General features: G+C 30.5%; 3 protein-coding genes across 7 annotated transcripts; 1 reads left to right on the forward strand and 2 right to left on the reverse strand.

Moving 5' to 3' along the window:
* The first annotated feature begins 417 nt into the window (after positions 1 to 417).
* LOC550956 (ATP-dependent (S)-NAD(P)H-hydrate dehydratase) lies at positions 418 to 2,836 on the forward strand. 2 transcript variants are annotated; one of them, XM_006568040.3, is made up of 2 exons: positions 418 to 541; positions 1,418 to 2,836. In XM_006568040.3, exon 2 carries the CDS (start codon positions 1,449 to 1,451, stop codon positions 2,391 to 2,393), a length of 945 nt encoding a protein of 314 aa, XP_006568103.1. In that variant the 5' UTR covers positions 418 to 541; positions 1,418 to 1,448; the 3' UTR covers positions 2,394 to 2,836. The 2 variants fall into 2 exon arrangements, with proteins under 2 accessions (XP_006568103.1, XP_006568102.1); XM_006568039.2 differs by having other exon boundaries at positions 495 to 1,189.
* A 904-nt stretch (positions 2,837 to 3,740) lies between these two features.
* Positions 3,741 to 29,015, reverse strand: LOC409715 (bumetanide-sensitive sodium-(potassium)-chloride cotransporter). 2 transcript variants are annotated; one of them, XM_003251121.4, is made up of 19 exons: positions 22,735 to 22,945; positions 16,050 to 16,185; positions 14,991 to 15,051; positions 11,977 to 12,232; positions 11,225 to 11,478; positions 10,910 to 11,024; positions 10,204 to 10,532; positions 9,627 to 9,858; positions 9,196 to 9,317; positions 8,838 to 9,037; positions 7,770 to 7,917; positions 7,371 to 7,612; positions 6,896 to 7,104; positions 6,478 to 6,589; positions 6,179 to 6,282; positions 5,582 to 5,696; positions 5,157 to 5,302; positions 4,916 to 5,027; positions 3,741 to 4,576 (listed from the first exon to the last, which is right to left on the reverse strand). In XM_003251121.4, exons 2-19 carry the CDS (start codon positions 16,148 to 16,150, stop codon positions 4,441 to 4,443), a joined length of 2,994 nt encoding a protein of 997 aa, XP_003251169.1. In that variant the 5' UTR covers positions 16,151 to 16,185; positions 22,735 to 22,945; the 3' UTR covers positions 3,741 to 4,440. The 2 variants fall into 2 exon arrangements, with proteins under 2 accessions (XP_003251169.1, XP_016771426.1); XM_016915937.2 differs by lacking the exon at positions 22,735 to 22,945 and adding an exon at positions 28,710 to 29,015 and having other exon boundaries at positions 4,441 to 4,576.
* Positions 29,016 to 45,022: 16,007 nt separating this feature from the next.
* On the reverse strand, positions 45,023 to 103,234 carry LOC409714 (serine-rich adhesin for platelets). 3 transcript variants are annotated; one of them, XM_016915879.2, is made up of 11 exons: positions 103,079 to 103,234; positions 100,246 to 100,599; positions 64,702 to 64,780; positions 56,616 to 59,508; positions 54,813 to 55,017; positions 54,249 to 54,362; positions 51,815 to 51,982; positions 50,615 to 50,857; positions 47,608 to 47,874; positions 46,660 to 46,974; positions 45,023 to 46,348 (listed from the first exon to the last, which is right to left on the reverse strand). In XM_016915879.2, exons 3-11 carry the CDS (start codon positions 64,745 to 64,747, stop codon positions 46,295 to 46,297), a joined length of 4,305 nt encoding a protein of 1,434 aa, XP_016771368.2. In that variant the 5' UTR covers positions 64,748 to 64,780; positions 100,246 to 100,599; positions 103,079 to 103,234; the 3' UTR covers positions 45,023 to 46,294. The 3 variants fall into 3 exon arrangements, with proteins under 3 accessions (XP_016771368.2, XP_006568105.2, XP_016771367.2); XM_006568042.3 differs by having other exon boundaries at positions 54,249 to 54,338; positions 102,972 to 103,233; XM_016915878.2 differs by having other exon boundaries at positions 102,972 to 103,233.
* Between the last annotated feature and the right edge of the window lie 14,269 nt (positions 103,235 to 117,503).

Consider the following 117,503-nt stretch of genomic DNA (forward strand, 5'->3'; position numbering starts at 1 on the left):
TTTAATCTTCATTTATTTTTTTTAAATACTTATAAAATATTAATATACAAATAGTTTAAATATTATAGTTTATTCATTGTTCGTGATATAATTCGATATAATTTTTTATCGATAAAAAAATATTTCTTATATTTATATTCATTCTTTTTTTGACATATATATTATGTTATCTGAATTTATTCATATTTGATTGGTAGCACGCTACCGTTGCAATTCCCCTATTATGTGCTCTATGATTGGTCAGTGTTTTTCTCTGTTGATAAAGTCGTAACGAAAGTTTTTAGAAAGAAAACTATTGCTTGAAATCTCAGGAATTTTCAGTTAACATTTTTGAGACATTATTTATATATATATATATATATATATATATTACTAATTCAGTATTATATATAATATTATATACTGCATAATATTATTTTTGCAATGTTGCATTGTCATGATGATATACACATTTTATGATGTGTATGTTCATGAAATTCTGATGTACGAGAATTGTAGGTGTAATTGTACTACTTGTTAATACGCACATTTTATATATTAGGTAATTATTTATTGAAATATCTTTAACATAGAAATATATAGTATCAGACCACGTAATATAATATAGGGTATATTAATCGATTTGTTTTAAGAAGTACATTACAAAATTATATAAATTATTTTGCAGAAAATTACTTTCTAGAAAATTTCATTTTATATTTTTGCGTTGAAATAGGTAATTAAAAATGCATTAATATTTATTAAATTATTATTACTCGATTTATTTTCTGTATTTTCGAGTTTTTATTTCTCATTAACGGATAAATATAGGAATTTTTTTTATTTAAACACTAATACTACTAAAACTACTGGCGCTGATGTGACAATCGTTTTTCAAAACTTTTAATAGTACATTTGTTTATATATTTTCGTATTATTTCACTAAAAATTTTCGTTTTTTGTTATACTATTCCTCTTCCATTTTATATAAGAATAGAAATCTAGAAAATATTTAAAAAATCTATTTATTTAATTTTTTACACATAGAAACAGAAAATATGTGTATTTTCATACATTTGATATAGGTTAGAGGTTATCTATTTTTTTATCTCATTATGTAGTCATTCTTGTTCGATTTCTTCTGAATTAATATTTAATAAACAACGGCAGTGTTGTACAAATCTTCAATTATATATTAAAAACATTACAGGTAATATTGTATTTTACTATGTGCTTGTTTCATCTTAATATTGTGCATCTTAATTTATATATTATTATTACAATAAAATATTTTGTAAAAATCAATAAAACATATCTATTATAAAAAGATATTCATTCATCAATCATCATTTTATTTGTAAAAGGAAAATAGTAATTAAGAGCAACTTTTATTATTAAGTTGGAGAATGGCTCTTGGTATTATGAATTTTGCCCGTAGGAATTCAAACAAGTTTCCATTAGTTTCCATCATGTCTACAACAGTATCAAATGATGAACGTATGTTAAAAGGAATAAGAAGAGTAATTCCAAATTTGAATAATACCAAATATAAAGGTCAAGATGGTCGAATTGGTATATTTGGTGGTAGTCTTGAATATACTGGTGCACCATATTATGCAGCAATGAGTGCACTCCGCACTGGATGTGATTTAGTACACATATTTTGCGTAAAGGATGCTAGCTTTCCTCTGAAAGCATTTAGCCCAGAACCTATTGTACATCCAGTTTTAGATCAATATGATGCGATTAAACAAATAAGACCATGGCTTGATCGTTTACATATAATTATTATTGGACCAGGTCTTGGTAGAGATGATAAAGTATTTAAAATAATTGTTGAATTAATTTCAATTTGTCGTGATATGAAAAAGCCATTGGTAATTGATGCAGATGGCTTATTTTTGATTAGCCAGAAACCTGATATAATAAAAGAATATCCAGGTGCTGTCCTTACTCCTAATGCAATGGAATTCAGTCGTCTTGTTAAAGGAGTGCTTGATAAAAATGTTCAACCTACACCAATGGTTAAAGCAAATGACGTTAAACATTTAGCTGATGCACTTGGGAAAAATGTAATAGTTTTACATAAAGGAGCAAAGGATGTAATTGCAGATGGACATAAAGGTACAGAAGCTGTATCATGTGGATTAGCTGGTTCTGGACGAAGATGTGGAGGTCAAGGAGATTTATTGTGTGGAGCATTAGCTGTATTTTGGTGGTGGGCTATTTGTGCAGGAAATAATGAAAGTGCTTTGTCCCCACCAATAGCTGCAAGTTATGCTGCAAGTAGATTAGTGAGAGAATGCAATTCATCTGCATATAAATTAAAGCAAAGGGGAATGCTAACAACTGATATATTGGAGCAAATACAACCTGTTTTTGCCAGAATTTTTGAGACTCATTTTAACAAGTGAGCTATTTAGTTAAAGTGACTATTATACATGATTTTGATGGATTTTACATAAAACACAATTATTTTTATTAAAAAATTTTGTATATAAGATTTTTTATGTATACGTTGTACAGAGCAATTAATAATAACAGATAATTATATTGATATTGATTGTAGAACATCTTCATTCAATGGGAGAAATCGAACACGAAGCATTGATTCCTGAATTATATTAGTATTATATTACTTAATTTTTTAATGCATATAGAAGTTTGATAAAAATTTGGTGAAATTTTTAAATTATTAAATTGTGAAATGATAAAATTATATTAAACCTGAAATGTTAAAATGAGAAGTTATAAATTCAGGAATTTAAAAATTACAATAAATTTATTGTAACTAATAAAATATTTTTAATGTCACTAAATGCATTACAAAATAAATAAAATATTTTATTTAAGCTTCTTATAGATTTAATTTTAATTTTCTTTTATCTTTTTTTAAAATTATCTTTATATTTACAAATGATGCAGGATTTACAATTTCAGCAGGATTTTGTCTATGAAAAGACAAAATTTCTTTCTAAGTAAATCTCTTTCTTTTTTTTACAAGATAATTACATAAGAAATCATCTCTTTACAAATTTTAAAAAATTATAAAAGATTGCAATTAAATTGATATTTATATTTGAAAAACGTAGGAATTTTTTAAATATTAAAAGTTACTTACGTAATTGTTAGTAAAATAAAATTAATTTACGATAATTTATAATTAATTCTATTTTTTAAAAAATTTTAGAAGAAATTTTATATCTAATTAAAAATTATTTTAGAATAATAAAAATAATATTTCTTATTAAAACATCAGTAATAACAATAATAATAATTAAATATTTTGCTAATTAAATATCATATCGTTTAAAATAAAAAAATACTTTTAAAAAAAGTACTATCATTTTCTTTTATTCTTAAAAGAATTTCAATAAAAATTCTTATTTTTACAGTTTAATGAAAAAATATATTATTGATAAGAAATAAGAATTTCTTGTCTTCTATTATTTAAATTTAAAACTATACATTTAGTTCCCTTAAAAAAAATTTTAATATTAAGAATATAAATATTTGATATTCATATTAAATTATTTGATTATATTAGTTGATTATAAGTTCAATGTGCGCTTAAAAAGTACATTGCATTTAATCAAAAAATGAAATTCTATTTTCTCTATTGTATTATCTTTTTTCAATAAAATATTTCAGAATATTGTATTTTATTTCAGAATATTGGCGCATATAAAAATCATTCGTTATTATCTAAATAAAACTTCTCTTTAAAGTTCAATACAATTTCATAGTGCTTGTATCGTATATTTTTTTGTTAATGTCTCCTAGAATTCTATATGAATAAGTATCAAAGTTACAGGACTAAAAAGATAAGGTAGTCCCTTGTCTTTCATATCTACGCTAAAATAATCTCGTCAGTAAGTACCACCGGGTATGATATTGATGAATACTGTATAAAAACGAAAACAGATCATAGTATCTATATAATTTTTGGCATGAATATACAGAATACTGTCTGTCCGCATCAGATGTCTTTAGTGATTGTATAGACTTCCTCGATGCTATTCAAAGTAAATAAATTCATCTTGATGCTAAAATTATATTTATTGTTTAGATCAGCGTTTCCCAATCGATATATCACGACACATCAATATATCGTGAAGATAAAAATATTATATATATATATATATATATAAAAATATTTAATATTTATTGATATATAAATAATGTTAAAAAATGTGACATAAAAAAAAATCCTTGTAAAATATAAATGTCATTAAAATATATGTCAATATTATAAATATTTTTATATTATATTTTTAAAACATTTTTCAATAAATAATAAATTACAACATTAAATGTTATTATACATTATATTATTTTAAATAGATTAAAATTTTTATCTTAACAATTAATTATGATGTATCGCAAAAATTTTACTAGTTTCGAAATGTATCGCTAATCGAAAAAGATTGGAAAACACTGGTTCAAAATAATATCGGTGAACTACGAATAAAAAGTTAACACTGAAGTATGATTTCCGCGTATCAAAAGAGTCGGTGGCATATTCTTGGTTAAAGCTTCCAACCATGCCATGTACAATGGAGCGGAAACTGCACCCTTTCTTGGCATTGGTAGTGACCTATACAATTAAAAAAAGAAATTTCAAAAACTATTCATTTATTTATTAATTTTCAAATATATTATTTTAATATTGTTAAAAAAAATTAATATCTAGAATTCAACTCGTTTGAAAGTTACATAAAATATTTTTTTGATAAGAAAAAAACATTATTCATTAATAAACTTTATATTATTGGTAATAAATATATATATATTTTGAAAAATTGTATTTTCTAAAAGAAAAAAGATTAAGATTTAATTAAGATTTTAATTGTTTTATAAGATATTATTTTTATTGTTAAACTTTATTACGTTATAAGTAATTTTTATTGTTCATATAAGTATTGTGCATACATACATTACAACTAAGGTAGATTGACTCGAGTTTTCCAATAAAAGTTCTCGTAGTCTGAGCTGTCTGTGCGTTTTATCTTTCAAAGATTGAAGCTCAAGATTTGTTACGCAGCATTCTATAATGAAATATTGAAATAATCTTTTTTAATTAACGTATTTTATTAATTATCGATAAATGGATAAAATTATCGGTTAATCTAATCTCTTAATTTTTGTAGATAATATATCTAAATTCATTATTTTACCTGTATCAGACACATCATTTTTTCGGAAGTTAGATATGAGTTTATCGAAAAAATCTAATGTTTCTTGTTTTGGTTGAACACTTATATCGTCTACCATTTTTAAACTGGTATATCTTATCCTGAACTTTGCCATTATTTCGGCCATTCTGAAAATTATATTTATATACATTGATTGATTATTTTATTTTTTTATTATCGATTACTTTTAAATTATTCGAATTTTTATGCTAAAGATAATATTTAAAATCTACTTTAAATTTAATTTTGATTACAATAGATATTTGCAATTATAAATAAATTAAATTTAATATTTAAAAAAAAAAATTTGAATAAAGAAATATATTCGATAAAAAATATTGACTTAAATAAAAAGTCTAATTTGAAATATAGATTTGTAATTATAAGAATTTTCTTTTTTAACTTACTCTTTCTCCTGTGCTACAATGTCTTGCTTGTGATTGGCCAAAGCAAAAATTCTCATTTTACAATGCTCCCAATTTGAGCGTGTACTAATAATGTATGGAAGAAGAATCGTTAAACCTGTAGAATATAAATTTCTGCCACTTAAAAATGAGTACATCCTTATATAAAATGTAAGCAAATGATTCATTAAATGTTTTGTAAATTTCAACTAATATTTTCTATTATTTTGTTTGAATTTTTTGAAAATTATTAGAAATTTTCTTGCAATTTTTATGTTTCGTTTTTTCCTGTTAAAAAACGAGACGTAATATTAATAACGATAAAAGGCTATAAATATAATAAAAATTCTTAATATAATTATTGCAATATTAATATAAATTTTTCAATTCAATTGTTTAATTTGTTAAAAATATTTTCTATTTATAATTGTTATATATATTATATCATATGTGTTCTACATGAAGCAAGTTCAAAAATATTTATACAAAAGTACATTTAAAATAAATAAATATATTTAAAAATGTATATTGAAAATTTTTATTGATTAATAATCTAATTGCTTGAAAATACGTATTATGAAAAAACATTTTATGAATTACCTCCATCATCGTACAGCCACCATACATCAATTGTACCATTTTTGTGCTTTCTTTGAAAAATCGCTAAGCGTTCAGGTATAGATGGCATTACATGACGTTTTTCCCTGGAAAATTAAATTTAAAAATAATTTTTCGTCTAAAAGTAATTTAAAAATGAATTTTTCAAAAAAATTATTCAAATATTCATTCAATTAAAATGTAATATTCGATTTTAATTTTTCCAAAAACTTCTCGTTTTAAATCTTCGATAAAATTGATTCTTTAAAAATACATAACAATTATAATTAATTTTAACTTACATTAGTTTCTCTATAGCGTGTTTTCGTTTCTGTTTCAAATGTTCTCGAGCACTTCCATGAGTAGGCGAATCTCTAATAATTTGTGGACCATCGATAGGCACGAATTGACTTCCTAAAATGAAATTAAAATCGTTAAACATTAATTTTAACTTTTTAGAATATTTTTACAACAATTTTATGCGATTCATATAATAAGTATTTATATACAATAACAATAAACGATGCAAAAATGATTTATTTCTAAATTGTAATTCTAATTTATATTTCTTATTTTGTTCATTATACTAATTATTTGTAGTACAAATTTATCCTTATAAATTAATAAAATTACTATTTTAAGCTCTTCTTTTTCAAAAACTGCAAATATTAAATAAAATATTAAATAAAAAAATATTAAATAAAATATTATTATAAATACCCATTGTTGGCACGCTTTGCACTCTTGGAATTTGGCTGGACATTGACAAATTGCTGTCCACGTGCATCAAAGTGTTTCCTGTCAAATCGTAACTACTTTGTGCTAGGACACCGTGTTCATCATCGCCGTTCGCGGTCGCAACTTCACAGCAATCCAAACCCTCTGCAATTCGCAACATGGCTACCGCCAATTTTTGATCGAACGCGTTGCTAAAATAAACAATATAAACTTTCATTAAATAATATTTAACGAATCTCGATCATATCTCTAATCTGTATGAAAATTTAATTATCTCTGTTGTATAAATTTTCAATCAAATTAAATGATGCAGAGTGATACATAGAAATACGCAATTTTTCCATAAATAAATATCAATTTTTGAGTTCATTGTATCCTTTAGAATTAGATATTTGAAAGATGTGCTATTTCTCAATCACTCCGTTTTTTTAATTTCCGCCAAATTCGAGAAACTTACTGAAGCACGTTGAAATATTCCTGAAGATCTTTGTGATTGCACGTTGACCAGTGCGTTTTATAACCCATCAGAACAACGTTCGGCGCCAATTTCCCGACACCTGTTGCCTGCATCAAAGCCGATGCACCCCGTTCGAAGCTCAGATCCTCCACCACGTGATAGAAAGACTTTATGCGCTGTTGATGCAACCACGCGTAACCGTTTCTCAGCCTCATTGATCGCAAACGATATGATAAACGAGTCTGTTAAGAAAAATATTTATATAATAATAAATTGTTATCGAGTTCAAGGCCCAAAGGATTATAAAATGATTGACGAGAATTCGAAACGATTAATATTTCTAATATGAAAGTATACGAAGGTATAGAGAAACGAATTTGATTATTTTATATCGCATACCGGGCATATTTCACCGCAAATTAACAGCGAGTGATTTTTCGTGATGAGATTTGCCAGATGCAATAACGCTGGCCTGGCGCCAGGAGCTCCGCTCAATGCCAAAATTTGAGGAGCATAGTTTTTAACATGCTCGTCGATCGAATTCAATCTGTAAAATATAACTTCTTTGTAATCTTTGTAAACGTATGTTGTTTCGTGAATTAATTAAAGATAAAAGTTTAAATTAGATAAAATTAATATAAAAAAAAAAATGGCGGATTTAAAATTTTCAGATTAATAAAAATTTCTTGCAAGTAATTTAACTCTGATTATTATTATGAAGTTGTATAATTTCATGATTCAATTAACTTGTAAATATAACATTTTGTATGGAAATATTTTGTTAATATAATGTTTATAAAATTAGTATAAAAAAAATGGCGGATTTAAAATTTTGAGAATAATAAAAATTTCTTGCAATGATTTTAATTTGACTCTGATATTCTGATCGTTATGAAGTTGTATAATTTCATGATTAACTTGTAAATATAACATTCTGTATGGAAATATTTTGTTAATATAATGTTTATAAAATTAGTATAAAAAAAATGGCCGATTTAAAATTTTCAGATTAACAAAAATTTCTTGCAAGTAATTTGACTCTGATATTCTGATGAAGTTGTATAATTTCATGATTCAATTAACTTGTAAATATAATATTTTGTATGGAAATATTTTGTTAATATAATATAAAATTAGTATAAAAAAAAATGGCGGATTTAAAATTTTCAGATTAATAAAAATTTCTTGCAAGTAATTTGACTCTGATTATTGATCGTTATGAATTTGTATAATTTCATGATTCAATTAATTCATGTTCAATCTTTATAATAATCATCCTATGAATATATTATTTATTTAATTACTTAATGATTAACATTAAAAAAAATTAATTGATCAATCAAATTAAAATAGAAATTAATAATAAAATCAAATTAAAAAAAAAAATTATCCAGATTATCCAGAAATTGAAAAAGTGAGAAAGAAAATTGAATGATAATGAAAATTGAATTACAGTTACGCTCTTACCGATAAACAATAGAAAGTGCAGTTTTGTACGTTTGAGCTTGGGTGCTGCTACCCCAATTCACGTCTGGTTTCCGATACACGACTATCAGGTATAATGCGAAAATAATGACAAACGTGATGAGCGATGTCACCCAATCGATAAGAAACATTATGGCGACGCAGGTAATGAAACCTGACAGAGACAGCCAAGTGTTGTAAAACTGTAAACAAGAGATTTTTTTATTTCAATTATTCTAATAATTCTTTTTTATTATTTTATTACCAATTATTTAATATGTATGTAATTCTATACACAATTCTTGTAAATAACGATAAAAATTTGAACAAAAATCAAATTCTTTTCCATTTTATTACTTACTCTGAAGGTAGGACGCCATCCAAGTGGTCGAATAAGGGCTGCATGGAAAGTGCAGAAATTAATCAAAGCGTATGATGCCAGATAGAAGTTTGAGATTAAAGGTGCGACCACATTTAAGTTTGCTGAAAAAAGAGTATTTATTATTCGTAAATATCATTTGAATTAATTTAATTGATATAATATGTAAGAAAAAATTTCTGTATTTAACAATTTAATACAGAAAAACTCATTGATTGAAAATTACACTCTTTTGAGATACATTCTCTTTCCTATTGATTCTGATAAATGATTATGTTTCAAAAAATTTTTAAGAAAATTTCATACATATATAAAATAAATTTAATAAAAGAATTGTAAAAAAGAATTATTATCTTGTATTATTATAAATTCACTTTTATTCGAAAAAAAAGATCGTTCAATTTTATTTATACCTATCAAAAGGAACAACGTTGCAACAATGAACGTGAGTACGTATCCACGATAAGGTTCACCATGTTTTCCATAACCTTTGCTGAAATAGATCAAGCCGGGATAAATCCTGTCTTGTCCCAGCGCTTGTATCAATCGTGGTACCGATAGCAAATTTGTCAAGGCTGTGGAAAGTGTTGCAGCAAAGCAGCCGGCATAGATAAATGGACCCCACACTGACATAAGTTGCATCACCTACGTGATAGAAAAACGCAACGAGATCTAATCTAATTTAATCAAGAATATAAAAGCTGTATCGTATAAAAGCTATAACAATGAATAAACGAAAAATAAAATTTATATACTACATTCGATAAAAACAAAATATATAAAATTGTATCAATTATATTATATTACATATTTTCAAATATATTTATTTTCATTACAAAAAAAACAAATATATTGAATTAAAATAAATTTTAATTTTATTTATCGTTAATAGAAATATTGAAAATTAAAAGAGCAAATATCAACATTTGCCTTTCGTATCGATAAATATATATATATATTTATATTATTAATCGTATAACCATACCATACCGAGTAACTGTTGTGCAATCCAAAACTGCAGTTGACATTCGGTATGCAATCTATAATGGTACTATTCATAACAAAGCCACTGGCATCCCTGAGAGCGGCGCCACCCGCAAAGAAAACAAAAGTGACATAGCTCAGCATCGAAATTAGCAGCGCGAGAAGAGTTCCAATCGGGATGCTACTCGCTGGATCCTTCAAATCGCCAGAGATGTTGGCGCCAGCTTGAATCCCGGTCACGGATGGAAAGAAAATGGCGAACACGGAGAAGAACGTTTGGTTGCTGTTCTCAGAGAACCGATAATTCGGCCCTAAGTTCTTCATGAAAACTTCAGCTTTATGGATTTAAAAAAAAAAAGATATAATTCATTTAAAAATGGAGGGATAGAAAGGAATTATTATATTAAAGTATCGATATACAGATTTATATTAACGATATATAAATAATTTATTTTTAATCATATTTGAAGAAAGTTCAATTTATCGATTTATACTATGATTGATCTAAGAATTTGAAATAATTTCTATTTATTGATTAATTATCGAAACATCCTTTTCAATTATCAAATATCGTTCGATTAAAAAATCGATTAAGAATCTACTATCAATTTTTTCTTTCAAATAATACACAAATTACATATGAAATTCAGACATTATCATTCATATTTTATTAAAAATATTTTATTATATACCCTGTATAAATTTAACTTACAAGAGAATCCAATAAATCCTTGTGCTTTTTGTTCTGTATTGTGGGGTCCAATTATAGTGCCGATCAAAAAGTCGAAAATAGCCGCAACAATGATGGCTATAAGGAAATTTTGAGCCTGAAAGAAATGAGCTTAAATCAAAAAAAAAAAAAATAATAATAATAATAACTTATAATTTTCAAATTCTCCTATCATATATCAGAATTTTAATTTTCTAAAGAAAGACAGTATTCGAAATCGTAAAATTCTTGTCAATTAATCCGTATCAATTAATCGATTTTCTCATCATAAATGAAATATATACGTAAAATAAACACCTTCGACTCCCACTCCATGCCAATCGCACAGATCAATATCATGACGATCAACGCGATTATTCCGACGATTCGAACGTCGTTCACTCCATTGTCGATGATCTTTAGATTATTTTCCCGTAACAAGTCGTTCAGGGAGTCGCAGAAGCCAATGGTATTCATAGATGCCGAAACAGCGTTTGCAAATGCGAATACTATTCCGACCGAGGCCCCAAACTCCGCTCCAAGGGTGCGTGATATGATAAAATATATACCACCTATAGAAATCACAAATTTATACAATTCATACAATTGCGTTACAACAGCATTCAATTTTACTCGATCCAATAATTATTTATTCGGACATGTCATAATATAAAGAAATAAAATTTCGTTTCACAAAGGAAAGAAATCGAAATTATATATAAATCGAGTGTCAAAAATATCCATAAATTCTTCTCTAATTTTCGAAAAGCTCAAATATTTCTTCCTTTCCTCTGGAAATACACGATCTGTAAGATAGAAGCGAATAGGATTTGACATGGTTAAATTCAAGGACTCCGTAAGCTTTTTCCACGGAAAAGCAATTATCAACGTTCGATTCCGGTTGTACTTGGATGGCTATTGGACACGATGACAAAGCACACACGATGCCACTCCTTGATAAAAAAAAAAAAAAAAAAAAAAAAAAAAAAAAAAAAAAAAAAAAGAAAAAAAGAAAGAAAGAGAAGAAGGAAAGAGAAGAAGACAGAAAGGACGGGGGTCCCGTAACACACCTCCCTTTACTTCCCCATTAGTACTAATTGCGCTGAGGCTAAGCGTCGTGATGACGCAGACTGCCGCCGATATTCCGATAATAATGATGCTCTGTAGTATGCCCGCCTGTGCCACCACCCACGACAATCGTAGGAATAGCATTACACCCCATATATTGAGCAGGCACGGTATGAGAACACCTTGGATCCATCCTAGCTTTATCCCCGTGTGTCCTTGCTGCGACACTCCGACTTGGCCAGCCTCTATGTTCGGATCCTGAAATTGCAAAAGTTTATTTTTATCTTTCTCCTCCTCCCTTTTGGGTTTTTCTTTTGTATTTTATCTCTGTCGTTCATCCTTCATCCCTTTCTGAAAGATCATCAAGAAGAATTAATCTTTTCTTAATTTTATAATTATAATTTATATTTGTTTGTTGTGTAGGTATCTTGACTATCTTAGAATTAGAAATTGAATCCCTTTCTGAAAGATCATCAAAAAGAATTAATCTTTTCTTAATTTTATAATTATAATTTATATTTGTTTGTTGTATAGATATCTTGACTATCTTCTTATCTTAGAATTGAAAAATTGAATCCCTTTCTGAAAGATCAAGAAGAATTAATCTTTTCTTTTATATTTCTTTCTATTCTTTTTAATTTTATAATTTTATAATTATAATTTATATTTGTTGTGTAGGTATCTTGATCTAAGTTTTTCTTAATTGTAATAATTTTATAATTATAATTTATATTTGTTTGTAGGTATCTTGACTATCTTAGAATTAGAAATTGAATCCCTTTCTGAAAGATCATCAAGAAGAATTAATCTTTTCTTAATTTTATAATTATAATTTATATTTGTTTGTTGTATAGGTATCTTGACTATCTTCTTATCTTAGAATTAAAAATTGAATCCCTTTCTGAAAGATCATCAAGAAAAATTAATCTTTTCTTTTATATTTCTTTCTATTCTTTTTAATTTTACAATTTTATAATTATAATTTATATTTGTTGTATAGATATCTTGATTATCTTAGAATTAGAAATTAATAATTAGGTTATTTTTTTTTTTTTTATTAATGATAAGTGATTGCAATGTGAATTTCAAAATTCTCGATATCTTTTCTAATTTTCCTCGCAGCTGGTATTTACTGCTGTGTAAACTTAATATACTGTCATCCTGGGCAACTCTCGTTATGAGTTCGATCGTCCTTGTCGAGGGAGGAAACTCCTGCGGGTCTCATTTGACTCTACGAGCTTTACGACTTGATTAACTTATCACTTCTATATTTATTTCGTTTTGTCAAAAGCGGCGAATAAATTTTGAATATATTATTTTTTTTATATCTTATCTATGCTTCTTTTCTGTAATTCTTATCGATTTTCAATTAATTAAAATTCAGAGTGTTATATAACTTTGTAAATATAATTTAACAAATTTTCGTTCTATGTTAATCGCGTTCTCCTTCGAGTCTTCGATTCGAGAAATATAATATATATTTTGATATATCTCGACTGTCTTTTAAAATAAAATGTAAACACAAAATCGGAAAGACAGTCGATAAAATGAAATATGATTATACATATCATTTTCAAAATAAAAATATTATATATATAGAAAATAAAAAAATTAATTTACTAAATTAACCAATAATTTAACTTTTATAATTTCAAAATTAATACTTGATTCTAAACAAAGTGACATTCGATCGAAATCATGAAAATTTCTATCACCAACAACTGTTTATTAACTGATAAATTAAATGACTAATATAATGAAAGCTAAGAATAATGAAGCTAGAAATGAAGCTAGAAATAAAAAAATGTATAAACTAATTATCGATTACATATACAATACATAAGGAAACGAGGGATTCGAGATTTTGAAAGAAAGAAATTCAACATTCGTCGGGATCAAATTGATAATGAGTCATCGTTGAAAAATAATCGATTTCAAAGAAGAATTGCTCATATCTGACATTAACATTATTGCTATATTTCCATTTCTAATTCGTAACATCTATTGCACGATTCATTCGCACATTTCCTAATGGAATAAATGACCTATATTACTTCCGACAATATGAAAATACGATGCTGGCCGCACGATTTCGTTTTACTTCTGCATATTGCGTCGAACTGTTTTCTGTGATAATATTTGATGCGATCTAATAATGATGATGTGTGTGCGATTCTAATATAGTGGAGCTAGTTGAATTATGGGATATACACGTATTTTCTAATAATTCAAAGAAAAGAACGAATCTTAAAATAGAATAACACAAAGGAAACATATATAATAATAAAAAAAAAAATGTGACATAAGAATAATTAAATAAATAATGCAACGTGTGAAATGTGATTCGTAAATAGATAAATAAGTAATCTGAGAACGTTAAAATTTTTTATTTTCAAGCGACGAAGGAATAACATAGGTGCTAGCTTGATTAATGATGATTTTTAATGAAATTTAAAAAAAATCATTTCACATTTTTGTTTACTTTACTCTTGCTAGTTTTCTCTGGATGGTAAATCGTTATAAATATCTGTTGGGGAGAAACAAACTTTTTATTGTAATATCAGACGTTTAATTGCACAGCATGATTCTAACGAAAATGGACGACTTTCATTGTGAAATATCGTAACACTGTAACACGTATAAGGTTATGAAACGAAAGACTTTCATGACTTTTAAAATAGACAACACTTGTTGAAATAAAGGAACGAAATTTCAATAACTACTTGAAAGTGAAAATAAATAAATAAATAAAAAATTAAAACTAAAATTTTCTTAATTAAAATTTGTTCAAACAGAATCTCGTACGACGATCTTAATTGCAATCGTACTTATTCAATCGTATTTTAACGAGACACATTTTCGTCCATTTTTTCTAATCCATTTTTTTCCTTCGATCTATTCTAAATGAAAATTTATCAAAGGGGGGTTGAGCAATTACAGAGCACTTTCCAATGCATTCGATGATATTACAAACAAGAGTATTACGAAGAATGTTCACAGGGTGTGGCAATCTTACCTTTATAAGATTTCCTTCGTGCAGGGTGCTCAACGATGGCCTCTTAGCACGACGGCTCAATCTACGAGTAAAAATGTTTTTCTATAACTTTCTATAATGGTGGTTTTGGGATAATTAAATTTAGGATAAGGTCAAATGATACGAAAGATAATTAATCGTTAATCATTAATACAAGATTTAATTCTTCGTAATGTTTTTTATAGTGTTTATGATCGTGTAATGAAATTCTTTTTCTTTTTTTTTAGAAATTGCAACACGTATTCGTCACGTAGCTTTTATTATCCGTGGAAAAATAGTTAAAATATGCATATAATGTGTATGATTGATGGCTAATTTTTTATCGGTAAAAAGGTAAAATTGTTTCCTCGTTTGGAGGAAATGGATTTTTAAATACCGTTGCAAGTGAACTGGCTAATTAGATAGGAAATACGTTTCGCGCACCGATAATGAAAAATTAACCGTTTCGTATCTTATTGATATTGATGAAATAAAATATCGGATTTAACTTTTATTAATTTTTTTTTCCATGCAGAACAAAAATAATAATATTGAAATTTTAAAATACAAGAAGTTATACGAGATTATAATATATTTTTCGATAAATTGATAATAACAATTAAATTAATAAATCGTTCATCTTTTTTGCAATTACATTACGAATAATAAGTGGATTCGAGTTGAAATTAATTTCGACATTTTATCGTACATTTTTTCAGAAATTTGTGAAAATTTATTTTTGCGAATTGCGAGTTGTGACTCCACGCAAAAGAAATGCATTTGAATCTTATTTTTACTATTTTCAATCAATTTGTTAAAAGTCGTCGAGACGTTAAAATATTAAATTTCTTTACAATAAATTACAATTAACGAATAAAAATTGTAATTTTCATAAATTATATAATTTAACGAAAGATATTGCAACCTTTGAATCTGTGAAGATCAATCAACGAAATTAAATAAAAAATTAAATAACAAAATAAAGTTAAATATATACAAAAATTTACATATCGAAGGAAGTTTAATAAATCAATGAAAGAAAATATTGCTTAGTGCACGAACCTGTAATGATCCAATCGTGGGACCACGTCCCATAATCCACTGACGTTCAAGGTCATTGGTGATCTTTTATTTTGACCTCCACCAATCACCTCATCATCCATAGCTTTAAGTACAAGTCAATTGCGTCTCCTTGAATCTGTAAAAAAAAAAAAAAAAAAAATACAAAAATACATTTTTACTTCCAATCTTATAAATCTTATAAATGTATTATCTTATAAATCTTATAAATTCCAATCTTAATCTCCAATCAATAATAAATGATAAATTATCCAAATATACACGTAATAAAATCGTATATTCTTTCATAAATAAGTGATTCTTTTCCTTAAAGCTAGATCTTCTTTTTCATTTATATATTTATCAGAATTTTTCTCAAAGAAATAATATCATAAGTGCTAAATATTATCCAGAAAATGTTTCATTCGAAACATTCATGGTATTATAGTTAATTTACACCTATCTAGTGAGTCAATGTCGCACAATGAAAGCCTCTTTTCATTTTTCGCGAGTATCTTGCAACATAGATCCTTCAAAAATTCCATTGAATTTTCCGTAACAAAAGGGATGAAGAACAAAATGAAAGGAGGAAATAAAGATTTCTTTGAAAGGAAAACATAATCGACCTTATTCATAAACATAACCGTTATTCACGAATTCTACCTCTTTAAAATTTTTATTGCTTTCCTTTTTACAATAAATGTGTCTTTGTATCGATGCTTTTGGGGACATGGAATTACACGAAAAATCGTGTTAACCAATTTGAAAGAAGCTTAACTCTTTTTCGACCTTTTTGAAATTTGACAATACAATATTTGTTTGGGGCTTGTCCATAGTCCATAATATGATAGCTATATCCATAATTTTGCAAAATATTGATGTGATTCTTGAAAAGGAGAAGTCTAAAATTTATGACACTTTGAAAAATATAAATATACAATATTGTTGCAGAAATATATTATTTCTTTAAAGATATTTGTTTCCTGTTTTCCATAAATCGTGCTTGACACAATTTTTCACGAAAATCAATTATTAAAATTCTACAAAATCAAAATTCATTCTCCCATTCATTAACCAAATCGATAAAAATGTCGAAGAAGGGTGATATAAAATGATTCGTTATACGTTTGTGTCGCGTGGCTTCGCAGAAACATTTCAATTTCCCGTGAAGATTGATAAATTTGTCATCGCGAACATTTCTCGTGACAATTTGCCAAATATTTCAGACCTCGCAGCTAATCATACTTTCGTCGCTGTAACGACACATTCGATTACAATTTTCCGGCGTGCTTCCTGGTAAAACGGCAGATCTTTTATTAGATCCGCGACGACTGTCCATCTTTGTTAACACTGTTGTTGAATTAACTTTAACTCGAATCCTTTTATTACACATTTCATATCGCATATTTTCTCTCCTTTTTTTTTTATTATTTAACTTCATCTTTTCGCCATTTTTACTCGTATACTCATTATTATTCAAATCTCTTCCTCCTCGAAATAATGAAAGGGATAAAAAAAAAAAAAAAAAAATACTGGGAACATACCCGCTGTTTGTTGTTTATCGCCTCATCTTTATAACCTTCGCGTATTTTTGAAGATCGCTAAGCCGAAGGGGAAAAGACGGGATGCGTGCGTGCTGGCGTGAGGTCGACGGAAAAATAGATTTTCGAAGAAAGCAGCCGGGTCGAAGCTGCTTTCGAAAGTCTCTCGAAACGTGCTCGCGAAATTTCTTTTTTCTTTTTCTTTTTTTTCGATTGCAGTATTTCGGGACAATTGTGGAAACGTGAATTCTTAAAAATCTCTTCTTCTTCTGGGCTAATAAAGCGGGATAATAAAGCAAGTTTAATATTAATATACGCTTAAGATAGATTCGTAGAACACTAGAGGCCGATTCTAAAGGGCAAAGCAAACACAAAAGTGTATGTATACGAAAATATCGGTTAAGATTTATCTGTAAGATGGAGAGTGAGACAGATTTATCTCTGGTTGAACGCTTTATATCATTCTATTTTCAATCGCTGATTAACTTGACGAATAACTTTCGTGTATCAATATTTGTATTCGTCTTCCAGCTCTCGAGGATCGATTCTACAAAGATGCTCCCTCGTGACTCCTGTTCCAAATATCCATATATATATATTTTTATAAAACACTGTAGAAACAGAGAAATATCCTGCAAAATTATTTGATCCGTAACGTTTCACGATTGGTTAAACTTCATTCATCTCGACTCTTAAAGAAAATATTGACACCGTGTTTTAAGGGAATCTGTCGCGAAAATATTGGCGGTATACGCAACTGTATGTGTTTCCAAGGGTTTTGTTTTCCTGGAAGATGATCGAATCTTCGGATGCTTGGGGGATATAAAAGAGGGTAGTGCAAGGGAGAGATAGCGCGAGGAAATGGTTTGCAGAGTTTATGGCAACGAGGGAGAGGGAAATTTTATAGGATATTGTATTTGAAATTGTATTTCTTTTTTTTTTTATACACTCCAATTGCATAATTTGTTGAAATTTTCGTTATGAAAGTCGTGTGTACGATATTTAAATATTAGATGATTATTTTATTAAAAATATGTATACTTGTTTTATATTAAAAAAAAAAAACTACATTGAAATGCAAGCATGAATTAAGGAATATTATAATTTTCAAGTTTAAACATGCATTTTTCATTTTTATTTATATAATAATATACTGAAAATGTTTCAGCAATAATGACTTGTAATTATCATAGTTAATTTAAAACTAAAAGTGTTATCATTCATAACAGAATTGTTAATTAAATTCAAGTTACGTATTTTTAGATATCATATTTTAAAAAAAAAAAAGAAACGTGAATTTAAAAATTCTTGCATTCGAAAAAATTTACGAATTTTCAAATTGTAAAATCGGAAATAAATTTTATAGTTATAATAAATTTCGATTTTATTTATAATATAATTATAATATTATTTATTTATAATATATTTTAATTATAATAAATTTACTCCATTTCTCTCCATTTTTTTTCATCCAATATTTAAATTTCTTACATAAAAAAAAAAAAAAAATGATCGACAACATTTTTAAGTTTCTACGTTTGTTTGAGCTGAATGTCAACCCATATAATAATATTCAAACGCCATGCCATCTATGTAAAATTTTCACTGACTGCTCTTTTAATATTCTAGTATCCTTCGATTGTTTACAACGCCATTACGTTTGCTATTAATTCCTGCCAGTTAAAATATTTAATCTTTAACTGCAACGTTTCGTACAATTTTGATACGTTGATACGTTCGGTTCCTTTTACATCCATCTCCATGACCGTGTAATGCGTTTCGTTGCAATGCCAAGGAAAATAAATATTCGAGACACATTTTTGATGTCAACTTTTAGCCTAGCTATTTGAAATTTTAACAAATTGTCCTTGCCCATAACCACGAAATATGAATACGCACGGATTAGAATAAAATTAAAATTATTTGATTTGTTCGCTCTGTTTATCTCTTAAATTGTCACATTCTACGTTAAAAGATTGTGTAAATATTTTATTTCGCGAAATATCGAAATATAAGAAATCTCTTTTCCTTCTAATTCTTTTCTTTCTTTTTTTTCTTTTTTGTTATTATACAGATTTATAGATTTTATGATAAAGCTTTGATTTGAGACTTAATGTTATCTCATTGGCTTTGTTTACAATAATAATAGGAACGATAATGTATTATATGATAAATCTGCAAGTTTTAAAAATCATATAATACTATAATACACATAATAAGATATAATAAGATATATAATAAGATATAAAACATACAATAAGAGTATATACGTTAAATAAATTCTGTTCGATAAATTCATAAATAATTCATCGTTCTTAAGCAAGATTTGCAATTACACCAAATTATATGTATTTTTTCCTCGTGATTTTTCATCGATTTTGCGTTATAACGTACACAGTTTTAACTTTGATTTGTCAATTTATGAAAAGCATCGTTTATTATTTATTAATTGTTTTTAGACTTTAATTGTTATTAATTCGTAGTAAATTTCTTTATTATTTTTACTACAATTTTGCAATTAATTATGTAATCATTATTAGTTTTTAAAGCTTCAAAATTCAATATTAATATAAGCCGATCCATCCCTAATCAAAATTTCCTTTCGTCAATCGCATAATTATTAATCAGTTTTAATTAAATGGATTTTGACTCTAGGTTATAATGCAAATATATATGATAAATTATAAAATTATTACATCTATTAACTCTCGTATGACAAGTTAAATCGTTCTTTTTTAAGGATGAATCGATATTCGATGCAAAGTTCGATAAATTCTCTCTCTTTTTCTCTCTTTCGATTTTAATAAAATTTATATTTTTAGCTATAGTTAAATAATAGTGAATACGAATAACAGATATCAGTTTTCGAACAACAAGCTGAATAAAAACAAGAAGAAATATTGATCAAGAAGGTGATTCTTGATAGATAAAATTGATAAAGATTATAATGAGATAATATACGATATACATAATCAATATAATACAAAATAAAAATATAAATTTCAATCAATTCGAATAAATCTTAACATTTTAAGTACAAAATTTTTCATATCTAAATGAAAAGAAAAAAGATTATTATTAGATTAGTATATATAAAATTTTGAAGAAAAATATCACCAATAATATTTTATTAAACGTCAATATCATAGAAAATCGAATTTTTTGAATGAATTTTGCAGGATTAAAATCTTCGAATTTCGAAATTCAGAATCGTAGGGTTTTCATTCGATGGCATAATTCTGCATTTAGCAACAGATGGATGACGATTTATGTTAAAAAATTGTTGATTACGTTCCTCATACGAATATACACGGCCTTGTATACATTTTATACTGACACGTTTGAGAGCTTATAGTGGGATCAATCAGAGATCGAGTCCTGGTTAAGAGTGCACGTCTGCAGTCCAACTTCAAAGTTGTGTTTTCACGTACGAAAACGTCATACGATAAGAAATTAATGTTACGATGTTCATTTTATTTTTCTTTGGAAAATATTCTATTTCCATTTCATTCCCGTAATATTTCTTTTATTATTATCACATTTATGTATACTATCGTTTAAAAATACTTTGCTTAGTTCTAAATAAATATTTAGAAAATTTTGAAGAAGCGATCGATGAATTTTTATTTCTATATTTCTTTCTTCATTTCTATATTCTGTATTCCTTTAATGTGAAATATTTTATCTCTGATATAAATGAGATACAAATTATACTTATATTTTCATGGTTTCATATAGCAAAGGATTAAATATTAAATTATAGAACGAAATGAAGAAAATTAAAATTTTTCGTAATTATTTTTTAATGATAAAAGAAAATTGTGCTCTTTTGGAATAAACGTTTAAAAATTTGATCCATATTATTATTACCAATCTCTTTTTCTCTCTTCTTAACTTTAATGGTCAATGCAAATTTGAAGATTTGAATTGATTGAAAAAATAAAAAATGAAGAGAGAAAAAAGAAACTTGGAATCGTAGAATATGCAAGGAATAAATTCACCTTGTAACAGAATACAGTTATTGACCACAACCAAATAGAATGAAGTTCAAATTAGCAACGCAAATTTGTTTTGTTTTATGTTAAGAATATATAAAATCATGGACCTTCGTTGTGAAAGTAATCTAAAATCAAATTTTGCGCAATAATGTAACGTGATACTTCGAAACAAGATGAATAATTAAAGTTATTAAAATAAAATTATATATTCAAATAAATGTTTACAATTGCAACAGAAATAAAAAAAGATTATAAGATTAAATAGAATAATTTGTAATATAAATAACATCTCAATTGTCAATCAAATCTTAGAGTAAACGCAGAGACAAATTTTTAAAATTCCAAGTTTGCAATTTCCAATAATTTTATTCTCAAAAATCATTCATGGATTCATCAATGGTGCAAAATCACGATACATGAAATCCCTTTAAGATTTCTTCACGTAATCGATAATTGAAAAAGTTAAATGTAGAAAAAAAAGAGATGAGAAAAATTGGATATATAAATAAAATATTTTCAAAATCATTTACATTTTACTGTTAAATTATCACGTATCTATTAATACATTGTACAGAAAGATTTTTATTTTATTTAATAATTTTTATTTCTAATTCGATCATCAAATTTGACAAATCAATGTTTACCAACACATCACTCGAATTATTTATTTTTAGAAAATACGACAACTATTTTTAATATATTACATGATATATTTTTACATTTATATATCTTTCTTTAAATTCCTATATACACAGAAAATGTCTTATATTTAACCGCTTCGATTTACTGTAATTTCTAAGTTTGTAACTTCGAAAGTAAATTTACACTCTCAAACCGAACATATGATAAACAGTGACGTCTGACGTTCCATTAGAAATTATTTATCTTATCGGAATCAGAAACCGGTTGAAAATTATTGTAACTTCTTCACCGATAAAAAGTAAAAGAAAAGGAAAAGGAACAAAAGCGAAAGAAATGCGAACGAATACTTTTCCAAAAAAAAATCCAATCACAATTAACATCCAAAAATATATATAAAAAAGAATCAATAATAGAATAGAAGAATAAAATGAAACAATTAAATAAAAAAAAATATATATATATTTGAAAAGCACGAAGAAATTGGTTGAAGACGGGATTGACACTCACGGGATGCCGCCGATCGAGAACGGGATGGCCTGGGAACGCGATCCACCCGATTCACGGATCGCACGCGATCCACGAGGAACGATCAGCGTGGATCCAGCGCGTAGAGCCACTGAACACACCGTGTAACATTCGTATCCCTCGAGCCGGACCGACATTAAACAAGGAAGCATGCGTCGTGCTTCCCTTTCCATAAAACTGTTTCAAACACACGCGTGCATACCCACTTAAATACATACGCGCGCGCGCGCACCCGCCACCACTGTGACCCGCAACACGTCATCTGGTTTGTTCGGCTTCCACTTCGAGTTCTCCACGCGTATTCTCGAGGAATAACGCGTTACGGTGGAGGAGAGATGGTTCGTCGTGGTTTATCGGCGTGAGTCAAAGACCTGGAGAAAGAAGGATCGATCTCTCATCATCACTTTTTCGCGATATCGTTTCACTTCTTATCTCTCTCTCGAAGTTTTGTCTCGTTGCATGCATTTGAAGAAGAGAATGAATATCTTGTCTCTCGTATTTTTCTCCTCACATCGGCGAATCGTTCGAGGTTGAAGGATAAATGACCTTGGTAATTGGAACCTTGAAACGTTGCGATATGCAATAACTTGACCTAAACCTACTTAACACAAGTGGAAAGTATCCGGATAGCGTGTCGCGAAGGAAATTATAGGATTAACCTGAAAATTTTGAATTTAGTATTTTTCGTAATGGAATAGAAAGAGAGAGAGAGAATTTTAACAACGATGAATAGAAAAGCGAATATATATATTTTTTTTCTTTGGAAATTTCATCGTATCCTTCTCGTGAAGTGTGCGTAATATGTAAATAATGTGGTTTAACGACGAAATAAAGCTCGTCGAAAGGAAAGATATTAAAATCAGCAAGGATAATTATCTCGATCGATTTGCCAACCGGCGTATCGATGCGAAGGGAATGGGAAAAAGGATTTTCGAGGGGATGGAAGAACGAGGATTGGTCCGTGTGTTGGATCAAGGACAAGCGGAAGGGATGAAAGTGGACGGTCAGGATTTGATTTAGCAGGGAAGAGGGTTCAGCTGGGGTTGTTTGGGAATTTCGGAATGATTGACGTTCTCTGGAGGGGGGTGGAAATTGAAGTATCTTCGTCGACCAAACACTGCCCTCTGCGCTTTTCTCCTTTTTCTCTTCTTCTCGATAGGATTGGGAGAAATTTTGTTGGGAATAATTTTTCGAAGCGCGTGAAATTTTTATTCTAAATTAAAATCAATACTTGTTTGTAATCAAGCTTTTATAAATATCGTGTTAAATATGCATTGATCGTTATAGTGATTTAATGGGAATTTTAAATGGAAATTTTGAAAAGTTGTCAAAGAAAAAAATATTGTGATTCTGTTCATGTTAAAAGTATGAAAATTGTTAGAAAGGTATTGATCGGATCTCGAAGGTCGATGGACTGTTTAAGTTTGCTCGAAAATATTCCGGTGACGGATAGGAAGCGGGCGGGTCGACGCGAAGAAAGAGGCACTTTCTGAGAATGATAGGATGGTCCAGATTTGAGAAAGTACTTGTTTCGTTAATTTTTTCCAAATTTATCGAATATGAATCGTCTTGACCTCGTTAAAATTGTATTACTAAAATTTTTTTCGAACGAAAGTCTATATTCTCATTTGTAATTTTTATTATTGTAACAGAAAATAAAATTAATCTTTGTTTCTGATTATCATCATCTTTTATTTATGAAAAATTCTGAAAATATCATTGTGAACATATTTGTATTTTGATATTTTCAATCTGATGAGTAATTCCATTTATAATTTCAAAATGAAAGAAGTTTTACGGACACAATTTTAATAATTTCGATAATTTCAATCGAAGGGAAAAATTAATTTTGAAAGTTTAATTATTGTAATTATTTTCACTCTTGTCATATAAAGTCAAGTGATGTTTCGTAAAATTACTAAAAATGTAATCTTAATTGATATTTTTTTTCGGATTATAAAATTTAAAAAATATCATTTCTATCATTACAGTTATATCACTTGCCACGATTTGGATAAATAATCAATAAATTGTAAAATGCAATCAATAATTTTAGCTTCAATTATATTAAAGTTGAATAGATATGGGATATTATAACTAATAATTATTTATAAAAATGAATTTATTTGGATTCAAAAAATTTTAGTTATAATTAATTCTTTTGGAGTTTTAATCTTAATTGATATTTTTTTTCGGATTATAAAATTTAAAAAATTTCATTTCTCTCATTACAGTTATATCACTTGCCACCATTTGGATAAATAATCAATAAATTGTAAAATGCAATCAATAATTTTAGCTTCAATTATATTAAAGTTGAATAGATATGGGATATTATAACTAATAATTATTTATAAAAATGAATTTATTTGGATTCAAAAAATTTTAGTTATAATTAATTCTTTTGGAGTTTTAATCTTAATTGATATTTTTTTTCGGATTATAAAATTTAAAAAATATCATTTCTATCATTAGAATTATATCACTTGCCACCATTTAAGTTTAGATAAATAATCAATAAATTGTAAAATCCAATTAATAATTTTAGCTTCAATTAAATTAAAGTTGGGTGGATATGGGATATTATGATTAATAATTTATAAAAATGAATTTATTTTGATTCAAAAAATTTTAGTTATAATTAATTCTTTTGGAGTTTTAATTTTAAGATATAAAATTAATTATTACAATTTCTTCAATTGTACATATTAATAATTTTCATTAATCAATAATCCAATATTTATTAATATCTCGTTGTCCATCTTGCATTTGTATCATAATTCTTTCTTTCGATGAAAATAAATTTCACAGAAAAAATCCGAACAAATTACCAATATCTATCCAAAGTACTTGTTGCAAATTTTTTCATTCTGTTATTAGCACAAAATATACGATATCTAGATCACGATTTATCACGAAGAGAATATATCCTCGTATAAATTTTTAATTAAATTCTTAAGAAAAGAAAAAAAAAAAAAGAAATTCAAACAGTTTCCCGAATAATATCTTGTTTACCCATTTAGACAATTTGTCGAATTGGGATCGATAAATTTTTCGATACTTCATCCGAAGGATGAAGCATTGTAAACGCAAATTGTGACGACACGTCTTGGCAGGGAACACGCCCACGCTTTTAAGACGACCTTGGACAGAGATACGTTATCGATCACAGTGGAATGCGAATTATTTTTCACGATAAAAGATCGATCCTATTGATCATCTTTCCACGAGCTTTGTCACGTTTTCGTTACAGTTTCGTTACAGTTTACATTTTTAGAAATTGTTCCGTCTACTTGACCGGAAACTCTTGTTTGGATCTTGCATCCGGTTTCGCGGAATCCAGTCTCCCGAATTAAGAGCGTTAAACTTCCACTGATTTATCACTTTGTATCTCGCGGCATCTGCACGCAATATACAAAGATGCGCACTCGATAAAAATTCAGTTTGCAGTTCCCGATTTTAATATTTTTTTCATTCCATAATCCATCCATCGCGTTACGTTGTTTTATGACAATGGAATATCGATCGTTATCTACCGATAACGAGAGCAATCGAGATGATCGTGAGGTAATCAGATAATTCATTCTCTATCCTGATAATAATATACAATTAAACTCTTATTTTGATATACATATGAATTTAAATATCGAAAAGGAAAATTTAGAATTATCCGTGCAATCAAAATATTTCTTATTTAAATCGAAATTAACAAATCGAAGAAATTCTTTAAATTATAGGCTAATATAAAATTATAGAAAGAAAGAATTTAAATTAGAACTCTTTTAAATTACTGCACGAAACACTTTAACGATCTCACGAACTCACCCTCTGCAATTTTCTATGCGAGTGTTTATCTTTGTTACTCGTGTTATCGTTCCTCGTTATCCTTCTCGTCACAACAATTCACGTGACAATATACATTCACTCATCAGAGTCATACAAAATGAATTTTATTGCTTAATAGCAAATCAATATATATATATAAAATCATTTATATTTGATAATGAGAATTGACTTTCATTCAATGAATTTAACAACATTGTTTTTATATCATTTTTATATTATTATTATATTATTATTATTATTAAAATAATTTTTATTTTATATTATATCGGATAAATTATTGCTAAGTAGATATAGAATTAAACATTTTTTTTTTTCACGAGAATTAATTTCCACGAGACAAGGTAATATCTTTTTTTATAACCGTTCTATTATTTGGTGCAGATATAATCTTTAATGTAGAAGGTATGTTTGTGCATATTATTATAAGATAAGAATCGAGGATTCTTCACATTGAAATCAATATTAATTCGATGCCTGATGTCAAAACAACAGAAATATGTCCCATTCAAACAAGCTATTTTTAAATTATATCCAATTATAAGACATATTGTATTTTGTTTCGTTTTCTATTTATGAGAACTATAAAATAATTATTGCTTGAAAAAAAAATGAATAATTGTAAAATAAAAGTTGTAACAAACGATTCATTTCTTATACAGTATACAGTATATATATGTATATATATGCATCTGTCGTAACAATTATCTTATATATTAGTCATATATTAATCATGTATTAGTAAATTATTTAAAACTTCTATCGTAAATAAAATAATTATATTTAATTTCATTGAACAACTTAATAATCGTATCATTACAGATTATTACCAATAATAATGTAATAATTCTATCATTATTATTCAATTTTACTCGGATATATATGCAAAGAAAAATCTGTTCCTCCATCTTTATCTTTCATCCCTTTCGAACAATTTAATTCCATTTATTAATAATTCCATATATTTTAAAATACGGCTAAAGTGATTTTTCACAGCAACGAATAATATTCATCTATTCGCTTTGCATACGATAATCGAACACGTTTCTAAGCGTGGCTCGCGCTAGAAGAAAGGAAATAACCGAATATTTCCGGTCAGAACCGATTTCTGCGCCGAGATTCAACATGCTGATAATTCGTTTTTTCCTCTTCTTCTTTTTCTTTTGATTAGCGAGTGATTCTCAAGTCGTGACTTCATCACTTAAATCGTTAATAAAGATGTTTATGATGTCTGCAATTCTTAACTTCCTTAAAGATATTACTAGGAATGAGGAAATGGCCAGATATAGCCGAATATGTTGTTTGGAATTATTAGATATCGAGTGTCGTTGTTTCACACGACGAATAACAGATAGATAGGGTTGAAGTGTGACGCAACAATACTTGGAACTAATTTTTTTTATTTAATCTCCTTTTATTAAATTTTTTTCTTCTGTTCTCAGAATTAATTATTCGATTCTTTGAAAAAATATATAAAAATATCATTTTCAGATTTTTCATCGTAGAAGACGGGGCAAGACAATTGTTTCGTTTCAAAATGATGGAATAACGTTATCACGATTGAATTGAAGCAATGATAAAATAAACAAACTGTGAAAATTTAAATAAAAATTCCTGTCATTTCAAAATGATATAAGAATAATGTTATCACGATTAATTGAAACAATGATAAAATAGATAAACGGTGAAAATTTAAATCAAATTTCAAAATGATGGAATAATGTTATCACGATTGAATTGAAACAACGATAAAATAGATAAAATTTAAATAAAAATTTCTATTCTTTCTATTATTAATCGTATCATTATTTTATTATTCGATCGACCAATTCAATAAGTATTTGTAAATAATTGCCAATGTTTATACGAGATAACGATAGAAATCAATGAATCTTTATTTTGTAAATCTATTTACAAATCTATTTTCCCTCCAAGTATGCTCGAACTGTATGATAAATAAACAAGGTGATGAATAAAAGAAAAATATTACACTGTCCAGATATTTTTTTACACGACTCGATTAATAATTATATAGGATTCTTATAAAATTTACTATCCAAAAATACTACAAGCGGTGTAAAATTGACTGTATAAATCAATCTATTAATATTTACCACCACATTTCGCTTCTTCGAAAATTTACAAAATCCGTTTCAACATCCATTTTTTTTCCACCTGTTCACACGAGTCGACATATATCCACAAGGCGATAATCACTAATAATCACAATCTGATTTGAAATATGAGGCGCAAATCCATATAAATCAAATCGGCAAAAATCAATGAATTATCGTTAATGGAGGCACAACTCATTTCGTGGCTCATTCGAATTCGTTTCAATTCGTCGCGACGCGCGTCACCAATTAAAAAGGCAATTGGCCGGGTCCCTCGATCGATCGGCCGCACGCGAATATACACGGGAATCAGAGATGTCGCAAGTAAGCACTGTCGATCGTTTTACCGGTTAAAACTGATACGTACCAGTCCATTATCATTTCAAATAAAGCCGTAAAAGTCGAAATCGTATCGTCCTCGATTTTAACGCGGCGAGATAAATTTTTATCGCAAAGTTATTACACGCGGTCAACTATCCTTTGTTTTTCAACTGCTTATATTTTTCACACGCACGATACGTATCTCACGCTCCGTATCGCGTCTCCAATCGGTTGCTAACTCGCTCATTAAACTTATATACTTATATAGTTGCAATTACGTGTAATTAATCCTCGCGACAACAGTGATTCAGAGTTAATTATTCAATATCATCGTCGGGCTTGGAACGGACGATCGAGAGACGATTATTAGCGCAAAAGGTTTTATCGGTTTATGTTATTTCGATGGATATATATATAATCTTACTTCGTTAGTTTTACTATATTGGAAGAAAAAAATTGGAAGAAACATTTTTCTATGAGATATTTCTACGAATGGAAAATTCTTTTCGAGAGATATATTTAGTGTTGGATTAGATATTCGAAAAATACAATAACAACGTGAAGAATGTGAACGAATAGATGGAATATAAATGATAAGATGGATAATTATTATACGATAGTTTGTTCCATGGAGTGGAAAAATGTTTAATTATTGCATAGTTTATTTAAGAATATGAATATGAATAACTAGGTTACAGTTTTATACGATTATACGTGTTAATAATTAATGGTTTATAATATAAAAAAAATAATGGGGTCGGTTGGTTAGTATATGTCTTCTATAAAAGTAAAGAGAACTTTTTATTTATTATGCAAAATACAATTTATTGGATTCTATTGATGTCGATGTATAAAATTAATTGGTCTAATTTGAATTTTAATCCAATAACGAAATAATAAAATATTGTCAGTTTGATTTATAAATAATCGAAATAATCATATTTCTTGTTTTTTATTAATTGTTAATACCATGTTATTAAATCGTAATTATACCAATGATGAAAGATATTATTAATCGTTATTGATAACGTTTATAAAATGATTCATACAAAAAAAAGGAGGGAAATTATTTCTACTCTTCGTTAATATCGTTGAATTAATTCTATGTTATCGAATAAAAAATTAATCATTAATTCTTATTGAATTCGATTTACTCTGCTCTTCTTTATATCTATTTACTTTATGATGCACAATACCTATTGCAAATCAATTTTATCACTGTCATAAATATTGTAAGTATCTTGTAAGTATAAATCACGTACTCGTAAACACGTATTATCACGAACAAATTATTCTACTCGTAGCTATTAATCTATATGAAGCTAATCTCTATTAAAATATACATATATCTAATCTGTACAAATCCAGCAAGTTTGAAATTAATAAATAAAATTTTATTGTTTTGAACAATCGATTAAATTTAATTAGAATTTTACGATTTTAACGATAAATTGAAAATTCTTCGTATTATAATTTATAATATTAATTATTATAAATATATATTATTAATTATTATAAATATATTATATTAATTAATATATTATAATTATTATAAATATATATTAATTATAATTTTTAACACAATTCTTTAAAATGAAATTTGAGATTAGAGAATTATTTTTCTGAAAGATACACGATAATAATATCAAGGGTATTAATTTGAAGAAATGAAACGGAAAAGAAATGCAACGACAACGAAATCGTTTGTCTATGCTTGACTTCCTCTGCTTCTTGATCTTATTACAAAAATATCATCATTCGTTTTCAAGTGTTTTCGAGTCAATATCTCGATTGCTAGCATCAACGCCTTCGAGTCGAAGTTATGGTTAACATTCTAGCCTACACCTACAACTTTTAAGATTAATTTCAACGGTGTTGAAGAAATGGGATGATTTCTCTAAATCAAACAATTTAATCGATGATGAAAAAAGAAAAGTCTTCTTCCGATTTCGTCGTTGCATCTAAATTTACTTATCGCGCATCATAAATTAAAAAAAGAAACGTTTATTTTTTCAAGCATTCGCGATCTGCATCGCGAATTTTATGATTGCTTTCCAAACATCTAAAAACATTATTGCTATTTTGTGAATGCCGATTTATCCGAGTCTGAATAATATCTTCTGAAAAGAAGATAACCATTCGATCAACTTAATCAATTGATTAATCGAATCCGAATTTTATATTGAAGACGCGAAGAATCTTGTTTATTCGAACATGTGAAAAATTTTATTTATGTTTGAACGCACAGATTATTCTCCCTTCAATCTTGATTAAATCACGGTAAATGACAGGTTATTATTTACAATTTAGCCAACGGTGAGAAACATTGTTGCAAGAAGATAAGTCTATGAGAAGATTAATCTTAAACGTTGTTAAGAAAGGGTTAAAAAAATTAACTCAACGCGTGTAACGCGTTCAAAATGAAAACCAAGCGACCTTACTCACATTGTTATGAAATAACTCTGACATAATAACAAGAAATCCAGAAATAACCACGTCCATTTATTAATCCCATTATTCGGCTCGATCCCGTTTACTCCCACTGATCTGGACACGGGAGGCAGCAAAAGTTTGGCCCGATGGCGTGATTTAATCAAGATCGAATTTCCCAGAAATCCTTAAAAGCCTGGCAGCGTTTACGGAGTATCTATACGGAGATACAGATCGAGAAATACGCGTTCGTTGCTACGCTGGCTGGAAAGCATAATATTAGGAAAGCGTTGAACCAAACAAGGATAAACAATTCGATCATCGAGCGCGTAAATTAATTTTTTTAAAGGAAAATTAAAAAGAAAAAAAAAAAAGGAATCGAGAAAGGAATGATGGAATCATGGATTTGGATTCATGGATTCTGTATACACGAGCAACGTCTATTTTAACAATTATTAGTAGCGGCAATTGAATTTAGATATAGCTGAAACGGACTTTTGCGAATTGGATTCGAGCGAGAAGGGAAATTACGAGTTGGATCGGTGAAATGAAATTTCATTCATCGGTTTATATCATACTGAAGCTATATCTAAAGCTCTCTTTGAACCTCCATTTTCCTAAGAATTGAATTGGAGAATGGGGGATCGATGTCATATCGCGAATATCTGCTCCAGCTCTTTTTCTCTAATTTTTTACTAAATTCTGCAAAGAGATTTTTTTTTTTTTTAAATACAGATAGAGTCTTTGGTTTGCTTTTCATCCATATTTTCGAATAGCTGCTCCAGCTTTTTCCCCAATTTTTTACAAAATTTTGCGAAGAGATTTTTATTTTTTTTTAAATACAGATAGAATCTTTGGTTTACTTTTCATATTTTCGAATAGCTGCTCCAGCTTTTTCCCCCAATTTTTTACGAAATTTTGCGAAGAGATTTTTTTTTTTTAAAATAGTTAAAGTCTTTGGTTTGCTTTTCATCCATATTTTCGAATAGCTGCTCCAGCTTTTTTCCCTAATTTTTTACGAAATTTTGAGAAGAGATTTTTTTTTTTTAAAATACAGTTAGAGTTTTTATGAAATTTTACGAAATTTTGCAAAGAGATTTTTTTTTTAAAAATACAGTTAGAATCTTTGGTTTGCTTTTCATATTTTCGAATAGTTGCTCCAGCTTCTTTCCCCAATTTTTTACGAAATTTTACGAAGAGATTATTTTAAAAAAATAAAAATCAGATAAAGTTTTTGGTTTGGTTTTCATTCATATTTTCTGAAAAAAAAATGGAGAATGGGGGATTCCATATCGCGAATAGCTGCTATTTTTCCCCAATTTTTTACGAAATTTTGAGAAGAGATTTTTTTTTTTTTTCTAAATACAGATAGAGTCTTCGGTTTGATCTCCATATCCATATTTTCTAAGAAAGAAAGAGAGAGAAGGCGTTTCCGAGGCGAAGGCCGGATATGCGGAAGTTTGATGCGTTGCCAGTTGCACGAAATTGTAGGAATCTCGATGATTCGCGACTCATTAAAATTAGCCAGGCTGAAAATAGAGGATCCGCGAGGAATATACGATGTTTGTCAACTAATGATTCACAATTCACGCGGGATCGCGGTGCCAAAAATTTGATGGCGCCCGAATGGAAACGACAAATATCCACTTCCGTTCGATCGCCTTCTATATCTCGCCGTTTTCTCGAATTCAAGAAGGTGTATACGATATTTCGAATAAATTTTACGTTTCGAAGATTTTGATTTAGCGAGAATGAATGTGACAAGAATGAAAAAAATATAGAAAAGATTCGTTTTCTTTTTCCTCGAATTCAAGAAGGTGTATACGATATTTCGAATAAATTTTACGTTTCGAAAATTTTGATTTAGCGAGAATGAATGTGACAAGAATGAAAAAAATATAGAAAAGATTCGTTTTCTTTTTCCTCGGATTCGAGAAAGTGTACACGATTTTTGGAATAAATTTTACGTTTCGAAGATTTTGATTTAGCGAGAGCATGCGACAAAAATAAAAAAAAATATAGAAAAGATTTGTTTTTTTTTCTTCGGATTTGAGAAAGTGTATATGATTTTTCGAATAAATTTTACATTTCGAAGATTTTGATTTAGCATGCGACAAGAATGAAAAAAATATAGAAAAGATTCGTTTTTTTTTTCTTCTGATTCGAGAAGGTGTATATGATTTTTCGAATAAATTTTACATTTCGAAGATTTTGATTTAGCATGCGATGAGAATGAAAAAAATATAGAAAAGATTCGTTTTTTTTTTCTTTTTCTTTTGTACACTGCATTGAGCGTCTTTATAAATATTAAGACGGCATTAAAGAATTTCAATTGGCAAAGATATAACCGATTTGCTGTGGCTTTCTTTGCATATTTGTCGCGAAAATATTAGGTGTATATTTCAAGATTGCTCTTTCGAAAGTGACACACGAAATCTGTAGTGGATGTAGATCTATAAATAAGTATAATTTACATAATTTAATAATCCTAATTATGCAAAATAAGCAAAATTTTAATAAAAAATTCAGGTAAAAGAAGGAAGAAAAATGACGTTTATCCTACGAATGTTTTACAAATGTTTCTCAATTTTTTCTCCCTCGTCCATGCGTTTCGAAATAATTACTTCATTTCATAAATGTTTCGCAACTATATTCCTTCATCTTTCCATTTTTCTTTTTAAAATATCGGAATAATAAACGACTCGATTATGTCATTGACCTTATTATGAAAATTACCTCGACGTCTAATTAAACGAGAAACTGATCCGCGTGTTGTTTTATGTATTTTTGAAAATATTTTTTTACAAATATATCACTCGATCGACATAGCAGTGCGAAGCATTCCGTCGCCCAAATTCGAATTCGAACGAAGTTGTGCAAATAGAATCGAATCGTCAATAATTCTAATTCTAATTTCGGTGTGTTCTCTTGGAATCTGCGGAAAATTGTTGTCTCAGAGACGTTTCCGCCCGTTGGGGATGCGCGGTTTACGAGCGATTGGAGCGGAGACAGGAAGTGCGGATAAATGTTTAAACCTCTTCAGCTTTATGCTTGGTTACGCGATTAAAGTTTCTACGTACACATGGCCATGCGTTATACGCGTTTTATGCGTTTTCGAGGGGATTCTAAATAAAGCAACAAGAATTTGGTAGCGTGGTGTTAAGTTGTCCCTTGATAAAAGATGGACACGCGGCGTTTCTCGTGCACGCCTCCTCGATCCGATTGCCGAACGATTTAAATTTGCCGAAAAAAAAAAAGGAAAAATCGGATCGAGCGTGGAAATAAAAGAAAAAAAAGAAATATTTGAATTTGGAAAAATAAAATCAATTGTGAATTGTCGAACTAAATTTCGAAAAAAAAAAATCGGATCAGGCGTGGAAAGTAATCTGAGAAATAGAAATCTAAAAAGAAAAAAAGAAATATTTGAATTTGGAAAAATAGAATATAAAATCAGTTGTGAATTGTCAAACGAATTAAATTTCGAAAAAAAAGTAAAAATCGCATTGTGGAAAGTAATTTGAGAAATAGAATCTGATTGGAATAGAAATCTAAAAAGAAAAAAAAAGAAGTATTTGAATTTGGAAAAATAAAATATAAAATCAATTGTGAATTGCCGAACGAATTAAATTTCGAAAAGAAAAAAATCGGATCGAGCGCGAAAAGTAATCTAAGAAATAGAATCTGAAAAGAAATCTGAAAAGAAAAAAAAGAAATATTTGAATTTGGAAAAATAAAATCAGTTGTGAATTGTCGAACTAAATTTCGAAAAAAAAAAATCGGATCAGGCGTGGAAAGTAATCTGAGAAATAGAAATCTAAAAAGAAAAAAAGAAATATTTGAATTTGGAAAAATAGAATATAAAATCAGTTGTGAATTGTCAAACGAATTAAATTTCGAAAAAAAAGAAAAAATCGCATTGTGGAAAGTAATTTGAGAAATAGAATCTGATTGAAATAGAAATCTAAAAAGAAAAAAAAAGAAGTATTTGAATTTGGAAAAATAAAATATAAAATCAGTTGTGAATTGCCGAAGGAATTAAATTTCGAAAAAAAAATATCGGATCGGGCATGGAAAGTAATCTGAGAAATAGAATCTGAATTGAAATATAAATCTAAAAAGAAAAAAAAGAAATTTGAATTTGGAAAAATAAAATATAAAATCAGTTAATCAGAATAATCGAATATTATAATTGAAGGGCTGTTTCATTTATTCAAGATTTATTTAAAGTGTTGATAAACGATTTGGAAAGATAAAATATAAAATCACTTAATGGAATAATTTCGGATATTATAATTGAAGGATTTATTTAAAGTGTTGATAAAACGATAACTGAGAGGTGGGTAAAATGGCGGGTGTCGTAATTTAAGAGAGCGCAATTGCCCTTACCACGTGTCACGTGGTGGAATCGATTTAACAAACGGTTTAATAAACGAGCAGAGATAATGGCACACTTTTTAAGCATCTTGAACGCGCGTTTGAATTAAACTTAATTTAAAACTGGCAGAAACTTACTCGATCTAGAACTGATTCACGCTTCGTTTGCAACTCGAGCCTTAAGTAATAAAACGTACGTGTTTAACTGTTTCGCGGTTTCAACCGAAATATAAACTTATTTCCTCCGCTTCCACCGATTTGTGGTATTTCACACCGCAAAAGCTTCTCTTCGTTTATGAGAATATCACGAATTAAACGTTGAATATTTCATAACGCGGTACTTTTTACAATATTGTATTCTTATAAAAAAAGAACATACATACATTTTGGTTTTTGAAAATTAAAATAATTATATATATAATTTTCAGTAAGATAATTTAAACAACATGAACTCTTAATTTTATCATCACTTTTGTGTAACCAATGTGTAATATTATAGGTTGCATCCATTATTTTTTTATTTTACTTTATATATGTAAAAATGAAATTCTCTTTTTTGTTTTTTTTTTTTTAGTTATATTTAAGAAGTATAATTTTCAGTAAGATATTTAAACAACACAAATTCTTTATCTTCATTTTTATGTAACCAATATATAATATTATAGCTTGCATCCATTATTTTTTTATTTTATTTTATATATATAACAATGAAATTCTCTTTCTTGTTCTTTTTTTAGTTATATTTAAAAAGTATAATTTTCAATAAGATATTTAAACAATACCAATTCTTAATTTTATCATCACTTTTGTGTAACCAATGTGTAATATTATAACATTATATTATACGTTGCATCTATTACTTTTTTTATTTTATTTTATATATGTAACAATGAAATTCTCTTTCTTATTTTTTTTTTTTAGTTATATTTAAGAAGTATAATGTTCAGTAAGATTTTAAACAAGGAATTCTTAATTTTATCATCACTTTTGTATAATATTATAACGTAACATCATATTATACGTTGCATCCATTACTTGTTTCATTTTATTTTATATATGTAACAATTAAATTCTCTTTCTTGTTTTTTTTTTTTTTTTAGTTACATTTAAGAAGTATTCTCATAATAAGCGATATATTGATAAAAAAAATTCAATTGATAAAACTGGTTTGGATTGGTTACAAGGACTGTTAGAAAAAGAAAGGATTAAAGGTGCTGTGTTATAAAAACGTCGTAATAAAATAACACGCGATTCATTGTGAAAATCTTTGCTTATCAAAATTTTTAACCATCATTTATGATCGTTCGTTCATTCATTTATTTATTTTTCGAAACATTTAAACTTGCGTAACAGTAAAGATAAAAAATTAAAATATTTACATGATAAAACTCTTTTCTTGAAAGAATTATAAATTTACTTAGAAATGTACAATATTATCATAATAATATATATATTGTACAACACGGAATACAATCTATCAATATTTTTCCTAAAAAAAAATTTATCTTCCATCAAACATAATTTATATATTAACATGAATTCAATATAGATCCCTCGTTATTAAAATTTCACATAGTAAAAACCAATTGCATCGTTCGATTGCAACCAGAGACGATAACAATAATAATAACAATAATAATAATAATAATAGAGCTGCGAGATCGAAAAACGCGGCAAAGGGATAAACGTTAGAAATTTTTATTGGGCAAAAAATTCGCGGAGAATCCCAGCGGAGCGTGTTTCAGTGCAAACGATTATTTCACGAATACGCGCCGGTTCGATATTTGTGGGTATACGTATTTCCTTCTACGACCGAGCAAAGTAACCCGACATCTCGAGATCCAACAGCCCCAATCCAGTTCGAGCCAGTCCGATCCAGCAAACGATCTTCTAGACCACCTGGATAAGAGAGGGCTCTGCCACTCTCTTAGAAAGACTTCAATCGACTCTTTCCTCATGAATTGAATATGCGTGAAGAATAACGCGAAAGAAAGGAAATAAAAAAAAAAGGGAGAGAATTGGATTTATATTGGATTAATTATATTAGTGTCGTGGCGTAGTCGATTCCGTGATCATCCAGTCGAAAAACGTATACAATGCATAGAGAAGGAAGAGAAATGGCGGATGAGGAACGAATTGAAATGTTACAATGCTGTTGCACGTGTGATAAAAAAGTTTCTTTCGTCATCTGTATGGATGAAATAAGAAGGGAATTTAGAGAAGAGATAAGGGAAATTTCTTGATTTTTTTTAATTGTATTTATAATGCTGGAATCGTGGAATACGTATGATTTAATCTTGGATAAAGAGAGGTGGTATTAAATGTGATTTTATTCGAGTGAATAGGTTTAAATTGATTAATTTATTTGAATAATATTATGTAACGAGAGGAGTTGCATGTATATAAGTGGACGGTGAAATATTGGAAGAAAAAAAGTGGAGAGAGAGATGGGTCTAAAGAAATGAGAGAAATAAGTGTTATTCACGATAATGATAATGTCTATTACATTATCGAGTCGCGTCTTTTTTAATAGAATAGAGAAATAAGTGGAACAGAGAAGAAAAGTCTTTCTTCTGATTGTATTTTTTTTTTTTTTTTGAATAAAGAGAAATTTTGATTGAAAGAAAATCGCATTAAAATTAGTTCATTCGATGGATGGATGATTTTTTTTAAATTAATTCATTATTTATTCGAATAATAATATTATATGTAGAGAGGAAATTGCACATTTTGCAAGAGACGGACTCTAATTGTAAAAGAAAACACTCGTTCGCTGTGTGCACGGCGAAAATATTCAAAGAATGATGTTAACAGTGGGAAGATAGTTGAAGAAATGAACTGGAACACGAAGGAACGTGGCGGACTCGCGTGTTGCGATCGTTTTCTTTTATTATTTGAATGGAATGAGAAAGAAAACGAAGAAAACAAATAAATTTCTTGGCATAATTTTACGTGTATTTATGCCTCGTGCATTGAGGATACCATTGGAGAATGAATTATTTGAAAACTTTTCAAATTAAGATGCAAATAATAATGAAAAATTTCCTTTTATTTGTTTAATTTTTATTTATATATTTTTTTTTGTATAAATAATGATATAATGATATAAAATTATTCTAAAATCTGCACTAGGATTATTATTAACGAAAAAAAAAAACTCATCTTCCAGCGAGATAATACACGTCTCTATAGAAGTATCGTTTCTAAGGCAGAAATCAATAAATTGAAGTGCGATTTAATTCCACATCTGTTTTTATATATGAATTTTGTTACGTTATTTCTAAAATAATTATAACAGAATAATTAAAATTTAATAAATATTTTAAAATTATTTTATATTATTTTTTTTAAACGAAATTGTTGCAAATATATTTATGACACATTATGTAAAAATCATGAACTGATTTTTTGCAGAAACTATGTTTCATTCTACAATATTTCATGTAATATGATTCAAATGAAATTTTCGCATGATAAATATAAGTAAAATTCATTCAAAAATTTTTTTATATTTTTAAAAGAATGCAGATAAATATATTTGTATATATTTATAATATATTGTTAATATTTTTTAAAAATATTTATTTATAATTTGTAAAACTCTTTTTTATTTAATAATAATAAAATAATTTTATTTAATAATAATAAATAAAAGTGATTAATGATCTAAGAATATTTTTTAAAATTTTCATGCCACTAAGCAATTGCATTGAAAAATAAAAATTCTGGAATATCGTATTATGAATGGAACGAGTCATTTAAATGTTAATGAATGCGCAAAAGATAGAAAATGATGATAAGAAGATGATATTTTCAATATATAAAATCTACAAATATTAAACTTTAAGATTTAATGATATAATATAACTTGATCTTTAAAATATGCAAAAAATTATATTGTTAGGAATGAAAATTGGATAAGGAAAGATACAATGTATACTGTAATTTTTAATTCGTAATTTTTGGTGCTAGTAGATAATTCTTTGTGTACTTTTCGTGAACGTTGTATTTGCGTGTATACTTGGTTAAAAATAACACGGTTAAAAACTAAAGCTCTTTCAATGTAAACAGTACTTTTAGTTAGACGCTAAAAATTGCTTAGTTTTTATATCATTTAGAATTTTTTAATTCACAATCTTATTTTTTGTAAATTTAATTCTCAGAAAAGTAAAATATTTTGCAAATATAAAAGTAACAAAAAAATTATATAAAAATGTATCTTTGATATAAACATTTTTGAAAATTTCATTTATGCGAATATTATGCAAAGTTACATTTATTAATTTTCTTTGGAAAATTTTCTTTTATCTGAAAAGAATCCTTTTTTTTATTTTTATTTAATTATTAATAACATATATACACATTTATCATTTGATTAATTAATAATTAATTATTAAAAAAATTGAAATTTAAAATTTAAAAAATATTATTTATAATATCTATTTTACTATATGTTTAAAAATAAAATATGCATTTTAATAATTGATTGATAATTCGATCAATTACGTTGAAAAAAGGATAATATTCACTATAACAATTTAAAAATCTTATATATATTTTACTTTAAGAAAAAACAGGGCAACAAAATCGATCATAGTTTTTGTATTTCTGCTGACTATCCGCACCTTCAACATCTTTCCCCTCTTCCTCGATAACGACTGATGTACCATAAATTCGTAATATCTTCTAGTCAGCGACCCCAAGAGATACATAATCCTTGAACAACCCCCGTATGTGGTTTATTCGTGGATAGCAAATTTGTACCTATTCTGACCGGCTATGCGTTGATCCGTAGTACCGAGCACGTCCGCTAGGAGGCTGCTGTAACACTTGTTAGTAATATCTGCTGTAACAGATATAACTATTGAAAGGAGAATTACGAGAATCATACGAGGGTGATGGAATAGGAATGTTAGTCCTTTGATATATTTCCATGGTCCCATTCTCATTTTTCCAAATTGCATCGAAGCAAGGAAAGATAAAAAGATCTTTTAAATTTAATCGACTGTAACTTCGGATGGCAATTATGTTACCATTCGAGTTTATAGCATAAGTTTTTTTTTTATAAGTCATTTTCAAGGTGTAATATAATAATATGTATCATAGAACAAGTAGAAATAATTTTAAGAAAAGAAATTATGTTGTATCGAGATTATAACTTTTAATTCTATTATTTATAATAGAAATTTTGGATAATGCAACTAATCGAGTTGCATCTTTTATTACTGAATTAATTTGTGTATTTTTGTATAATACAATTTCGTTAAAATTTTTTAAATTATTTGAAGTTAATATTTGTATACATTAATAAGTTAGTGTATACAGTAAATTAGTAAATATTTATATTCTACATGAAAAAAATATTTGTTTTATATGAAACTAAAAAAATGTAGAATAAAATTACATTTACTTTGATGATCTAAAAATGGATTTGATGTAATTGTTGCAATAACTGTACTGACTGAACACCATTTATCATGTTTTATTCGTCAATTTTCAATCTCTATCGTATAATTACACATGATTTTATAACATGGGCATACACATTGATACATTCGTTTCTTCCTGATCCTTTTCATAATTCCTACACGTTCATTCTCGAAGGGGATTCGTTACGAAGGGAAATCTTTTTCTAACTTTCTTTAAGCATACACATTCCTCTTATAATATTTTTATTAGAACATTTATATATAATTAAACATTAATCTTCCTTTTTGGTACGATTGTTACACGCATAGAGTTGTTCCGCAAAATGTGTCCTTTCCAAACATTTTATGCTTTTAATTAGATAATCAAGATTTGATGAGAAATTAATAAAAATTAAAAAAAAAGAAAGAAATTTTCAATTAAAATTTTCGCTCATTCAAAAATATTAACGAAATTCAATGATTACATTGAAAAAAAAAAAAGGACAGCATTTGAAAGAACAACTCAATACGAAATCTGATCCTCTAACGATTAATATTAAGTTAAATAATATTTATTTGGCGCATTAACACTGGTTTTAATCATAATTTTCCCGAATTTTTTTCCACGTTCGTTATTGGATATCACACACACATAGAGTCTTCTATATGGTCACAATGATTGCGAATTAATAATTAGCGATTACATCGTTAAGTAAGAGAAAAATCCTAACATATTTCAATTACGAGATACACATTGTTCCATATTATTAATAATACTATTCAGGAAACAGGGACATATGTTTCTCCAACGCTTACGTCGCATTGTTTATGCTGGGAATAGGTTTTATTCTCGGTAATAAAGCAAAACCATTTTCTTAATTAACAATGGCGTCGCACGAAGTTTGTCCTTCACTCACCCCGAAGAATTTTCCGAGAATTCACGTTTCGTTTCCATCGCTTCGTCAGCAAATGAGATCATTACGCTTATATTCCTATCTCTTTGTCAATTTTCTTTTTTTTTTTTTCTTTTTTTTTTTCCTTTTTACTCTTAGATACAATTTTTAATCTGTAAACTTCTAAATCTTTATAAAGGTTTCTCTTCTAATGTAATCACTTTTAATATATCTAATCCTTTATTTTATGGCAAATGCATTATTGTGATTTACAATATCGTGCAACAATCTCTCTGACTATATATTCGAATGAAAAAAGTTGGAATAGAAGATTATAGTAGTAACGAAAAAAATTTTTTGTTTCGAAGAAGCGACGCATCGAATATGTATAATATAATGTAAATCCACCAAATATCGATGAAATAACATGCTATTTTATTTCGTAATTATTTCATATTATTAAACGACATTTTAAATTATTATTTCCAATAATGTTATTTAAGAATATTCATAAATTATGAATTATAATTTAATAATCGTAATTATTTCAAATTATTAAAGGACATTTTAAATTATTACTTCCAATAATGTTATTTAAAAATATTCATAAATTTGAGATCTTTCTTTGAAATTACATTATCAAAATTTGTACTCGACGTTAAAATTGAAAAATTTCACTAAATTTTGATCGAAAAATCGATAATATTCAAACTATTGTGATTTTAGGAAAAAAGTATATACAAAATAATACAATTCAAGTATAAGTAAAATAAAAGATAAAAGTTTTTGTTGTTCGAAATCGAGTCCAGATTGATTATTATACGATTCTTTCCAAAATTACAACAGTTGAAATTTTTTGATCGTAAAATAGTAATCTTTTTAATTTTAATGTCGAGCGTATATCGTTCATATTTCACAAAAATAACAATATTAAAATAAAATAAATTCAAAATATCGTATTATTTTGATTAAAATTCGATTAAATCCAATAATGGATTTTGCACGAAACTGTGTATAAAATATTGGCGAGAGAATAATTGTATCCTCTTACACGTGTAAATAATTGTCATTGTCATTTAATTTCGATAAATGTTCGATGTTCGTGCTCTTATCGAAGCGTATTAAATTTTTTTTACGATCTCAAATATTTCTATCGTCTTTTCTCTGACAATATTTAAAAAAAAATCACGAGCTTCTTCGTATCTCTTCCAACTATAATATAATTATCAAATTACAATACTATAAAAATGTTAATTAATCGATACTACTATACAGTGTCTAAATAACGGGTTCGATAGAAACTACGAATTAACCCTGTATTCCTGGTTTTATTTTTCGTTTTCGAATTCGTGGTCGAATGTTTCTTCTATTCATCACATTTCGTAGAATCAAATCGTTCGATTTCGAGTATAAGGGATAATTTTGGTTTTATAAGGGAATGCGTCTATATTTTAAATTTCATAACGTGTTATAAAAACACATTGATTGTATTATTCCACAAATTTTGTCGATTTATAATTATTACATATTTTTTATTTTTAGATCGTGTTTTTAAACATTTTGTATTTTAATCAATAAAAATGCAATGATTGCTTCAAGGTTGTGAAATGAAATTTGTACAAACGTACATACATTTTGATTTCTCTGTAATTTGATTTTAAAATTGTTTGATTATTTTAAACGTTTCGTTTTATTAATTTTCATATTTAGACAAGATGATAAATAAACATAAAAAAATATACTTTTCTTTTTTTCAATTCAGATTCGAAGATAAAAATTTTAAAACATAAACGGAGAATTAAATTAATTTTTAAGTTGTATGTACAATTAAAATTCTAGGCACATAATATATAATTATACTCTCAGTTCTCTGCAAATAAATATTTTGTCTATTTTTTTTTTCTTTTCCTTTTAGATCAAGATTAAAATCAAAATTAAAAAATACATTAGTCCATATATAAAATCAATTGCAATTGTTACGTATGAAAGACAAAATATTTACTTTTAACAAAAGACAGGAATTAAACGCGTTACATTATTCGTACAATTCGATTTAAATATACAATTTAAAAATAACAAAAAAAAAATCGTTTCGTTTTATCGAATATCGAGCAAAAATCTGAATCAATAAAACTCGTTTCGCGCAAGAATTAATCCTCGACGGAAAGAATTCTCGAGCCACGTTCACGAAGAAGTCTCGTCGGTCAGAAATAACCGGTCTAAATTGACGATGAATCATTAAACCGATCGTTTATGCTCGTCGCATCGTCCGTGATTGTTTTCAAGCGATAAAAATGCTTCTTCTTCACAGGAGCAATTCAACGGGCATTCAACGAAACCGACAAAATTTATGGGATAATTCTACGCATTCAAATCCGTGTTCGAAGCCGTAAGAAAGTGGGAAAAATGGCGGTTGGCGACGAGCACGTGTTCGACGAGAAATTAAAATGACACGTTTCCGAAAAAAAAAAAAAAAAAAAAAAAGAGCGAACGAAACTTCTTAACGAAAATCTAATACGAAATACGACTAATTTACTCGGTGTATTTTCCGGTTGGTTTCTATGTACAATTATAGAGAGCAACCTGCTACGAATCAAAATATTTGTACAATGACAACAACAACAATAACAATAATAACAATAATACAATAATGTATGTATATATATATATGTATATATTATGTATAATATCTATAAATTGTCCGGGAGAAGAAAAGAGAAAGAGAGATGAAATCGATCCTTGAAATCTTTCTAGATCTTTAGAGATGTGTAAATAAAATTGTAATTCTAAATAATAATTAATACGCGCGTATTATTCCTTTTTACAGTGATTAAAAACGACGCTAAATCACACGTAGGTGAATTCTCGAGGGAATGTTATTATTTTGTTTATTATTTCCTTTTTTTTTTTTTTCATTTTTGTTTCTCTTTTTCTTTTACAAAGCATCACGGTTCATTCTGCTCGTCCAAATTTTCAATCATTCATTATCGCTGTATATACTTGTTTGATTGAAAAGGATAAATCCTTTCGCGTATGACTGATATATTTATCAACTTACTTTTAAATATCCAACTAGATCTAATTATCTTTTTCATATATATATATATATAAATACGTGATATTTAAATATATACGCAATGTGTATAATATATATATATGTATATTAAAATTGACAAAAAGGAGACGAAATTTATGATTAAAAAAGAAAAGCTTTATGAAATCGAATAGGCCTAAGAAATACAAAGTTGAATATATCGTTGACGGATGGTCCGGATATCACAAATTAATTCCTGCCTCTCGATTATTCATTATTCAACGTGTTACCATCTTATTTGTCCTTCTCTCTCGATTAAGATACTTAGAACAAAGTAATCGTTTTAATATTTGCTCTTTTAAATATATAATTTGTATTTTTGGTTCGTATGACACTTTAATTTGAACTTGAATCGAATTTTACAATACTTTAACATTAATTTTTCTGGATAAATTAATAAATATGTATAATTATTAAAATATAAAATTGTATAAATTGATATTTTCAGAATTTAATATTGTTTCATATGTTATTTTATTATTGTAATTTCGTATTATTATCCGGTTCAAAACTTAAAAAATAAATAAATAAAATTACAATTTTATAGATACTCTGTAATCATTTCTTATCATCTTCATGCATTTTAAAACGTTTCTTCCAAATTTTAATTATAAATATCACTTGTGTAAATTCTCCTATTACATAAATATTACGAATATTATTTTACAAAAAAATTTTTTAAAATTTTATTTTATTCAACGACGATACCTTAAAAAAAAAGAACACTGAATTATCAACCGAGAAGAACAGACAAACAGATGGTAAAGAGTGCTTTTTTAAATTTACTAACGTCTCTTACGTCGAAAGGACTAAGCAAAAATCTAAAGCGAAACACGATCTTCGCTATGGTCCACGTATCACAAGTCAATTTCCTTCGTTCGATTTACCATATCTTCCTGCGTCCAGGTAACTAACTGGAACTTTATTCGTTCTTAAAATCTCGCGGTTTTTTCCATCGTCTTCAATGATATTATTTATCGATCACGGATATAGCAGTTCTCTGCCATGACTTACATCTCTATTACGATTCGAATGGTAATTTCTTTACGATCTCGAGTGGTGGATTCACGTAGATTCCAATACACCGCCGGCAAGTTTGGTCGCGTATAAATTTAATGCCTGAAAAAGAAAAAGAAGAAAAGAAAATGAGACATTTTCGTTCAGTATCTTTATAAATGATATTTCACACTTTTCCTGGAGCATAATTAAAAAAAAAAAAAAAACAAAGGATACAAATATATTTTATTTTATTATGATAAACAAGTAAGGAAAAATCCTTTCATTTGCTCGTTCGGTAAGTCGCGCGGAATGGCGCGCTCTAGCGGCTCGATTCACTCGAAACCAGTGCACAATGCCAATCGAAATAAACGAATAAATGAAATGAACGATTCGAAAGGAAACAGGCAGGGCCACGTTAAAAAGTAAATTACCTTGTAAATGAAAGCGTATTGTTCTTTCGTCTTGACAGCCCCAGCACGATCCCGTCTGATAGTGTAAACGACCCTTGGCACGTCCACAGTCCTCGTAATCTCATATTGTCTAATTCCTAGGTCAAGAGCTATTAACGTTCCCGTGCGTCCAGTGCCGGGACTACAGTGGACTACAATGGGTCCAGGGCCACCCCTTTGAAGTGCCCTCGCCTCGAGTAGCACGGCTATCAACCCGGCACCGTCCGATTGCACTCCGTTCACGGGCCACAAATACCAAATGTGGTATACCTCTCGGAACGTGTTCTTCTCCAAATTCTGTAAACAATTATCAATTTTAATCAACAATTTATTCCTTAAATCGAATTCGAATCGGCAAAAAGTGTATTTCGATCTTTCATTCCAATACTTTTTCATTTTTCTAAATTCGTCGTTTCACGTTAAAATGTATTCGAAAATAAATATCTAAAGAATTCGAAATTCAATTCGTGTTCGTATCGTTACATCGATCATAATTATATTCTGATAATTGAAATTTTTAGTCATCACGTTTGGTTCCAGTGACGCGACTGATTCTTCAAATGGTCGATTGCGCGATAATGATGGCTGGGTCCACCATTCAGGTTGATGAGCCTACACATCGTGTTAGGATAGTTGAGCGAAGAAGTGATTTAACGTGAGTTAAAGTGAGTTATAGCGTAACTGGGTTTTAAATCAGGGAAGGAGGGGGGAGGGTATAACGAGAGTGTTAGGATCGAAGAGAAATTGACGATGCGTGGATTTAATGCGTGTTTCAAATTGAAGCTAATTTTATTATTGGATAAAATTGTCGGTGATAAATATTTTTCATATATACTTCGACACTTTGATGATGTAATAATATGATCTTTTGTCACAGATATAAAATATAATTTTTTGGAAAAAAGTTTTCCCCATTTCGTTATCGCTTACGTTCAAATGAAGCGTGGAGATGGCGTATTTTTCTTTGGTTTCCCTCTTCTTCAGGGTGACTTGGAAGTCGCCGTACAAACGTCGACAGTCGGTGACCTCCGAGGGCGGAATATACTCCGTGCACTTTTCCACCCCATTTTCAACGAGATCGGTAAGCATGATAATCACTTTGCTCTGTTGCTCCCATATCATCCTCCAAAAGTCGGTGACAGTCGACTCCATTGGCGCCTGGCAAGCGATGTAATATTTCGTCGCGTTCTTTGGCCCCTGAAAAATCGACAACGAATCAAAAAAAAAAAAAAAAAAAAAGAAACGGAATCAATTTATCAGAAAGACGATCGGAGAAAAATTAATCGTAATCGATGAAACGAAATTTTTCCATCCGATTCGACGAAATTCTAATCCTCGAATTAAAATTAGTGTCGAGCGTATTTCGAGCCGATCGATTACAGTTAGAATCAATTAACATATTCAATAATTGCATTGTGCACAGGATACGATATCAATCGATAATATCGATCAGCGGGGAACGGTCGCTGCTAATTACGAGTCCTAGAGAACGTTGCCCTTTGTGAACGTTCGACGCGCAATTAAACGGATGGGAAAATGGAAATGTTAAAACTGAACTTGAAATCAGTTTGCTCTAAAACTATTCTAACAATTCTAACATTTCCAATATTCGAATAATTGGTGAATAAAGGAGAAGGAGGATTGAAAAAAAAAAGAATCTCGTAGATTGGAAGATGGACGTTAAAATTATTATTAAATTATAATTGCGATTCTAACGTGTAATTGAATTTCGAGGAAACATTTCGCGATATTACGAGGCGATAAAAATTAATTGTTCCGATCGTCGTTGTTTCTATCGGTGCATTATTTAAATCCTTTAATAGCTCGGTGGAAACAGGTGTTAACGTCCGCCCCGCTTCCGCATATTGCCATGCCTCGAGCGACTTATGCAACAGTCATTCCTCGCAATGCATTATGCAACGTCCTTTTCTCACGCAGGCAAAATACCCCGCGTAAACTTTACACACGCGTGCCTTATTAAATCGCTCGAGATGCGTCGACCTAGCTGTTTCAAAAACCGATTTTCTCAGATTAAAAGCGAGATTAAATTTCTTGAGAGAAAAAGAATGGCGAAAAAAATGGTAAAAATGGAGACGATGATAGGAAAAAAAAAAATAAAAAATCGTAAAATCGGGCAAAGAACGGAGAACGCAATTACGAGAGTCGTAATACATCGTTGGAAAACAAATGAGACATCCTCTGCAATTTTCTTGATCAGAGATTAGAATATCGTAATAAGAGACGAGTAAACAGTTTTCAACGTTTAACCTTTGCACTTTTTTTGTTCAATCGAAAGAATTCTAAATGATTCATTCGTTCGGTGAATTTCTTAGCTAATTTAAAATGATTTTAAACAGAAATTAAGATATGAAATTTTTACATTTTTAAAGTCTATATCGTTGTTTCGTGTGATATTTTAATAATAATGTAATTGGCAAGATAAAACGTCGTTTTTCACGTTTCTTATTTTATCGAGAGCAAAACTTACAATTTAAATAATGTGCTCTCACGTTCGCTGTTTATTATTCTTATTTTTCATTCATTCTATATTCTTTTTATACTATTTCTATTTTCATCACTATTTTCCTTCTCTTTATTATAAATTTCTTAAAAAATAAAAATAATTTTGTTATTTAATAACGAAAAACTGCTCTTGAACTCCCAATAACATGTTCTCATATTCATTGTCTATTATTTTTATTTTTTATTTTCTCTTACTATCTTTATTTTCGTCACTATTTTCCTTCTATTATCAATTTCTTAAAGAATAAAAATAATTTCGTTATTTAATAACGAAAAATTGATCTTGAATTCTCAATAACGTGTTCTCACATTCACTATCTATTATTCTTACTTTTTATCTTCTCTTACTATTTTTATTTTCATCACTATTTTCCTTCTCTCTCGTCAATTTCTTAACGAAACTGCTCTTGAACTTTCAATAACGTGTTCTCACATTATTCTTATTTTTTATCTTCTTTTACTATCTCTATTTTCATTACTTTTTTCTTTCGTCCTCAATTTCTTAACGAATAGAAATAATTTCGTTACTTAATAACGAAAAACTCATCTTGAACTAATATCCTAATAACGTGTTCTCATTCACTGTCTATTATTCTTATTTTTTATCTTCTTTTACCATCTTTATTTTCATCACTATTTTCCTTCTCTCTATTGTCAATTTTTAAATAGAAATAATTTCGTTACTTAATAACGAAAAACTGCTCTTGAACTCCTAATAACATGTTCTCATATTCACTGTCTATTATTCTTATTTTTTATCTTTTCTTATTATCTTTATTTTCATCACTATTTTCTTTCTTTCTCTTCGTCAATTTCTTAACAAATAAAAGTAATTTCATTTAATAATGAAAAACTGATCTTGAATTCCTAATAACATGTTCTCATATTCACTGTCTATTATTCTTATTTTTTATCTTTTCTTACTATCTTTATTTTCATCACTATTTTCCTTCTCTCTTCGTCAATTTCTTAACGAATAGAAATAATTTCGTTACTTAATAACTTATCTTCACTCGAACTAATTTCATTACCTTGCTTCCAAAGTTCGAAAACTTTGAAAATAATATTTCTATTCCCACGACTATCAAACTCGAACTAAATTTACTTCGATTCAAGATCACGGTCCAATTTGAAATAGAAAAATCTAACCAATCCATAATATATTAACCTAGAAATCTATTCATGAAGCGATATTTTAATCAAACATAAAATAAATATCGCCGCATCGATCCAAATAAACGATGAAGAGCCACCTCTCGAGTCATCAAAGTGATGAAGTCTAAGAGTCTGAGAGCACTTCGAGAGCGCAAAGGGTTTAATCGTTTCAACGAAACGAAAATCCCCTATGGTAAAATAACCAAATGCCAATAGCCGATTGACAAGCAATCGAACAATCGTTAAAAAATTCACTCACCCGAACGTAACTGGCGTTGATGTACTCGGTAAGAGGATCGTTGTTGACTTTTTGAAGGAGCACCCTTGTCTCAGGAAGCGGTATCACGTTCGCGTATCTGTTCTTCACTTCCGCCCCACCGGGTAGCTCGTCTATCTTCGCCGAGACTTGCGGGATACCGGCGAATTCCTCGTTGATCGCGTTAATGTCGTTACAGAAAGATGAAAGCCCGGCGAAATTCAACGGGTGAGATGGTATTGCGCTCTGCAAAGAGGAACAACACCGTAGAAGAAACCACGTATTTTTCGCCCCGTTTAACGGAGTTGAGCGGAGTTTCCCCTCGGATGTGTTCGACTATTTTTACATCGATCTTCGTAAGAATATTCTCTTCTCAGAGAATAAAAAAAGGAGAAAGTATTGATAACCGTTCGATAATTCAATCGAGATTTTCCTTTTAAATTATTCGCAACGCGACATCCTGGATATAAACTCCTCTAAACTCAATTAAATGTTGAATTTTTTATTGCGTTATTTCGTTTCTTGCTCAAACCTACTATTACGTGAACTATACGTCGATGTTTCTTTTAGATTTTTTTTTTTTTAACTATGAAATAATAGAATTTTTCTTTCTTTTTTTTTTAAAATTATAATATAAAAGAAGTTTAGTAATACAAAGTGGTGCCGTAGTATTTTAAAAATGTGTAGCTTTCTAATAACAACGACTACTACGTTACGGTATCGATTACTACATTTTATAATAATTTATAAAAAAAAAAAAAAAGAAAATAAAGTACTACTGAAAAATAATTTTATTACCTGAATAATTAACTTATATTTACAAGAACGTGTTAAACGTTGGCTACAAACAGAAGAATACGTTTTGGCTAGGATACGATTAAAAAAATACATATTTTTATATTTATATATGAGAAGATATTATTAATTATCGTATTACAATCAATCTACTATTCCTATAATTTCGAATTCTTTTTTAAAAAATTGCTATCTTGAAAAATAATTATCTAAATTTACTCATTTATATTTTTCTTCTTCCTTCACAGATAAATATCTTATTCGTCTTTGTTCATTTACATATCTCTTTGTCAAAAAAAAAAAGTGTCTTTTAAAAAAAATTTTTATTGCTCGCCAATCGTAATTCTATTCATTTAATATTCATATCAACTTTTATCTTTTATCTTACGAAATCTCAACGAAACTCACCGAATCTTCGAAAGTCGGATTCCCATAGCTTCTTTTCGAAGACCTCGCCACTCCTTTGCGTCTGACGCTGTTGTACGCGGAAACACTGTCAAGGCTGTAAGCGTCCAAAGACACTGGCCGACATCGTTCGCCATAGTTGAACCTCGTTTGCCTTTTCCTCATAATGAACTGCAAATCATTTTTCAATTTTTTTATACACCGCCGTCCTTCTCTCTCTCTCTCTTTCTCAATAGAGCTCCTTATCGCTTTGCAAATTAATCATTCGTGAAAGAAAGAAAAAAAAGCGTATGTAAATATCTTCCGTTTCGAGCGAGTTTTGTCCGAAGAAAATTTCCTCTCGTAGAAAAAATCAAATCTTTCGATCTTACTGGAAACACGGTTACGTAGGTAATGCACGGAACATCCGCTCGAAGGCAAACCTGTAATTCTTGCATCCGCGAATAAAGGTATTATCGCGGGCTACGCCTACAGTTTTTCTTTTCTCGTCGAATAAAAAATCAAGCTCTATTTTTCGTCGAACCAGAAATAACTGGCATTAGTTTGAGATATCTTTCTCTATCCATCTATTGCTTTGTGATATCGTTCCATTTGGTATCAAAATATATGGCGAGAATTAGACAAATTTAATTTGATTCTTCATTTTGTATACGAGACAAAATCTGAATAGTGAATAATTTTCCTTTTTCTTTTTTTTCCATTTCTCGATAAAATTAAATTAATTATAAAGAGTATTGGTACTCGATAAAAATTAAATGTTATTTCATTTTTTGTATATTTCTTTTCTTTCTTCCATTTCAACGACGTTTCAAAAGAGTCGTAAATTTTTTTTTGCCCAACTTGATTGATATTCTTAGCTTACTTTTAAAATATTCGTCTGATTCATCATCGACCATTGCCTCCCCCCTCCCTTGAATATTCCGTGCATTACGATACGATACGATGACAATTCGAGTAGAAATTTTCGAAACAAAGAGATCTCCGTCCAATTGACAAATCTCTTCCCTTCTCTTTCTCTTTCTACGACGATACAACTCGTCATCTCGCTCGAATCGAACGAAAAGAATCGGTTGTTCCACGGGAAGAAGAAAAGAAAGGATGTTCGCGTTATATGTCGAGCGATATGGCGGAGACACGTCTCGATTTCGACATTGGGACACGCGTGCATGGTGCGCGCGAGGAGAAAACCAATGAGCGGTGTACGGTTGATCCGTAATAGCCGATTCAAGGACGAGCGTCGTGGCAACGAAACAACAACAGCGAGCGACAACGTGCACGATTGTTCTTCTTTCTCTTTTTCTTTCGAGCAACCGATATTTTTTTTAGGATTTTTCCAAGGCTCGGCCTTTTTTTTTCCCTTTCAACGTAAACGTTGTTTTCTCACTGCGTGAAAAAAGCGCAAACGTGCAAACACACACACACACGTACGTACATACACGTATTTATCATTAGTTGTTTTTTTTACGTACACTGGGAATAAATCACAAATGTGGACGGATGAATACGTAACATCGTGCGAAATGAGCTTAACGAGTAAGCACGACGACGGCCTTTTAGATAGTATAGATCTTTGCCGACCTGCGCAACTGAATCCTCGTTTCATTAGTTTCTTTCTTGAATAGTTTTTTTTTTCTTTTGAATATATATTCAAAAAAGAGTGCCAGCCCATATGTAACGAATTTGAATAGGAATTTATATACAGTTAAAATTATTTACACGCGAAGTTGGAAAGCAATTTTTCCCTCGAAATCAATCCATCTGTTTACGTTTTCCATAATCCAGTTCCATCTGGATGAAATAAATATCTATATAAATAATATATTCGATGGATAATAAGCCAATGGATAATAATTTGATATATTTAAAGATTTTTTTTCTTTTTGCATCATGTTTAAAGATTGATTTCTCTTTAAAGTAAGATTGAAAAAATTGCTCTTGCATATATATCGCCATTATTTTATTAACGAAAAGCGTTAACAAAATAATTTAGTTCTATGAAATAAATATGGAAAAGTAAATCGAAATATTCATCCGTCCTAAAATGACGGTAGATTGTACGTATCACGAGAATGCTTGATAAAAATTGAAAAAATATTAATTATTGAAAAATGAATCTTTATAAGATGAAATATATTTTTGAATAAAATTGTATTCAAGAATATATATATAAAGATATAAACTTGAAATCTGTATAAATATTCAATATGTTATTCTATTATTATTTTTCTACAAGATTTTTCCAAAGATTGAAATAGTTGAATTAAAATTAAAACAATATCCTGAGGAAATAATTTTCACTTTGATTTTTGTAAAAAAAAGGAAAAAAACAAACATTTTTATTACTCGACAAAAAGGTTCTCTTGTCGAGAATAATAGAATATCATCGAAATGGATTTCATTGATTTTCAAGGAAGGAAAAATAAAAAAAGATTTTTACCAGAAGACCGGCCAAAAGAACCAGGCAAATCAAGGCAACTGAGGAGACCACGATGGCCGCCACTGCGTTTCCGGAGTCCGGAATCGTTTCCTGTACCAGAAGAAATCTCTGAATCTGAAAAGAGCGGGTCAGTCGGCGGAATAGGTTAACTGTATCGTAATCGTGTACATCGATTTAATTTCAGTCAATCTTTCAAACACGTGGTGCACAAACTACGAGTTTCTACGAGTGCAAAAATCAAATTATCGAAACTATACATCATTTATATAAATAAGTGAAGATACGCAAGATTCTTAAATTTGTCTTAAAAAAAAAAAGAAAAACAAAGAGGTTATAATTTAAACGATTAAAAACGATTATTCGTCATCTCGTAAGAGAATAAATTCGAGGAAGAATTATAATTTGTGAGAGAAAAATGTGTTATTAGTAAAAAAAAATAAACACGAGAGAAGAGTATTAAGAATTTTTCGCAAAGAATTACGAAAGAAAAGAGACCAAGATCGAGTTACTTTGTATAACAATAAAAACTGTTCGTCGACCAACTGTAAGATAAACTCAACTTACTTTAATCGGGAACGTGATTCGATCACGCGATTCCTCGTACAAGCTGGGTAAAATTTTTGTCATATTCATGTCGAACTTTCCCTTTTCATCCACCACGTAAACTAGTATCGACGTCATATCCGTCGACGACGACGACGACGGAGTCGAATCCGACGATTCCTGGCACGGATTTTCATGGAGGATAATTTGCTCGTCCGATACCGATCTGCGAAAGACAGAATTCCTATATATTATTCTCTCCTAAGCCTTTTGTGTATACAACGAAGCAATAAACTGTACTTGTTCATTAGTGGAAAGAAAAACGGGAGGAAACACGTTTATTTTCACATGTGTCTTTGTTTCTATTTGATATGTTATCTCATATATCGATCCTATTCGAATTATTGTATATATTATTATAAGTTATTATTATATTATTATAGACTCTTCTATTATATTGGGTTGGCAACTAAGTAATTGCGGATTTTTTTTAGAAAATCAAAGACAATTTTTTCATGGAAATAACTTTATTCTGTAATATGTTGCCCATTTTGATCAATGACCTTTTGCCATGTTTCAGGCAGCATCATAATCCCACGTTCATAAAACTTCTGGTTTTTATTAGCAAAAAACTGAATCAGGTACGATTTGATATCATCATCATTATTGAAATTTTTACCATTCAAGGAGTTTTGTAAAGATCGAAACAAAAAGTAATCAGATGGTGCAAGATCAGGACTATATGGTGGATGTGGCAAAACATTTCAACCAAGCTCTAATAATTTTTGCCGAGTGACCAAAGATGTGTGTGGCCTTGCATTGTCATGATGGAATACAACATCTTTTCGATTTGTCAATTCGGGCCGCTTTTCTTCAACTGCATTGTTTAATTTCGTTAGTTGTTCAATGTAGACAACAGAATTGATCGTTCGGTTGGATGGTAGAGTTCAAAATAGACAATTCCTTTGTAATCCCACCAAACTGATAACAAAACCTTCTTTTGACGAATACCAGCTTTTGATGTTGTTTGAGCTGGTTCACGTGGCCTGCTCCACGATCTTTTCCGCTTGATATTGTTGCAAACAACCCATTTTTCATCGCCAGTTATCAGTCGTTTTAAAAATGGATCATTTTCATTACGTTTCTTTAGCAAATCGTAGCTGTTAATGCGTTGCGTTAAATGCTTTTCTTTCAGTTCGTGAGGAATCCATGTATCGAGTTTTTGAACATAGCCAAGTTGTTTTAAGTGGTTTTCAATGCATGTATGTGATACATGAAGCTTCTCTGCAATCTCACGAGTTGTACTGTGACGATCCGAATCGATTATTGCTTTGATTAGGTTGTCATCAACTGGACGATCAGAGCGTTTTTCGTCTTTGAGTGAAAAATCACCAGAACGAAATTTGTCAAACCAATTTTGACACGTTCTTTTAAGGCTTCATCGCCATAAACAGCACGTAACTTTTTGTAAGCTTGCGATGCGTTTTTCCCTTTGCGAAAATAAAAAAAGCAAAATATGACGATAATGTTCCTTTTGATTTTCCATTTTTCAACGAACGCCAAACGAAAACTACGCATCCGATCAAAAAACTTTTTTTACTGATTGATAGCTGAATTGCCAACTATCAAATAACAAAATGTGTTTTACATTTAGACTACGCCAGCAAACCTAAAAATTCAACTGAAGCCATCTATGAGTGAAATTACTTAGTTGCCAACCCAATATATATCATTATAGGTTACAGGTGTCAGGATCAAAATGTCCAAAGTGAAAATGGACCCGTTTCCACTGGCGAACAATCATTAACATTACACCACACTTACTTGTTTATCCCGGACTGCAGGATGTTCGCCAGAATCGCCTTCAACTTGTCCATCTTCGGGCACACGTCGTACCTGCCGCCCTCCATCACGATGCGCACCAACCACGTAATTTCTTGGCGAGTGGGCAACGCGTTATCCGATTTCCTGGACGGGACGTCACGGGAGCCGATGGTTGGGCTCGAGACGGTGCTCGAAATCGAGTGTTCAGAAGGAGTGGCAGATGGAGCCACTGTTCCATCCGTCGCGTTCACGCTCGACATAGGAGTGAATTGAGCGGGTTGCTCGGTCGTATCCTTCGAATCCGACGAGATCGTCGCGATCCCTTCCTCCTCTTCTTTTCCATCTTCCACAGTGCTCCAGGAATCCAATGGGAATCCGTCAGTCGTTCTCGCGACCTCGTCCACCCCGCTCCAACCGATCCCCTCCTCGAGAAGACTCGTCCTCGTCGTGGCAGCAGCAGCCTCGTCCCTCGACCCTCGAGTGACCCAATTCGGTGGAACGAATACGGTAGTTGTGATCGTGGCTCGATCCGTGGTCTCGTTCATCGAGGAGGAATCGTCTGACTCGTCTGACGGAGGCATGAGAGTGGTTGGAGCCTCGTTCGAGTCGTTCTTCGTTGGCGAAAAAAGATCAGGGACTGTGGAAGAGGTTCGATCGGCTGCTGCATCCTCTCCTGTCGAGGCCTCCTCCGTAGTTGAGTTTCGAGGAGGAGGATATTCGGTCGAGTCGAAGGATAGGCTGACGAACTCGTACTCGACACCAGTCGTGGTGGGCGCGAAGCTCTGGTCTGGGTCGGAGGAAGGGATTTCGTTGGTTGCGTTGGCGTCTGAGGTGGCCGATTGAGGAGAGGATTCGGTCGCGTTGGCCACGAAGGTTTGCTCGATGGTGGTGGCGACGGGCGACGACGAGGAGGCGCTCCTCTCCGTGTTGGCAGGCACGAGAGGCTCCATGGAAGAGTTTCTTTGGATCGAGGGGAGATCGGAGGAGCGGAAGCTGGGCTCGGTGATCTGACGGAAGGGCAGCTCGTCCCTCGGTCGAGATTCTTCGGGCCTAGGCCTCACTTCCGTTATCCCGTTTCCCGTCACATCCACGCTAGAGGAGACGGTCTCCTGGCTGTCGTTCCACCTAGGCACGTCGTTCCCCACGCTCGTCGAGCTCTCCTCCCTCGATGATCCCTGGATCATCCCTCGCTCGGTGCTCGATCCCCTCGGAACGGACGTGCTGGAGTCGGTCGGAGTCGGCGAGGGACGAGCAACATGGCTCGACGCGGTGGACGACTCGTTGCTGCCGCTCCCTTCGTCGCGGTAGGCCGGCTTCGACCGTTGCTGTATACTGTTCTCCAACACGTCCGACGCCTCCGTCACGATCAGCTTCTCCTCCGATCGCCCTTTGCCGATCGTGTTCTCCATCGCGGAACCCTCCTCCGTCGTGATCTCGATCAGCAGCCGGTTGCTCGAGTCGGGAGCGGATGATTCTTTCGAGGAAGACTTGGCGTAGGGGTAAGGCTTCGTCCCCTTGTCCTCGCTCTCGTTTCTCCTCGTGTATGAAACGTCGAGCCTCGAGCTGGGCGTCGACCTCGCAAATTCGTTCGTCTCTGCAAATGCTATGGTTCTTCCTCTTGGAACCGGACTCGACGTCGTCGAAGATCCCTCTTGAAACGTTTTTTCGGTGGTGGTTGTGGTGATCGTGGTAGTAGTGGCGATAGGAGAAGTGGTGGTAAGTTGCACCAGTTTCTGCCCATCGTTTCCGCTTGTCTCTCGTTGAATCTCGACCGAGCTGGTTTCGTTAACCTTGGCTGGATCTCGGCGCGAATAGTCCTCGTTCCGATTCGAGGCGATTTCGCCCGACTCGACGTTGCCAAGGTTGGCGTCCTTCGAAGTCGCGTTTCGGGATCGCGGCTCGACGATCCGTTGAATCGCGGGCTGAGTCACATTCCCGACGACCTCCACCTCCTCCTTCGGATGATGAGTCACGACGGTGCTCTCCTCGCCGATGAGGTTGGTCCCATTCTCGGAACCATTCTCTCTCGAGACCTCGGCCGTCGAGGTTTTGTAACGATGGCTGTAGTTCACGTACGTGTCGTTGATCAACGAGATGGGAGGATCCACCTCCCCCTTCAACCCAGCCACTTCCGAGTTCTTGCTCCCTTTCTTCTCACCCGATTCCTCCCTCTTCTCCTCGTCCTGTTCCTCTTCCTTCTCCAGGAAACGAACTTTTTGCAGGCTCGACTCCTCGCTCCTCTCCTTCTTCGCTTCCGCTTTCATCTTGTCTCCCTTCCCCTCCGGGAAATCGAATCGGTGGACGATCGAGGATTTAGGGATCTTGCTTGCTAGGGATTCCTGCCACGACGTGGTGACGTTCGATCGTTCCATTTGGACTCCGTTCCTCGTTCCATCCATCTTGCCCTCTTCCAACGCGGGCTTCGCGGTAACCGTGGTCAACCCATTCGTCCTGGACAATCTGTAAAAGTCCTCGGACAACGTCTTCGTGCTGGAACTCTTTCCAGCGGACGTCCCGTAGATCGAATCTTCGAGCTTCGAGGATCCAGGATTGGGGGACGAATCAGCGGCCGGTAACCTGGCCAGTTGATCGTCCTCGTGGATCGTCGGTATCGCCACTTTCTCCTCCCTCTCCGCTTCGCCATCTTTACTCTCGCGCGCGGTTTCCGGATCTTTTTGATCGGTCGAGTTGTTCGACGGATCGACGGCCTCGTTTTCGGTCTCTGTCGATCCCGAGTTCCGGGATGCTATTTTATTCGCGATTGTTTCGTTGCTCACCGATATCGTGGCATTGGATGGACGGTCGATAATTTCGGTGGACAGTTTCTCCGAGCTGGTTGGGGGATCTTCAGTCGTGTTTGCGGCGATCGTGGTGAAGAGCAGCAGGAGAACACCTGAAACGTACGCCAAGTACGCGTGATGATACAATATTCGAGAAATATTTATATTGCTTCTAGGCAAAGAGGGGAAAAGAATCGAAATAAATGGTTTCAACTTGCCATTTTCTTTTTACCTTAGATTTCATGATCTATCAGATGCGATCAGAATATTTGAAATATTGTTCCTAAACAAAGAGGGGAAAAGAATCGAAATAAATGAGATGATTTGAAATACCTTTCTTGCCATGTTTTTACTTTAGATTTCATGATCTATCGAAGGAGTTTTGAACGTTCTCTAGTGTGATGCGATATCAGAATATTTGAGAAATATTTATATTGTTTCTAAGCAAAGAGGGGAAAAGAATCGAAATATCTTCCAATTTGCCATCTTTTTACCTTAGATAGATTTCATGATCTTTCTCTAGTGTGATGCGATATCAGAATATTTGAGAAATATTTATATTGTTTCTAAGCAAAGAGGGGAAAAGAATCGAAATATCTTTCAACTTGCCATCTTTTTATCTTAGATAGATTTCACGATCTATCGAAGGATCTTTCTCTAGTGTGATGCGATATCAGAATATTTGAGAAATATTTATATTGTTTCTAAACAAAGAGAGGAAAAGAATCGAAATAAGTGGAGGCAATTCGAAATCCCTTTCTTGCCATCTTTTTACCTTAGATTTCACGATTTATCAAAAGAGTTTTGAACTCTTTAGTGTGATGCGATCAGAATATTTGAAATATTGTTTCTAAACAAAGAGGGGAAAAGAATCGAGCGGAAATAAGCGGAGGCGATTCGAAATATCTTTCAACTTGCCATCTTTTTACCTTTTTACCTAGATAGATTTCACGAAGGATCTTTCTCTAGCGTGATGCGATTATAGAATATTTCTTCGCCGATATTCCATTTTTCCAACATTCCACATTCCCCTTATCGAAGAAATGAAAAACCAAGTAACGTATATGCATGCCGCGTGTACAACTGTAATTACATTCGCGTTTATAGGTTACCATAGCCGGATTAAACGGGATAAAGAGGAATTAGAATAAAACGATAACGAATCGAAACTGTGAGGGGATAAGGATTATATGCGCATAAACATTTTCACGTATATTTTCAAGTGTATTCGAATTAATAAGTTTCTATATTCTTGAACAAAACCCTCTTGTCTCTCTATTAAATAGTCTCTCTATTAAATTCCCGAGATAAGTTCGTTTCAAGAAAAGCATTATACTTTCTCGTTCTGATGACAATTTTCCAGAGATCTTTGCAAATATCGATCTTATCTTATATATATTTACGCTCATTTATATTATTTTCAATAACGATTTATTTATTGACTTCTTCCTTTCCTCGCGTTCACTGTATTCCTTTCGAGATGAAGCGATAGAAAAAAAAAAAAAATAGAAAGCAACGAGTCCCGTTTCGATCGTTTCATAAATCTCTGAATGAACGCCCTAACCCTTCTCGACACCGTGAACCGCTACATTATTCGGAAAACCGTGACGAGTCGTTCATTGTTGGATCGTTAAACCGTGGCCGAACAGTGTGACCGAGGATCGCGATACGATAGGGACCACGTGCGAACACCCGACCGGGAGGAACGGATATATTGACAACGGTGACTGGTTTCTCACAGCCGGGATGAAATAAAAACGTCGGCGTGCCTTGGTCGATCCTTTTAATGGGTCTAGAAACCGGTTGGTCGGGAATTACTCAGCCAGGAATCGAGAACCGATTTATGGATTCCGTCGTGTCGCAGTTGCAGTATCCCGACGCGTACCGCGATGCAAAAAGGAAAGAGAAAAAGGAAAGGAAAGAAAAGAAAAAGAAGAAAAAAAAAAAAGATATGCGTATGCACCGCGCGGTGCGTGTGCTTCGCCCCGCGCTTCTACGAATGTTAAACAGACCGCGAGATTATGCGTGTGGATTTTAAGTATGCGTGCCCGATCCCTACCGATGCGGACAGGTTACGTGAAAATGTGCACTCGTACCTCTCAACCGTACAAAGTTAGGTTATGTCGCGCGCGTGATCAATGGCGCCCTCGAGCGTCGCTTTTCGGTAAATTTTGCTTCCACGAACGCGATACAAATTGAATAGGAGGGATTCGGGTGGGATGATTCTTGGAAATGAAACGTACGGGGAAACTCGTTCTAGTCCGTGACTGGAATTATTTAAGAAATATATATATATTTTTTTTCGCCTTTCTTGGAAAGAGATGTTTATGCACGATGTATTTACGAGGATGTTGGAAATTTCTGTTTCGAATCTCTTTTTTTTTGTCGAGTAAATTTTTGAAATAAAGTAAATTCATTCGTAAATGATAATGAAACGAAAATAAAATAGTAACTAATGGAAACACGCATGTTTTATATATATATATATATATATATATATATATTTTTTTTTTGTCTTTTTTGGGAAGAGATGTTTACGAGAACTTTGGAAATTTGTGTTTCGAATCTTTTTTATCTTTGTCGAGCAAATTTTTGAAATAACTTTGGAAATTTATTCGTAAATGATAATGAAACGAAAATAAAATAGTAACTAATGGAAACACGTGTATTTTATATATATATATATATTTTTTTTTCGTCTTTCTTGGGAAGAGATGTTTATGCACGATGTATTTACGAGGATGTTGGAAATTTGTGTTTCGAATCTCTTTTTTTTGTCGAGTAAATTTTTGAAATAATGTAAATTCATTCGTAAATGATAATGAAACGAAAATAAAATAGTAACTAATGGAAATACGCGTGTTATATATATATATATATATTTTTTTTTTTTTTCGTCTTTCTTGGGAAGAGATGTTTACGAGAACTTTGGAAATTTGTGTTTCGAATCTTTTTTTTCTTTGTCGAGCAAATTTTTGAAGTAAAATAACTTTGGAAATTTATTCGTAAATGATAATGAAACGAAAATAAAATTGTAACTAATGGAAACACGTGTGTTTTATATATATATATATATATATATATATATATATATATATGTATATATATTTTTCGCCTTTCTTGGAAAGAGATGTTTATGCACGATGTATTTACGATGTTGGAAATTTGTGTTTCGAATTTCTTTTCTTTTGTCGAGTAAATTTTTGAAGTAAAATAATTCTGGAAATTTATTCGTAAATGATAATGAAACGAAAATAAAATAATAATTAATGGAAAAACATGTGTTTTATATATATATATATTTTTCGCCTTTCTTGGGAAAAGATATTTATGTTTACGAGAAATTTGTGTTTCGAATTTTTTTTTCTTTGTCGAACAAATTTTTGAAATAAAATAACTCTGGAAATTCATTCGTAAATGATAATGAAACGAAAATAAAATAATAATTAATGGAAAAACGTGTATTTTATATATATATATATTTTCGCCTTTCTTGGGAAGAGATCTTTGCATGATGTTTAAGAGGATGTTGAAAATTTGTGTTTCGAATCTCTTTTTCTTTGTCGAGCAAATTTTTGAAGTAAAATAAAACTGTTAAAATTCATTCGTAAATGATAATGAAACGAAAATAAAATAGCAACTAATGGAAAAACGTGTGTTACACCTACGTGAATTATCATATTTTTTAACGAGTACACGAGATCTCTATAATCGTGTTACGCGATTGAATTATATCGTTTCTGGTATGCGAGTGAAAAATTTTTACACCGTCTACTAACGAGGATAATTTAGAACGGTTGAAAGGCTTTATTAACGCGAGAATTGAACCAATTGTGCGTCTACCGCGCGTTCAAGAAAGAATTCCGCTTTCTAATTCTTTAATCGATTCGATCCTTGGTTTGTTAATTCCTCGCCAAGTCATCAGATCGGATCATCCGGTAATATAATAACACGAATTCGGTTGGAAAGGCCAACTTATAAGGAAACTTTCGATTTCAATTTGTGTACAATGAATGAGCACAAAGGACTTTCAATTTCGATATCACTATTTTTTTTTCTCTTTCTTTTTCTTTCACAATAATCCATATCCTAGATTTATCCCAAATCTTTTAAAATACTCTATCCAAAAGTGTCTTTTTCCATCCAATCCAAAAAAACCAATATCAATTGTAGACTCTAAGACTTCAGCTAATTTAAAAAACAAAAAGAAAAAGAGAATTATTAAAACTCTAAAAGAATTATTTAAACTGATCAATTTAACGCATCGCGTTTTACTAAAACCATTCTAAACAAAGTGTCGCCACACTGCTCTCCCGTCCATAATAAATTCGCGAAAGTAAAAAGCCAGCCTGAATGCGTGCAACACTACACTACACCAAGAGGAAAGTTGGATCGAACGCAACGGTAAATTCGTATTGTCAAGGCAAGTGTTACGGTTTCAGCTCGGCATGCCGATCCTAACAGTACTCGATGATGGCCGGCATGGCATGGCTCCCCCTCGATCACCAACCTTTGCAACACGATGCAACACGATTGCACTCGAGTGATACCGTATCCATTGCTCTCTGCGATCAAATCCTTCGCTTTGCAACCATTTATTTTCCTCGTATACGAGATATATATATGTGTGTGTGTGTGTGTGTGTGTGTGTGTGTCTGCGTCTCTCTCTCTCTGTGTTTCTCTCTCTCTCTCTCTCTCTCTCTCTCTGTGTGTGTGTGTGTGTGTGTGTGTGTGTGTGTGTGTGTGTGTGTGTGTGTGTGTGCTGTGTATCTGCGTCTCTCTCTCTCTGTCTCTCTCTCTCTCTCTCTCTCTCTCTGTATCTTTCTCTGTATCTCTCTCTCTCTCTCTCTCTCTGTATCTTTCTCTGTATCTCTCTCTCTCTCTGTGTTTGTTTCTCTCTCTCTCTCTCTCTCTGTGTGTGTGTGTGTGTGTGTGTGTGTGTGTGTGTGTGTGTGTGTGTGTGTGTGTGTGTGTGTGTGTGTGGTGTGTGTGTGTGTGTGTGTGTGTGTGTGTGTGTGTGTGTGTGTGTGTATGAGCGAAGCAAGAGTTGGATTACGATCGATTTAATGATCGAAATAATAATTCGTAATAGCAATTATCTGAATTATTCAACGGTTATCTATCGAAGCGTAGAAAAGGTTTTTAAGGAGAAATATGGTAACTCCTTGTTAGAACACGTTAAAATTACCTACATTCACCTCGATCTGCTTAAGTTGTTCCCTGTGAATTCGTACGCGTTCACCGGTTAATGGATTATGCAAATCGATCAATGGGTATATGGGTTTGCAACAGTGTGCTGCTCTTACCTGTGCATACTCTCAACACGAGTGGCACTCTTCTTCTTCGAGTCATCTCAGTCGTTCCGTTTAGATCTCCCCGTGGAATCTGCAACGAAAATTAAAATTCGATTTACGCTCGCCCGTTAATGACTCGTTACTCGTTTTCTACTATTTGCCCAAGCGATTAGACACGTTCCTCGATCCGTCTAAGTTTTCAATAACGTTTTCTTTTTCTTTTTCTTTTTTTTTTCTTTCTCTCTCGATCGAAAGTATTTAAAAGGATTCTTCCCTCTTTAAGGAGGGATTTTTTTTTGTTCACAAGTTTTTTCGATCGAATATAACACAATTTTTCGTGGATAAAAATTGTTGTTTTTCTCTAATTGCGCTCTTCCAAAATAAAATAAAATTATTCTCGCTGAAATATTATTGCAAAGTTTTTATCGATCGTTTAACATCTATTTTTAATCACGCTGCCTTTCAATATCGTCCTTGTCGATATCCAATCAATCGTAACGAAGATGAATGCTTCTCGAACGCGGTTTCTCGCGCGGATAGTTTTGTATTATTATTATTATTTTTTGTTTCGAAAATGAACGATTCTCCATTACTCGCAAAAAAGTTTAATAGAAAAGGAAGAGGAAGAGAAAGAGCATCAAATTTCAGAAATATTCTCTATTATGATAATTTATGTTTATTAAAAAAATACAATTTATTTCTTTTCAAAAGAAGAGTAACAATATTTTCCAACGAAAAGGCAAAAATTTATCCTCCGGAATTTTTAAAATTCCCATGTGTCCGAATTGTCCATCGTGAAAATAAAATCAAGCGGAGCAGAAAAGCGATGCAAATTTTCGTTCGCGGTTGTCGCGGAAATGATACAAAGGAAAAAAAAAAAAGAAAAAAGAGAGAGAGAAAGAGAGAAAAAGGACGGTCGTAGAAAGTTAAAAACCGAGCGTAACTTTTTTACGCTGGCCTCGAGTTCGATGGAAAATTTCCAACGAATTTCGACTCGACTGTGTGTTCGTAATTCGACGTGGAGGCTCGGACGAACACGTTGAATTTTTGCCCGACACACCTTCGCCGATCCATTGTCCCCGCTGAAGGTGGATAAACGCGTGGATACACACACCACGTGCTTTAATCCACCCGGGCGGAAGTTGGAAACGTTTTATGGAAGCTCCTCGAAGGCGATCGTGTAACGAGCTTCCACGCGATTTCGACTTTGCTTCATGAAACGAGTATTCAAACGGATGAAGCGTTTGAACCCATTGGAATACTTGATATATCTCGATGAATCGAAGAAGGAATCTGAATCGAGTTAAAATGATGATTTTTGTCACGTTTTTTTTTAGAAGAAACATTTGAAAGATTTCGAATGGTAATAGTTTCGAATTTTGAAGATCTCTGAACGATGTTTGGAATGACGATGATTATAGAAAAGATAGAAAAAGTCTTCTTCTCGAAAGAAAGATTTTTAGAAGGGATAATAATTTTTGAGATGTAATAGATTTCTAGATAGAATGTTTGAGTTAATTGGAAACGTGATTCGGAGGGAAAGATCGAATCGAACGATATAAATTTTTATATATTAAATTTAACATATATTTTTATTATATTAAATTTTTATTATATATTTCGATGATGCTAAATAAATAAAGTACACGTTGATTAAATATCGAAGACATATTTGACAGGTTGCGATGAAATTTGATAAATGATGAAAGGTTGCATGTATTATTTCGATGTGATTTATATACGTACAATATATTCCATTCCATTAACCATATGCATCAACTTTTCCTCATTCCAGGTATACTTGCATAAATTTAAAGTTTCTTCATTAAAACTGGGAGCAGGTTATATAGATCCCGTCTCTCTGCCCCTTCCTTCCCTTCATTTAATTTAGATCACATAATTTGGATAACAATTGTATATCTATCTACTCCAAAAATGTATTCCTTTGTTCTTTTGTTTCGAAAACACTTCATCGTTTCAATATTTCTTATCTAAAGTATATCTTGGGATGCGAATTTGTTATATTAGTATAAAATTTATCAAAGATTCACAAGATTTTAAGAATAGAGAGCAAAAAACGAATAAAAAGGATGAAAAACTCTTTTTCTTACATCGTTCCTTTGTTCTTTTGTTTCGAAAACGCTTCATCGTTTCAATATTTCTTATCTAAAGTATATCTTAGGATGCGAATTTGTTATATTAGTATAAAATTTATCAAAGATTCACGAGATTTTAAAAAGAGGGATGAATAAAAGGAGGACGAAAAACTCTTTTTCTTACATCGTTCGAAATGTAACAAAGTTAGAAGGAACGAAATGCGAATAGAACGAGCATAATTATTCGAGTTAATCAGAGAATTTGTTTATCGGCGGGACGAATTTTTATGTAAATTTATTGGCTCGTTTATATTCAGGGATATAATGTCAGAGTTGCAAAACTCTGGACGACTCGAAGGAATCTGAATCGAGTTAAAAAAGATTAATAATAATTTTTCTTTTTTTTTTTTGGTCAAATTATATTTTTCTCCTTTTAAATCTCCTCTTTTTTTTTTTTCTCAAACATCTCTGAACGATGCTCGGAAAACGGAATGATTGAGTAAAAAGCCCCCCTTTTCTCGAAAGAAAGATTTTTATTAGAATTATTTTTAGAAAAGAGAGATAATAATTTTTGAGATATAAAGTAATAATAATAATATTTCTCGTGGTATATTGTATAATATATTTTATGCTTCACGCTGTATTCGCTCGTAAATAGAATTCTCCATACCCGGGGAGGCCATAGTCCATGGCCTTAAGCAACTGACCGCTATAGCGCGTAATTACCTTCCAGACTGACATCATTTTCTCCTTTGAATCCACAATGTCTTTATCGTACGTCGCCGTTTCGTGACTGAATTCGCCAATTCTTAATTAGCTACGATCTTCCGTTTGTGTATGTGTGTGTGTGTGTGGGAGGACAGATACGGGTCGACGAGGGCAAAGAAGCCGAATTGCTCGTAGCACACGTATTATTCTCCTATGTGTGCGTACATTGTGCAGAAAAGTGTCGCAAAGCCGATTAAAAATACTTTTGGAGGATCGTTTTTCACGAGTTATTATTCCTTGCCAATTCATCCTTCTTCGAACCTGTTCGTCGTAAAATAATTTTTAACCACGAATCGAATAAAAATTAAAATTATTCGTGGAAAATTTTCTATAATTATAAAATTATATAAAATTTTATATAATATAATATTTAATATTAATATTATAATATATTAATATTAATAATACAATATTAATATATATTAATATTTATATAATTTTATATAATATAATAATAATTATCTCGAGAATGATTCATCGTTGGGGAAGAAGAAAGAAAAAAAAGCATCGAAAAGAATATTAAAATATTTTGATCGTGAGATTTATTTAAAGAAAGAAACGAAAGGGAAAAATGAATAATTCGTTTTCTTCTTTTCTTCTTTGCAATACGCGAGTACGCGATTCTTAAATACATCTGGGCAGGGATGATTTGGATGGTCGTTGAAAGGAGGTCGACCTCAAGACACGTCAATTAAATTAATACAAGTTAGAGAGGGCCGGGAACGGAGGTCTCATTTCGCTCGACGAAAGAATTTTATTTGCCTTCTTGATCCGACAAACAAGATCACTTTTCATTTGGACACATTTCTTCATTACTCGCAAACGACCGTGTATATATTCTCGTGTATATTCGTGCTGCCTGGGATATGAAACGTTTCATCGTCCAATTGATTGATTATATAAATGATACAGACGTTAAAATTATTCTACTACGTTTATTTCACTACGTTTTATTTCGTTTCCAACTTACTTGGAAGAGAGCGTGGTAATTTATGATTTCCTCTTTTCTTCTTCGCGCGACAATATCTCATCATATTCGATCTTTCGTTTCTCGAAACTTTTCAAAGATCAAGATTCCTCGCTTTTATATCCGTGCAAGCGTTGAAAGAATTTATTTATTTATTTTCCAATTTTAACCGATTATAATATAATACGTTAAACGATCGAAGACAAATATTTAAATAATATTAACCGAAATAGAAATTCAATCGAAATCTTATTCCTCTCAAAATATTTTTCTCGCTTATAATATAACAACAACGATGATCCTTCGAGCTAGAGAAATATACTTGGAATTTCTTGTTTTCATATCATTTCACTTCGCGCCCCTGAACGTGTATATACGTTTCTCTCCAACTTTTGAAATATATATATATTTTTCGTAACACGATTTATATTTTCAGGGAAGACAGTGATTTTTGTTTTCCCTAGAGTAAGAAAACAAAAGTATTTTTTCTTTTTTTCGCGAGCGAGCAGTTGCACAACAACACTCCTCCAATATCGGATAACAGTTCAATCGGGCGCGAGAACTCTCGACGCGGAGGGGCACATTAAAAGCACCATTTTCCGCCTCCACCCTTTCACTTTCGCGCTCTTTGTCCCCGTTGATTGGATTGCTCTTCTCACCAACGATAATAAAAAATCCATCCGAGGCTCCGAGTGTTTCTAACGGGCCACATCGTCGTTTATTTTGGGAAAATCGGTCGATGGCTTTTTCACACGTTGTTTTCCAAGTTTTTGTATCGAGAGAAAAGTTGAACACGAATTCTTGCTGTTTCATGATGACTCTTTCCGAGATTATTAAAACTCGAGTCTCCAGATAACTTTCGTGAGATTATTTTTTTTAAATTTCTCGTAATCTATCGTTATTTTTATATTCATTGTTAATTCTGTACGTATAAATGAAATATTTTCTTTTTTTCGCAATAAAATTTTGATAAAATTAATTTTTCTTCATTTGTAGGATGTATATATAAAACAGAGAGAGTGACTTTTTTTATTTTTCACTTTTCACGTGAAATTTGAAATTTTTTTGCGAGTGAAAACTGAATATTTGAAATTTCCATTTAAATGAAAAATTTCGCGCGAAATTTAATATGAAACTTTTCAAAAAAAGAAACTATTTATACATTATTACAAAATGATGTAATTGTACGGAAAGTAATAGTAATATTCAATATTCATTTTGATAAATATCTTTCGTTGAAAAAATTCGTTTGTTCGTTGTCGACTCTAATCGATATTTGTTTAATATGCTTTCCTGGTCGCACGGGGATTTAATTATCATTGTCGAACACATTCAAAGGAGCAAATCCCGTATTTCGAATCTATTCAATACCGCCTCTTCGTGATTATATTGACGCCGATATTCGTGTCAAAATCGAATCCGTACGGGCTTGTGTATTTTCCATTTGATTGAATCTGTCTATTCAAAGCATAACCCGTTAATTTGTCAGCTCGTGCTGCTTAATTTCCAGATTCGACGATAAACCTTTGTTGGGAATTCACATCGGGGAATTTTGGAAAATTTCGATCGAAAAATTCGTGCAATTTATTAAATAATTTCTTCCTTTTTATTATTTATCCTTTTAATCGTAGATATATATTCAAGTTATTAATATATCTGCGTATTCATCGATTCTAGAAATCAAAATAAAGTTGATCAAGTACAAAAATATCGTTAAAAGGCTTATTTAGTTGTAAACAGTTGGCGTTAGATGAAGCGAGACAGAGATAGAGTGAGACAGCATTATATCTGTTTCACCAAACTGCCACGCCGCGGCGCGCATGTCGCTCCGTCTCCGTCTCTTTTCATCTAATACAAACTTCAATATAATTCTTATATCTTAATAAATAAGCCTTAAATTTTTCTATATCAAGTTTTATATGTGTTTTAACCTTCAGAATTCAGTTTGTAAAGGTGTTTCATAAAGTAATTTCTAAAGATCAAGAAACATTTAATATTATATATTGAGTTAAATAATTTCTGGCTATAAAATTATAAAATGAGAATAATACATTAATCGTAGAAAAATTGATTTTATCTGTGATGCTTCTTTTTTCTTTGATTCAATAATTTCTTTAAAAATTACAGAAATTCATTATTATACAAATATAATACTTATAAAAGTTTCTTTATTCCAATGATAATAAGAAAATTATTCCTTATTTAATATTAATCTGTAGAAACAAGTATGAAAAGTTTAAATACATCTGTTTAAAAAATACCGTGATACAACTGCGATATAATTGTGACAAGCATGCAACGATTCTTGCAACAGCGAATCATGCGTCTACAATGCAGTCCAGAAACACGTGTCACCATACCACCTTTTTTTCAATGCTGCTTAATTACACGCTTTTCTTATTGTTACGATGCAAGATAATTTCGCGGTGTTAAGTCTTTATTTTCTAATCTTTCCACAGAGAATTTATCAAACAGGCAGATTCCCACGTTTTACAAATAACAAGATTCATTGTTGAAAACGCGTGGAAGAGGACATAATGGATAGAACGTAATACGTAATTAACAACAAGGGGAAGAAGAATTAACAATAGGGTTGATAATTTTTGTTTTAACAATTTTTTAGATTTCGAAACGAATTTTTATACTTTCACTTTCAAGATTTCTTCGTTTTAGATACATTTGTAACGAAAAAAAGGATAAACTAAATTCGAATGAAATTTAATTTAAGAAGAAGATAATAACGACGTGTTAGAAAATAATTGAAAATTGCCTATCTTCTTCTTCCCCCAACTCATGATTAATTTATAAATTCTTAAAACTGAATGAAAACGGATTCAGACACGAAAGTTAATAACGTTATATATTCATTGTGGAGAGAGTATTCAAAAGTGTTCGAAGTAAACCGGTTTATTAGAACGAGAAATTTTCTACGGAAAAGTGTGCGTATAAAAAAGAAAACACCACGGTCATTAATCCACCAGTCGATGCAAGGATCACGCGAGCCGATAATTTCGTTCTAATTTTATTCAACTTATAACATTCTTCTCTTATCCTCGATCCTCGATACCTGTTCTCTCGAAACGAAACGAAAGCAACTCTGTCAAGGTGATAGAAAAAAAGAAAATTTTCGAAAATTTTCGAGAGGAAAGAAAATTCTAGAAACTAATAACTCGTAACACGTGTTGTATAATATTTTCAAAAGCTCGAATATCTTTACCGTATAACGCGTTCCCAGCATCCGTGACAAATGCCTCGTAAAATCTCTCTCGTTTCGACGTATTTCTTCCGTTCGTGTATCGACAGATATGGAATACTTGGAAACGATCACAGTTTGCTACGATATTTCAAAGCCAGGAGAGAAACGCGCCACTCTCTCTGAATCCACGATGCACCAGGAAAAGCTGCATTCATAGTCAAGATGGCGTGTGGACGACACCATCCTTTCTTACCGAAACGTATTTTTATATTTTTCTCGTACTTTTTTCCTTTTTTTCTTACTCAATTCTCGCGTTTCCATCTCTTCTTTTCCCATCCTTTGTCCTCGTCGCCTCGAGTTTCGTCATTCCATTCAATTTCGCGTACTCGTTTCTATTTTTACTCCTCTCGTATCTTCCTGGCTTTATTGCTTTTTTTTTATTTTCTAGAAAAAAAAAAAGAAGAAGAAGAAGAAGAAGAAAAAAGATTTTTATATTTATCTAGAATCGCATTTCTGAAAAACTTATTTCAACGCCTATTGTTACAAGCATAATTTCCATTCGTTTGTTCTTTCTTTAATGTCCTTTACGTATTCGTGTCGTTTAATTATTCATTCGCTTCCTTTACGCCTACTCCTCTTTCATACCTTTGTAAGCAATTTTCACATTTTCTAAAATTCCTACCTTTCGCGAGGAAACATGCTTGCCCTTCTTTTTTCCCTTTCTTTCTTTCTTTCTTTTTTTTTTTCTCCTTTCATCATGAATATTCTCCCTTGCATTCCACGCACCCCTTTCTACTCTTGCTTTATCTTCTCCTCCCCTTTTCATTCTTCCTTCTCCTCTCTTTGCATCGATGCTTACAATCTGAATTCTCTTTCCTTTTTTTTCATTTTTGCTTCTCGATTGTTGTCCCTTTTCCGTCTATATAAACGAAAATATAAAAAGCGTGGCGCGTTTTATCCTTTCCTTTGTTTTACATTTTATCACGCGACATTATCGCCACAAAATTCTCATCGTCGTTCATTCTCGCGCATTCTTTCAAAAGGATGTTGTTTCAAATTTCTTCTCTGAATTTCTTCCCACCGATTTTCCATCGTTTCTCCTCATTCGTGAAAATTTCCACCTTCGTCGTTCTCACAATTCTCTTTTTCCATGACAATTTTAGATACGTATCGAACAAAAGCATTCTTGTCGAAAAAAATAAATAATCTCGAACCTCTGTAATGTAAATAAAATACAAAATTTCCTGAAAAGGACCACCGCGCTTGAATCTTCGAATCTCTCGAATTTCACCTCCACCCTTCTTCCTCCTCCACTTTCGCTCACCAACCGTTTCTTCTCACTTTTGCGCATTATTCCACTCCACTTCCCTTTTCTCTTTCTTCCTTCTTCCTTAACATCCTCGTTCGTTTTTCTCTTCTTCTCGAGTAGAATCGCGACTTCCGTAATTTGCATGCTAATAGAGACGGAGGCGGATCGAGGATAATTAAAGTGGGCATTGTTGCACGTCACTGAGAGCAAGCTCGCGCAACTTGAGCGTGTAAATTTTTCCTGCATTCCGCCGTCGCACTTTCGCCCCGATTCCTCGTAAATCGATCGAATAATGGTGAATATTTCACGATTTCGAACCAACGTGTTTCGTTATATCGATTTTCGAGCGGAGGTAAAAGATAAAGAAGCAATTTTGAGCTTGATTTTTGCCTGTATTAAGAAAAATAAAACTCAGTTATAAGTTTTAGCTCTAACTATTATAAAAATTAAATTTCATTCGATTACAAAAGCTAATAAAATTGGATATATTGCACAATTAAATATTAAAGTTAAAAATGTATATAATTGATATTTATTATAATATAAAATTAAAATTTTGAGTATTAAATTTATTTAAGAATCTCTAATTAATAAAAAATAATTAATTGAATATAGAATAATTATAACGACAAATATATTTTTATTTCTAAATCTAAAATAAAAATAAAATAAAATGAGTTGAAAATTGTTGAATACATGCTAATAATTTTTTTAAAGTATAAAATTTATTTGCATAAAATGAAATATAATAATCTATTTGCAATTAAGAAAAATAAAGTTTATGAATTAATTTTAGTTATTGAAACTATCATATAGATAGGAATAAATTTAATTAACGTTGATATAAATTGATAAATTTTCCCTTGATTTTGAATCGAAAAAATAAGATGGGAAAATTACACTTGATAGGCGATGACGAAGAAATTGTGATCGGTAATTCGAGGCTTTGCAACGAGGCGTTGTTCACGTCCCTGTTGAAGACGCCTCTTTCCAAGATCAACGACTCGTGACCACCTGTTCCGCAATGGTGTTCCATTGTTGTTCTCGTTGCAAGGCTGAGAAGTCACTACTCGATGCCATGGTGTTACAACCTCGGATTGAAAATGAATGGAATGAATGGAATAATCGATATTATATTATTACATATAATTTCTTCTTTTTTCACTATTCATTTTCGATGCTCTTCGATTGCACGGATAATCGGTGTGAAAATTCAATGAATTTAGTCGTCCAAATTCACGTGGATAAAGTAATTCTATGAATATAGCAAACGTCGATTCGATATCAATTATAACGAGATGAGCGCATTAATGGAATCGTGATGGAAATTTAATCAATCGATTTTGTATACGAAATTGGTATTAATTCGATAAACATTTAATCGAGATCAATTTGAAAATGCTCTCTTACTAATAAATAATAATAATAATTTAGATTAGAATCGATTAAAAATTTTTTATAACACAATAATACTATGTGAATATTTTTACATTTCTCTACATTGTCGTAACGAGAATTTATCGGAATTTTCGTCCGAGAAATTTAAACAAGAATCTGAGAACAACGAAGCAATTTAAAAAAACTCATCTTCAACATAAATTTTATAAAAGGAAATTTCCTTCAATCTTTTTTTTTTAATTTTTCCTCGTAACGAGAAATTCTTTATCCTCGTCCTTTGTATCATATCATAAATACAGAGGTTGGATAGGAATTTAAAATTAAACTCGCACGTAACAGGATTTCCTTTCACCGACGAGTAACAACGTGTGAATGGGAAACGAGAATAAGAAATCGGATGAATCATAGGTGAAGAAATCTCGATAGAGAGAAAATCGTGCGTCTACGACACCAAAATTATAATTCGCAAATTAAAGGAATATCAGATCATCCATTACGAGTTACATAACACCTCTCCTATTATTTCTTTCATTTTCTTCTCCATTATCCTTCGAAACAACTATCTCCAATAGAAACAATTTATCTCTTTTCAAATTTCAAAGATTTTTCTTCGAAGAAATATTCCTTTCCTCTCTCTCTCCTTCGTATCTTTTCATCCTTCATCTTCCACGATGATGATAAAAAAAAAAAAAATGACAATCCTTTCACGGGACGATTGAAACGAAAGCGCACGCTTTCGTTACTCGAAAGGGTTACTCGAAAGGGAGGAGATCCAATTACGAAGCGGAACAATGGGCTGGGAAATTGGTTTGAAATTTTGATACGCTGCCGGTCGGTGGACGAGGCGGAAGGATCGACAAAGGCGGCCCGTTTAAAAATTGCACGAGTCCCGGAACTGGCGTTGTTGCAAAGGGCCGATCTTCGGGGAAGCCGGACAACGGTTTCAAAGTTCAAGGAAACCATACGCTGGTCACGGCGGCACGACACGCCAACACTCCCCCTTCGATTATTCGCCGTAACTTCGTTGCCTTCGTTTTTTAAACGAATTTTCTTCACTTTTCTTCAATTTTCTTCTTTTGTCCATGCGAATTTCTTTTTGAGGAAAGATGAAAGAAGAGAGATGAAAAGAAGCGTTTGTTGGTTCATTTAATCATTAAATCATCAATCGTGTTTCTATTTCAAAATAAAACTGTTTGATTTTTTGGCATCGAATCATCGTTGAAAGAGATGCGTTGGTCGAGTGTGATCTCTGTAAATAATTGTGTTTGTTCACGATGCGAGACGGATCATGGACCGGTGGTTCGTTAACGGGAATTAAGTGAAAGTAAGGAAAAGAGGGAAGGAGGAAAAAGAAAGAAAGAAAAGGAAAAAATGAGAGAAGTTGCGAATCTTGGGAAGAGTCGGCGCGCCGAAGTGGGTTGATGTTTCGATAGATACGGTGGAGAAGCCACGGTAGATGCGCGTTTATCTGATGAATTGCTCGTGTAACTGGATTTCGTATAATAGGAATTCGTTTGTTTTTTTTCTTTTTTTCTCTCTTTACTCGAGAGAAAGGGAGAAAAAAACAAATGAATTCCTTTTTTTTTCTTTTCGTTTATGTAATACGAGTTGGAATAAATAGATTATTAATTCTATTATTTATAATAGATTTATATATAGATATATTCTATTATTAAAAATAGATTATTAATTCTTGTTGCTCGTCATTATTTTGTGATCCATTAATTAAATCAGTTTCGAAATTTGAAGAAAGACGAGAAATATATCGTTAAATAATAAAAATTTTCACGAAGTTGGAATAAGTAAATTATTATTAATTCTTGTTGCTCCTCATTATTTTGTGATCCATACCTGGTTGATATAAATTTAACCAGTTAAATCAGTTTTGAAATTCGAAGAAAGACGAGAAATATATCGTTAAATAATAAAAATTTTCATCGTTCACAAAGTTGGAATAAGTAGATTGTTATTAATTCTTGTTGCTCCTCATTACTTTGTGATCCATGGTTGATATAAATTTAACCAGTTAAATCAGTTTTGAAACTCGAAGAAAGACGAGAAATGTATTGTTAAATAATAAAAATTTTCATCGTTCACGAAGTTGGAATAAGTAGATTATTATTAATTCTTGTTGCTCCTCATTACTTTGTGATCCATGCTTGGTTGATATAAATTTAACCAGTTAAATCAGTTTTGAAACTCGAAGAAAGACGAGAAATATATCGTTAAATAATAAAAATTTTCACAAAGTTAGAATAAGTAGATTGTTATTAATTCTTGTTGTGATCCATGTCTTATTATAAATGTAAATTTAACCGACCAGTTAAATCAGTTTCGAAATTCGAAGAGGAACGTATCGTTAAGTAAAAATTTTCACGAAGTTGGAATAAGTATTATTAATTCTAATAATTGTTATTAATTCTTGTTGCTCATCATTACTTTGTGATCCATGCCTAATAGTTAGATATAAATTTAATAGACCAATTAAATCAATTTCAAAATTCAAAGAGGAACGTATTGTTAAATAATAAAAATTTTCATCGTTCACGAAGTTGGAATAAATAGATTGTTATTAATTCTTGTTCACTACTTTGTGATCTATGCCTAGTTGGATATAGGTATAAATTTAACCAATCAGTTTCGAAATTTGAAGAGGAACGTATCGTTAAATAATAAAAATTTTCACGAAGTTGGAATAAATAGATTGTTATTAATTCTTATTGCTCGTCATTACTTTGTGATCCAAATTCGAAGAGGAATGTATCATTAAGTAATAAAAATTTTCATCGTTCACAAAGTTGGAATAAGTAGATTGTTATTAATTCTTGTTGCTCCTCATTACTTTGTGATCCATGGTTGATATAAATTTAACCAGTTAAATCAGTTTTGAAACTCGAAGAAAGACGAGAAATGTATTGTTAAATAATAAAAATTTTCATCGTTCACGAAGTTGGAATAAGTAGATTATTATTAATTCTTGTTGCTCCTCATTACTTTGTGATCCATGCTTGGTTGATATAAATTTAACCAGTTAAATCAGTTTTGAAACTCGAAGAAAGACGAGAAATATATCGTTAAATAATAAAAATTTTCACAAAGTTAGAATAAGTAGATTGTTATTAATTCTTGTTGTGATCCATGTCTTATTATAAATGTAAATTTAACCGACCAGTTAAATCAGTTTCGAAATTCGAAGAGGAACGTATCGTTAAGTAAAAATTTTCACGAAGTTGGAATAAGTATTATTAATTCTAATAATTGTTATTAATTCTTGTTGCTCATCATTACTTTGTGATCCATGCCTAATAGTTGATATAAATTTAATAGACCAATTAAATCAATTTCAAAATTCAAAGAGGAACGTATTGTTAAATAATAAAAATTTTCATCGTTCACGAAGTTGGAATAAATAGATTGTTATTAATTCTTGTTCACTACTTTGTGATCTATGCCTAGTTGGATATAGGTATAAATTTAACCAATCAGTTTCGAAATTTGAAGAGGAACGTATCGTTAAATAATAAAAATTTTCACGAAGTTGGAATAAATAGATTGTTATTAATTCTTATTGCTCGTCATTACTTTGTGATCCAAATTCGAAGAGGAATGTATCATTAAGTAATAAAAATTTTCATCGTTCACAAAGTTGGAATAAATAGATTGTTATTAATTCTTGTTGTGATCCATGTCTGGTTATAGGTGTAAATTTAACCGATCAGTTAAATCAGTTTCGAAATTCGAAGAGGAACGTATCGTTGAATAATAAAAATTTTCATCGTTCGATATTGGATAATGTTAAACCGAACGAAAGATTGGATCGATCGGTGTTTAAGTCACGTGTAATCGATCGGCCTTGTCACTACGGAGGAGCAGGCTTCACAATACCTTGGAATAACAGACAACTGAAAGAAATAATTGATTAATGAACCGTTACACGGATTCGTTGTGATGTAATCGATTGCGTCATCGTGGCGGAAAACCGATTATTATACACGTCCCTTTGATATCGATCTCCCTCCTTTACGGATTTATTGTGTAACGTATCGTAAAAATATTTGTATAAACGAGATATCTGATTGTAATCCGATTAAATTCAATTCGATCGATACGATACTTTCGATTATTTTTATGAAGGATTTTCATGGAGGAAAAATGTAAAATTGTTGGCAAGGATTGAAAAATAGGAATATAATTTTAAAATAGGAAAGAAAAGTTGCCAAGCTAAAATATTTATTATATTAAAATTCATTGATCAGAGCAGAGTAAAAGAGATATCGTTAATCTTTGAAGAATGTTAAAAATTCTTCTATAAAATCTCGGAGAAGATTCTTTATTATACAATACCTTAAATAACCCGAGTATTAATTAATATTTAAGCTTGTGCAAGAATCTTATTATACGCGTTAATTCGAATATGAATAATTATAATATAATAATCTATGAATAATCTATGAATAATTATAATATAATATATTATATATTATTTTATTTTCAGCCAAATCTAGCAATAAAATTGTATAAAATTCTGCATACTTGATAATCATCCATATACAATGATTCATGTTTTATTAATTATTTTTAAATACCTCCTAAGTTTTTAAATTATTTAATTACTTACAATATACGTGGCTGGGTTACGAATTGTTATTCGATCGTTCGCTATATATTATCATATTGAAAATAAATATTGTTTAAATAAGAGATCGATTGTATTATTCATTTATTTATGTACACTTTATATTCCTTCCAATTTCTAAATTAGTTTACGAACACGATACGAATCATCATATTTATATACTCGTTTCCTTCCTAATTACAACCGCGTATCTACTAACGATTGAATTCTATATACACGCACACTTTATTACGTTCATACATAAATTTATAATATTCCAACTTTTTCAACTGAAATTGAATTTTTCCTCTGTTGAAGAAATCATCGAGTAAATATATTATTATATTATTTCGAACTCAGTTTCAATCCCCTTTCGATCTCAATCAATGTAATAATCATTAGAGAATGGGATACGAATTTCATCGTACGTATTTTCGTTTCACTTACGTTTTTTTTTTTTCTTCTTCTTCTTCTTCCTTTCATCTCTAATCACTTCGAAGACGCCAGAAGAAACACTTTTTTCTTTAGAAAAATAAATTTCGAATTACTAGGAAACCCCATACGTAATAAATCTTCCTCTCTTTTTCAGACGAGGAGCGTTTCATTTCCTTCACTCTCGAGTGTCCGGGAAGAGGAGGAGGAGGAAGAGGAAGAAGAAGTTCTTTTCAAACGTAATCGACGCCGGTTGTTGGAAAAGAGTCGAAAAAGTGGTTGGAAAAGGGAACGATCGTTTCCTATCAAAAGGGATACCCATCGATTTTCCATTATACCCGTCCTTTTCACCGGAAAACACGGTTCTCCAACCGTGGAAAACCGCAGCCTATTTTCCTCCTCGCCCTATCCTCCGATTAGTTACATCATAGCTGAACCTCGTAATCGCCAATTTCACGTTGGCTGAAACGTGACTTCTCTCCACTCTCCCGATTTAGGAGAAAGTCTCTCAAATTTCTTCCTATCGAAAATCTTATCGGTTAATGTCATGGACAGGATTGAATGATTGGAAAGAGTTAGAATAAAGTTTTTCCTTTTTTTTTTTTAAAGATGAAACGATTCGACTTGTCGAGCTTCTTTTTACAATTTTGGGAAAACTTTGACTCGAAAGAATCAATTTTCGAAAGAATCTTTTTTTTATCTTTAGATTCTTTGGGATAATCTGTTAATTCTTGTTAAAATGGGATTATTGTTATTTTCTACTTTTCCTTGTCGAGCTTCTTCATTTTTTTATAATTTTGGGAAAATTTTGATTCGAAAGAGTCTTTTTTTTTATCTTTAGATTCTTTAGGATAATCTGTTAAAATGGGATTATTGTTCTTCTCTACAGTCTTTTCCTTGTCGAGCTTCTTTATCTTTTTACAATTTTGGGAAAATTTTGACTCGAAAGAATCAATTTTCGAAAGAATCTTTTTTTTATCTTTAGATTCTTTAGAATAATCTGTTAATTCTTGTTAAAATGAAATTATTGTTATTTTCTACAATTTTTTTTCCTTGTCGAGTTTCTTCATCTTTTTACAATTTTGGAAAAATTTTGACTCGGAAGAGTCAAATTTTCGAAAGAGTCTGTTCTTATTTTTATCTTTAGATTCTTTCTCTATAATCTGTCAATTCTTAAAATGGGATTATTGTTATTCTCTACAATCTTTTTCTTTCTCGAGAATATACATTTTTTTATAATTCTTTTTAACGCTGTTTTTTCTTTCTCCATCTCTCATGGAATCTTATTTATTCGGAATTGATTAGAGAATATTCAATGGAGGGAACGAGTGTTATTAATCACTCGTAAATATTTCCTATCCAATTAAAATTATTAATTTGTATACGTATATATAATTAAGTAATTTCTGCAAATATTTTACAATCTTTTGCAACGTTTCCGCATCATTATTTTGCATAAATGTAAAATTATAATTAAACGGTATATGCATTTCCCATATGCATTTCATAATTAACTATTGTTAATGCAATTATAATTAATTATTTGCACGAGACCAGCATATATCCTAGCTACTTATGGGCAGGAACGCGTATGAATATTATTATTATTATTATTATTATTATTATTATTACGTTGAATTCAATGTTTCCATGTAAAGTAAGCCGCGATAATGAACGATCAACCATGTTATCACGAATCGATAGGAAGAAATTAAGTATTGAAAAACAGGGAGAGGGGGAGGGGAGGGGGGTACCGCGTCGGCCGGTTAATTAAATCAAGCGACATTTTCCCAGATACTCTCGATGCCCTATATTTCGTGGACATCGACTTCCATTAATTTCTCATCAAGCTAATCAAGTTTTCCTCCAATAATATCGAGATTTCTTTGACCGCAAACGTTAATAATAATAATAACAGCAACAAGAAAAATAATAAAAAAAAAATAGCATTATTAATTACTACTATTAATAATAATAATGACGATGAATTAATTTTATTTATACACGGTAGAGAGAATCGTTTATCAAGAAATTGCGAAATCCAAGGTGACATAGGATGCGAGGACTGACCTTATTGCGTGTACAGTGAAAGTACGAATGAAGACGACTAATAATATGAGCTAGTTAATTTCGAAACACGTTTATCGAGTATTTGGAGTAAGAAAATTTAATCAATATTATCTGGTCTTTTAAGAAACTAGTAATCAATTGGCAAGAGCCTCTTTCTCGAACTACCTGGACAAAAATATGACCTCTCTTCTAATTTTTATATCCTAAAACGTGTCGAATATTCGTCTTATGACTTGCAGTAGAATTTACTTGATGGAGAAAATTTGATAGTTACGAATAAACTTACTTTCATAAGTTCAATAATTTATCGTTATAATAATAATAATAATTGAAAGTAATTGTAATCCCAAATTCTTTTATGTGAAAATTATATTGAATTATTGAATTATAAGCTATATATTATTGAATTATATATTATATATATAATATTGATATATTATTGAATTATAAGCTACGAATAAATGTTATTTAAGTACTTTAACAAGTGATTTACTTAAAGTAACTTTATTCAAGATTTTTAACTAATTAATATTTTCAACAGGTTACTCTTACTTGATTGATTTAACAGAATAGAAATAATTTTTAAGAGAATCGAGTAATTAAGCCTTGCAACGAAGCAGAGCATCAAGAAAGTTTGCAACAAGTAATATCTTCGATGGATAAAAGGATCATCGAAGCTTGGTTTCTTACGTAATTACGAGAGATTGGCAGAAAGATGTCGAAGATCGCAGTTGTCACAAACAAATCCTTATTCATCTTCGAATTATTTAAATATTGTTGTCGCCTGATGGCTCCGCTTCGAAATCGTTCTCGACCCATTATTCCATGAAGATTGTTGCATCAGAGAAACGTTGCATGGCTATGAATACGAATATCAGCCACGGGTGCAACTGTCACTGTCCAATTATCCAATGACGAATCAACGGCCTTGTCGCGCCTTTTCCAACAATAATGTCCCATTACGCTGTTTTAGTTTGTTTGTCGTCGAACCACCTTCTCCCCCCGCCTTGCCTATTTGTTATCGTCGAGTAACACAGAAGCCACACAGAGCACAGATTTCATCCCGCGATTTTTATTCAAATTTGACGTTCCAATTCCCCCTGGAACGAGGCGAAACATACTTTAAATTCGCGAATAATAATTTACTTTAACATCGTGTATCTATTTATATGTTTGGATTTATTCCTAGATTCCTCTCTTCGTGTCCTCAAAATTGATATTATTCCATTAGCTTTTGATCCACTTTGATGGTGGTGTCGATCTTGAGAATATTATTTATTCCATTATATTTCGTTCAGCATGCCAAGTCAAAGTTATCCATATTTCAAAATAGACACCATCATCACAGTGGATCAAAAGGTAATGGAATAATATTTTTCATGTTATTTCCAGCGTTTGCATTGTCAATAAGTTAAAAAAAGATTGATATTAGTATATCATTTGTATATCAAGTCAAAAGTCAGATTTCTCTATACATATGTTTCTATCTATATCTCGATTTTCAGGATAGACACCACCATTACAATAAATCAAAATGGAATGTAATGGAATAACATTCGATTTTCAAAATTGACATAACTATCATAGTGGAAAAATAATGGAATAATATTTTTCACTTTTTTCCAATGTTTGCATTGTCAATAAGTCAAAAAAAGATTGATATTAGTAAGTCAAATCAAAAGATAGATTTCTCTATACATATGTTTCTATCTATATCTCAATTTTCAGGATCGACACGATCACAGTAGATCAAAACGTAATGGAATAATATTTTCCACTTTTTCCAATGTTTGTATTGTCAATAAATCAAAAAAAAAAAAAAGAAAATTGACATTAGCACGGCAAGTCAAAAGACAAATTTCCTTACATAAAAGAAAAAAAAATTCCATATCTCGATTCACAAGATAGACACCACCATCAATAAATCAAAATGGAATGTAATGAAATAATGTTCGATTCTCAGAATCGATACCACGATCACAGTAGATCAAAACTGTAATGGAATAATATTTTTCACTTTTTCCAATGTTTGCATTGTCAATAAGTCAAAAAAAGATTGATATTAGCAAGCCAAATCAAAAGATAGATTTCTCTATACATATGTTTCTATCTATATCTTGATTTTCAATATCATAGTGCGTCAAAATGGAATAATATTTTTCACTGTTATTTAAAGTTATTGTTACCTGTTATTTAAAGTTATTTCCAATATATGTATCCTCAATAAATCAAAAAAAAAAAAAAAAAAAAAAATAAAGGAAATTGACATTAACACCAAATCAAAAGACAGATTTCTTTACGTAAAAAAAAATATTCCTATCCATATTTCAATTCTCAAAATCGATACCACCATCACAGTAGATCAAAAGGTAATGGAATAATATTTTTCATGTTATTTTCAACGTTTACATTGTCAACTTGATATATTAAGTCAAAAATCAGATTTCTCTATATATGTTCCTATCTATATCTTGATTCTCAGGATCGACATTCATCACAGTGGATCAAAATGGAATGGAATAATATTTTTCATATTATTTTTAATGTTTGCATTGTCAATAAATTAGAAAAAAAAAATTGATAGTACTCTAAGTCAAAAGACAGATTTCCTTATATAAAAAAAAATATTCTTATATCTCGATTCTCAAGATTAACACCACCATCACAATGGATTAAAATGGAATGTAATGGAATAACATTCAATTCTCAAAATCGATTCCACCATCATAATGAGTCAAAAGATAATGGAATAATCATCGTCTACAAGTCAAAAAAAAAAAAAATTCATGCGTCCACCTGAATATCTATCTCGAAGACTGACACCATCATAAATCTCAATCAAACCCATAGTTCATAATTTATTGAATTATTCACAACCATTTCATCAAGAGAATCGAGACCTAGAGATCGATTCGAAGATTAACACTAATCTTACGTTCCTCGTATCCTCTTCGTAATCAAATCGAACCACTGTCATTTATCTGCATATAGCATTCGGTACACGACGAATAATTCACCTACGATTCACGATCCTCGTAGCTTCTCAAACTTTCGCTCGTTTCCTTGCGTAAATCGACTTCGAGAATACGCAAAGTGCGTATCGCAAAATACGAAGCGGCTTAATCTTAATTATTCTTAATCGAGAGATATCGAATAATAAGGAGGCGCGATCGAATATTTACCGGAACGCTTTTCGATTAATCATCCGATCATTCGGTGAATTTGCCACGGTTGATAAATCCCGATTACCCAACCAGCCAGCCAGCCGCGAAAACCGCTGCCAAGAAATTCGCCCGTTTTCGAGCGGCGCTCTAATTAGTGGAACGCGTTAATTACGCGGAAATCATAATCGATAATATCGGGCGTAACGCGACTGAGATTCGGTTTCGACGGGGATGATTGGCGGTCAGATGCGAACAATATCGTTTCGTTTCGTCTCCCAGTTGAATAGAGACGTAATATTAACCCTCTGTACTGCTTTTTAATTCTTTTTTGTATTTTTTTAATTAGCAACAATTTTTTAATTCTACAAGAAGGATCTAAAAAGAGGATCTCAATAAAATATTGTGTATTAAATAAAGTATTATTCCAGTCTAGAAGAAAGAAAATCTTAGATTATCTAGAGTTTCGAAAACAGCTGGCAATACTCATTATATTGTTTACATTGATAGTTAAATAACTTAACATATATTTGACAGGCTTTGCTTTTGAGTTAAGTTGGAAGTTTACCAAAGATTAGTTTTTCTAAGAGAAATAAAATAGTCACCGGTGTAATTTCAAAATGGAAAATTTTAATTTTAAAATAACATGAATTTGCAAAGAAGAGAATATGCCAAATCGAAGCAATTGACTAATGAATAACGGTATCTTGGTATCTTGCAACAGCTATTACAGTATACGAGGAACAAAGAAAAATTAGAACACGATGCTATTAATAAAATTGCAAAGTTCCTCTAATAATGATAAAGATATTGTTGCTGCAGATGGTTGGAATATTCAATTTAAGTTACAACCACCAAATAGTTCTGATTTAAACGTTCTCAATTTGGGGTTCTTTAACTCTGTTCAATGACTATATCACGAAGCTTCGTCAAACACAATTGATGAATTGATTGAATGTGTTCAAGATGCATTTGATAAATTAAAGAGAAATACTGTTGATAACATTACAAACATATTATGGAATTAATTATGTTGACAGGAGAAGGAAATTCGTATAAAACTTCATCAAGTGAGCTAGAAAAGTATCTCATTTTAACTAAATTTCTATTTAATTATATCTCGACAATAAAATGAATTTAATATCTTTTTATATTTAATTTTCATTTGATTTTTTCGTAAAAATATACCATATTTTCGAAAGTACAAAATATTTGAAAGAAGAAGAAGACATTTCAAGTTACTTTAGAAACTGCTTATATATAATCCAACTCGACGTTGGAGTTGCTGTAAGAAATGTGACGTCGAGCCACACTCGACATAGGAGTCCTAATCCCTCGAAACGATTTCGCGGAACAGGCGATCCGAGCAACGAAGGAAAAAATCAGAGAAGAGATTTAAACGTCTCTCTCGAGCTTTAAAATTTTCCACGAACGCGTTCCAAGAAAAATAAGACACGATTTACGATTCGAATTTTTATTTCATTTCCGAGATTTTAAATTTGGATTAGCTTCATCAAAACATTGATTCGATTTACTATGAACGAAACACGAATGTATATATATATATATATATATACATATAAAACAAACATAAAACATATACATAAAAATACATATATATACACATATACATATATACATATATACACATACATATATATATACACATGTACATATATACACACACACACACACACACACACACACACACACACACACACACACACACACACACACACACACACACACACACACACACACACATATATATATATATATGGAAACATTGAAGATGTTGGCACGCACGAAAAATAAATTCGATCGTAGTTTCGATAGAATTTAAAAATAAAATACCGCGGATCGAAAGTTGGAAAGGTGTTAAACAGCGGCCGAACATCTGCGAACGAACGACGCGTTGTCAAACAAACGCGCGTGTTTCAGGCATTAGTAATGCGGAATAAACGCTTCGATCCACGGCTGAAAACAAGCTTTTTTTATTATTCCAAACAATGATTTACGTCGCACTTTGCTTGTCACAACTCTGAGAGTTGTGAAAATGCTAATCGCTTTGAATAATCTTCCATCTTATAAACACGGATATGTATAGTCGTATACACGTACAAGTCGTATCGTATAGAAAAATATATATATATATATATCTTTCGAGGTAATTCGAGGATAAAGAATTTTGATTCGTATCGATAATTATATATCGTGATCATTATCATCTAAGGTTTTTTTTTTTTTCATTACGTTATTCAATTTAATTAATTGAACTTAATTTTCCTTTTTTTTTTCCGCAATCCTTGCAATTTTCTCGAGAAAAACCAATACGTATCGCGAGCAAAGAGGGAATTACATCATGAGCAACGTTATTATTGTCTATTATTATCATTATCCGATTTAATTGTGGTCAGAGGAAATAGAATCGCGATCGGTAACCCGATAATCGATCGCGATAAAGTCACGATCTGCGATTGATCCGCGTCACTTTGGGAAATTAATCCGGATGGAGAGAAGACACTGAAGGAACTGAGGGACGCGTATTTCGTTTCAAAATGTAAATATATCGTTAGAGAGAAAGAGAGAGAGAGAGAATCCGTATTCTGAAAAATGCGACAAATTGATTGGCGCGAAGAACTTTCCTTTTATTTATTTTTTTATTACCTTCAACGTGATATTTATAATAATTTATTTCCTAAGATCTTTATGTACGTAATTTTTATAAAAGTCGAGTCGATTTTGCAAATTTACGCGAGAGGCTTTAACCTGTCTTTAACGAAGTGAATTATACAGCTTTGAAAGTGGCGGCGCACGTTCGATCGCTTGAATAACTCTTCGAAATAACTTTTCCTTGCTTATAATATTTCACGAATTACGTGGAAAATTTAACATCTCTCTAAAAATGACGCTCGATTAATAATTAACGATATCTCGTTCGTAGGGATTAAATATCTGTCGAATGGGTATGGGTTTTTTGTTAAAAAATATTTTTTTAAATAAAATAACGTCGCGTGTATATATATTGCGTAATAACGATTTTTACGATGCACGGGGAAATCCGGATAACGTAAGAAGACGTTTTTAAGACGTGTGAACGGTGCATGGCATAGGAGTGTGTATTACGATTTAATTGAGAATACAGAGAATATGTTGTTCACATATGGCGATAATATTTTCTTGAATTCCACGAAAAATGATGTATTTTACAGATTATACACATATTTCTTTCCAATACGATAATTAAATTAGACAGATTAAAGAGATGGATAAATATTACGCGAGATTTTTAATATCACTTTTGTTTTTCTTTCACGAAAAGTGTTATGATAAAATACGATATAAATACATATATATTTTATGATATATTTGCCGCATCGATGCAATCGTCGTACGACGAGTTTCTTATTTTTCTTCGAAGCGATGAATATTTCAGCGTTTAATTTCGCAATCGTTCCTCGCATAAATATATCCGTATTTGATTATTTCGAAGTTAATCTTTGTCGACATGTTACATTCTGCTTAAGGTAACGGGTTGAGAAACGAGCGATAAGCGGGGAGAAAAGTAGATAATTCAACGCTTAATAGAAATTGCTTCTGGGAAAGAAAAGGGAATAAAAAGGAAGTTTTTACGCCACGACTCGTAAAACAACGGCGAAGAAAAGTTTGAGAAAATGGTTTACAGCGGCTTACCACAAATTTCCAAGTTGTTTTTTCGAATACTCGAGTAAAAATACACTCGCTTCACCACACCATGCTTCATTTTCAAACACCTAAAATTAGAAAATTGTTCTCCTTGTATACGAAATAATTTCCCCTTTTTTTTAAACAAACGGATATTTTAAACAATTTGATTATTCATCATACCGATGTATGTACTTCAATAAGAAAAATCCAATAATAACCTACAAAATTGATAAATTATGACCAAGATCATCAAAATCGATCGGATAAACGAAAATCAATAACCCGGTTAGCCTATCGTCACTACACCTACTTATTTACGCGTGTACATAAACCACTCGAGTTTAATAAATTGAATCAAGATCAATGTCACGTCCCGTGATAAATCATAATCGATCGAGCTTAAAAAAAAAAATTGTTTGCCCGTTTATCGAATAACGATTCAAATCGAAACAACGCTCTAATTACGCCGAGGGGACAAAAGCCGTGTCGAATCGTTAGATAAAAAAGAAACGCTCATTTCTTTCGAGGTAATTGCATTCTGCTTCAAGTCACTTCTCAATCTCATTATTAATAATAATACATCAAGTCACAAAGCCACAATTCTCGCCTGTTTGTAACAATAACAATAACATTACATTACGACATATTATCATTCAATAATATTTTCATTTAATAATATTGTCTTATTTACTTATTCCACTGTGAAGGAGAGAAAAGAGTCTCTGCAAAAGAATCTTGGCTCTGCAAACACGGCGTATAAAGGTTAACCGAGTTTGCGCCCGATACTACGACCTAACCTAACCTAACCTAACCTAACCGAGTTAAAGGTCCGAGCGTTCACTCGGGCGAATAGGTGGCGGTGCCTCGCCTCGAATCTATGAATCGGCGAGAACTGGCGAGAATTGGCGGACGTGGTTGGCGCGCCATTGGAAATAGAAATAGCTTCCGGCTTCTCGCGGACACGTGCTGCTCGGGCCACGTAATGTATGCCACTTGGAACTTGACCGAACAAACTTGTCCGTGCGAAGCGAGAGTTTCGACAACCTTTCGCACGCTTTGCACGCGATTTTGCGGGGAGCTGGGATCACGAATTCGCCTGTAACGGCTCGCCTCTTGCTCCCATAAACACGGCACCTTCCCTCCATTCAGATTGGAAAGCGAAACGAAAGCGATCCTGGAATTGTTGCGGTGCTCGAAATTGGAAATCGCCTTTCTGGAAACGAGCCTCTCTGGAAGAACGAGCGTAGAAGATTTGAATAAGGTTCTGGCTTTTAATCGAGATTTTATAACGAATATAAGACTTTCTTCTATTCTTTTTTTCTTTTGTTCCAATTGTTTAAATGAAAGTCTAACCTAGTTCGATAGTAAATTACGTGTAAATTTTAAACAAAAAAGAGCATCCTTTCATTCTTTCGCGTTGAATTGGACTTTTTAGAGTCGTGTAAGGTTCGTGTTAGGTTAAAAGTAATCGAAAATAATATAAAAAGGGTGAATGTAATGCGTTTAACGCGTTTAATGAATATATGACGCGTACAGGTAACGATGGTCCAATCAGTAGCGAACGTGTTAAACTGCTTTACAACATGATGGCCTTATCTTATCATCGTGACAGTGACTACGCACCTCGGTTCAATCTCGTGAATTTCGAGCCACCGATGAATCGAGGAGCCACCGTTGATTATCGCGAAATCACGATTCACTTCTCAGAAAGGAATTCGAGTATAAGAAGAAGAAGAGTGAAATCGGTTGATCGTTTTTGGTACAGCAATGAGTGTGTACGCGAATATAAAGAGGATAATGGTTCTTCTCTATAAACGGTTAATGTTACGAGATATATAAAAAAAAGGAAAAGTTGTTGCTTCGAATAACATAAAGTAACGATGGAAATTTTCTATACGCTTGAAGTTCAAATTGTTTTTTAAATGAATTTTAACATCGCTTAATTACAATTACGAAAATATTGATAACAATGTGATGAGTGAAAAATTTCTTGACACATATAAACACACATACAAATACATGTACGTGCTGATTTCATTATAAGATATCATATTTTTGATCTGATCATTTTTAAAATATTCAAAAATATTTCTTTCTCTCTAATTTTATCTCTTATTCCATCGAAAAAAGAAATAATATATATGGCGATTAAAATAATATTAATTAAATAAAGAAGGACGTTAACTCGAAGACACGAAGCGATAAATCTCCAGCTTCCATCGCGCGAAAAAGCAGAGAACAATAAAGCCTACGCGTAAATAATAAAAAAAATCGCAAATGTTAATACACACGTTTGTTCACAAGTAATCGCAAGATTTATTAACTTTATTCCAACGTTACTTACGCAACTTACGTATTCTTCGATCGTTATAAGTCGCACACGATAACATTTAATGCATGAAAATGTTAAGCAACGGAATCTCCGATTCCTGAGAAATAATATAAGGATTACACGACGAGAAAGAAAATGTCAGGGCTGGGTGCGCCGTTTCTTGTAAGTAAACGTTCGTTGCGCGCTATTGTGGAACCACGTTGAACCGTGACCAATCGGATTGTTCGCCACCGAAACAACCATAATTCCCGGTATCTTTCTTTTCTAACGATTAATCGTGCAAAAATATTGCATAAATTTGTGAAATTTTCCGCGTGTATTTATAATATAAAATTAAAGATTTTTTTAAAGATAAAGATATAATACGTATACAAAAAGATCACGCGTGTGTTTAGAGAATTAAAAATAATTATTCTGTATAATATAATTATTCTGTAATATATAAATATGTAAATAAAATGTATTGTAAATAAAATGTATAATTATATATGTAAATAAATATGTAAATAAAATATAATAATAGATACGTGTAATTTAAAACAATTCTCAAATTAATTTAATACAATTTCAACTAATTTTTTTTCCAGCTTCGATCCTCTCGTTACTTAAAACAAGATCTTTTACGAAAGGAAATTACATCGCGATATAAGTTATTCTCCATGCACCGTACAATTTCCTGTTCATTGATATTACGAAGAAGAAGAAGAAGATAAAGGCCCGTTGAATATTAAGAAAGTTTGTCATTATCAACTTTGCCATTATTCTCGAATAATAAATGGAAAAGCAAAATTTAATAGTCGAAGTTACGAATAAAGTTACCTCGATAATTTATTGTTCGAAACGTAATAATAATAATAATAATAATAATAATAATAATAATAATAATAATAATAATAATAATAATAATAATGACGCGAATAACTGCAATACCAAATGGCCGTGGTCATTACGAAGAACGGATCAATTATAATAGCTACGAATATAAATGCTATTCAAACATTCAAATATTTTTAACTAAGTTACCCTTTTCAATTCCAGCCAATTCCCAACTCTTCTGTTCTCTCTCGGCCAATAGAAAAGATATTTTCACACATTGAAAATGTCGAATAGAGGCGTTACAAGGATTCAGCGTAAATGGGGCTTGCTTTCTCGCGACAGAAAAAAAACATATCGAAACGTGAAACGTTTTTACACGTGTAAATAAATAATTCAATTTTTATATTCTAACAGGATCGTCGATTTACATAGCCGGAAATACGAAAGCGCTTCCGTTAGCAATTATAATAATTGAAAATTATTCGCTCGAACGTAGACACGTTATTGTGATTTATTATTTAATAATTAAATATTCGTGGATTGGCGCGTTTTTCGAATTTCGAATCTTGTGATGATGGTCTGTGAAATTGATGGAATAGGGAAGCTCGTACTCGATCGAGGAAAAATAGGGGCAATGTAGCAATGTACACAGAGATTGAATTAAATTTGAGAGAGGAGCAACGGAACCAAGGCAGAGAATGGGAAAGATCTAGGCGCGCCAGTGCGTTTGCGGTGAAATAAAGTATACGTAGAAGGATTGAAACCGTAATCCGGCCAACATAGCCAGTCTCTCGACCTGACATTTAATGCTGTTACACAAGTTGCAGCTATCTGCCGCTCTTTGTCCGCAAAGATGGTGCTCTATTCATCGACGAAGGATGAAAATGAAGGAACAAGTCAATGGTTTCATCGCGTGTTTCAGAGGTTCGACTATTTTTTTTTCTCATGCAAAGTGTCAGATAACTCGTCGATAAACTTTCTTTCTTCTTTGTGGAGTTTATTTGAAGTAATATTTGAAGGTAGAAAGATAACAACAATGATTATTATTCGCAAGATTATGCGAATTTATATAATTTCAATGATTCTCTCTATTAAAAAATATATATTTATATCTCATTTCAATTTCTGGATCTATTTTAAAGATGATAAATTAAATTAGAAAAAGATATTCGTGTACGATCGAAGGTTTCACTATGAAATTGTGATCTACGCGATTTTAAAACACGCATAATACGAGATCCAGACATCGGAGATTCTCGAGTTACAGCAATAATTCGCACTTTCGCGTCTAGTTTGCCAGAGTTTCCAATCCTGAAAGTGATTAAGTCGATTTGACTTGCGGCAAAACGGGCACCACCGCCAAGTATTATACGAATCCCACACGCTCGCCAACTTTGATCGATTTGAAATCGAGTTTGGCCAAAATTGAACTCGCGTTTGACGACCTGTGTTATGGATTATACGTGTACAAATAATTTAAATAATACGAAACGATTCAAATAGATAAACTTGCAATATAATTTTCCATATTCTTTCGAAAAGTTTATATCAACACGTAATTATTTGAATTAATTAGATTAGGAATTCTCAGAAACGATAGATATTTTTACTTAGTTTGCTATTATTTTAGTTGATTTTATGATTTAATCTGGATAATATCCAAAATATTCTTTTCTTCTTATATTTTTCCTTCTCTATTTAATTTTATGTTAATAGAAATTATACTAAAAATTACATTTTCTTTATAATACATAATTTTATCAATTACGAATTTCCATTCGATTCCATTGTCGTTCAATCTAAACAAATAATTTCATTTCCATCATTATTATATAATATCCAAAATATTCTCTTCTTATTTCTTAATGCTTTTGTTGAATGTCATTCAATTTCACATTTTCCTCCATTTCAATTTTATATAATAGAAATTATCTTTATAATAATTTTATCAATTACAACGAATTTCCATTAGATTCCATTATCATTCGAGCTAAACATAATTTCATTTCCATCAGTACTATATAATATCCAAAATATTCTCTTCTTACTTCTTAATATTCTTAATGCTTTCGTTAAATGTCATTCATTTGCATCTTTTCTTCCATTTTTATTTCAGAATAGAATAGAATTCTCATTTCAATTTTACATAATAGAAATTATCTATTCTAAAAATTGTTTTCTTTATAACATATAATTTTATTATTAAATTTATTCGTTGAATATTATTCAATTTCACATTTTCCTTCATTTCAATTTTATATAATAGAAATTATCTTTATAATAATTTTATCAATTACAATGAATTTCCATTCGATTCCATTATCGTTCAATCTAAACATAATTTCATTTCCATCAGTACTATATAATATCCAAAATATTCTCTTGTTACTTCTTAATATTCTTAATGCTTTCGCTGAATGTTATTCATTTTCACATTTTCCTCCATTTCAATTTTATATAATAGAAATTATCTATTCTGAAAATTATGTTTTCTTTATAATACATAATTCTATCAATTACGATGAATTTCCATTCGATTCCATTGTTGTTCGATCGAAACGACAATATAATTTCATTTCCATCATTATTATATAATATCCAAAATATTTTCTCCTTACTTTTTAATGCTTTGAATATCATTCAATTTCATTCATTTTTATTTCACGTAATAGAAACCATTTTTCTGAAAAAATTACGAATCATTTTCTCTGTATAACACATAATTTTATTAATTTTATCAATTACAATGAATTTCCATTCGATTCCATTGTTGTTCGATCTAAACATAATTTCATTTCCATCATCATATAATATATCCAAAATTTTCTCTTCTTACTTCTTAATGCTTTCATTGAATGCCATTTAATTTCACATTTTCCTCCATTTCAATTTTATATAATAGAAATTATCTATTCCAAAAATTACATTTTCTTTATAATACATAATTCTATCAATTACAACAAATTTCCATTAAATTTCATTATCATTTGAGCTAAACATAATTTCATTTCCATCATTACTATATAATATCCAAAATTTTCTCTTCTTATTTCTTAATGCTTTCATTGAATACTATTCAATTTCACATTTTCCTCCATTTCAATTTTACACAATAAAAATTATCTATTCCAAAAATTATATTTTCTTTATAGTACATAATTCCATCAATCACAACGAATTTCCATTATATAATATCCAAAATACTTTCTCCTTACTTGTTAATGCTTTCATGTGAATGCCATATTCAATTTCATCCATTTTTATTTCACGTGATAGAAACCATTTTTCTGAAAAAAAAAAAAATTATCGAATCGTTCTCTCTCTCTGTACAACGCATAATTTTATCAATTACAACGAATTTCCATTCGATTCCATTATCCGTTCGATCTAAACGGCAACATAATTTCATTCCCATTACGATCGAGGCTGTCGACGATCGTTGCGGCTCGCCGCCCGTAAAGAACTGAATGAGTTATGAGATCAGAAGTGAAAAATTATAATGGCACGGGCCGCGTATTGCGTGGGTCATTGAGAGTGTCACGTCCGTGACGTGGGAGCGCGTGTACGCAGAGGTATGTGAGAGAAAATACGGCGGAAACACGCACCAGCCGCGGGCATCGCACCGGGGGAAAGAGCGAAAGAGAAGGGAGGGGGAGTCGAAAGGAGGAATGGGAGGGGAGACTGGAAGAATAAGTACTTACCGAAGCCAGACAATTATTTTTCTAATTTGTTGCTACGTTCTGGGAAGTTGAATTATATATCCTCGAGGAGGAGAGCGTTGCTACTGGAAACCTAGTTAGTATAAGAGATATTGTTCTTTTTCTTTTTTTTTTGAATAATATTTTTCGTCGACATATTTCTTTTTCTTTGTCGATTTTCTCAATTTATTAGGAAATTTACAAATGACAATAAAGCTATCTAAATTATTTAGATTATTATACAAGTTGTAAGTTAAGGATCGTTTCTTTCTTTTATTTACCTTATAAATTGAATATAATAGTGGATCGTTATCAAATAATTTTGAGGTTAGGATATAATAGCGAGAGGATCGTAAAGGATGACAAAGAGTTCATTCCGTGCATTGCTTCGCGCTGACGCATCATCCTTCATAATTGTAGAATTTTCTCAAAAATATTAGCTCGTGAAATTTTCCGAATTTATGAGTTATCTCTAGATGCGTTAGTCAGCGATTTATATTGATTAAGAATTACGATTTTTAATTCCGTATTAAAAATTACTTTTTCTTTTCTAAAGAAAGAGAGAAAATATTAGGAAGATGAAGGACAAAGAATATTGAAATTTTTATTAAAAACGTATTGCATCGTAATTCCATACGTCAAGTACGTTGTATATATATTGAGAATACAGCGTGATGCAGTGTATTTTCTATAAAATCCCTTTTTTTACATCGTAAAAATAAAAATGTATCCATTTACACGGAGGAATAATCCCAGTGCGGATAAAATCTTGGATTCGTCGAAGAGCTCGGTCGAAGATTTTTATCAAAGGAGATTAAAACGGTATTTTCCGCGTGTAACTATATAAATTTAACTTTCTTTCCACGTGTGAACATCAACACATTATCAGATACCGTAACTTTTCGGTCCGATTACAACGAGTAACAGCATCCGAGAAAAGAATTAATCAACACGATCTCCGCCTCTTGAATCTCCAATAATTTTTACACGATCTTCAGTTAGACGACAATATTTTATATCGTATAACAAAAATTTATTTTATTAAACTTTGTCAACATTTCGTTTTATATCTGTATCTTAATTAAAATATCTTGTTTAAGATGAACAATGAATATACGAGAAATAAAATATATCTGATTAATTTCTGGAAATTTTATATAGATATATATATTTCCTAATCGATTGATCAGATAAAAATTTCTTTATCTAAAAACGGTACTTAACATCATTTTTTATATTCCTAAACAATTTACATGTTACCTCATTCACATGACTCACGACCAGATAAACCTTATCGAGTATTCTTTTTCTTGTTATTGTTATCGCAAATACTTGTTTATATATAGACTGTCAATCAATATGAAATTCAATTTACAAAGTTAAATTTTTCTTATTTCTCTTACTATTATTTATACTCTACTGTAAATATTTAAACACGAAATTATAATTTCGTGCCAACATATTTCAATTATATTAAATTAAAAGTATTAATTGTGATAACGAGCTAATTACTTGGATGAAATTTTATCAAAGCAAGAGAGTTCGAGAATTTGATGCATCGAACAGCTTTTGATATCAGCGATAAAGTTAATTGTAATCTGATAAACGAAGGATAAAAGGAAAAAAAAAGAAAAAAAAAAAACTTCAGTTGATACAATATGCAAATTATTAAGAGTAGAAAATTATACTAACACGCAAATTCTACAATGATATATTAAAAGCAAAATGATATAATTACTTTTTTTTTTCTATTCGTTATTGGACAACATGGTTTTTGTATTATTGGAAATTGCCACGATTAACAATGATAAGATAAGAATTCGTGAGAATTAAAACTTTTCATAAACATGTTTAAATCTACAATGAATCATTCCATTTGTACGAATATTTAATTCTTAAAAATTAGAATGTTAAAATGTAGGCTCGTACAAGAATTTTATTTTATTTTATTTTTTTTTTTTCTCATGAAGATTCACCCCTTTTCCGGTTGTGTCTATATCACTATTGCAGGCTATCCTGTGTTTTCTTCTCGGTTCCATGCATATGTGCATGACCACGGTTTCCGCAACGATGAGAAAAAGCACTTGGTGGATGAGTCAGCTGCTTCTTTCGCAACTTTCTAACGTCATTTACACGCTCACGAATCCGTGTCCGATCGTTTGCATGCAACTCGTCGTCCAATATCGATTAATCCGAAACGAGCTCAATTGTTTCCATAATACGCGCACATATTAACTCCGTTTCCCGATTAATACGTAACGAAATTATTCGAAAGCGTTTCCATTAAAATTTTATCAAATTTTTAAAAAGTGTACAAGTATTTCGTGTCACATTTGTAAATAACAGTGACTCTTTTTAGAGTCATGATTAATTAATATGATAATTAAGAATCGTTGTTGGTTACAGAATAATAGCTGGAAATATTAATTTCTTTCTTAATATTATAAATATTATAATTATCATATATATAGTTTCAATTTTTATTTTAAATGTAAATATGGTTATGGTGATGGTTAAAAAATTTTATCAGTTTTGAAACTTGCTAGCGAGTCATTTTCACATCGCATCGATCACTTTTTATAGGACGGGATTTTGTTGAAATTGAAATATGTTTTAGTTCACGCGAAAATAGCAAGAGTTTAATTCATCGTTTTCCTTGTTACCTTGAAATTGTTAGAAAAAGAGTTATAAAGTTTCAAGGTTGGTAGTTTTTGCTCAATTCCGAAAACTATTTTCATAAAAGAAGTTTCATCCTGGTAATTACTTATAATTTTATTTTTCTCATAAGTTGTTGTAATTGAAATTAATTTGTTCTTTAATTTATTAATTTTTATCGTCAATCATTTTTGCCATTTTTTTTCATTCTTGCATTCTTGATAGAATATCGGATAAATGTAAATTTATTTTAAAAATATTTCAATAAATATTCTGAAATGATAAAATAATAAAAATTATAAAGCAAAATTATAAAGTATTGAATGGAAAATATTTGATAACTGATTTCAATCTTACATGACAAATATAATCCTAATTTCGTTATAAATTTTACTGAGATATGTTTCTCATTATTTTTCCTTGGATCGCGTGGCATATGAGAAAAATAGGAGAATTCTTTAATGCCTTGTCACGTTTTGAGAAAATTATAATGCCAAGGAAAAAATTATCTTTTCTGTTCTTCACGTTTCTTTAATCGTAAAAAGAAAAAAAAAAATGTTAATTTATTGATGTTCGATAGTGTTGAAAACTCGAACTCGTTTTTGATTTATTGTTTTTAAAAGCAATTAATTTTTACTCAAAATAGAATATACAACTTTTGACAAATAAAAGATTAAGTTATGTTTTTAGTGTTTTTTTTTTTCGTAACCTACTAAAAAATTATCTTTCCACATTTAATTATTGATAAACAATTTTTTAAAAATAAATAAGAATCAAGTTTTGAACGAAATATATCGAATATATTTAAAAATGTCAAAAATTAACGATTCGCTATTTGTAAAACTGGTGCTGATTTAATAAAGCCGATTCACCTTCGGATTAACGTTTTATAATTAGATTTGCGACTCTAAGATTTCAGTTATATCTTAAGGATTCGCGGAAATTTCATTTCTTGAAAAATTAGAAGGTCGCTAAAATTCTCAATTGCTTTTATCGTATTATTTTCGATTATAAAAATATATAATTTCTACAAAATGTAGAAACTTTAATGAACGAAATTAAAATAGTATTTCAATATAGCTAAAAAATTTCTTGATATATTTTCAATTTTTATAAATTATCAAAATATCTTTGATTTTACAAATTAAACAAACAAACAAACGAAATTCCAATACATATTTTTAATTATTCTTTACAAAAATTTCGAAACATTTTTAGACACGTTAAATTCTTCGTGATAGATTAAATTTTATTTCTCATAATACCTGCAACCTGTAAATACATTTCTTTTTATATCTCGTGCCAAGACATTAATTAAGTAAACGAGCAACTTTAGATGGAACTACTCTAGAGTCAAAATTCATCTTTAAAAGTACAAACCGTATAAAAGATTTTTTTTATATTTTCTTTTCCTCTCGTGCATGGCACTCGACCATGGTAGGTCGAGTTTCATCAAAGAAATTGCTACTTTGATAAAGCTTCGCGTTTTTCACGTTTTCCTAACGCGCCATTCAACGCGCATAAACTTGAATTAATCCAATTACGCTAATTTGACGACTCTCTTCGTACGGTGTTTTCAATAAGGAAGTTTCTTTGCCTTTTAGACGCTGATTTTTCACAGTCCTTTAAATCTAAAAATTGGATATTATTTCGCGATATAAACGCCGCTGATTGTATCTTACTTTATTGCCAATAAATGGGAAAAAAATCCTGGGATTTTATCGTCGTAAAAAATAATTTTTGCAAATATAAATATCAATAAAATTTCTTTCGACGGTGTCGAATATAACGCGTCGAACGTTTTGCGTATTTAAATGAATCTTATCGATTATAAAAACGATGCGCAAATAGATGTTCGAACGAACGAGTCCATGTTGTAACGGTTTATAGTAACTTGTCACGGCCTGTATTGTACTTTCTATTGACCGACTAGACCCTGCTCGAAACATCCTTGAATAAGCCAGGACCACTTATAGCCGTCCACCTCTTTTTCCACGACACTCGAGGTTAACTTTGTGGTTAACTGCTCTCGCAGTTTCTACCTTGTGTCTTTCAACACTTTCGACCGAGGCACTCATTCCACCATCTTTGCATCAGGAGCCGGGTTCGATGACTTTCTACCTGGATTCTCGTTCAACGAAATCCCAAAAGTTTGTTTATTCCTCTTTCATTAATCCAATACTCGAATTGTTCGTCATCTGTCGTACACAAGCATGCAAATAATTGCACAATGTAAATATGGATATCGATTGATCCACAACATAAATCCCACATAAATTACAACAAACTTGCTACGCGAAAACAACAAGCTGCAAAGAAAAATCCAAGAAGAAAACTAATTTTTTTTGTCACTTACTACGAGCAGATCCGAACGTCCTGTTGATCAAGGCGGAAACAACGAGACCGCATTATTCTTCCTCTCTCTCTCTCTCGCCGATTCTGCTGCCCTCTCTTCAACGCCACGAGAGAGTAGTCTTTCGAACTGTTGCCGGTCACGCTTGTCCACGCGTTCTATATCTTCCTTCTTTCTCCCGAACCTTTCACTCTTCCCTCCTTGTTACCCCGTCAGGCTGTCTCTGTTCATCTCATCGTCTCTTCCCTTCGATCACGGGGTTTGCACTACACGCGCGGACCACAACACACGGTACCCATGGCGACGCGTTCTCTCACCATTTACGCAGTTTGTCTTCTAATTCCCTTCCGTCTCGATCTATCAAATTTTTCTTCCTTTTAATTCGTTTGCATCCACGAGTTTTTTATCGCCGACAATTATCATAGTTCATTCGTATAGAAAATTATATTCAGGAAATATAATTTTTATAATTGATTGAAACAAATAAAGAAAATTTTTTTTTTTTTTTTTTGCGAGTTAAGCATCGATAATTGTGCGATAACGATAAAAATAAAAATAAATTATTTCAATGTGTAAGACAACAACGAGGCAAAGACTGGAAATTATTTGATTCTCTGTAAAATTGTGAAACTACGAATAATTTTAAGTTACATAACTATTATTAAACAGCTAATTGAAAAGAATTCTAGGTATTGATGTATAAAATCCAAGCTATTCTAATGGAATTATTCGTCAATGATTAAAAATCTTTTCGTAATTTATTTATTTAATTTTTTTTTTTTTTATTTTATAGAAGGTAATATTTCGATTACAAAATTATCTTTAACGCGAGTGATTTGATTTAATTTATTATGATTAAAAAAATTTTTTTTAAATTTCTTTTTTCAATGATAAATTATTTCGATTAACGAATCGTAAAATCATGCTATTATCCGATTTATAGATTAGCAATTTATCACAAAACACGTTCGATAAATATCAAAAAATAATAATAATAATAATAATAATAAATAATCGATCGACATTATCAATAAAATAACGAATTTAATATTAATTGAAATTGATAAATCATATTCAATTCAATTATAAATTTTTCTCTTAAATTGATATAACACGCGCAAAAAATGAATTTTAACATTTTTTAACATTTCAACACCATTTATCTATAATTACAAACTACAACAAATAACAAATACACAAAGAAGCATTCTTCTATTTCGGAAAAAAAAAAATACTTAATGCTATCTATCCATTAGCCGTAATAGTTTATTACACATCGATTAGCCAAGGTTATTTATCGACTTATCGAATCCTTTCCAACAGATAAACAACCGTATATACAAAATACACCATTATTCGATCAAACGAATTTCATTCTCGACGATCAAACGCACGATTACTATTAACCACACCCATTACAATTATCGTACGTCCTTTGTGAAATTATTGTTTCCAAAACGGTATTTCTTTTCCCTCGATATAATTAGTCGGCGATAATCGCGTAAGCGTGTCGAGAAGGAAAGTTCTTCTTCTTTCGAGGAGACTTGTTGCACCGCGGCCCATTTAAATCCGCAAATTTCTTACTCAGCTAACCGCAACGTTAACCCAAACGTAAACTCTTGCTTCGTCGATACACGCGTGTCGTCCGTTGAACATTCGTAAAAACTTGTTGTTGATGTTATTTCGTTTGTATTATTACACCGCGAAACAAAATTCGACGAGCAAGTTTGACGGACAAGCGGCTTAATTATCGAAGTTTGTCGCAATCGACGGTTGAATTGGACGGAATTGCATCGACTGATTGTTGTATATTCGACCGAGTTAGTCGAGCGTTGGATTTCAGGCTAACAAGTTGCCTATAGAGAGAGAGAGGTCTCGATTTTCCTTGACGAGGAAAATACCGACCAACAAAACCATTAACGCGAAAAAAACATCAAGAGGGAAGAAGAAGATTCAAGAAAATTGTTATAATAATTGCTAATATATATTATATAAAACACATACAAATCTATTGTGTATATTTTATTTTATGTACGACTGTATATATATTTTATATATGTATTAAAAATAATTCACTGTATATTATTTAAAATTGTTTAATAATTATATTATATTGTGTATATTACTATTGTTGAGAATTATATTTGGTAAACACATGTAATTGTTATAGTTGGAATAATATAATACATAAAATATCTTTTTTATTATATCAATTATTATTACAATATTAGATATTTATTTGTTGTATTTATTTGTATAAGTAAATAACAATATTAACGATTAGATTATATAAAAAAAATAATAATTACACGTAAATTATTTATTTCCGTGAACGTAATAGAAAGTTTTTGTTTTCTCTTACTGTTTAATCGTCCTCCAATAACGCGTTATACATGGACGAGGAATTAAAATTAGGGGAAATATAGAATCTGTTTAATTGAATAAAATGTCGAGCGACAATCCTCCAAATAATTAAGAATATTATTCTTAAAATAGTTTTGAAACGTGTAAGACATGTCAATCATGATAATGACAAGCAATTCTGAAATAAAAATAACAAAAGAGTGAAGTGAAAATTTCGTAAGATAAGAAACAATACGAGGTGGGAATCGAAAGAGATCGAAAAGAAACGACTGTCGAAAAAAAACGGCGTTCGCGGTTTTACATTTCGATTGCACAATTTCTTTTCACAATTTCAGGAACCTTTATAAAAACAGGGAATTGCTAACCTTCGAACGTTTATGGATCGGCTGGATGCAAACGAATTAACGATTCGTCGCTTTTCGTTCTCTTCGACACGAGAAAAAAAATATCACTTTGATTGTTTGTCACGTACACACGTTAGTACCGTGATGCGTTTCGAGTTCTCGAAAATTTTCAAACGCACAGATTCAGAACCACGAACGACAACTATTCCCAACAAAGCGCACTATACAACGCTCGGCGCGAGACTGACTATGCGAGTCGTGCACGTATACTTGGTGTTTCGGAGCGTCTGACCGTCTACCAATCAGTGGCACGGATTCTTGCGTCGGTATGCGTCCGCGCATGCGCGGCAGCGCGTCGAACAAGCGCCTGCCGATCGCAAACTTGTGATAGCAGTTACGGATAATAGTGCCTTTCTGGATTGTATTGGGATTGGAAAAATTCGAAATTAGATTTGAAAATTTTGAATGGAGGAAGGAAAATAAAAATTGATAATTTTATTTATACTCGAGTTAGGTTGTTTAAATATGTTATTAAAATTGTTATTGATAGTAAAAATTTATTTAGGAGAAAGTTTAGTTTCCTTTTTAATCTCTTGCTTTATAATGTCACGTTACAGTCTTTGCCACGGATTTAATAATTTCATTTCACGGATTAGATACAGAGTTGTAACAAAGTTTAATATCTACGTTTCTAGTATTTCTAATATTTTTAATTCCAATTTTTCATTTCAGAGATTATTAAATATTAATTCTAGATGACGCATTAATATGATACAGCAATGAACAATAAAACATTTCATTTAAATAATTATCGAAAAGACGATGATATAAATTACGATTGATGATGAATTAAGATGACTTGTATACGAATTTTTTGAAAAATTGCTATTTACTCGTTTTTGCTGTTTATCTTTTTTTTATTATTATTCTTCGTATCATTTGATCGTTTTTCCATATTAATGATAATAAAAATATCAACTTCATACGGCAAATTAAATGAAATTAATATTAAACGAAAAATTAGATAATAAAATTGAATGAATGAATTTCATTTTTTCTTCATAATATATATATATTTTTAACTACATATTTTTATCCTGTACATTTAACATATATATTACAATGCTATTATGAATAGAATTAATAAATGGAAATAAGAAAGAGAAAAAGAAAAAAAAAAAAGAAAAACTATTCTTTTATTTTCCTGGTAAATGTAAATGATTTAAAACAATACACATATTGTTTTAAATAAAAGTTTTTATACGATTTTATCACAACATAAATTTATATTTATCTTACCTTTTAAGATTACACGAAATTGTCAAGATAAATGTACGTTCGAGCTCTCAATAAATCAAATTGAATCAAATTGATGAGATTTTATTTGATTAAAGGGATTGCAATCCTCTTTGCCCATGAGAAATCGATTCTGGACCGCAAGTTGTAAAGGAAAAGCAATTCGAGCAATTTGCAAAACAAATTAAGCTTTCACTTACGATCCTTGCCTGGTATTAAAAAAAAGGAGAATTGAAACGTTTCACATGTTGTAAAAACCTGTGATTACAAATGATTACAAATTTATTACAATAATATAAATGCAAATTAAAGTGATTTGCAATAGGATCTAATAAAATTATTAAGAAAAGTGAAAAATAATATGAAATTTATTATATTCTTCTATATATCTACATTCATATCTTGATTCTGTTAAATTAATAATTGTATAATTTAATAATTTATGACAACCAATATTTTCAGATTTTTCAATATCTTTTTCAATATTCTTTGATAATTTCATTTTTAATCTATCTATAATAATGATCGTTATTAATGATATTTAATTTTTCTTTTTAATTATACAAAATTTCAGAACAATTATAAATTAAAAATGCTTTAGCTTCAGGCTCGTTGCAAATATACTTTTTAAAATTATATCATTTCAGATAGCCTGAAGTTAGAAAACATTTACTGTAATCAAAAGCAAATTATTCAACTGAAAATTATTTGTTTCTTTATGCAAATGTTACATGCCATCGTATTTTCGATTTGTACAAATATTTTTCTCTTGCGAATAATTTAATATTAACGATTAAATAAAAATGAAATTTCGAAACATAATTAGCAAAAGGAATATCATATAAAATTTTATTTTATCAGGAAAATTTTTTAGACAAAATATTTCATCCCTTTTTAATTTTAATTTTAAAAAGATTCCCAAAGATTCGTTGATTATTTAATTCTTTTTTCTCCTTTTTCCAAACAATTTTAAAAATATTTTTCATGCCAACTCGCCACGTTTACCAACCATGAAGCAATTATTTCCCTTTTCAAGCTTAAAAAACAATCCTTGCGTTAATCCATCCAAAGTTTGTTTGAAGTTCCTCAAACCTGCAAAACTCTGAAAGCACGCGAATACCTCTCCCTGCACACGTGAATAAGAGTTTCGTTAAAGAGTCGAGATGTGACTGTTTATTATAACTTATAATATACCCCTGTTACCTGGGTATAACACATCACGTGAATTTTGAATGATGGAAAACAAAAGCAACTGCTTTGTATCTTGTTTCGTTATTCCGTTACGCCATGTGCATTTTATCACAGCCACAAATATGAATTACTTTCATAAACATTCACTCTTAATGATATAATTAAACAATGGAAATGAAAAAGATCGTCTCACGAGAGCCAGTTCTTTTTCCTGTTTTCGCATGGAAAATTACAAGAATAAAATAATTGCTGAATAACAACAATAAAATTTTCGAAGGTTTAATTTCTAAAGATGAAAAATAAAAATTGATACACGAGAAAAGTCTGTCTTGATTTATTTATTAAGTTAGAAATAATTTATATATATATGTATATATATTTGCAAAGGAAGGAGATAGAATTTTTTTTTTATTACTAACATTATCATCGGTGTAAACTTATTTCATATTCGTTTATGCAACTCCAGTTTATTGCCACATTGCATTCTATAGTAGATTTCACGCTTTCTCGGTATCTTATTGACGTTATTAAAAAATATCAAGCGTCGATTGTAACTTCGATATCGTGATTCTTTTTTTTTTTTTTTTTTTACAAAACGTTGCAAGAACGCGAGAAAGAGAAGTTTCTTTGTTAGTTATCGAGGCGAAATGAATTTTTATTCGAATATCGTAATGTTATTTGGCGAAAAAAATCAATATTACATACACTTTTCTTTTCAATGATTTTCAAAACGTGTTAAATTTTATCATTAATTATATTTTGATTAAAAATGTAAAAATAGATATACATACATATATATATATGACATTTTCTCTACAATTTGCAATTTTTGTATTATTATTATTAAGTAATTATTAAACATTAATTTTATACATTTTAATTTATTTCAAGATCGATAAATAAAAGGATATTTATAAAATCATATTTTAATATTGTTTATGTATTATTATGGTATTTAATAAAATTAAATAATATTTTTAATGTAATTCATTGGCTAATCTCTTTTTAAATTAAAGTTTGATTATTAGCATAACTCGTTCATTAATTTATTTATGATAAAATGATGAGATAACAAGTAAGTTATAAGTAAATATATATATATATAAATAATTAAATTGCATGTTGGATTTAAAAGTATTATATAAAATGGTTCTTTGTTATGTACTAATATATATTACATTATGTATTTAATTGTATTAAAATTGTTTTAATAAATATTATGTTAAATTGCATAGTTTAAAAATATTCAAAATATCCAATTCAATAATAAAATTCTTTAAAAGCTTCGTTCGAGCAAATAACTTATTAATTTTGATATTTGAATTAATAATTATTTCTTCATTATTTAAAAAAAAATATTAATTAAATTTCTATATCAAATATCGAAATATTACAAATTTGCAACAAATTTACTCAAATTTGATCCTTTTAATCAAAATTCGAATATGTAAGGAAAATTTCATAGTCTTCAAATTCTCGAGAGATTATAAAAAAAAAAATTTTAAATCCAATTACTCAATTTCAAATATGAATAAAAATCTGAATTAGTCATATCCACTTTTCGAATCGAAATTTCTTACAACGAGTATTTTTAACTCATGTAATTGAGTAGTAAGAATTATATTTTCTACAAATTTTATATTTTTCAAAATAGATGTAATACATATTTTACGTTAAATCCAACTACATATTATTTCATTTTATTTTATTTGGAAATCTTTTTCATGGGAAAAATACACGATAAAGAGGCCGTCTTGATAAATCTTGCAAATCCAATTTTCCACAAGCAGAAACTCTTCTCGCCGTTGGGAACAGAGTTATTCGGTCGATTTCGTTCGAAACTTCGATAGATTCCGTTTCGGGTGAATACGTTTCGGATCCCGTGGGATTTTTGTTGGCAATATCGGCGATATCTTGTGTCTGTTTGTTGTGCAACTCGTTTCCATCGCTACGCGACGTTGATCATTCATTATTTTATCTACCTATTTAATTCTCCTATGTCTAATTTTCTTCGACTATTTTTTTTTTAAATTGCAAATATCAAAACTTTTTTATATAAATTCTTTAAACGAACGAATTTTCTAGACGATTCTTTTTTAAAAAATTCTAAAACTCGAACTATAGTTTTAATTTATATGATATACTATCATTATTGTATTTGTTATAGTAATAAAATGTTTTATTTTTTTTTTCAAAAAGCTGTACGGAATATTTAATAATTAATATATTACCAAGTTACAATAACTAGTTCGATGATACCAGTTCCTCATAATCAATTACACGCCCCTCACCAAGTTATTAATACTCGCAGTTGATAAGTATTTTTCTGATAATACGAAATTAACACGTGCACGTCAATTTTCTCGTGATTCATCCACTGATATTCGTATACATGCCAACGTGGATGAACAATTTATCGATCGAACGAAACGTGGCTACACGAATTTTTCTTAATCCTTTTGTGATACTTTCTGATAATCAATAAATTTGTTAATCTTTATTATTATAAGCTATAATCGACATCACTTCTATTATTTTTATTAATTAATTAATTTAATTAATGTTTTGTAAGTATTATTTTAATTAATGTTCGAAATGTTGATTAATTAATTATTTTCAATTCGTTAAGCGCTATTTCGCTCCAACGATCTGAAAGATGAGGACGAACGAGATCAAGGTGTAAGAGTGGAAGGAATCGGCGCTTAGAATAGCGGGATTAGAGAGAAGGTTAAAAAGCAAGCGGGTATCCTTGACACGGCTCGAGTCGGATGACGGTGCTCGAAGCCTTTGTTTAACGATAAGTTGCGGAATTATTTTCCCATTTCGAACGAGCCCTTAAGAATCGAAACGCGACGACGTCGATGGTCTCGGTTAATTCCGGGGGGCAGCCACCACCGCTTCCAATCGAATTACCACTCGATCGGATTATGGAATTACAAGGTTAAAGCCGAGCGGCGAGTTGGAGCGGTGATAAGGTTAATGGATGTTAAGATCAGGGAAAGGAAGGAATGTCGTTGGTAGAGAGATGATGCAAACCAGGATTGCATATTTTTTTTTTTTTTTCGTTCACGTGGAAATAAATAAGTTTTCGAACGAGGTGGGAACTAAATTTATTATTATACGAGATACGTATAGAAATATCGATGTGTGTAAATTTTATTTACGATCGATGGATAAAAGATTATTTCACGACGAAAAAAATTATTTGAAAAGGTATGGTAAAATTTCGCGAAGCTAATCGGTTAAAATTCTTCGTAAATGATGAGACAAAGTTAATCATTTTTAGAAGAACAAATGTAAAGTCTAAAGAATTGAAGATTTGCAGATTAATATGGAGCAAGCAACTTAAATTCATTAAATTTTGTAATATTAGAAAAGCTTTGAATTTTTGCAATTAAAGGTAGTATATCTGTATTAACTCGAATAAATTTTATTATTCTATTAAGCAATTTGGCTTTGCCAAGATTTCATCATTTTTTTTAGTATAATATATTATAAATGTATTAAAAAACGATGGATAAAAGATTATTTCACGACGAAAAAAATTATTTGAAAAGGTATGGTAAAATTTCGCAAAGCTTATCGGTTAAAATTCTTCGTAAATGATGAGACAAAGTTAGTCGTTTTTAGAAAAACAAATGTAAAGTCTAAAGAATTGAAGATTTGCAGATTAATACGGAGCAACTTAAATTTATTCAATTTTGTGATAGTAAAAAAGCTTTGAATTTTTGCAATTAAAGGTAGTATATCTGTATTAACTTGAATAAATTTTATTATTCTATTAAGCAACTTGGCTTTGTCAAGATTTTATCATTTTTCTAGTATAATATATTATGAATGTATTAAAAAACGATCGATGGATAAAAGATTTCACGAGAAAAAAATTATTTGAAAAGGTATGGTAAAATTTCGCGAAGCTAATCGGTTAAAATTCTTCGTAAATGATGAGACAAAGTTAATCATTTTTAGAAAAACAAATGTAAAGTCTAAAGAATTGAAGATTTGCAGATTAATATGGAGCAAACAACTTAAATTTATTAAATTTTGTAATATTAGAAAAGCTTTGAATTTTTGCAATTAAAGGTAATATATCTGTATTAACTCGAATAAATTTTATTATTCTATTAAGCAATTTGGCTTTGCCAAGATTTCATCATTTTTTTTAGTATAATATATTATAAATGTATTAAAAAACGATGGATAAAAGATTATTTCACGACGAAAAAAATTATTTGAAAAGGTATGGTAAAATTTCGCGAAGCTAATCGGTTAAAATTCTTCGTAAATGATGAGACAAAGTTAATCATTTTTAGAAAAACAAATGTAAAGTCTAAAGAATTGAAAATTTGTAGATAAATACGGAGCAAGCAACTTAAATTTATTCAATTTTGTAATATTAAAAATGCTTTGAATTTTTGCAATTAAAGGTAGTATATCTATTAACTCGAATAAATTTTATTATTTTATTAAGCAACTTGGCTTTGCCAAGATTTCATCATTTTTCTAGTATAATATATTATAAATGTATTAAAAAAAAAAAAGAAACGATCGATGGATAAAAGATAATTTCACGACTAAAAAATTATTTGAAAAGGTATGGTAAAATTTCGCGAAGCTAATCAGTTAAAATTCTTCGTAAATGATGAGACAAAGTTAATCATTTTTAGAAAAACAAATGTAAAATCTAAAGAAGTGAAAATTTGCAGATTAATACGGAGCAATTTAAATTTATTCAATTTTGTAATATTAAAAAAGCTTTGAATTTTTGCAATTAAAAATAGTATATTTGTATATTAACTCGGCAATTATTCAAATTTGCCAAGATTTCATTATTTTTCTAGTATAATATATTATAAATATATTAAAAAAAAAAAAACAAAAGAAACGAATCCTTTCTTAAATTTTTCTATTTGATTCGTGTCATTTATTTTATCAAATTTCCATCAAATTCGATCACCAGTAACAACTATTGGGTGAAAAAGTGTCACGACGATCTCCACTCGACTGAAATCCTATTCCAGACATGATCTTTCCTGGCAGAAAGTCTGTTATTTATGACGGTGGGCGTATAATCTGAGTTTTCACTCGGATCGAAATAAAATTCTACGATATTTACAATTCAAATAATTGCTCGACGTTCATTTGGAGAGGAAAATCATGAAACATTTTGTCTTTTTCTCTTCGTGATAAATAATTTTCCATTAATTTTCTATAATCTTAAACATTATTTACACATTGTTTTCTATAATAATATCTAATAGATTTTCTGTCCTCTATTTTTCTCAAGGAAAAAAAGAATCAAAAAAAAGCGAGATTTAATCGAACGAAAAATTCCATTGTCCCAATTTCGAACGGGGAAGTCTTAAACGTGCTACTTTTCCGATTATGGAATGATTGCCAATCATCAGATTGCTCGCTCTATTGTGTATCTCGAGTCAGTCGCGAATTTCTTCTTCTTCTTTTTCTCGTAAATCTCGAGTTAAACCGATTGCCACATGATTTTCTCATGGCTGCTTGTCCGCCAAATTAATGTTGGCCAACCGATTCAGTAATAAAAAACCAATGCAATTCTACGATTTAAACAATTTTTAGTATTCGTTCAATTAATAAAGAAAATTTATCAAGTCTCACAACCGTAAAAAAAAAATTGAAAAATAATTTTTTCTGTTTCTGACAAATATGAAAGTATTCTCGAAATAATTATTCAATTACATCGCGTTATATTAAATATTTACGAAATTAAAATGTAGAATATAAGCTCAAAAGCTGTCCTCAACTTTTCCTCTTGGAAAGGAAAGTGGTTGGAAAAAAAAAAGTTGTTGTTTTGAAAAATAACAGAAGCGAAGTTGTCCTTCTTACGATTAACGAGATTGTTTCATGTAAACGAGGAATTAAATCGTGAGGAAATCGCGAGCAATTAAGGCAGCATCCTCGTTACCTCGAAATGCACTAGCAGCTTTTAATTATATCACCGTTGGAATAATATCAGTTGGTAATTGCTCGCTAAAACGTGGCGAACGAATTGCATGGGAACCGCGTCGTTGACGCAATAGTTGCATAATTGCATAACAGCGTGGGTAAAATTAAAGATCGTTGTTACAAACTCGCGTTGCTCTGGCTCTCTCGTAGCGTCGAACGTAGAGGAAATTAGATTTCTGATGCGGAAGATTGATTTTAGAAATCAGATATCTGACATTTGGAGACCGTGCAATCGAACTTTTTTTTTTTCGAAATAATTCAGAAATATTATTTACCTAATAACACCTAAATTCTTTTAGAGAGAAATTTAAATATTAAAAGATATATATTTTAAATTTTAAATGCAATAATAGTTAATATAATCAAATTTCGGTAAAACGTTTCAAGCATTTCGCGAGTGGAAGAGTCGAAGAGTAAGCAGCAGAAAAAATTTTTTCGCTGTTTAATTTTTTTTTTTTGGCACAAGAGTCTGTGACGCGGTTACCAGAAACAGGTCAAGTTGGCTCACACTGCATAGCCAGGGAACAGATTTTGTTACATTTCTATTCACGCAGTCTGAGCATCGTACAAAACGAAATAACATACAATGTGCCAATGAAATATAATGGTTAATTATTTCGCTTAAATGAAGTACGAAGTGTGAATGGTTGAACGGTTGAAGTCCGTCAGTGGAAAAAATAAAAATAAAAAATCGGTGTTTCTGCGAGTGACAAGCTGAAATCACAAATCGTTTGAAAACGATATGCTCGAGGGAGCGACGTCGACATTTTGCGGTAACATCGATCGGCCAGCACACATGAACGTTTCAGACGACTTTGTCGCGAATAAAATATTTAATCGGGCGGTCTACGCTACTCACCCTTCCGTGAATTATAGAAAGGGTCAATAACCTTGATCGATTTCCGCCCCTGGATACGGTTAATCGTTCAATCGTTGAAACGTGTGTGCCGAACACGAGCAAGTTTGAACGAAACGAACGGCGTAATTTAAAAAAATATGTAGCTCGTTTTGTAATAGCGCTTTGCTCATACGAGATGAATGAATACGACGAGGAAAAGCTGTATAATAATTATTACAATTATACGAAAAGAAAATTTGATACAGCGTTGAAGACACCGGGTTACATTTTTAATACGAATCCTATCCTCGTGATATCCTTCGAGATTTGGGTCATAAAGAAGTAGAATGGTAAATTCGATAAATCTGTTTGTTCTACGTTAATTTGAATCATAATAATAAGGTGAAGCCAAACGGTGATCCTAATGAATTACCGCGAGCGTTTCATCAGTATTATTAATTACATCTCATTGTACTCCCTAATGAAGTCATTAAAGCAAGATTATTACGCTTTAGCATGTTGTATATCGTTAGCTATATTATGCTATATCCTATTATGTTATCCTAACCTCGTGTAAATTGAATACGTTACCCGGCTACTGCTACTATTAGGTATTGAATTAAATAATGAACAAATATAACTTTCGTTATTTGTTGAAAGCACAATGAGAAAGTTGAATTACGAATATTATTACTATTGAATGCAACGCAATGATATTTCTAAAATGAAAATGCAACCTCGTGTGCAAATGGTTCGCATTGTTTTAATAACAGAGGATATATTTCGTCGTGTCGGTTATATTCGAGATTGTTCTCGGTTATGTATCATGATAAAAATTACATTAAGGCTAACTCTGTATAAATTCATTACTTTTGAAATTAATTTCTACATTCTATTTGCTTACATACTATCTAAATCAGTTTGTATATATTACGATATATTCTATGTTTAACAATTACAATTTATAACTATACATAAATTCAAAATAATAAAGGAAATCAATGGATATATATTTGCTTCATAATATTAATAAGAATTTAGCTGTCAAATATATTGGTATGACTCTAAAATATTAAACTAATTCTATAGATTTAATATAGATAAATTCATTACTTTTGAAATTAATTTCTACATTCTATTTGCTTATATACTTATCTAAATCAATTTGTATATATTACAATATATGCTTAACAATTACAATTTGTAACTATATATAAATTCAAAATTATAAAGGAAATCAATGGATATATATTACTTCATAATATTAATAAGAATTTAGCAGTCAAGTATATTGGTATGGCTCAAAAATATTAAACTAATTCTATAGATTTAATATAGATAAATTCATTACTTTCGAAATTAATTTCTACATTCTATTTGTTTACATACTTATCTAAATCAGTTTGTATATATTACAATATATGCTTAACAATTACAATTTGTAACTATATATAAATTCAAAATTATAAAGGAAATCAATAGATATATATTACTTCATAATATTAATAATAATTTAGCAGTCAAGTCTATGGCTCGAAAATATTAAACTAATTCTATAGATTTAATATAGATAAATTCATTACTTTTGAAATTATCTATTTGCTTACATACTATCTAAAATCAGTTTGTATATATTACAATATAAACTATGCTTGACAATTACAATTTATAACTATACATAAATTCAAAATAAATAAAGGAAATCAATGGATATATATTACTTCATAATATTAATAAAAATTTAGCAGTCAAGTCTATTGGTATGGCTCAAAAATATTAAACTAATTCTATAGATTTAATATAGATAAATTCATTACTTTTGAAATTAATTTCTACATTCTATTTGCTTACATACTATCTAAATCAGTTTGTATATATTACAATATAAACTATGCTTGACAATTACAATTTATAACTATACATAAATTCAAAATAATAGAGGAAATCAATAGATATATATGTCACTTTATAATATTAGTAAGAATTTATCTGTCAAATCTATTGGTATGACTCGAAAATATTAAACTAATTCTATAGATTTGGTACGAAAATAATAGAATATAATAGATAAACTGTAATCCATACTATATCTCAACTAATATTTAATTTTTTAAATACGACGGGAAATGACGATTGTCGCCTATCCGATTTAATGTTTATCTATGAGGACAAATAATGCTAACGAGATTCACAGTGGCGTTCGGAGCCATCTAGCGGCGAGTTCAGTACTACGGATCGGCGCACAGCTTGGAACAATTTTAAATTATTTTAAAAAGAATGCATGATCAATGCATCAATATTGATAATATTTTTAATTATATTTTTTGCCATTCTTTTTGACAAAAATAAAAAGAAAATAAAATATATCTTCTTTCAATATTTTTGATAAATCATTTGTTAAGTGATAAAAAGTAATTTATTTCAACAATATTATTATATGTAATAAATAGTAATTGTAATTTATAAGCATTTAATCATAGTATATCTCTTCTTTTTCCTCATATTTTTTGCAATCTCTGCTCTGATTGTCTCCATTCCTTTTCTTTTCATCTTATCTTTTAACGTTCTCACTTTTCATCCATCTTACTTCCTTTTCATTTATCTCCGTTGCCCGAGAAACGTAATAGGAGAAACGATTATGGAGTAGAAGAAAATTGTCTACAATTTATGATAACCTTCCGGCACAAATAGGATTTCTTTTGTGGCAAGTCTTCTTTTTCTTTGCGTTCAAGGCAAAATGCTTGACGTGTCCTCTCTACTTTTTACTTGTCGTTTCGTTCTACCTTTGAAGCCGGTTTGAAGAGAAGGAAAAGAATTGAAAAAAATTTCACAAAGATAAAATTGCTATTGCATTTGATTCAAACATTGTGATCTTATATTTACGAAACGAATTAACATTTGAACCATAGAACATAGTGGTGTGCAAGCAGGACAATATGCAAATTGGTCAAAATGCAGATGGGATAGTGGCAACGCGTATTTCGCTTGGCCAAGCCAATCCAAGCTTCTGACATCACGCTCCAAGATAAAACGGTGGTAGTTCCAATTTTCACTATTTCGTTTTTCACGGTAAAAGGAGATTGGAATGTAGTTAAAGTGTTACACGTCACAACGTGAAGAGAAAGCGTCTTGTTATAGGACAATACGTAATTCTGTAAGTAGAGCCAGTTAATTAGTACATCGATTAAAATGAATATTTTTTGAGTAATTAGAAAAGTTTCTAGTTTAAAATCATAACGCAAAGAAAAATATGCGAAATTATGCATGGAATGTTAAAGTAATATTTTCTTGAGAAATTATAATTCCAAACTATAATTTTTATTTTAAAGAATCATACGTACGCACGAATTATATATTTTATCATTTTTATGTGGAAACACTTTCAATTATCTTATAATACTTTCGTTAAAAGAATATATAATATATATTTTCGATTTCGAACGAAAAAACGAGAATTCTCGTTAAAATAAAAACTTTTTAAAATCGTGTGTGCATTCATTAATGTGTATGGTTGACGAAAAAAAAAAAAAAAAAATTAGCAACAAAACGGAATTGTATTTTTGCAAATGCATCAGAAGTGTTGCCTTTTTCCTTTTTTTTTTTTTTTTTTTTCTTTTTCATCAATGTTCCGTATAGTAACGAATTTATTGGAGCGAGAGAATTTCCCATCTGGCAGAAAAATAAATAATGCATAAGGGTCGTTGAAATTTTCGGATTCGTGGATTGGAAATTCGAGTGGATGGATTCTTTTTTTTTTTTCTTTTTTTTTTTTTCTTTCTTTCTTTCACGGTTTGACGATAATGAATAGAAAGCGACGAATATTGCCACGTAATTCGAGCAAACGCGTTACTTAACACTTTTCTAATATCTTCGAGAATCAATGAATGAAATTAACACGTGAAAAAATTAATTTTTTTTTTTTTTTTATTAAAAAAGATTTTAATAATCCTATCTCTTCCCTTATTCCAAATTACGAACGCCAGATAGAAGGAACATTCAAGAAACAACTCGTTGATTTAATTGTAAAAGACATTATGTTGCATTTGTTGCTTTTACTTTGTACAAATGCAATTACATTCGTTAAAGTTTAATATCTACACAAATACACTGCGATTTCATAGATGGCAAAGGGATGATTGCGAATTCAATCTTTTTTTCTTTTTCTTTTCTTTTCTTTTTTTTTTTTTTTATATCAAATACAATTGTACAATATCTTTTGAAGCGTGATCAAACGCCTCTTACACATTTACACGTACGATAATATTATATATATATACAACAATAATTTTTCAATTCAGCCTGATCGAAGTCAACGTTATTGATTTTTGAAAAACGCGTGAAAATAAAAATTGTCGCATCTTTAATCGTAGAATTTTGTAGAATTAATCATTAGTTGCCTTCGTGGTTTCGAAAATTGAGATCAAGCTGAACTAGGAAATGAAATCACGATCACTGTGAACGACTTAACTGTTAATATGTACAATATTTATTTCTCCCTTTTTTCATGTTATAATATTTTTGCAAGAACGTTTGAGAAACTTTCACCAGAGGCGTAAATTATATTTCATAAAATTCATCTTACATACAAGTTACGATATTCTTTTCTACGTGATAAATTTTTATGTAAAACAATAATGGAATTTCTGACTAAAAAATTACGTGAAATTATGCCGATTCCTTTTTTTTTTTTTAAATATTATGCACTTTCGTTATTATGTTATAATTGTACATTCTTTTGAAAAGAAAAATCGCAAATTACAATAATTATGTGAATAATAAATTTTGATTTTCAACTAATTATTCGTGAAAATTTAAAAATTATATTAAGATTAATTCACACTTTAAACACAATTTATTCCTACTCTCTACGGCAAAAGATTAAAATAATAATTTGAAATTCGAATCGAAACTTACATCTGCTTTGTACACAATTCTGTTATCTAGTTTCTTCCTTTTATTTTTTTTTTTACCAAAAATTTAACTATTTTACAACGAATTACAATGTTATTTGGCCACGTTTCGATATAGTAATTCAATTTCTACATTCAACAAAGTTTCTCTCGATACTTCTTTCGATTCAAATCCGGAGGAAGCGTTTCCTAAACCACCTTGACTCACAAATTAATCATTTTGTACAATCTCAATTTCAATCATATCCTGAAGATCTGCCAAATTAAAAAATGCAATTGTTTCCTGTAAAAAACTTATCTACTTGATGAATCCATATGAATTTATAACAAACACAGTAC

The sequence above is a fragment of the Apis mellifera genome, linkage group LG13, assembly GCF_003254395.2.
Source record: "Apis mellifera strain DH4 linkage group LG13, Amel_HAv3.1, whole genome shotgun sequence".
Classification (NCBI taxonomy): Eukaryota; Metazoa; Arthropoda; class Insecta; order Hymenoptera; family Apidae; genus Apis; species Apis mellifera.

What these genes read in the sequence shown, in the direction of transcription:
- LOC409714 (XM_016915879.2), bottom strand. Translation starts at nt 64,747, where the DNA reads ATGACTCGAAGAAGAAGAGTGCCACTCGTGTTGAGAGTATGCACAG. An exon ending in GAATCACGTTCCCGATTAAA is followed by an intron (nt 54,363 to 54,812) that starts GTAAGTTGAGTT and finishes CGCTCTTTTCAG; the next exon opens with ATTCAGAGATTTCTTCTGGT. An exon ending in TCTCCACGCTTCATTTGAAC is followed by an intron (nt 46,975 to 47,607) that starts GTAAGCGATAAC and finishes AATTGTTTACAG; the next exon opens with AATTTGGAGAAGAACACGTT.
- LOC550956 (XM_006568040.3), top strand. Translation starts at nt 1,449, where the DNA reads ATGTCTACAACAGTATCAAATGATGAACGTATGTTAAAAGGAATAAGA.
- LOC409715 (XM_003251121.4), bottom strand. Translation starts at nt 16,150, where the DNA reads ATGGATGATGAGGTGATTGGTGGAGGTCAAAATAAAAGATCACCAATG. An exon ending in GATGGCGTCCTACCTTCAGA is followed by an intron (nt 9,038 to 9,195) that starts GTAAGTAATAAA and finishes TCTTGTTTACAG; the next exon opens with TTTTACAACACTTGGCTGTC. An exon ending in GCACTTTCTATTGTTTATCG is followed by an intron (nt 7,918 to 8,837) that starts GTAAGAGCGTAA and finishes TATATTTTACAG; the next exon opens with ATTGAATTCGATCGACGAGC.